This window comes from Nicotiana sylvestris, chromosome 6, assembly GCF_000393655.2.
Source record: "Nicotiana sylvestris chromosome 6, ASM39365v2, whole genome shotgun sequence".
NCBI lineage: Eukaryota > Viridiplantae > Streptophyta > Magnoliopsida > Solanales > Solanaceae > Nicotiana > Nicotiana sylvestris.
The window spans coordinates 203,610,041-203,754,219 of NC_091062.1; the positions used below are offsets into that span (position 1 = coordinate 203,610,041).

The window sequence follows — 144,179 nt, forward strand, 5'->3', positions numbered from 1 at the left end:
CCCTCGTTCGGAACCAGTAACAACGACTATAAAACACAAGCATAGAAGGTAAAGAAAAAGAAAAGAAAAAAAAAGAAAAGAAAAGAAAGAAAAGAAAACAACAAACGACAAAAGAGAAAGGGGAAATGAGAAAAAGAAAGAAAAGAAAAGAAAATAATAGGTAAATAAAAAAAAAGAATTGGGAACTACGTTTGACCTGATTCCTCAAAGAGGATACGTAGGTGCCTCACGGCTCGATCATAGTGTAACAAAAAATTAAAAAAATCCCCAAGCAAGAAACTGGGGAAAGGATTGCGCTTGTTGTAAACAAATATGGTTCCGAAGGTTATAATTTTGAACCCCAAATTGATTTGTTTTTGAGCATTTAAAACCCTTTCTTTCTAGCCTATCCAAAATCCCACATTACGGTCCAAAGAAAGACCTTCTGATCAGTCTTCAAAAGATGTCAAGTCAGACAAATGAGAGTCTTACCGGGGAACGTAACACTCTGATCCACAGCAGAAAGGACTCTGATCCCCAACATAAAGGAAATAAAAAGAGAGTCGTATAGGTAACACCCCAATCCCCAGCAGAGAGAGTCATATCGGCAACACTCCAAATCCCCAGCTGGAAAGTGATACAAATGAGAGAGTCTTATCGGTGAAAATCTTCACGGACACCATAAGGCGATGAAAGCTGAGAGAAAAGCCAAAATGAGAGAGGCTTGGTAGTGAAAACCCTTCGGGAACTACAAGTCGAATAAGATTGAGAATCAGATGGGGAATCGCCAAGTGAAGATCTTGAAAGACGATTGACGGTAGAGGATAGGCCACATGTGCATGTCATGATTATTAGAGTCGGTATCTGTTTTGATAGGCTTTTATTTATAGTTTCTCTTGTTAAAAAGTCATCTTTTTCCTTTGTCTTTTATTCGGTTCCCTTTTTGTTTATCTTTCTCCTTTCATAGAAAAATTCCCCAGTAGAGTCTGTTTGGTCAGAACAAGTGAGAAATGACTTCAAAATCTGCTATCAGCTTTCCAATTATGCAACACCAGATCCGATTAGAACATCCAAATGATCTAAGTCAGGAAGGAACAAGTGCGAGGTCAGTGTCAAGAAAGATATCCCCCGCAAAAAGGAGATTGACAAAAAGATGGGCGAGTATCAAGAAGAATATCCCCGCCGAAATCAAAGGTTATTAAAACTCAAGGCCAAGGCCCGTGGACAAAGCAAGGAGAGCAATGAGCATGATTTGGGAAATTCATACCAGACTAAAAGGTCGGGAAAATGCCAGTTTCCGAGCTATGCCACAAAAGAAGAGGGATATACCCAGCAGAAAGGGATTATCCCCAGCAAATAATATCATCCCCAACAAGTTTTTGGAACACAGAGCAGGAAAGGAGAAAGGGAAAAGCCATCCCAGTAGGAGTATCACAACCAACCACCACGTTTTAAACTAACAAATTTTGTTTGATTTGAAACAGGTAAAGGAAATGGCATTGATGACGGAAATGCATGCCACAAGGGAGATTATCAAACTGGGGCAGAAAATTTTCCTTTCATTTAGAAAATTTTCTGGAAGTCAGGTACCAGTCTCAAGGGAAATGCATGCACCAGTCACAAGTCAGGCACCAAGTCATGCCACAAGTCAGGCACCAGTCACAAGGGAAGTGGTCTTTGAACCAGTGTTACCCCCAGCATAATAAGTTTTAATGAAGGAAGTTGTTCCCCAGCGGACGGAACAAAAGGATGAAACTTGTGTTCGGAAAAAGCAAAAGGTCTATGATTCCCAGCAGCCTTCCGAAGAGTGAAGCACTAGTTTTGAAAGAATCAAAATCCCCCTGCAGTGTTATCCTCGACAGCGTTATCCCCAGCTGAAAACATTTTATCCCCCAACAGGTAAGTAAATAATTCCCCAGCAGTGTTATCCCTAGCAGTTTCGAGGGAAGACAACACAAGTTTTTTAGGAAAGCAGTTCTGTAAGAAGGTAATTCAGGAAGAAGGAAATGGTTCACGCATAGGAGACACACTTCCTAAATTAAGATTTCATTCATAGGAGATGCACTTCCTAAGTTTATTTTCATGCATAGGAGACGCATTTCCTAAATTGAGATTTCATTCATAGGAGACACACTTCCTAGTTTAAAATCATTAAAGTTTCACCCATAGGAGACGCACTTCCTAAGTTTATTTTTACCCCTAGCAGATGCACTTCCTAAGTTTATTTTTACCCATAGGAGATGCACTTCCTAAGTTTATTTTCATGCATAGGAGACGTATTTCCTAAATTAAGATTTCATTCATAGGAGACGCACTTCCTAGTTTAAAATCATTAAAGTTTTACCCCTAGGAGACGCACTTCCTAAGTTTATTTTTACCCCTAGGAGACGCACTTCCTAAGTTTAATTTCATGCATAGGAGACGCACTTCCTAGTTTAAAATCATTAAAGTTTTACCCATAGGAGACGCACTTCCTATGTTAAAGTTTTACCCCTAGGAGACGCACTTCCTAAGTTTATTTTTACCCCTAGGAGACGCACTTCCTAAGTTTAATTTCATGCATAGGAGACACACTTCCTAAATTAAGATTTCATGCATAGGATACGCACTTCCTAAATTAAGTTTTCATTAATAGGAGACGCACTTCCTAGTTTAAAATCATTAAAGTTTTACCCCTAGGAGACGCACTTCCTAAGTTTATTTTTACCCCTAGGAGACGCACTTCCTAAGTTTAATTTCATGCATAGGAGACACACTTCCTAAATTAAGTTTTCATTAATAGGAGACGCACTTCCTAGTTTAAAATTATTAAAGTTTTACCCCTAGGAGACACACTTACTAAGTTTATTTTTACCCCTAGGAGATGCACTTCCTAAGTTTATTTTCACCCCTAGGAGACACACTTCCTAAATTAAGTTTTCATTAATAGGAGACGCACTTCCTAGTTTAAAATCATTAAAGTTCTACCCCTAGGAGACGCACTTCCTAAGTTTATTTTTACCCCTAGGAGACGCACTTCCTAAGTTTAATTTCATGCATAGGAGACGCACTTCCTAAATTAAGATTTCATGCATAGGAGACACACTTCCTAAATTAAGTTTTCATTAATAGGAGACGCACTTCCTAAATTAAGTTTTCATTAATAGGAGACGCACTTCTTAGCTTAAAATCATTATAGTTTTACCCCTAGGAGACGCACTTCCTAAGTTTATTTTTACCCCTAGGAGACGCACTTCCTAAGTTTATTTTTACCCCTAGGAGACGCACTTCCTAAGTTTAATTTCATGCATAGGAGACACACTTCCTAAATTAAGATTTCATGTATAAGAGACGCACTTCCTAGTTTAAAATCATTAAAGTTTTACCCCTAGGAGACGCACTTCCTAAGTTTATTTTTACCCCTAGAAGACGCACTTCCTAAGTTTAATTTCATGCATAGGAGACGCACTTCCTAAATGAAGTTTTCATTAATAGGAGACGCACTTCCTAGTTTAAAATCATTAAAGTTTTACCTATAGGAGACGCACTTCCTAAGTTTATTTTACCCCTAGGAGACGCACTTCCTAAGTTTAATTTCATGCATAGGAGACGCACTTCCTAAATTAAGTTTTCATTAATAGGAGACGCACTTCCTAGTTTAAAATCATTAAAGTTTTACCCCTAGGAGACGCACTTCCTAAGTTTATTTTTACCCATAGGAGACGCACTTCCTAAGTTTATTTTCACCCCTAGGAGACGCACTTCCTAAGTTTAATTTCACCCCTAGGAGACGCACTTCCTAAGTTTATTTTCACCCCTAGGAGATGCACTTTCTAAGTTTAATTTCATGCATAGGAGACGCACTTCCTAAATTAAGTCTTCATTAATAGGAGACGCACTTCCTAGTTTAAAATCATTAAAGTTTTACCCATATGAGACGCACTTCCTAAGTTTATTTTACCCCTAGGAGACGCACTTCCTAAGTTTAATTTCATGCATAGGAGACGCACTTCCTAAATTAAGATTTCATGCATAGGAGACACACTTCCTAAATTAAGTTTTCATTAATAGGAAATGCATTTCCTAGTTTAAAATCATTAAAGTTTTACCCATAGGAGACGCACTTCCTAAGTTTATTTTACCCCTAGGAGACGCACTTCCGAAGTTTAATTTCATGCATATGAGACGCACTTCCTAAATTAAGTTTTCATTAATAGGAGACGCACTTCCTAGTTTAAAATCATTAAAGTTTTACCCCTAGGAACGCACTTCCTAAGTTTATTTTTACCCCTAGGAGACACACTTCCTAAGTTTAATTTCATGCATAGGAGACACACTTCCTAGTCTGGTTCATTTAAGTTCATTCGTAGGAGACACACTTCCTAGGTTAAATCATTGAAGTTTCACCCCTATGAGACGCATTTCCTAGGCTGGGTCTTTCGGGTGATATTTTTGCTTTAGGAGACGCACTTCCTAAAAATGAGAGTTTACCAATAAGAGACACACTTCCTGATTTTTGTTCACACAAGTTTTACTCGTAGGAGACGCACTTCCTAGTTTGGTTCATTCAGGTTTTATTTTTAGCAAACGCATTTGTTTGTCAAAGTTTCGGGTTTTACTCATAGGAGACGCACATCCTGGCCTAGTCGTTGGTTTACTCTCACCATTGCATATAGTATAAGTGGTTTACAATATTGCTAACAATTCATAAATCTTCCTAGTGCAAATTGGGGCAGAAAATTTCCTTTGTTTTGTTTATTTTGTAGCGGTCAGGAGCCCCCCTGAAGAACAGAATAGCCTTTTATTTTAAAAGTTGTTGAAATCTCGCCAGCCTAAAGAAAGTAATGGCATTTCATTTTCAAAATTGTTGTTAAGGTCAGGAGTCCGCCTGAAGAGAGGAATGACAATTTATTTTCAAAGTTGTTGTTGAGGTCAGGAGCCCGCCTGAAGAGAGGAATGACGAATTTATTTTCAAAGTTGTTGGTTGAAGTTGGGAGCTCGCCCATATAATAGAGGAATACATTGCAAGTCAGTAAAACAGAAGAATCCAACAGGAATCCCCAGCAGGAAACAATAAAAATCCCCAGCACCGGAAAGCAGAAGGTTGCAACAAAAGATCCCAGCGCAAATTCAAGCACATGAGTCAAAAGGAAGAAAAGAAGCATCTTGAAAGAAGTGGCCTGTGAGCATTGAATTATGCCCAGCATAACAAATCTGATGAAGAAAGTCATATCCCTAGAGGAACCACCGAAAAGCTTAATGAAGGAAGCCATATCCCCAGCGGATCGAACTAGACAGTGAGAATTGGTATTCAGAGTAGCAAAAGGTCGGTGTCATCCCCGTCAGTTCTCGGAAGAAAGAAGCACTGGAATAGACGCAAGCCGACAAGACAGCAAGGCATCAAGAACAAATGGAAGATAGATGGGATCTTGTAATCCGTAGTCTAGCCTAGCTTCTTGATTTTTCTTTTAAGCACAGTATAATAAGGAGATCGGTAAGCAATAATAACAACATGCAGCAGCAGTAACATTGCAGTCGCATGGTAGTCCTAGCTACCAAAACTTCCCGAACTACATTAACCTGATTCCCTTCGAGCCAGGGATATGTAGGAAACCTTTTAAGCAAGGGTTCGGTTAAACCTTTTTCAAAAAATGCTTCACACGGAGTACTCGGATGGGCAAAAATTGCTCGCTTTATCTTTGCACGAAAACCCTTCATGTCTTCGGGCAAAGCGGGGCAGCTGTAAGCTTTGCATTTTCCTTGATGTGCAATTTTGAGAATTTTTGTGACATTTTTGGATAATTATTTGTATTTGTCTGTGCATGTTTATTTGTTAAATTGATAAAAATATAAAAATATGTCACATTTGCATTTAATATTTAATTCTGCAGTTAGGAGTAGTTAAATTTGTTTTACAAAATGAAAAAATCATAAAAATATGTATTTTTGCATTTTTAACATTTAAGGTCCAATTGTACAATTTTATGCTTAATTGGTTTAATTATATATGATATCTGTCGCTAGGAATTAATTAGTATTTTTGATAAGTTAATTTAGTTTATAACTTAATTTAGAATTTTAGTTTTATTAATTAGAAAGTAAAAGAAAATAGAGCAAAAAATATAAAGAAAATCGGAATTGGGCCTCTTCTTCAATTTCAAACCATAGGCCCAAAAAATACCCAACCTTCCCCATGACCCGGTCCATTTCAGCACGGGTCGACCCAGTCTGCCCCATAACCCCAAATGACCTAACCCCCCCTAATCCTCATTTTTCATTTCCTAAACCTAAACCAATCCCATCCGCCCCCTCTCTTTCTCTCTTCTCCTTCACCATCTCCAAAACTCCAAAACACACATCCATGGCTGCCCCTTTCACACACACGCACAACCCCTTCCATCGACCACCCTTCACCAGTCGTCGAACCTCCATATCCACCGGACAGAGAAGCAACGAACACCATAGCCATCTGTTCGTTGCCTCTGCTTCGTCAACCACGAACAGCCACAGCAACAGCCTTCACCCCCGTTTCCCGTCGTCAACCACCTCAAACGACGACCATGACTGCCTGAAATCGGCGACCACCAGCAGTCCGCACTCCAGCCATGGACGTGGGGTTTGCTTCTTTATGCTCCACCAACGAACCTTCCCACCTCGTTTCTGCTGCTTCTGCTACGTCCAAACAGACCCCGTCGCTGCTGCCTCATCTTCTTCGTCTCTGTCGAGCTCGAGCCCGAGCTCCCATGGTTGCCTCCGCTCACCACTGCCATCCCCGAGCTCATTTTTCTCCATCCAAACGACCAGCTCCGCCAACAAACCTTCTGCTGCGTTGCTGCTGCCTTAGCCCCGTCCAGCATCTGCTTCTGCTACGTTGTTGCTGCCACGTCGAGCAGCTGCTTCAAAACCAAACCCCATCGTTGCTGCTTCACTTTTGTTTTCGTCGCCTTCAGTCCAAAACCAAAACGAGACCTCACCATTTCGTTTGTTCGAGCTTTGGTCGGGGTCGTCGAAACAGTTCATACGAAATCGAGGTCCGGATTGTTAAAGGTTTTAAGGTTCGTCTCATCTTCCTTTCTCATTTTATGATCTGTATGTGAGTAAGATAAGAGCCGCTAAAATCTGTTTAAATATTATGGGTTAAGGAGTTTGAATCGTTCTTGGATTGAATCTTGGTTGTAAGAAATTCGTTGAATTCTGTTTAGTCGAATTTAAGTTCGATTGGTTTGTCATTCGTGATTATTAGTTGTAGAATGTATAGTATCTTTGTTAATATTGAGTTGGTTCGGATAATTTCGTTTTATGTATTGTTTGGTTTCCTGCTCTTTGTTGTTCATCATATGATTTAAGTTTGCATTTTCGATTCAGTTAATTGTGATTCATGTTGTTTCAGTTTACTTTTGTTGTTAATATTGTTGTCTCCTTGCTCATTCATTTTTTGTCTAAGTTAACCAGGATTGGTTCCCAATATGGTTAACTTATTCCCATTAATTTGATGTTGTTCAATCTGTGTTCATGGGATTTGTTGTTTGAATTTGTTTAGAAATTGGTTATATTTGCTGTATTTTGGTTGGAATTGATTAGGCGAATTGGTTATAACTGATGGGGGTAGATTGGTAAATTGCAGTACGTTCAGGGGTAAATGGTAATTTCAGTAAGGTCGGAGGGGTATTTTTGGAATTGAACATTTGAAAAATTATTTAATCTAAGTGCTCTGTCCACTAGGCATTAACAGTATTAAAATAGTACATGGTGGGGGACAAGACATAAGTTAGTGGGGATGTGATATAATTGTTTAATATAGTGGGGGACAAGACATAATGTAGTGGGGAAATAATGTAATTATTTAAGTTAAGCATGGGGGACAAAGGAATTAAATAAGAAAAACATTAAGTAGTGGGGGCAAGACATGCAATTAAAAGAATATTTCGGGTTAGTGGTTCAAGACAAGAGTCTTGCTATAAATAAGAGTCATTTTATATAGAGAGGGGGAGATTTTTGGAGAACATTTTTTGAGGAGGAAAAAACGAAAAAGGTTGGACATTTTTGGGAACCTTAAGAGGAAATTCTGAAACATAGAAAGAAAGTCTGTAAGGTTTAGTTTAGTTCAACTAGTGTTGTTCCATTGAAAACAGATAAGAGCTTCAGCTTTAACTGTCGAGTGTATTTTCGAATCTTCTCTTGATTACTGAATTCTTGGGGTGTTTCTGCTCGTGCTTTGATTAATATTTGGTTGTTTAAGCTGCTTTGGGGTCAGTTACTGGGATTTGTGTTGCTGGTTGGTATTGCTTGGAATTTTAATTTGGTTTTCTGAGTCGCTGTTGTTGGGTTGCTGTTGCGTTGCTGTGTTATTACTGTTGCTGACTCCTCCTTCTTTTCTTCTTGTACTGCCATTTTCAAGTACACATTTGTACACTCTCGGCCTGAAGCGAAATGAAGTATTAACCAGGCTTTGTTCCTGTTGAATTCCCCCTGTTTAGATTTGTGCTTAAATAGAATTTTCCTTTCTTTGTGTAAAAATGTAGTTGACTGATTAATGAGTAATGGGGTTGCATATGTATAACTTCTTCATCTAATAATGTTAGTTTAAATTAATCAAAGAATAGTTAATCTGTTTTGATATTATTGTGTGTCAATCTCATGTTCTAGTGTTATTAAATGATAGAATATAGAACGAAAGCAATCCTTCTTTGTACAAACTCGATTGCAATTTTCCATTTGCATTAGCCGTAAACTAATAACTAATAATTTACGTTTTTTTAGCATGTAATTAATTGAGAGATTTTCTTTTATTTTAGAGACAAACTTAATAGAACAAATGTAGTCACTGTAGGTTTATCCTTTTAAATAAAAATGAAACGAGTCTCGCCAAATAAAACGCACAGATTGCGGGGCCCTCACAAAAATGTATGTCAACTTAGAACTCGGGATATGCCGCTTAGCGAACTCCACGGCTTTACCCAAAATAATAATACGCTAATCGCTTTAGGCGCGCATTTTAATAAATCTTACCTTCTTAAACTCGGGTGCACATTTATGTGACCCAAATTCAAATCTCAACGGAGTCGAAATGTGTCTCTAATCACGGGTACATTGATTGTGACGAGGTCCGAGATGCATGTCCATGACGTTGCAAATTCCTTTAAAAGAATGAGATGAGCCGCGCCGAATAAAAAAACAAAATTGCGGGGCCCTCGGTAAATATTTGCTTTAAAATTGCTTAGACTTCGGGATGGACCGTTTAGCCAAATTTCACGGCCCTACCCAAAGTAAATGATACGCTAGTCGCTTTAGGCGCGCCTTTAATAAATTAATTTTCTTAAACTCGAGTGCACATTTATGTGACCCAAATTCAAATCTCAACAAAGTTGAAATGTGCCAACAACCACGGGTGCATTGATGTGACGTGGTTGGAGATGTATTTCCATGACGTTGCAATTCGTGATAAAAAAAATAATAATAATGACAAAAGCGGTTAAAAGTTAAAACTTGCACATGAGCTCATAATTGTATAAAATCAGATAAACAAGCCGAATATGAAAGTTGAGCGACCGTGCTAGAACCACGGAACTCGGGAATGCCTAATACCTTATCCCGGATTACTAGAATTCCTTATCCGGATTTTTGGTTTGCGGACTGTTAAACAGAGTCATTCTTTTCCTCGATTCGGGATTAAACCGGTGACTTGGGACACCCTAAATCTCCCAAGTGGCGACTCTGAAATAAATAAACAAATCCCATTTCGATTGTCCTTTAATTGGAAAAACTCCTTCACCCCTTGCGGGGGCGGAAAAAGGAGGTGTGACAATCCTAATAGTATTCCAGCATCTTTATATAGGAATTAAACTATATCTTGCTAGCATATTGTTACACTCATGGTTCTAGCAAGATATATAGTGCACCAATTGTAATTGACACAAGAATAAATCATGTACGCTATGATTACTCTAATCCACATAAGGATTTGCTGAAGCTTTATTTAATAAATTTCTTGGAAACCTTAATATGCTTCAGAATAGTTTAAATCCTTCAATAATTTTTATATACGCATATCAAATTCATGAGGTATTGCCAAACTAAAATATGAAAGCAACTGTATCAATCACAAAGAAACATGTTTCCATATAATCAATGCTAGGACATTTACGTAAAATCTTGTGCCACTCTATTGGCTTTATACTCTCAGGTGTTGGGACTATCAGTAAAAAACGTCACGTTTTTCAAGCGAAGTCAATCTTGATTGCGTATTTTTCATTGACCAATCATTTATCTATCCAAATTCCTTGATAGATTTGAGCTCAAGCTCCTCGTCAATATTAAAAATATTGACCGCTACATTATATCAACAATATCATCGATGATCATTTTACATCGGTTCCATCATCACACAATAAAGACATAACTTATCAAGATCTCATTATTTTCAGGTACCTGAGCATCTCCCATGAGGTCTTATAAAGTGTTATATCATGGTGCTCTTATAAAGCATTTGCCTCCTTATTGTGACCATCTTAAACATTTGCTCATATCCTTTTTCAAGGAGTTTTATCTTTGAAATCGATTAGTCTATTACGCTTCATGCATGTCATAAGCTCTGTCCATCATGGACTTTATTTTATTTGGAGCATTAACAACTGAAATATGACATTTAGCTTTGGGTCAGCAAATGCGCGTGGCAATATTTTGGAAATATATTATCACTTGACTTCAAGTTCACATTTTCTTGTACGAGGATCTAGATGTATTCATAATAATTCATTCCATGTTTTACTTTTTCAACTGTCCATTTTATCCCCCTAATATTGGGATCACCAACACATTTTCCAACCTTCTTTGGGAACCCATCTTTGTGCATTGTGGCGGCATAATTAAATCATATAACATGTCTATATTTCTAGATGGAAATTGTTTGGTCCTTGACCCTGAACCAATTGTAACAGGGAGAATTTTTCATAACGTGTTGGCTAGATGCGTACAAGTGATGTTGTATATTAAATAATACACCTCATACCAAATTTTTATTTGGGAGTTTTGTTCTCATAAGCAATGGTTTAGCTATAATTTGAGGCATACAATTTCTGCTAAACCAACTTGGATTTAAACCAAAATAATTAAGATAAATCATCATAATTTACATTCTGGAATTATGCTCTAATAATTTGAGCAAGAAACCTTGCAAAAGTCTTGCAAGTTGATCGCACATGAGACCATACAATAGATGCATCTATTACAATCATATAATAGTAAATGGTTTATATGTAAGGTGACTGGGCCCACACACACACATATATATCACCTTTTACTCGTTCCAGAACTTAAGGAATTCAATCCCAACCTTAACTGATATATCATGAGAGTAAGCAGCACAAGAGAATTTTTGAAGAATATGTATTTCTTCAATATATGCTAATGTAAATTCTCAAGTAATTTTTGCATCATAATTGAACCGGGATGGCCAATCGGTCATGCCAACTAATCTTGTTTCAGTAAAACTATAGTTTACTTGTGGCATGTGATTCCATCATCATGTTTATACATGTGTAATACAAATAGAAGAAAATCGGGTAAAGTTTTATATTTACCCGGTATAATTATAGTAATATGAAGATATTCAATCTTCCTTTCAATTATAGTTTCAATATGCCAACCACTTTGGCTAATATAGTTGAAACTCAAAAAGTTTCTTTTGGGATTTACTACAATATCAATGTCATTAACAATTTTATTAACTCGGGTAGAAACAAATTAGTTCTTCCGGAGCTCTTAATTGATTTTGTACTACAAGATCTTTTGTCACACCATTCATATGGTAATTGTCTCCTTCACGGAAAAAATCGTATCATAATAAATTGTCATGGTCAAAGTCATCATAACCAACATCATTTATTGCTTTAAGTTTGCCTTTAATAACTTTTTATAAGGCATGTCAAAATTTTTTTGGCGTACCACATGTACGCGACTAATGACATATTCATGTAATCACATTGTAATATTCATTATCTTTATTTCTCTCAAACCTCCTTTAGAGACGAGTTGTAGTATTTATCCAACCATGCATAAGCACATTCTTATGCATAATTTTTATCACATATATATTTCAACATTTACTTTTAGGAATGAGCCTGCATTTACATTGCTTATCATAAGTCACATTTTCAACGAATGGACTATAATCATGTGAACGTGTCTCGTATTAACAGACCACATTGATACATATTCCTTCACATTTGAAGGAACATTTTGAGAATCCTTATTGTTCTCCTTTTTACAATTACCATAATGATGACTATTATTATTTGATCTTTTGCACGCCCACGTTCATTGATCAACCACTTGTCTTTATTTAGACTTATTATGCACCGTTATCACATTCACTTTAAGAATGGAGCAAATCAAATGGGACAAACTTCATGCTTTTTTCATGAAAAATACATTATTTTTCTCTAGTTATCATTATATCATCAATGGTGCATTGAGACTCAAACCCAATGTCTTACCCATATAAAGGCATGTTAGGCCATAATGAGTTGGGACTCAAATCTAACTCGTATCATCATAGAACACCAAGACTTAAACCCGATGTATTACCCTTATACAATGGCATAATAAGTCTAAGTGGACTTACCCCTGAGCCTTTCATGATATACTATTTTATAATAATCAGTTATTTTTGCCCCAACTTTAATGAAAATTCACATTGATCTTTTTCACGAACAACCACATGATCAAATATAAAGGGAATAAAACGATCTTAGTTATACAAAATTTATTTTGACCACAACATAAATTTAAATTCTTATTATTTTTTTAAGATTAATTAGAAACCTTCTCAATAGTTAACATTTCCATAATCTTGGCTTGCAAACTGTCTGAGCAGCACATATGAGAGATGATGTTAAGGCATCGTAATATGCTCTTGTTTGTCACGCTAAAGCAGGTACTCCATATGTATACATCTGCACAAATGAAACTAAATTGTTCAGTAACACAAATTAAACCAAGTCTTAAATATTAACATAAGTTAGTTGCAGAATTCATGGCAACTGAAAATGATACTTCCTGTATAACAGAAGCAAACACAACATTAATATGGCAACGAAATGCCCAGATTTTCACAGACTCAACCAAATTGATTCGAGGTTGTAGCTCCCATGGAAGGCTTTCATCACTTATGGAAAATATAAGAAGAATATAACAATTCGTGACGATAATATGTTAAGAAACTTCACTCAAAATAATAATATAAAACAAGAAAATAGACAAGAATGTAGGGAGCAAGGGAAGAGAGATTCTTATTTCTTCCATGTATTCAAGTGTTAACAATATCACTTCATCCTCTATTTATAGTATTACATAGAGGTATACAAAAGAATGTCATAAACAAGACATTAAATACTTGACATCATGGAGGAAGATCATGGGGAAGTTATGGGGTATTAGAGTTACAACCATAATGGTAAGAAGTAGCGGGATGTTAACGGAGAAGAGCAGTGGGTGTTATTTATTTAGGAATTACTAGTCTTAGGATACGCGCGTTGCGCGTGTTTCTTATCTTAATAAATTATTTTTTTGTGAGACAATTACATATATATAAGCTGATGAATATATATTTGAATTATAAAATGAAATGTAAGCTTCTAAAATTGATGAATATTGATCCTATATAGCTAACTCAATAAAGTAAAAAACTTTACTCATAGAAGTCCTCAATCATTATTCAATATATTCACCTTAAAATTTGTTCTAATTTTATAATTTTATCAGTTGAATTTCATAAATTATTGTGCTTCTTTTTAATTCAATAAAGCGCATAACTCTTGAAGATTTAAAAAGTTTTCTAAAAATATTTTTCATAAGTTATTCTCAAGTTCATTCATGTAAGAAGAAAAAGACATGATTAATTAGTTGTACTTTTATTATGTTTCTTTAAAGATATTCAAATAACATAAATTAAAAAATTGAATCTTATGTCTTCTTTGTATTCCTTTGGAGGTTTCAATGTTACCCAAGAAGTGAGGTTCTAATTGATAAGATAAGAAGAAAAAAGAATTTATGAGTTACATAACTTTGTCAAAATATGTGGGCAAAAAAAAAAAAAGCATTACTAAACATGAAATAGATGAAAAAAAACATAAAATTTAGTAGGACGAACAAATTATAGTGAAAAGTTATTGAATCCATTAATTGTGCATGTACATATTAATTTAGATATACTTTTTATATATATCATCCATTTTGAAGATCTAAGCACTTGTACTTTCTACATAGTTTCAAGTAAAAAAGATTTAATAAGTAAAATTTTATTTAATTTGAAGTCCTAAATACTAATAAAATATTTAAATTATATGCTATTCAATATAAAATTTATCTATATAGGTAAAATGTCAACTAACATTTTTTTTAATAGAGATTTTGTGTTTTTATAATATAGATTTAGGCTTGTACGGTTTAGTATAATTAAATATACTATCAAATAATTATTTTAGGTACTTAATTGAACATGGGTTAATTAATTGTATGATTAAAATAAGAATTTTTAATGTATATTTATTAATTATAAAAGAAAGATTTCGTGTCAATCAGTATAAAATATATACAAGAAAAATAAATTATTACAATATCTTCTTAACATACAAAGATGATGAATTTAGTTGAATTAGTTATATAATATTTGTAATTATAATATCTTGTGAAATAAGATAATAAATATATCATATTGTTGTATCTCGCCTAACATCTCTTTGGAATACAAGTAATACAAATTTCGACTATCAATTAGACCAATGACAGTATTATACAAAATATTATAAACCTTAACTACTGGATATAAATAATTTACCTGATTGTTTATCCGGTAAATGCGTCGCTACATCCCAAACATATATCTCTTGAAATTCTAATTTACTAAATAATACAATTTTTCATAAAACTCCAGTCACCTAATTAGGCCAGTCTTGAGGAAGCTGTTCTTTAAACAAATTTTCCCGCATCTTCATCCAATGATATTAATTGAATAGTTATTATTTTTCTTAAAATTTAAGAGCTTGAAAAGTTAAATAATAACTTAAATTTTTGAAAAGGATATATAGTGCATTCCTAAGATCACTTTACAAGGAAATAATAACATTTTTTATTAACTATCAAATAATGAATACAAAAAATAATTAAGCTTTCAACTTAATGGCAACTTTTTCACAATTAATTTATCATCAAGATTCTAACACAAATATTTTATGTAGAAAAATGAAGGTAAGCTACTTTTTATAACAAAAGAGATTATAAATTTAAAAACTTGCTCAACATAAAAAAATGTAATATATGGTAGAGAATTATATATTTAAATATTAATTTTTCTAATTCAGAGGAAGGTTTTAGTAAACAATATTTATTATGATTATATATTATAAGTAAGTATAATCAGTTTTTTATTTCCATGAAGAATAAAAAAATAGAATCTAATTTAATTTGTCAAGATTCTAAAATAAATCTTTTATGTAGGAAATAAATTCAAGCTATTTTTTTATATAACAAAGAGATTAAAAGTTTAAAACATGTTTTTTTTTTTGTCTCGGATCGAGTCTTTTCCCTCCTTGATATCTATATATATTTTTTACATGGTGATAAAGTTCGTTTTTATTAACCAAGGTACATAATATTCGTTCATATAGATTCTAGACTCATAACCTTTTAAACTTTGTATCAAAATTAAAAAACAAACAAAAGCAATTATCTTGTCTTCTAAGATATGGCAAATAGAATATGGTTATATCCCATTGACAAATAGAATATGGTAGTTGGATTTATTTTTGTTAGACAGTTAAATCAACGTATAATGGTTGGTTTTAAATTTTTAAAAATTTAGTTAATTTAAAGGTCCTAATTCATAGGGAGATAATTAAATGACATTTTTTTAATCTAATGTGAGCTCTAATTAAAAGAGTAAAAAAGACAAACACATTTCGATAAGGGCCTTCGTGCTTTTAGTATAGTATAAATATAAATTTTTAAGAGATTTACATACAGTAAACTCTTAATATCTTTAAAGGTTTTGAACTTTTTACATAATTTAAATAAGAAAAAAATTAATAACTAAAATTTTAATTAATTTTAAACTCATAAACATAGATTTGTATAAAGTAAACTTTTAACAGTTTTAAAGTTCTAAATGGTAGGACTTTCTGCATAATTCAAATAAGAAAGATTTTTAATGCGTAAAATTTTAATTCATTTAAACTGTTTAATATTAAAAAATAATTAACTGACTATTCAGTAAATTATTACTTATAGTACTTGACTACATTCCCAGGATGTCAGATTTTCTTTATTTATAAATGATACAAAAAGCCGTTAGTTTAAGTTCCAATCTTCTATTCTAGGTAATATTAATTCATTGGCAGTAGTATTTTATTGGTAATATAAAATTAAATAAATATATAATAGGTAATGTATTTCTTGTTAATGAAATGATAGGGGAAAAAGCGTGGTAAAAGTATATTAAGTTAGTGGGCTTTTTTAAAGTGATTGATATAAGCTAAAAGTTTAATTGATTTTAAAATTCTAAATATTAGGATTTTCTACCTAGTTTAAATAAGGAAGGATTTAATACATAAAATATAGTAATTAATTTTCAAGTCCTAAATATTAGAAAAATGATTTAAATGACTATTTTGTCTAGTGCAAAACTAATTCTTAAAGGGTAAAAAAAGCGAATGATATTTTGATAAGGGTCTTCGTACTTTTAATATAGTATAAATATAAATATATATAGATATAGATGGACATCCATCGTAATATAATGTTTGATGACAACTTTAAATTTTTAAAATATTATAAAGTATTTCGGAACAGATTAAAAGGAAAATTACGCTTATATAAAATAGAACAAGCAGTAAGAAAAAGAGGAGTTTCAACATGGTTACCGACTGGTAGGGTGAATTCATTTCTGTAATTCCAATAGAGGGGTGAATCTGAATTCTACTCGCAAGTCAAACAGGATAAAGAGCAGTGTCTCATTTTCCCTTGCTCTTTCCTAGCGTTGACACTCTTCTCCTACTTCACAGAGCTGCGCCGCTTCCTTCATCCTCAAACCCTCCTCTTTCCGACGTCGTTTTCGCCTCTCTTTGTACCCAAGGTCAGTCTAAAATTGTTACCCCTATCTCTTTTTGCGATTAGATTGAATTTAAGTTTAAATTTGATGTTGATGGGTGTTGTGTTACATTGTATTAAGCCTTATTTTATGTCCCATTATAGCTATTCTTATTGAGTATACCAAAGTGCATATTTTTCGTTCTTGTCACGATTTTTTTAAGTCTCATACCTATTTTAGATGGGCAAAAGTTTAAACCTGATGATTTAGCACTTTCTTGAAACTACTTTTCGGGCATTATTACAATTTTGATTATTGCAGCTAGCAGCTTCTGTTTTTCATGTGTGTATGCGAGTTCTACTGTAATTGAGTAATTCAGAAATTTGGTAGTGTTAAAATAGATGGAAAGCAGATCCGGATGATAATCTTGATGCGTCTACCATAGGAAAAAAAGGGTGCAAAACTTTCGTATTCTTGAATTGATTGATCAATGAAATCAAGAAGAAAAAAAAAATAGATGATAATTGGCTGCTTGCACAAGCTGATCTTTGTTGAACTTGATCAATTGTTGGCCTTGTTTTGCTGTTAAACAGTTCCCTGGCTATTGGGAGGGAACATATTTAGCTGTTGTTTGAGGTGTTTGCTGCTATGGCTGGTAAAGATTCAAATAGTAAGTAATTCTCATTAGTTGACTGCTTTTTATGCAAATTTCCTGTTCTCATTCTTCAGAATTTTCAGTCGGCACTTTGTAATATATCCGTCTTGCCCTTTGTTTAGAGGGAAAAAAGAAAGAAGTCAAGAAAGAGACAGGTCTTGGTCTCTCTTCCAAAAAAGATGAGAATTTTGGGGAGTGGTATTCTGAGGTAAGATAGGAATATTCAGCTATTAGAGATGCTAAATGTGATATTCATGGGTGCTTATGAGGTTATTTTGCTTTGTGAAAAAAAGAGTTGGAATATGAGTTTCCAGATACTTTTAGCAATCCATTTTTTTCAAAAGTTACATCCCCCCAACCCCAACCCCCCACCCCCAAAACCAACCTTACTATAAGTGGATAGCTCAATCTCACATACGTCTTCAATAGATACTTACTTTGGTATTTGTCATGCTCATTTGCATGATGCTTTTGTTAAGATTTCTGCTCTTTCTATGTACTTAATGTCTTATTGCATTTGTAAGTTCCTTTATATAAGTTATAACATATCATGATTTCGACTTCTCCTAACTAATAAATGTAGGTTGTTGTCAGTGGTGAAATGATTGAGTACTATGACATTTCTGGCTGTTATATCTTACGGCCATGGGCAATGTCCATTTGGGAGATATTGCAAGTAAGTATGTTCCTCAAAGTGATTGTTGGTGCCAGCCTTATTCTGGATTGATTTCTTTTTTTTTTATGTCAGCTATACTAACAATTGTTTTGAAAAGGAGATGTTATCTACGTGACTGGCGTCTTATTCTTGGACCAATTTCAGATCATTTCTTACCCTCCTTTTTTGTTATATTTACAATGCATTCTTAATTCTTTGTTTCCAGACCTTTTTTGATGCTGAAATTAAGAAGATGAAGATAAAGAACTCCTACTTCCCTCTTTTTGTGTCTCCTGGTGTTCTACAAAAGGAAAAGGACCACATAGAGGGATTTGCTCCTGAGGTGAGGCTTGGCTCTTGTTGGCAAACTCAAGTTTGTTTTCTTCCAGTCTGTGAAGCACTGGGAATGCTTGTTGTTTCTTTTATACCTCAGTGTTTATTTTGCATTTCTTGTCCTTTCGTTTTCTTACATCTTGATTTGTGTAATTGGCTTATATCTTCCATATATGTATATAAGTTGTAGCTGCTGCTCCTATTCTTCTTTCAACAAGGGATAATAGTAAAAAGTGAAGGGAGTTTCCATTTTTTCTTTTCTTTTCTCCTTCAAACGCATCGTATAGTTAGAAAGCTATCACAAGTTTGTGCGATATATAATTCCTAGATGTAAGACACTTCCTTCAGTCGTGTTGTTAATTTCAATTACGGCAACTTCAATCATGGTCTTCAGTTAGTAGCATCCTCTTAAGCAGTCTAAAATTATTTGTTCATCAACTTTATGCTATAACCGATTATCATCATTCTACAGGTTGCTTGGGTTACAAAATCTGGAGAGTCTGATCTAGAAGTGCCCATTGCAATTCGACCAACGAGTGAAACAGTGATGTATCCTTATTTCTCTAAGTGGATAAGGGGACATCGTGACTTGCCCTTGAGACTTAACCAGTGGTGCAACGTTGTGCGATGGGAGTTTAGCAACCCAACCCCTTTTATCAGGTTCACTTTCCGAGTTTATTTCTCACCTATCTCTCATCAGAAAGTTGATGAGCTGACTGCAACCATTTGTTTTGCATCTTTTCTAAGCTAAAAAGAATTCGACATTATATCTTTGTGGGGAGGATGGACCTAGTTGTTATCTCCTTTATGCTGCTACTCCTCGTGTCGACCATTTATTCATTCTCTTTTTTCTTGAGATCTTCAAGCTGTGTGTAACACTTTTACATATGTCCTTACTCAGGAGCCGTGAGTTTCTCTGGCAAGAAGGACACACTGCTTTTGCAACTAAGGAGGAGGCAGATGCAGAGGTATCGGTTATATGTTAGAGTATGCAATTGAGTCATTTAACTTTTCAGACAAAACTGAACCAATTCTTAAGCTTCATTAAAAATGCTATACATAGTACATACTACGTAGCTCGAAAGCAGTGGATGTTAACTGAAAGTAATTTGTAAATTTATTTCTGTTTATTCTTGCTCGTCCGTTGTCCTATGCTTCCATTTGTTAAATGATGCAAAATTAATTCTGGAGCTGTTTGCATCAACAATGAGGCTTATGGGCGTCATGTTTGGATATAGTGTCGATTGAGGCTTCATCTATTATTTCCAGTTAATACTAATCATTAAAAATTGGTATTTGCACATTCTCTTTGGGATGGTGTGGAGAAGTATGAGACATATTGTTTTTTTAAGCTGAAGCAGCACCACCAGATACTTCACTTCTAGGACAAGCAAATCCTATTTTAGTGAACAATTAATCCGAGTTACATGGACCAACCTGCTGTCCTATCTTGACATGGGATGACCTCTGCGAATCTCGTGACATGAGATGATGCCGGTGCCCGCTACCTGTCTTGAAATGAAGATGATAATGATGTTGAAGCAAGGGTGTAAACTTTTTGCTCTTGTTTCGGTTTCAAATGATGGTTATACATTTCCCTTTTCATTCAGGTATTGAATTGGAGGAACAATTATACTGGAAGGAAGAGTAGACCCCTTTTAACTTTTTGAGAAGATGGAAACTATGTTGGGATAATCCAAAAGGGAAATGTGAGCAGACAAGTTGTGGAGAAAACAGATTTAACTTAATTGTATTATGGAAATTTGTCTCGATGTATATAAATCTTCACTGTAGAATTAGGGACGAATATCACGACATGCAAATAAGCCATTTTCATGTTTCTGTATGGCCACTCTGTCTGTCGAAATTGGGGCTGTTGTAGGATTTGTCTCATGGCCAAAATTGGGCTTGTGGGAAATTTTTGACTGCTGTTGTGCAAAATTGGTCTTGTAGCTGAAACTTTGGGAAATGTGAGTTCAACCATTAGAGAAACATGCCTTTTTGTTGGTGCATAGTTGTACAGTTTTTTAGCTTCCAGGATTGTTCTCCTTATTAAGCATGGCATACCTTTGAAGCTTGGTGGTGCTACTACAGCAATTGAAGAATACTTGGAGATTGTTATCACCTATCATGTTCCCAACATCAATGAGAAGTGTTAATTGTTCTCTTTGACTTATGCATCCTTCTTGGTGATTTTCTTTTCTTGTCTAAGCAAGTTTCATTGTATTAAAGAGCTTCTCAGAGAATTAGTTGCTTGAAACTGAGGTGCCTTGATTTATCCTAGAAAAGTATCAATAATTTGATGTGTCTGCTTCTATCTTTACTAATTTTTAATAAATGTTGATGTTCTGTCAATCTTTTCAGGTTCTTGATATCTTGGAGTTGTATAGACGTATATATGAAGAATTCTTAGCTGTTCCAGTGAGTAAGGGAAAGAAAAGTGAGCTTGAGAAGTTTGCTGGTGGACTCTATACGACTACAGTAGAAGTATACAAGTTACTTCTTTCAGAGACGTTATTTTGGCAATTCCTTTTATTGCTGGTGAACTTGTTCTTATTTATCATTCTTTTACATGGTTCACGGTTTTGTTTCCTAGGCTTTTATCCCTAATACTGGCCGTGGTATCCAAGGTGCAACTTCACACTGTTTAGGCCAGAATTTTGCAAAAATGTTTGAGATAAACTTTGAAAACGAGAAGGGAGAGAAGGCTATGGTCTGGCAGAATTCATGGGCCTATACTACCAGAACGGTGGGTATTCCATGCCATTGAAAAATTCTGTATTGTGCAGTTGGTAATTCAGATGTCAATCTGACTCTCCCTTCTTTTATCTGATATACAGATTGGGGTGATGATCATGGTTCATGGAGATGATAAAGGCCTGGTCTTACCTCCTAAAGTTGCAGCAACACAAGTAATTGTTATTCCTGTGCCATACAAGGATGCTAATACTCAAGGGATCTTTGACGCCTGTGCTGCCACTGTCAAAAACTTGAACGAATCAGGTATTCGTGCTGAGGCAGACTACAGAGACAACTACTCACCTGGCTGGAAATATTCTCACTGGGAAATGAAAGGGGTTCCTCTTAGGATTGAAATAGGACCAAAAGATCTTGCAAATAATCAGGTATGGATGATATTTTGCTCTCCGCTGTGTCAGTTGTTCATGAAAGGAAAAAGTAGAAATGTTGTGTGCTACTGGTGTTAATTGCTTGTTTTCTGAAAGCAGCCAAGTAAAATGCGGTTTTTATTTTATTGGTTTTTTATCCAAAGCTCTGAAATAACTTTCCCAGGTACGAGCTGTTCGACGTGACAATGGAGCCAAAACTGATATTCCTGTGGCCAATTTAGCCGAACAAGTAAAAGATGTGCTCGCCTCTATCCAACAAAATCTATTTGATGTTGCAAAACAAAAGCGGGATGCTTGTGTTCAGGTTGTCAAGACCTGGGATGAATTTGCTGAAGCACTAAGCCAAAAGAAATTGATCTTGGCTCCTTGGTGTGATGAGGAGGTAAAATCATATCAAACTTGTTGCATATGAGATGAATCTTTTAATTTCTTCTTCAACGTCGGGCCGGGAAAACAGAGGGAGTTTCACATGGTTTGTCTCTGCATCAGAAGTTTGATCTGGAACTGCGATATATTGGTCCGGGAAATCAGTAGATAATTGGTCATGATCGAACTCCATTGAACCTCTAGATAGATTATATCAAATTAAATCTAGAAATAACTTGAGATTCATGATCCCTATCTAAAAGATTGTTATAAACAGACTTAGTACCAATGCTTTACTGGTCAGATCTGATCACTAGTTTTCCTTGCAGATGGTCTCACGGGTTTAAAACTCATTAAGCTCTAACTAGAGTTACACCTTAACCATCTTCAAGAAACTCACTTCCATTTTCCAGAAAAATTAATGAAGCATAGATGCTCCTATGTCTAGTTTGGACAAATCACGTGCTCACTTTTATGAAAAAGGAAAAGATTGTATCCTTGTTGCAGTTAGTGTTTTCCCTGAGCTAGTGAATAGACTATTTTGGGTACACTGTTAAAACTGCCACCTCCTTTTCCCAGCCAAAAAATGATGAAAATGTGGAAGAACTTTAAACTAAGAAATCCTTCTATAGCACTTTGTTTCATGGTGCGTGCAGCTTCTCCCTCTCTTGTGATAATAATATTAATTTGCATAGTGAGTCTGTTATTCCCGACGCACATTCATCTGAAATTGAGGTGATCAATTTGTTTCCAGCTAGTTCATCATTTCTTGTTCGCATTCGTTTCACATGAACTCTGCTATTTTCTAATAGGATGTCGAGAAAGACGTGAAGGCACGGACAAAAGGGGAGATGGGTGCAGCGAAGACTCTCTGTTCACCATTTGACCAGCCTGAGCTGCCTGAAGGTACTATTTGTCCTTGCAGTATGTATAACTATTGCCTAAAACACAGCGAAGTTAAAATAAGCGTTGCCGACTGTAGACTTGTCAATTTTACTGCTGTTTTGGTGGTACTGCTTATTGAAAATTGAATTTTACCATAATCTGATATTATCATTTTCTCCTGCTACGTCGTAGGTACATTGTGCTTTGCCTCGGGTAAACCTGCTAAGAAATGGACATACTGGGGCCGCAGCTATTGATGATTCATATTGATCTCTATTCCATTTTTCTGAGTTCGGGCGATTTTTAGAAATTGTATTCCAGAATTGCTAATTGCAACCGTTAGTTTCTTTCTTAACATGTTTTGTGCTGGATAGTTCACTTTGTCTTTTGTTTCCCCCTTTTTCCAATCTTAAAATTGAACTAGTATTAGTACCCGCACGATGCGCGGATAATTAAAAAGAACGATCTACACCATAAAGTTTAATATGTTAATGTTAATACCATCTTTACAACCAAACATTAAAAACATTTTAAGACTCCAGTAAAACTTTCATTCCATCTCCTAATAAATGTTCCATAAAAAATAATGATACTATACAATTTGTTTGATATGAATGTTCCACAAAAAATAATGATGCTATACAATTAGCTTGATATGTAGCACGTGCCTAAGGGAACATTTTTGTAGCAAATGCTCATTACATATTGCAGTGCATTTTTCAGAAGTTGTCCTTAGTATTGAGGTTTATCACTACAAAAAAATATGAGTAAAAACTCAAAGAATTTCTGGTAAACCCCTGTCACTAACATTTTGGAAAATTGAAAATCTAATTATGCGTAAGACACCTTACATTTCCTAATGCTTGTATTGAAAGTACGAAAATCCCAATAGTTGCATGAATTCGATCTCCCTAAAATAAAAAAATTGAAAAGAAATTTAAGTTAGTAAGGCGCATAAGTTGAAAAAAATACATCACAACTCGAAAAAAATAACATGTAAAAGAGTATGTACCTTTTCATCTTGAATAATTAATTCAATTAAATTAGGATTTTCTAGTTTCTCGCGATCTGGAATGTGTCATAATCTAACAACACAACCCTTTAAATTCCAACTCATTTTGGACATTAATATTTCGCTGATATAGTTATAGTTTGGAGCTATACTTTGCAGAAGTTTGTGTGGAAGCTAAACCCTAAGTAATGTAGAGAAGTCAAACATAAGCAAAAGTTGTTTGAATAAAGATTCCTAAGGAAAGACAATCTAGTAAATCAATTTTTAAGTATATGAAATCCTAATTTTTAAAAAGGTATGTGTAAATTAATTTGTATGAGTGAGTGCGCAAAAAATGATATGGATCTTCATTTTTTAGCTTTTGGCTTATTTTAATTTTCAACATTTTTTTGTGGTTAATTAAATTTGTTAACCACCAAGCCTTAATTTTTCTTGTCTTTTTCCTTTGACCTCTTGTTCATTTTTCAATATTTATTTCCTTTAATATAATATAGATGTAAGATACAAAATGTTTATTTAATTATTTCTCTCTTAAAAAAGAATACCTACAATAACTGAATTATACACAAAATTTAATTAAAAATATCTATAATAATGTATATTGTTCGTAAATAAGGTCAGATACAAAGCTCGTACTAAATATAGAATTATTATTTCAACTTAAAATTAATGTGTAAGATACAAAACGAAATTTTAATTGATTCTTTCTAAAAAGAAGGATACCTACCATAACTGAATTATACACAAAATTTAATTAAAGATACCTATAATCATAGTATATTGGTCTGCTTAATGAAAATTGTGTCTTTTTTTGTGTGTACGACCAAAAGATTCTACTTTGGTCATTAAAAAGAGAACATTTTAGTTTAATTAATTCTTTCTTAAAATTTTCAGTCTTTTTAGCATAATATAGACGTAAGACAAAATATTTATTTAATTAATTCTTTCTTGAAAAAGAATACGTACCATATTTGAATTATACACAAAATTTAATTAAAGATACTTATAGTAATGTATATGATACCTATATTAATATATATTGTTCGCAAATAAGGTCAGATACAAAGCTTGTACTAAATATAGATTTATTATTTCAACTTAAAATTAATGTGTAAGATCCAAAATAAAATTATAATTGATTCTTTCTCGAAAAAGGATGCCTACCATAAAAGAAATCCTTAATAGTATTAGAATCGATGATCCTGTAATTTTGTATGGCAAGTGCGAGTAATCATACATTGTCATGTCACAATGATTTTTTTCTTTTACTTATTTTTGGACTTTGGTCCATAACACCTTTTTGGAAAGAATTTTTTCTTTCCATTTTTATGTCAGCAGAATATTTCATACCTTTTTCTCTTACCCATATTAACTCAAAGTATTAATTTCATATTTCAACAAAATATTTGTCATATGTAATATTACTCCAAATATGGTTATATATATTCACGGACAACTCTATTTCATATTTCATTCCCACCAAAAAAATTAATTATTAATTAGATACAAAAGAACATCAAATAATAATTTTTTGACGGAAACCATGAACTTATATATAATATAATCTAGATATGGTAATATATATTCACGGATAGCTCGATTTCATCTTTCTTTCCCAACAGATTTTTTATCCAATTAATATTTAGATACAAAAGAATATCGAATAATATTTTTTTCAATGTTATACAAATACAATAACAACAACAACAACCCAGTATAATCCCACTTAGCGGGGTCCGAGGAGAGTAGTGTGTACGCAGACCTTACCCCTACCCTAAGGTAGCATTCCTTATTGACGCCGGCGTCGCATGAGCATGGCCGACCCAAAGGGCACTGCCAAATGTTATACAAATAGAATAGAATCCAACAAATAGATTTCATAAAAGTGCCAAGTGGCTTTTTCTCAATACGCCACTTGGCTTAACTTCATGCTTCATTACTCTCCTTTTAATATAATATAGATAGATTGAGTAAGATCTTATTTTGCTGCTTGACTTTATCTAATTTTTATACTCAATAAATTTTTAATATCATAAATAAAATTTAATTTAATTTTATATTTTAACATACTCCAAAATATAAATGGTCATAGATTATCTCAATTTACGTATTTCTGTATTTTTTATTTTTTCTATTATAGTTTTTTAATGTTTTTCACTTCCATATTTCTAGCTAATATAGAAAAAAGCTATGAGTGGATCAATATATAGATATAAATATAGATATACATATAGATACAAATATATATGTATAGATTAGATTTGTCTAAGATCTATTTAGATTATGTATAAGATTCATTAAACTACTTCCATTAATTATATTTTTATTTATAATTTTTAATAATTAATGTTGTCTTAAAATTGCCAAGTGGCTTCATTTTGGCTTGCCACTTGACTTAAACACATGCTTCACTACTCTCCTTTTAATATAATATAGATTTTACGGTTCACAAATCAAAGAGATGCACGTAAATATTTGCCATTGTCTTTCTTGTAACTTATGATTTACTTTCAAACATGGTATACACCAAATGGCTATTCAGGGTTCGTCATTCTCATAGCCGCAATGCTTCTTATATTTCTAAAGAAAACAAAGATAATTAGAATACGGTCAGAAAGCCTTTAATCTTCTGCATCTAGAAGATTAGTAACCTGGTAAATAAAGTAAGTAATTTTGTTACAATAATTTGAATTCTGAACTGCGCTTATTTGTAAAAAATAAATTTGCATTGGCAACGCATAAATGTTAAAACTATCGATGCAGAAGGCAATCCAAAAAAGAATTAGACTTTAAAGATTTTAAAATATGAAAAAGTATTTTGGAACAAATTACAAGGAAAATAGCGCTTATGTCGGGTGTGTTTGGTACGAAGGAAAAATGTTTTTCAATTTTTCCATGTTTGGTTGGCTAAAATGTTTTGGAAAATATTTTACTTATCAATTGATTTTCCTCCAATTGGAGGAAAATGTTTTCCTTATCAAGAAAAAGGAAAACATTTTTCGAAGCTCTTTTTCAACCTTCCCCACCCTCACCACCCCACCTCCTCTCCAAAAAAAAGGTTTTTATTTTATTTTAAATTTCAGTTTTTCCGTTACCACCACCCTACTACCCCTTCACCCCTCCCACCCCCATAATTTTTTTTTACTTTTTTTTTGTAATTTAAATTTCTGTTTTTTTCGTTTTACTGCCCCGCCCCCTCCCCTCCCCCCGAAAAAAATTTAAAATATATTTTTCAGTTTTAATTTTATTATTTATCGGTTTAAAGGCTCAAAATTTTACAAGTTCCAAAATTATGAGTTCGGAGTTTTATGTGTTTGGAAGTTTACGAGTTTAAAAGTTATAAAGTTTATGAGTTCGAAATTCCGCGGTTTGAAAGTTTAGTAGTTCGAAAGTTTATGAAATTTGTGGGTCTGAAAGGTTGTTGGTTTAAAAGTTTATGACTTCATATTTATTATATCTAAATTATTTATAAATACTTTTAAGAAGTCATTTTCCTTAATTTGCGTATCAAACACCGAAAAATAAATAAGATTACTGCTTATTTTCGAAGAAAACATTTTCCGTTATACCAAACACACAAAACATGTTTGCCGCTGGTAGGGTGAATTCATTCCGTAATTCCAATAGAGGGGTAGGGGTGAATTTGAGTTCTACTCACAAGTCAAACAGGATAAAGAGCAGTGTCTCATTTTCCCTTACTCTTTCCTAGAGTTGACACTCTCCGTCTCCTTCCACAGCTACGCCGGTTCCTTCATCCTCAAATCCTCCTCTTTCCGACGTCGTTTTCGCCTCTCTTTGTAGCCAAGGTCAGTCTAAAATTGTTACCCCTATCTCTTTTTCCGATTACATTGATTTTAAGTTATTTCAGTTTGATGTTAATGGGTGTTGATAAATGCACCTTGGGCCTAATTTAATCCCTAAAGCTAGTTCATGAAGTGAGGATTACCCAACACCATATAAGGAGACCAAGAACCTCAAATCGCACGTATGTAGGACAACTCAACTTGTCACTTGTGTTACATTATATTAAGCCTTATTTTATGTCCCATTATAGCTATTCTTATTGAGTATACCAAAGTGCATATTTTTCGTTCTTGTCATGATTTTTGTAAGTCTCATACCTGTTTTAGATGGGCAAAAGTTTAAGGTAGACATAGATTTGATTGAAACTTGAAAAAAGAGTTTTTGAAGTTGTGTTGAAATATAATTTTTGAAAGTTGAAGTTGTGTTTGGACATGCATTTTATTTGAAGAAAAGTTGAAATTTTGTGAGTGGAAGGAAAATTTTCACCCAAAAACTACTCTAAACCAAAATTTGGGAACTTGGAAATTTTTGAATTTTTTTCCCCAAAACATTATCATATTTCATAAACAAACAATGTTTTCAATTTTTTTTTGAAAAAATGAAGCCACAATCTATGGCCAAAAGGGAGAAACCTGATGAAGTAGCACCATTATTACAATTTAGATTATTGCAGCTAGTAGCTTCTGTTTTTCATATGTGTATACGAGTTCTATTGTAATTGAGTAATTCAGAAATTTGATAGTGTTAAAATAGATGGAAAGCAGATCCGGATGATAATCTTGATGCATCTATCATAGGAAAAAAAGGGTGCAAAACTTTTGTATTCTTGAATTGATTGATCAATGAAATTAAGAAGAAAAAGAAAATAGATGATAATTGGCTGCTTGCGCAAGCTGATCTTTGTTGAGCTTGATTAATTGTTGTCCTTGTTTTGCTGTTAAACAGTACCCTGGCTATTGGGAGGGAACATATTTAGCTGTTATTTGAGGTGTTTGCTGCCATGGCTGGTGAAGATTCAAATAGTAAGTAATTCTCATTAGTTGACTGCTTATGCAAATTTCCTGTTCTCACTCTTCAAAATTTTCAGTCTGCACTTTGTAATATATCCTTCTTGCCTTTTGTTTAGAAGGAAAAAAGAAAGAAGTCAAGAAAGAGACAGGTCTTGGTCTCTCTTCCAAGAAAGATGAGAACTTCGGGGAGTGGTATTCTGAGGTAAGATTGGAATGTTCAACTATTAGAGATGCTAAATGTGATATTCATGGGTGCTTCTGAGGTTATTTTGCTTTGTGAAAAAAAAGAAGAGTTGGAATGTGAGCTTCCCATTGCCTCAAGCAATCCAATTTTTTCTAAAGTTACACCCCCCCTCCCCAAAAGCTTATTTATTTAATGTCTTTCATTTGGCATTACAAAACTAGTTAGTGCATGACATGGAGGTACCTAATTGGGGATTTCTTGGCGCCATGTTGGGCAGGGCAAGATTAATTTCTAGTCATCTCTTTATTTCTAGTCCGTTTCTACACATTTCTGAAACCTCTCTACCTTCACTAGGTAGGGGTAAGGTCTGCGTCCGCACTACCCTACCCAGACCCCACTTGTGGGAATATACTGGGTTTGTTATTGTTGTTCTGCACATTTCTCCATCTTCTTTGTTCCAGTATTGTTTTGGCGGTGCAAGTCTTTTGTCTTTATTCACTTTCAACAGAGCCGGAATTGATTTTCCTTGTTCCCTAACATGCATCAAAAGAATCTTTGGATAACATAGGCCAACCTGAAATTCCTTGGCAAAGATCTCTATGAGATGTTCTATTATTTCATAGAAATATATGTCCCTGGCGGCAAGTTGATCATTCATGCGCAAACATAACCGAAAAAGAAAGCTTCCCTTTTGTTACCAACCTTCTTCCCCTTACTGGTGTTTTAAACCTGCCTGTATCTCCAGTTTGTTAGTAAGTTTAATGCACTCTATCAGACAAGTACTATAAGTGAATAGCTCAATGTCATGTACGTTTTGAACAACAATTGACTTTGGTATATGTCTGCTTACCTGCGGATGCATTTCTTAAGATTCCTGCTCTTTTTATGTACTTCCTGTCTTATTGCAATTACAAGTTCCTTTTTATCACATATCATGATTTTTACTTCTCCTTGACTAATAATTGTAGGTGGTTGTTTGTGGTGAAATGATTGAGTATTATGATATTTCTGGCTGCTATATCTTACGGCCATGGGCAATGTCCATCTGGGAGATATTGCAAGTATGTCCCTCAAATTGATTGTTTTGTGTGGGCCTTATTCAGGATTGAATTCTTTTTATGTCAGCTATGTTGACAATTCTTTTGAAAAGGAGATGTTATCTACATGACTGACAATTTTTCACCCCTTTCTTCATTACATTTACAATGCATTCTTAATTCTGTTTCCAGGCCTTTTTTGATGCTGAAATTAAGAAGAAGAAGATAAAGAACTCCTACTTCCCTCTTTTTGTGTCCCCTGGTGTTCTACAAAAGGAAAAGGACCACATAGAAGGATTTGCTCCTGAGGTGAGGTGAGGCTCTTGTTGGCAAACTCGAGTTATTTTTCCACTCTGTGAAGCACTGGGAAGGCTTTGTGTTTTTTTTATACCTCTTTGTTTCCTTTCCATTTTCTGTCTTTTCGTTTTATGACACCTTGATTGTGAAACTGGATTTTATCTTCCAAAATATGTATATAAGCTGTTGCTGCTGCTTTTATTCTTCTTTCTTCAAGGGATAATAGTAAAATGTGAAAAGGACTTTCCATTTTCTACTCTTTTAAATTTCCTTCAAAGGCATCATATAGTTTAGAAAGTTACCACAAATTTGGGTGATGTATGATTCCTAGATGTAAGATACTTTGTTCAGTAGTGTTGTTAATTTCAACAACGGTAACTTCAATCATGGTCTTCAGTTTGTAGCATCCTCTTAAGCAATCTAAAACTGTATAGCATTTGTTCATCTACTATGCTCTATAATCGGTTGTCATCATTCTTTAGGTTGCTTGGGTTACAAAAACTGGAGAATCTGATCTGGAAGTCCCCATTGCGATTCGACCAACAAGTGAAACAGTGATGTATCCTTATTTCTCTAAGTGGATAAGGGGACACCGTGACTTGCCCTTGAGACTTAACCAGTGGTGCAACGTTGTGCGGTGGGAGTTTAGCAACCCAACCCCCTTCATCAGGTTTACTTTTTGAGTTAATTCTTTTACCAGCCTCTTATCAGAAAGTTGATGTGCTCTATCTGCAACTTTGTTTTGCAACTTGTTTAAGCTAATCAAATCCTGCATTACATCTTTATGGGGAGGATGGACCTAATTGTTATCTCCTTTCTTCTACCTGCCCCGCATGTATATTTAGCTTATTCATTATAAACATCAACCTTCTATTCATTTGAGATCATCATGCTGTGTGTAACACTCCTTGCCTGTGTTCCTTACTCAGGAGCCGTGAGTTTCTTTGGCAAGAAGGACACACTGCTTTTGCAACTAAGGAGGAGGCAGATGCAGAGGTATTTCGGTTATATGTTACAGTATGCAATTGATCATTAAAAATTCTATACAGGGTAGTATCAGTGTTTTTTTTTGGTAATTAAATTTCTTTTGTATTAATCACCAAAGAAAGACTATACAAAACCATATCCATGCTAACTCAGCTGACTATCTCAAAACTGAAAGACAAAACAAACCGTACCTATTTACAAACAAAATTATTCAATCTACTCTGTTCCTAGCCAAAACTGTTGTATGTAACTCCTAACTCGAGTAGCTACTCTAGCATTGCATATGTGTGCTATTTCTCGCACCAGGACATCATTCCCTCGATACCTTTGCTCAAGTATACATGTGTTTTTTTCTATCCATATTGCATGTGAAATGTCAGCATAGATCATTTTGAAGATGCTAGCCTTCTTGGACTTCCCTTTTCCCTGTTTGATAATCCACTGAAGATGTTGATCCCAGCAAGTGGTAGCCGTATGTGATCTTTGGACCCAAGTCGTTACTTTCTTCCAAAGTTCTCTAGTGTATGGGCATTTAACAAAGATGTGCTTCCTTGATTCATCCTGATCTTGACACATAACACACTGAGAGGTAACAGTTATACGTCAACTGGCTAGCCTATCTTTAGTTGGCAATCTACCATGGAGCAACAACGCCTTTGGCCTAGCAGTATTCTGGAAAATCAGACATTTCCAGCTTACTCTTGGTAAATCACCTAGGAGCTGCAGGTATATTTGTCTAATGATACTTTTCCTATTGTCATGTATATTATGTGTCTGCAGCAGAGTTGCTCTGGATCCAATTATTCATCTCACCATCCAGCTGGCTTGCTGAGGTATAGGCATCTGTTGGAGCTGCTGGTGTTTGATATAATATGCATTGATCCACCTTATTCCTAGCTTGTCCTGTTTATGTGTTAAGTCCCAGCAAGTTTTGGCAATAGCTGCTTTGTTCAGAGGAAGGTTGATGAGGTTAAGTCCACCATCTGACTCGGGAGTACAGATTTTTTCCCATGCTACCTAGGACATCTTGTTTATTGTATTAGTTCCAGACCAGATGTAACTTCTACAAAATGCCTCTATCATTTTCAGTACCTTAGCAGGTAAAATAAACAATTGAGCTCAGTATGCTTGTATGCCAAAGATTACAGATTGGACCAGCTGCACACGACTATCATAAGACAACTTCTTAGCAGTCCAGGAAGAAATCTTGGCTGTGATCTTTCAATCAATAGTTAAGAGCTATTTTCTTTGTAGACAAAGGAATGCCTAGGTACTTGAAGGGTAAGGATGCCTAGGTACTTGAAGGGTAAGGATCCACTTGTAAATCCTAGGTGTGCCAATATCTGGTCCTTCACAGCTTGCTTTACACCACCAAAATATATTGAACTTTTTCCTAGATTAGCCTGTAAGCCTGATGCCTGAGAATTGAGTAAAGCATTTGTAAAGTATAGCCACTGAAGAGAGATTATGTTAGCAAATAACAGAAGATCATCAGCAAAACTCATATGAGTAATGCCCAGCTTCCTACATCTGGGATGATATTGGAAGTAAGGCTCCTTCTTAAGTCCATGCAATGATCTAATCAAGTATTCCATCACTATAGCAAACAGACAAGGGGAGATAGGGTCTCCTTGTCAAAGACCCTTGGTAGCATCGAAAGGTTATATGGTTTCCCCATTCACAAGAATAGTATAGTTGACAGTCTTAATATCTGATAAACCTGTCAGGAAACCTAAGCTCCTCCGTAACCTGCTGTAAGGAGATCTATTCTACTGAGTCGTAAGCTTTCTGAAAATCAATCTTTATCATACATCTAGGGGGATATCTGAGCTCTTGTGTAGGATTTGACTAGCTCATGAGCTAGAATGACATTATCAGCAATCTTTCTACCAGGAATGAAGCATGCTTGAGCCTCACAAATGATGTAAGGCATGGCTTTCTGTAATCTGGAAGCCAAGATTTTAGAGATCATCTTGTAGAGGATTGAACAACAACATGCTATGAGTCTGTACTTTTGACTGTGGTAGGTTTATTAACTTTTAGCACCAATGTAACAGTAATGCAGTTTATGGCCTTATAGAGTTTTCCAGAAGAACTCTTTCACATCATCTATGATCTGAATATTGATAATGTCCCAGGCTTTCTTGAAGAAAATTGCATTAAAGCCATCGATGTCTGGAGCTTTATCATCACCAATTGCTTTGAGGCTCTCAACAATCTCTTGATTGGTTACTTCTGCACATAGATCAACCCTTTGTTGGTGAGATAGTGTAGGCCCAGCTTCATGTATGTTCTGTTGATGGCAAGCAAGGTACTGGCAGCTGTTCCCATTAAACTTTTGTAGAAATCAACAATCTCTCTTTTGATAGCATCAGGGTCGGTCAGCTTGTCTCCTAGCAAAGTTGTAATTTCTGTGATTTGCTTCTTTTGAGTTCTATCCTTCATCACTGCTGTGAAGTACTTAGTGTTTGAATCTCCCAGTTGTATCCACTTTGCTCTAGCTTTCTGTTGAAGGACACTCTCTTCAATTAAAGACCACTTCTCAAGGTTCAGTAATACTTTTTTCTCCATATCAAGTAAAGTATCAGTGCAACCCTGTGAAATTTTTCCTTGTATGTCACTCACCTCAATTCTAGCTTTCTCAATTTTCTGAGTTATGCCCCTGAATCCTTAGAATGTAGAGATTTCAAAGCAGGTTTCAGATCTTTCAATCTAGCCCAAACTGAATTCAAATTACCCTGTGGACTATGTGAACTCCATATGCTAGTAACTATTTGAGAGAAGCCATCATGTTCTGGTCATATGTTAAAGAATCTGAAAGGCACTCTACCTTTCCATGTGGAAGATGTCAAAGTTAGGATAGGAGCATGATATGATATTTGAGGCAATCCATAGTTTGTTTCTACATGACCCCAGGACATCATCCATTCATAATTGCCAAACACTCTATCTAACCTGCTGCTGACCCTATCAGATCCATGTTGCTTGATAGACTATGTATAGTAATCACCTTTCCAAGGCAGTTCTGTTAATGTAGTGTTCTGAAGGCAGACAACAAAGTCTTGGATCTCTAAGTAGCTTACTGGGTTACCAGATAACTTGTCATTGGGGTATAGCACAGAGGCGTATCCAGGATTTTAATAACATGGGTGCACCATTATCTTTAGGCAAAATACATAAGTTGCCACCCGAATTATGACCCAAATCCCTGTTACACACTTTCTAGGAACGAATATTACTTTACACACCCAACCTTTTCAAAGTGTATCTAAGACGCACCACTTTTTTCTTAACCAGTTTTTCAGAATATATGCAATATCACGCACCAATCAAATTGTGACATGTGTCATTTAAAAAATAAAATAATTAAAATTACAATCATACCCCTCATCTTCCTCATCTAAACTACCATGGTCGTCTTCCTCCTCTCTCACCATCAATTACCATAGCTTCTTCCTCCACCTTTTACTTAATAGCAAAGCCACCATTAACTAACAAAAATCACCAAACACACCCAAAATTCCATCTTTTCCGCTGAAATTGAATCAAAATTTTTGAGCTCAGATCCAATTTCATTTCACTTCTGTAAAAGTTCGACCGCCATTAACTGCCATCGCCACAAGTCAACTATTTAAAAAATCATCCATTAATAAAATTAAAGAATGTGCAAATCTTGAGCTAAGCTTTAATGGTTGGAAAATATTTTGAAAAATTCTCGCTTCCTGAAAATTTGACTTCGCCATGGGTAAAGCTTAAGTTAAGCTTCTCTACAACGAGAAGAGATATAAGAAATCGTGGTATATCTATTTGAGAAGAAGGAAATCGGGTGGTGGAGCTCAAGGAGTAGCTATGGCAGAATTTTTAAAAAAGGAAGAAGATGACTCAATTTAAAATTTTAAAAAACTAAAAGAAAATTGACATCTGACACAAAATTCTTCTGTTCACGCGACTCATTTGTTGGGATAAACACGCACTATCCACGTGGGCAAAGCAGTGTGTATTAGATACACTTTGGAAAGGTTGGGTGTGTAAAGTAATATTCGTTCCTAGAAAGTGTGTAACAGGGATTTGGGTCATAGTTTGGGGGGTAACTTATGTATTTTGCCTTATCTTTAAGATAAATGTTTGGTTCGATTATAAAAAAATTGTGGTGATAACAAGTTAACGAGCAAACTATATTAATATTTTTTTTTAATCCAATAAAGATTCAAGGTTGAGTTATTGGACATTACAAGCAGTGATATAATATTTCAGATAAGCAGAAAAACAAACTCCAAATAAGCATGTCTGGATACTATACAATGAAATGTGCTTGATACCCAATAAAGGAAAAGAAAAGCAACATACCCATTAATTAAGAGCGGGGGAAAATGCTGAAAAGCAAAAGCTACTGAGATTTGACAATTCCACTACAATAAGCAAAATGAAATGTTAAAGATTAACCTAGCTAAGGAACTGAAGGAGCCATCGTTTTGTCAAGAAGAAGAGGACGATTTTTTTTTTTGAATTGGTAACTTTTGTATATATTAATAACATCAGTACATAGGTTGCACCGAAAACCAAATTTACATGAAGAGGATAAGTAGATGTTCTGATTTGAGACCTAGCAAGATCCTAGTATGTCTATGATTGTCAATGTATCTTCTGTGTAAATCTGTTTACACCAAAAACAAAAAAGAAGAATACAATTGAGTTTGATCTTCTGTACTGGATTGCTTCTATCTTCAAAACATCTAGCGTTCCTTTCCCTCCAAACTGTCCACCAGATACAAGCCGGGACAGTCCTCCATCTGTCTCTACTAGTTGCTTCAGCTCTAGCTTCTTCCCAGCTATAAAGGACATCTTTAAGCCTGTATGACATTGACCATGAAATGCCCCTACGACTAATAAAGATTTTCCATAGTTGGTCTGTAATCTTGCAATGTAGAAATAAATGGCTAACAGTTTCAGTATTTTCCCCACATAGAAAACATCTTGAACACAGAGAAATTCCCCTTTTTATGAGATTATCCTGGGTTAATACAACCTCCTTTGCTAGTAGCCAAGAGAAGCATGCTACCTTGTATGGAATCGTTGTTCTCCATATATGTTTCCATGGCCATGCGTCTACCTGTTGATTATTATGATTCAAAATCTTATATGCATCCTTCACCTGATAAAACCCTCTGTTGTGCCTCTGCCACCAAAGTGAATCAAACCCTTCTTGTAAACCTTTAAATGCTTCCGGCTCTTTGTAAAGGTGAGCTAATCTTGTTATCTCCCAGTCATTCAACTGTCTTCTGAGAGAAATTTCCCATCCTTGATGACTCCTCATATCAACTACTGTCCTATGCTGGTTTTGTGCCAATCCAAACATATCGGGTATCTTTCCTTTAAGCTTCCGTGTCCCAACCAGTTATCATTCCAGAATGATGTGTTCCTTCCGTTGTTCACTCTTATGGAAGAGTGATTCTTCATTATAGGCCAAAGTTCTCTGATGGATTTCCACACTTACTCCATATGATGTTCTGACTTTTTTTGACACCCAGTTATTTTCCTCACCGTACTTAACTTTGATCACTTTGCTCCATAAAGATTGGGGTTCTTGAGAGTACTTCGATAACCATTTCATTCTAAGAGCCTTGCTTTGATTCTTCAAATTCCTAATTCCTAAACCACCTTGTTTTTTAGCCATTGTGAGTGTCTTCCATTTAACTAAATGGAAGACCTGTTTCTCCTTATTACCTTGCCAAAGGAATGATCTTCGTAGTTTGTCCAATGTCTGTAAAATTCCGGCAGGAATTGGAAACAAAGACATCATATAAGTAGGAAGTAAGTCTAATAGTGAGTTGATTAGAACTAGCCTGCCCCCCAATGACAGGTATTGCGATTTTCATCTTGACAACTTCTTCTCACGCTTTTCTATAACTGAATTCCAGATCTCTTTTGATTTGGATCTTGCACCAAGAGGCATCCCATGGTAAACAGTTGGTAGGGACCCAACTTCTCCTCCCAATATCTGTGTCAGTTGCTCCATGTTGTTAACTTCATTAATGGGAAAAATATTGCTCTTCCTTCAGTTGATGTGTAATCCCGAAACTCCCTCAAATAAGACCAAAATGATCCTTAGGAATCTAAGTTGTTCCTTTTTAGCGTCACAGAAGACTAGAGTATCATCCGCATATTGAAGATGTGTGATCTCTAGATTGTTTGCCCCACTCCTTTTTATCTCAAAACCTTTAATCCATCCACTGACTTTAGCCGTTTTGATCATGTTGTTCAATCCTTCCATGGCTATAATGAATAGAAAGGGAGATAAAGGATCACCTTGTCTTAGACCTCTGTGAGAATGGAAAAAACCTTTAGGAGATCCATTTATGATAATGGAGAATGTTACAGTAGATATGCAAAATTTCATCCATCTGTTCCATTTCTGCCCAAAACCCATGTGTTCTAACATTTTGAGTAGGAAGCTCCAATTTACACGATCATAGGCCTTCTCAATATCTAATTTGCATAAGATTCCAGGTTCTTTCTTTTTGATTCTTGAATCCACAGCTTCGTTGGCAATCAATACTGCATCTATTATTTGTCTTCCTTTGATGAAAGCTATTTGTTGAGCATCAACAATTTTCCCTACCACCCTCTTAAGTCTTTCAGTCAAGACTTTTGAGAGTGAGAAGGCACGAGAGAAAATATGATATATTGATATTGTGTGTGATGCAATACAAGAGGTGCTATTTATAGCTACTTTATACAAAGGGAATACTACTCCTATTCCAATGTGGGACAATTACATAGCTATCTCTAACACTCCCCTCAAGCCGGAGCATATAAATCATATGTACCGAGCTTGTTACATATATAATCAATGCGAGGACTAGTGAGGGACTTGGTGAAAATATCTGCAAGTTGATCATTCGATCTCACAAACTTCGTAGTAATATCTCCTGAGAGTATCTTTTCTCTGACGAAGTGACAATCAATCTCAATGTGTTTAGTTCTCTCATGAAACACCGGATTTGATGCAATATGAAGTGCAGCTTGATTATCGCACACAAGTTCCATCCGACTGATTTCACCAAATTTCAACTCCTTGAGCAATTGTTTGGTCCAGACTAGTTCACATGTTGCCATAGCCATTGCTCGGTATTCTGCTTCTGCACTAGACCGAGCAACTACATTCTGTTTCTTACTTTTCCAGGACACCAAATTTCCTCCTACTAAAACACAATATCCAGACGTAGAACGTCTATCAGAAGGTGATCCTGCCCAATCAGCATCCGAGTACCCAACGATCTGCTCATGACCTCGATCCTCAAACAGTAATCCTTTACCTGGAGCCGATTTTATATACCGGATAATGCGGACAACTGCATCCCAATGACTATCACAGGGAGAATTCATAAACTGACTTACAACACTCACAGGATAAGAAATGTCGGGCCTAGTCACTGTGAGATAATTTAATTTACCAACCAGCCGCCTATAGCTTGCAGGATCGCTAAGCGACTCCCCCTGTCCAGGCAGAAGTTTAGAATTCGTATCCATCGGCGTGGCAACAGGTCTGCAACCTGTCATCCCTGTTTCCTCAAGAATGTCTAACACATATTTCCTTTGAGAAATAACAATACCTGAGCTAGATTGAGCAACCTCAATACCTAGAAAGTACTTCAATCTGCCTAGATCCTTAGTTTGAAAGTGCTGGAAGAGATGCTGCTTCAGATTAGTAATACCATCCTGATCATTGCCCGTAATAACAATATCATCAACATAGACTACCAGATAAATACATAGACTTGAAGCAGAGTGGCAATAAAACACAGAGTGATCAGCTTCACTACGAGTCATGCCAAACTCCTGGATAACCGTGCTGAACTTACCAAACCAGGCTCGAGGAGACTGCTTTAGACCATAAAGTGACCGACGCAAGCGACATACAAGGCCACGAGACTCCCCCTGAGCAATAAAACCAGGTGGTTGCTCCATATAAACCTCATCCTCAAGATCACCATGAAGAAAGGCATTCTTAATGTCCAACTGATAGAGGGGCCAATGACGAACTGCAGCCATGGATAGAAAAAGGCGAACTGATGCCACTTTAGCCACTGGAGAGAAGGTATCACTGTAATCTAGCCCAAATATTTGAGTGTATCCTTTGGCAACAAGACGTGCCTTAAGTCGATCAATCTGGCCATCGGGACCAACTTTGACTGCATAAACCCAACGACAACCAACGGTAGATTTACCTGAAGGAAGAGGAACAAGCTCCCATGTACCACTTGTATGTAAAGCAGACATCTCGTCACTCATAGCCTGTCGCCATCCTGGATGAGACAATGCTTCACCTGTAGACTTAGGGATGGAAACCGAGGACAATGAAGATATAAAAGCATAATGGGGAGATGACAGACGATGATAACTCAAACCAACATAATGAGGATTAGGGTTTAGTGTGGTCCGTATACCTTTTCGAAGTGCAATCGGTGTACTAGGAGCAGGATCCGCAGTAGGAGCCGTGTCAGGTGCAGGACGAGAACCAGATGGGCCTGATGTAGGGCGCGAACGACGATGATAAGTCAAGAGTGGTGTTCCTGTGGCTGGGGAACTAGGAGGGATAACACTGGACTCCTCAAAAGTTGGTACGGGTGAAACCTCTGTGTTGAAGTTGGATGAGGATTACTAAACTCCTCAAAAGTCGGTATAGGTAAGACCTCAGATATGTCATGGTGGTCAGCAGAAGTGACATCAGTTGTGAAGAAAGGTTTAGACTCGAAAAATGTGACGTCAGCTGACATAAGGTACCTATGAAGATCAGGTGAATAACAACGATATCCCTTCTGAACACGAGAATAACCAAGGAAGACACACTTGAGAGCACGAGGAGCTAACTTATCTTTCCCCGGGGCTAAGTTATGAACAAAACATGTGCTCCCAAAAACCCGAGGTGGAAGAGGGTATAAGGCTGACTGGGGAAACAATATTGAATGTGGAATCTGACCCTTGATGGGAGATGAAGGCATCCTATTAATCAAATAACAAGCTGTGAGAACTGCATCGCCCCAAAAACGCAGCGGAACACGAGACTCAATTAGAAGTGTGCGAGCAGTCTCAATAAGGTGCCTATTCTTTCTTTCTGCAACCCCATTTTGCTGAGGGGTATAAGGACAAGATGTCTGATGAATAATTCCATGAGAAGACATAAACTGCTGAAACTGAGAAGATACATATTCTAAGGCATTATCACTGCGAAAAATGCGGATAGAGACACCAAATTGGTTTTTGATTTCAGCACAAAAACTCTGGAATATAGAGAATAACTCAGAACGATCTTTCATTAAGAAAAGCCAAGTACATCTTGAGTAATCATCAATAAAGCTAACAAAATAACGAAATCCCAAGGTTGAACTGACTCTACTAGGACCCCATATATCAGAATGAACCAAGGAGAAAACAGACTCTGCATGACTCTCAACACTACGCGTAAAGGAAGCTCGGGTATGTTTCCCAAGCTGACACGACTCACAATCTAATCTAGACAAACTGGATAAACTAGGCACCATCTTTTGAAGTTTGGATAAACTCGGATGTCCTAAACGTCTGTGGATTAGATCTGGAGGATCTGTAACTAGACATGTTGTGGAAGGACTGAGCGAGTTAAGGTAGTAAAGACCTTCTGATTCACGACCTGTACCAATTGTCCGTCCCGTACTGCGGTCCTGCATAATAAAAGAATCATCAATAAAATATATACCACAATTGAGGGCACGAGTCAAACGACTAACAGATGCAAGACTAAAAGGACAACCAGGAACATAAAGAACGGAATCTAGGGTGATAGAAGACAATGGGTTGGCTTGTCCAACTCCTTGTGCCTTAGTTTGACATCCATTGGCTAAAGTAACAGTAGGAAGAGACTGTGAATATACAATATTCGACAAAAGTGATTTATTACCAGAGATATGATCAGAAGCGCCTGAGTCCATGACCCATGGTCCAAGAGTACTAGACTAGGAAACACAAGCAAAAGAATTACCAGCAATATGAGTGTCAGTCTGGGCAACTGAGGCTACTTGTGGAGATGTTTGCTTACTTGCTCGATACTGAAGGAGCTCATTATATTCTTCTTTAGATACAGAAAAGCTCTGGTTACCTGTAGTCTCGCTCTGAGCAACGTAGGCATTTTTGGGTGGACGACCATTTAAGGAATAACACATTTCGCGAGTGTGTCCAAGTTTGTGACAATAAGAACACTTGGGTCTAGATCTCCCAAAACGACCGCCTCCTCGTCTATTCTCCATAGCTTGAGATGCCCGAACATCCACTGTCTGGGATGCAAGAACAGAGGAATCAAGTATTTGTGATGAAATCACTGGGTGACTTGGTGCTGCAGCAAGGCGAAGTAATCGAGAGAATAATTCATCAACTGTAGGGACAGTCGGACTCGCCAAAATCTGGTCTCGTACTGAATCAAGATCATGAGGAAGTCCAGCGAGTGTAAGAACTAGAAACATTTTCTGTCGCTGCTCTTGTTGTTTTGACACACTAGCAGAAACTGACATCAATGTCTCAAATTCCTCCATGACTGCCTGTACCTGACCCAAGTAAGTAGACATATCTAATTCTTGCTTCTTTAAGTTTGTCATCCGTGATATCACATCATAGAAGCGAGATATATCATTAGTGTATAACGTACGAGCCTTTGCCCAAACCAAATAACATGTCTGGAATGGCCGAAACAAAGGCATCAACTTAGAATCAATAGAACGCCACAAGATGCTACATAATTGAGCATCAATTTTTGCCCAAAGCGCTATCGCCTTTTCATCTCCTTCGCTAGACTGTTTAATCAGATGATCTTGCACACCTTGACCTTTACACCACAACTCGACAGATGAAGCCCAAGCTAAGTAGTTTGAACCTCCCATTAAAGGTTCCGAGGTAATCATAACATTAGAGTTTCCAGAACTCATGCTTTTAGACCCAAAAACATCAATTCCCAAAGACATCTTGTAAATTATTACCAAATAAGAGAAATAATCAACTGTAATCCACTGAAAATAGAGTAAGGAACACTGAACCAGAATAGTAAACTACTGTAGCAGTTGGAAAGTTACTGTTGCAGCCGGAAAATATTCAAAGTGGTCGGAATGAAATAAAAACAGTAGGGGTAGGATCGGAATTACCAGAAGACCCAACTGTTCTGAAGGAACTTTTTCAAAAAATGACCGGAAGTCAACTTTTTGAAATCACTATTCACGCCGGAAAAATAAAAAGTGGTCGGAATTTGGTGTAACCTGAATGGGTAGACTCGGAATTGCAAGGGAAACAATCTGTCCTGAAGAGTCGTCGCCAAAAAATGGCCGGAAGGTGGCCCACGCAACGTTGGAACTTCGTCGGAAAATTTTCTTTGGACAGCTACAGTACCGCCGGAGATTTTCACTGGGATTTGGTCGCCGGACAGTGACTACTCTTGTGGTAGTGTTGGATTTTGTGCACAAACACTGACCGAGACAAAGCAGACGCAAAACAACTTTGAAAATCGCCGGAAAAAAAAGGTTCCGGTGACTGATTTTACTTCCCGGAATCGCTGGAATTTATGCACATCGATAAATCTCTCACGATAGCTCTGATACCATGTGAGAAGGCACGGGAGAAAATATGATATATTGATATTGTGTGTGATGCAATATAAGAGGTGCTATTTATAACTACTCTATACAAAGGGGATACTACTCCTATTCCAGTGTGGGACAATTACATAGCTATCTCTAACATTTACATAGCTATCTCTAACAGAGAGCAGTTTGTAGAAGCTCCCTATCAAACTGATTGGTCTGAAATCTCTCAATTCTTTCGCACCTGTCTTCTTTGGAATCAAGGCTATATATGTTGCATTGAAGCTTTTCTCGAACATCTCCTGAGAATGGAAGTTGTTGAAGGCCTCTATGATGTCGTCTTTCAAAATGTCCCAAACACTTTATGAAAAAACCCATTGTGTATCCATCCGGACCTGGGGCCTTGTCACTTGCACACATCTTCAGACCGCTCAAAACTTCTTGTTCGTCAAAGTTACTCTGTAAAGACTTCCTCTCTGATTCAGAAATTTTTGGACTACTTTCAAAATTGACAGATGGTCTCCACTCTTCAGGTTCTGTGTATAATCCCTTGTAGAATTCAATGATCTCGTTCTCTATTCTGTCTGGATCCTCGACTACTTCATGTCGAATAATTAGTTGATCAATGTTGTTTCTCTTGTGTGCATTGGCAGTGCGATGGAAAAATTTTGTATTCCTGTCCCCCTTCTTTGAGCCACAGAGCTCTTGATTTCTGTCTCCATGCACATTCTTCGTTCTTGAGATGTTCCTCAATCTCCATTAGAGTGGCTGCCTTCCTCACTGATTCCTCCTCTGTCAGAGCTCTTAATTGTTGTGTTGCCTCAAAACCTGCAAGTTGACTCAGCAATTTTGATTTTTGCAATCCCAGATTACCTTTACAGCTTTTGCTCCATTCTTTTAGCTTGCCCTTTAGAGCTTTTAACTTGCAAGCTAAAATATAAACTGGTCTTCCTGAAAATTCAAAAGATGTTCACCAGTCTCTAATTCTGTCATCAAAACCTTCCACATTCAGCCACCAATTTTCAAATTTAAAGTATGATTTAGCTTGTTCCCAAGCACCACAGTATAGAGCCATAGGTGAATGGTCAGAAATCAACCTTTGTTGAAGAGTTTGGTTGATATTTTTGAAACTTTCATCCCATTCTTCTGAAATGAGAAATCTATCTATTCTTGAAGCGCTTGTATGATTATCCCCTTTGAACCAAGTATAGTAGCCTCCTTCAAGTCGAAGATCTATCAACTCCATATCTTCTATAAAATTCGAGAATTCCACCATCGCTCTGGACCTCCTTGAACATTCCCGTTTTTCAGAAGGGTACCTTGTAACGTTAAAATCACCACAAACCGCCCAAGGACCCTCCATCAATCCCCTCACTGCACCAATTTCTCTCCATACTATTTTCCTTTCTATTCTGCAATTTGGGGCATATACTTCGGTTATGTGACATTGAAAATTCTGTAAGAGAGCCTCGAACTTGCAAGTCAAAGTGTATGCACCAGTCTGTAACCCCTCCCCTTTCCAAACTCTGCAATCCCATAATAACAAAATCCCCTCTCTCGTGCCGCTAGCTTCTAAACTTGCATACCTCACCCATCTCCCACCCCATATTTGATTGACTATTTCCTTGATATCCCCCTCCAATTTTGTCTCTTGCATGCATATATTATCTGCCCTCCAGTTCTGCACTTGACTTTTTATGATCTTCCTTTTCTTCTTATCGTTTAATCCCCTTACATTCCAAGAAATTAATTTGATCTTCATATTGAGATGATAGATATATCTCTTCCCCTGCTCCTTTTCCCGTCACTCTTGAATTTGACATCAAAAGAAGTTAATCCTTTTAATTCCAGTGATCCTTTGAACCTTTGTTTCTTTACCTCCAACTCCGTCTCCACCCTTCTAACCTGTCTGCAACTGTCAATTTGCATTAGCAACTCCAATGCTTCTTCTTCATGGCCTTGAAAATCTACTCCAAACATTTTCCCCAATTTGATCATATTTTGATGGACCCATAGTGTTGCATCCTTGTCTTTATCCATTAGTGGATTGTGTTGTTGTACTGCTATAGGAGTCACCTCCTCGATTTCCCAATCTTGGATAGTGCTGTAGTGCTTTAGTTGTTCTTGTTGCTCCAAAGCACTTTCGACTTGATCTTCCCCCATATTTGTGTTTGTGATCTGCTCCCCTGCCTTCTGTTCCATTCTTCCTATCTCTGCTCCACCTTCTGGCTGACCGCAACTGTTAAGTGTTGCCTTTGGTATACTTTCAAGGTTTGCATTGGAGATTGGATCCCCTGTACTGGATTCTTTTACCTTCAAAAACGAAGGGCCTCCCATTTCCTCAAAATAAGGCTTCAGCCTAATTTCATCAGAGGCCTCACACGAGAGATCATTAAAAATGACTTGTGCAGCCAAGTCGGAGTCATAGGATTTCAGCTCGTTGTTCGTCACTTTAAAGCTCCGATTTATCGAACTCGAACCATGTGTAAGTTGCACACATGCCTTTCCTTTATTATTGTTTTGCACTATGGTGCATTCCACTTCATTGTTCCAGTATCTCTCTCCTTCAAAGCAATGCGCGTTTTCTGGCATCTTCAGCTTAAATCTTGGCTGTCTTTTAGCCCAGATTGGGATGAAAAATTTGATCCCATCTCTTTCAATCCCAACCTCATTGGGAATCTTTCTGCCATCGCCAACAATTTTAATTCTAGCCCACTTAAGATGATTTTTGAGATCAGTTTCTTCTTCCGTAGCTATCCATCTCCCACAGAGATCTCTTATTTCTTTGAAGATCTTTTGTGACCATAAATGTAAAGGAATCCCCATGGCTCTAATCCAGCATGTTTCCACAATTTGTGAGTTTGGAATGCATCCAGCAATAGGATTCCACCATTCCAGATGAAGCTTGAACTTTCTCCATCTCCAGTCTCCTTGCAAAATCTGCTCCGCCATGTATCTGTTCGGAAATTCAAAAAGAAACATGTTGCCTGTCATTTCATACATGTTGACTCCATATGCTTTGTTCCATGAAGCACTAGCCCCCATCGCCTTATGTCTGCTAAAGTGGGTCTCTCATTGATTTCTTTCCCAAAAAACCCGATAATGCATCTTTTTAGTAGACCAGAATCCTCGCTACTTGTCGGTTCCACAACAGAGATATCTCCATTGTTTATGCTGACCTTTGCCTCTCGAAGGGTATTGGATTGCCATTTACTCTCCTTAATTGCTTTGACATAAGGATAATTGTCCACAGTGATTCTGGGTGGGACTGTGGGATTCATTTTGGGGGTCTGATATATGAATCTTTCTATCTTAGCTGCTATGTCTTTCCAACCAACATTCAAAGCTAACTCTGGGATTATAATAACTGACCTTCCTTCTCCCTTCAGTGACAAAATACTCATATATCTTCCATGAACGTTGATTTCCTAGTACAGAAATGTTCTGTCATTTGGTCCTTGTACTTCCATCGCTTTACTAAATTCATTTGATCTGTCAATGCTTCTTTAAGTACAAAGCAGATCCATTCCATTGCCTTTCTGCCCATGGATGAGCGTCTCATCATGCTGCGGCTTCTCTCCACCCATTCGAACCATACATCTTTGTTGGAATTCCATCTGGTGATGTCAAAAGATTTGAATCCTGCGTTGAAATATATCCGGTTTTCTCCCATATTGTACAAACCAGCTGCTCAGATTATGAAAATTATAAGGAGTGTTTGAAGGTTATCACAGTTGAGCTGTTGAGGTAAAAAGAAACTGAAATCTGGACGAACAGAGGTTCCCCGCCCCCCGGAAAAAATATAAGTCGTTGGAAATCTGAAAAAGCTGTACAGGTCTGGTCGGAATTAACCCCTGAGATTCATTGCTGAGTTCTGGTCGGAATTTCCCCTTGAAACAAAGAAAAACAAAGAGGAAGAGAGGGGAATAGATTATATCCGGAAGAAGCTGACCTCTGGACGGAAAAAGGTTCGTTTTCGCTGGAAAAAAGTAAAAGTTGTCGGAAATCAGAAATTTTTAGATGGTTGTGGTCGGAATAAAGCCGTGAGGAGGCTGTCCCAAAGAAAAAATTGAAAACTGGCCTGGAAATAGCTCACGCGCCGGCGCGTGGCAACGGAAGCACCGGAGCTGGGCCGCGCGTGGCGGTGCGTGGCGTTGTCTATCCCGGATCTGTTTTCAGAGATTTGGTCGGAACTCTGTTGTCTCTCTAATGATGTTCGTGAAAACTCAATATTCCTCGTTCTCAGGCTCCTGGGGGAGTGTGCCTGAGAGCTTCTGAGAGTAGAGACGGGTTTTCTTGGCGAAGCTCCTTAATAACAGCAGTCAATACCTCAGGGTTAAAACCCAAATCGCAGAGAGCAATTAGAACAGAAAGAGTGTGACGATCGAGGCCTGTGTCCAGAATATTTAACATATGAAATACCAGTTCTAGAGAATCACGTGTTGTTCGTGCAGCCTCCGGATCCATTTCGAGAGTCCGTAAAGTCAAATCCTGAACATAAGAAGTTGAAAAACTACCCAAAACTTAAACTGAAATTTCAAATTAGAGTCCAAAATGGAATGGGGGAACCGAAAATTTACTTCAACTATATTAATATTATATTCACAAAAACATCATTCACTTTACAATTGTCCTGGACGAGTTTCATACTTTGAAAACGGTCGATAATAGCATCGTTACTTACAATTTTAAATATCTTACGCTCTATATAGCAAACTAAACAATCATTTAGAAAATCATCATCCATCCTATTACGCAGATCATTTTTGATGTATTTCATTGATGAGAATGCTCTTTCCACGCTTGCGGTAGCAGCAAGTATAAGCAAAGTCAACTTCACAAGCAAATAAACAAGTGGCCAAGTAAGATCCAATTTTGTCTCTATCATCACACTAGCAAAATCCTTAATCCCCTTCAGGTTAAGAAATCTGCTATCACACTTTTGAGCATAGACAATGAAACTATCAAGTTGGAAACCGAGTTCTCGAAACTTGTTATCACCAAATTCACTGGGATAATACTCTGCCAACTTCATTATCCCGTCCTTATCAAAATTAGCAAATGAATCAACCGGACTCAAACTGGCCATATCAAGTAGTAAGTCAGTAGTCACAACATCAAAACAGTCATTAAGCTCTTGAAATTCCAAATCAATAACAGTATAAAACACTTCCACACGAAAGTGATGTAAATATGAAACTTTGGACCTCTTACGCTTCGACTTTCCTAGAGTATAGTCTTCATCCATTTTGGGAATTAGAATATCATGTTTACTACAAAATGAGCACACCTCATCCAACAAAGAGTTCCATTCAATTTCTCTCATCATTTGCAATCTTTTCTTTGCAAGGTCAAGCATTCCCATAGCATTAACAATATCTTGATCTTTCTTTTGTAAAGCTTTGTTCAATTCATTTGTAAATAACAACACCTTAAACATCAAGTGCAACATAAAAATAAATCCAAATTCTTGAATCTGGCTCAAAAGATTTTCTGCTGCAAATCTATCAAGATGATATGGACAGTCACGCTTCATATCTTTAAGCACATTAATAATTGAAGGAAATAAAACCATCAAATTTTCCAAAGTTTTAAAATGAGACCCCCAACGAGTATCACCCGGTCATTGGAGGCCACGTTCTTGATTCAAACCTTGCCCCGTATAGACTTCTCCAAATTTAAGCAACTCTTCCAACTTATCTGCTTGATGATGTCGAAGTGACTCCATGCGCTTAAATGAAGATCCAATAGTATTCAAAACATTAGTAACAACATAAAAGAAATTATCCACATCCGAATGCTTTTTAGAAAAAGCTATAAGTGCTAGTTGCAATTGATGAGCAAAACAGTGAATACAATATGCAGAGGGAGTGTCTTGCAAAATTAAAGACTTGAGACCACTTATTTTTCCTTGCATTTTACTAGCTCCATCATAGCCCTGTCCACGTATCTTGGATCTACTTAATGAATGATCCAAAAGCAAAGAATAAATTTCTTTTTGTAATGATGAGGAAGACGACAATACCCAAGAATCGCTCTATCGCCATTCCACTTTTCTTGACATATCACAAAATTAAGGCCATATGCTCCTTATGTGAGACGTCCTTTGATTCATCAACCAATATTGCAAAATAATCACCATCCAAATCTTCAATGATAGCTTTAGCTGCTTCTTTAGCACAAGCCTCCACAATCTCTTTTTAAATTGTTGGACAAATCATCATATCATTTTGTGGAGCATGACGTAATATTACTCTTCTTCATCCAGATGCCGATCTCCGTGTCATTCCAAAAGTTCAAGAATGCCACCTTTATATTCAGATTCTTCACTTTCTATCATGTCCACGAAATGGAAATCCCGAAATTAAAAGAGACCTTGCCACATCAATTGAGGCATTTAAGCGCATTCGGTAATCAATTTTTACTTTTTCACTTTGCTTATCAAAAGAAGATTGAATCGATTGACGTTGATTTTTCAAATCTAGCATCCTATTGAAGCATTTGTGATGGATACTATTTACTTCACCAACATGTGCTTTGAATCTTTCCACACCCTTGTTCCAACCCCTAAAACCATCTTTTGTAGATGCATCCCCTGTATTTCCACGGCTTTCAAGTTCATTCTTGAACAAATAACAACACAAACAAAATGCCGCATCTCCTTTTATGCTATACTCCAACCATTGAGAATATGGTCTTCTAAACCAAGTGGGACTAAATTGACGCATTTTACTCCCAATCTTAGTTTTAGGAAAGGCATGACCAATCGGCTGTCAAGGCCCTTTGTTTATATAATATCTCCTCACTTCATCTCGAATATTAGGACCATAATCTGAAATTGGCATTCTTTCTTTGGGATCCGGTTCAAAAGATTTCAAATCAAGCACTTTATCCACATTTGAAAGTAGAGAAGGATTTGTCTCCCTTTGAACTTCCGGAGCGATCTGTGAACTCATGGATGACCAACTAGCACTAGAACTTGGTTCACCATTTTTCGGCTTGGTGAGAAATTTATCCATTTTAATCTTATGGATCGTTCCTACCAAATTAAATATTCACACTTCTATTTAATCTATCTTAATTCAAATAAATTGTTAAATTCAAATCAATCATATTAAAGCATGTCAGTCAAGAAGTTATGGCACAAAATTAGGCATCTGTAGTTCTATACATGTATATTTGAACTTATACACTTTAATTGTGTTTGGATTGGAGCAAGTTCTTCAATAACTATGAACTATATTGCTTGGTTTGAAAACTAAATTTGTTTTGACTAAATTTAGACGAAGAACTGTTATTATAGATATACAAAATAGTATATGCAGTTCCTCGTTCAAATTAATATGACAGATTTATGCTTATTTGATCTGGAGATTTTCTTGAACTTAAATTATTGTCCCACGAAATTCCTTCGCTTAAATTCTTTTTCCCATGGATTTCAATCTTTGACTCAGCCAAGCATTTTCTCAAACACAATATGTGCACAAATTCTATAAACTATCAAAATTCAAGACCTTAAAGCCCTAGCTCTCCCAAATTCTCACTAGAAATAACATCCAACAACTTCTCATTTCAAAAACAAACAATCAAAATCACCATCAAGGCATCAACAAGACAAAATCTCGGCAAGAGATTCAAACATTGAGCACTGAGCAGAACGGGAAAAGAGAGAGCGGGGAATAGCAAGAGTAGAAGAAAGCTGCAGCGAGTGAATTAAATACAGAGCAAGGAGAGAGAGTACTTACATACACGAGAATTTTAAAGGAACATGGAGAAGAAATTGTTGCTTTCTTGAAGTCCGAAGAATCCAGTTAGAGTCGATAGAGAGAGAGAGTTGAGAGGGAGATAGCGGTGTATTTTATTTGTAGGGATTTGATCGTATATACCCAAATTCCCCCTAAAAGACATGGGCTATGTTTTTAGCCAATAGGAACTTAAAAAAAAAACTTAATATAAAAAAGTGTAAGGGACAGGGATCGAATCCTTGACCTGGGGGACACAAGGGCACCAATTTACCAATGCACCAAGGTAGTCAATTGAGCATGGGTGGTCACAAACATATTTATATAAGATAAAATTTAAAATTGGAACTGTTTATACATAGTCTAGGGAGGGGAGCATGGGTGCATGTACCCCATCCCCCTCCACATAAATCCGCCTTTGGTATAACATTGTATTAAAATCCCCAACTATCATCCATGGGACTGCGATACTTAACAAGAGTTGTTGTAGAGTATCCCAGATGATTCTTTTTTGTTCAATCCCATTGTATCCATACACTACTGTGAGTAAGTAGTCAATATCACTTCTTCTACTTTTTACCTGACAATGTACCATTTGAGCATCATATTTAATACCATTAACGAGCAGGTTAGTGGTATCCCATAGTATCCAGATTCTACCATTTATTGCATCTTGGTAGTTTGTTAGCACATTCCAACTAGGTACAATAGCTTTTGCAATCCTTTGAGCATTCTGGTCCTACACTTTAGTTTCTATGAGTCCCACCAGCTTAATTTTATTTCCTCTAATATACTCTCTTACCTCCTTTTGTTTATATCTTTTATTTACATCCCTAATGTTCCAAAACAACCAATTCATCATAGTTGCATGGTATTTCCACCTCTATCCCGGTGGCATGTGATCCTCATATCTACTTGTTGACACAACTTCAAATCTATTCGTCACTAGGACAGGGGTTACAACTGGGAAGTTAATGAAGTTAAGTTCAGTGCTATTCTGCATTGCTTTGCCTATGTCATCTGTTTCTCCTTTGCAGCTACAAGTATTGTTGTGTTGTGTTGAGATGGCTCTTTAGTCCCCCTAGGATCAGGTAACCTTGTTATTCTTGTTTGGCCTGCAGCTACATTATTACCCTCTAGTTCTTGTTCAACAGGTGCGGTTTGCTTTGCATTCTGAGGTTCAGTTGCAACATGTATAGGCCCTTTGGTTCTCCATTCTTGTGCAACAACCTTGTTATCCCTTGCTCTCCTTATCTGATTTGGTTGTTGCATAACAGGGTGTGCTTGGGTAGTGCATTTATGTTCCACAACCAAACATTTGTCACAATAAGCAAATTTCCAGTCATAGGTTACAGACTGTTGAAATTTCTTTCCATAAGGGTCCATAACCATGATTTCAGTGGACAATTCTATGGTAACATTAACTTCAATAAGCATTCGAGCATAAGATACTCGAATCTGTTTAGTAGTGCACTCATCAGCAAATACGGGGTCCCAATTACACTAGCAATCCTGCTTAAAGAGCCAGCTCTTCAGCACGACATAGGCAATTTAGGAAACTTTACCCATAGTGGCATAACAGTAGGGAATTCCTTTAATGAAATCGAAATCTGGAGTCCATGGTTTTAGAATGATGGGCTTGTTAGCAACTGAGTAAAAGCCAACACATAATATCTCTCGTGCATCTGCTGCGAACTGAAATTTGATGATATAATAGCCTTCATCATGATAGAACAGTTCAGGTTCAGAACATGCGCCCTGGGCCATCACCTATGATATATGCTATCAGTGCACGTCTCCATTTGTTCTCCTCCTCTTCTACTTTTAGCTTATCTAATTGAACCACAGGTTGACCATCAACAATTTGTGGCGGTATATAGGAAAGTGACATACCATTGGTGGCAAACCTATTCTTCTGAAACAGAGTTGTCCATGGTGCTTTAGGTCTGGTAGGCTCATCAACATTCGCCACCTCTACCACTGTTGATTTCTCCGAATTTCCTTGGTTACTTGTTTTTTAGCTTGATTTAATTTTCCATTGGCGGGCACTAGCAGAGAAGGGGCTAATTGACCCATTGTCAATGGGATGTTCAAATCTAGCCTCTTTGAGATACCAGAGTTCATCGATGAAGAACCAATTTCACATGCAGTGCCTCCGATAGTAGCTGGATCTACATTGGGGATGGATGTTGGTGTAGTTATCTCTTGCGTCAATTTCTCCATCGGTCATTGGTTACGAGTTACCACCGAGCTTACAAAGTTAGCTAGGGGTTGCGTCTTAGGTCGGCCGCGTCCTCTACCTCTCCCTTTCGCCATGGCTGACACAGGCGTCGTACGTTAATTAACGTGCGCCGAGAGCATGAGGAAGGAGGGTTTTTTTAACTGTCCGACTTCTGAACTAAATTGTGTAGTATCAGTGTTTCGGAGAGCGCGAAACGCAAAAAAATGACGAGGGCTCGCCTCACCCAAAGCGCGAAGTTCGAAGCTCGCAATTTTACAATTAAACTAAAATAAGCAATGAATTAAATAAATTATAACTCAACAAAAATAAATATTTAAACAAATGAAGCTTTATTTATAATTATAAATAAATATAAGCAGGTTTTTTCTCTATTAAATATAAATTATATTACATATCAATGTGTATTAAGTCTAATGTTGTGAAAAGCGCTTGCTTCGCCTGAAAAGCGATGAACCTGCGCCTCGCTTCGCTTCATCGCTTTAAGCGACGAAGCGCGCGCTTCAAACAACATTGGGTAGTATATAGCTCGAAATATTGGATGTTAACTGAAATTTATAAAATTCTTTTTCTTTTTATGCCTACTCCGTCCTTTGCCCTATGCTTGCATTTGCTACATGATGCAAAATTAAGCTTTCTGGAGCTGTTTGCATCAGGCCATGAGGCTTATGGTTGTATCATGTTTGGAAGTGCTGAATAAGCTATCCTTTCCAGTTAATATTAATCATTAAAGCCTGGTATTTGATTATTCTGTTTGGGATGGTGTGGAGAAGTAGGAGAACTATAGTTTTGTTTAAGCTCAAGGCGGCACCATGACACCACTTTACTTTCTAGGGCAAGCACATCCTATTTTGTGAACAATTATTTCGAGTTACGTGGACCAGCCTGCTAAGCTGTCTTGACATGAGATGATGTCAGTGCCTGCTAACCTGTCGTCGAAGGAAGATGGACAGTGATGCTGAAGCCAGGATGTAAAAATTTTGCTCTTCGTTAAATTTCAAATGTGGGTTATATATTACCCTTCTCATTCAGGTTTAAATTGGAGGAACAATTGTGTTGGAGGGAAGAGTGGACCCCCTTTAAGTTTTAACTTTTTGAGAAGGCTATTTTGGGATAGTCCAAAAGGGAAATATGAGCAGACAAGATGTGGAGAAAACAGATTTAACTTAAGTTGTGCTATGGGAATTTGTCGCTATGTATACGAATCATCATCGTAGAATCAGGGACGAATATCACAAAATGCAAATAAGCCATTTTCATGTGTTTGTATGGTTCCTCTTTCTGTCAAAAACTGGGCTGTTATAGGCTTTGCTTCATGGCAGACAGGCAATTCTAATCTCTGACTTGTGCATCTTCTGTATGCAGTGATTGTCTTTTAATCTTGTCAATATTTGTCTAAGCAAAAGCAAATTCATTAGTATTACACGGCTTTTGAGAGAACTAGTTGCTCGAAACTGAGGTGCCTTGATTTATCCTAGAAAAGAATCAAGAATTGATGTGTCAGCTTCTATCTTTACTACTTATTAAGTAATAAATACTGATGTTCTGACAATTTTTTCAGGTTCTTGAAATCTTGGAGTTATATAGACATATATATGAAGAATTCTTAGCTGTTCCAGTGAGTAAGGGAAAGAAAAGCGAGCTTGAGAAGTTTGCTGGTGGACTCTATACGACTACAGTAGAGGTAGACATTATTTGGCAGTTCTTTCTACTGCTGGTGAAATTGTTGTTATCTTCATTCTTTTACATTGTTCACGGCTTTGTTTGCTAGGCTTTTATCCCTAATACTGGCCGTGGTATCCAAGGTGCGACTTCACACTGTTTGGGCCAGAATTTTGCAAAAATGTTTGAGATAAATTTTGAAAATGAGAAGGGAGAGAAGGCTATGGTCTGGCAGAATTGCTGGGGCTTTACAACCAGAACGGTGGATACTCCCCATTGAGAAACTCTCTATTGTGCAGTTGGTAATTCAGATATCAATCTTACTCACCCTTCTTTTATCTGGTACTGTGACAGATTGGTGTGATGATCATGGTTCATGGAGATGATAAAGGCCTGGTCTTACCTCCTAAAGTTGCAGCAACACAAGTAATTCTTATTCCCGTGACATACAAGGATGCTAATACTCAAGGGATCTTTGACGCCTGTGCTGCCACTGTCAAAAACTTGAAGGAATCAGGTATTCGTGCTGAGGCAGATTACAGAGACAACTACTCACCTGGCTGGAAATATTCTCACTGGGAAATGAAGGGGGTTCCTCTTAGGATTGAAATAGGACCAAAAGATCTTGCAAATAATCAGGTACGGATTATAGTTACTCTCTACTGATTCAGTTGTTCATGAAAACAAAAAGTAGAAATGTTGTGTGCTATGGTGTTAATTGTTTGTTTTCTGAAAGCAGTCAAATAAAGTGTGGTATCTGTTTTATGTTTTTTGATCCAAAACTCTGAAATAACTTTCTCAGGTACGAGCTGTTCGACGTGACAATGGAGCCAAAACTGATATTCCTGTGGCAAATTTAGTCGAAGAAGTAAACAATGTGCTTGCCTCTATCCAACAAAATCTATTTGATGTCGCAAAACAAAAGCGGGATGCTTGTGTTCAGGTTGTAAAGACCTGGGATGAATTTGCTGAAGCAATAAGCCAAAAGAAATTGATCTTGGCTCCTTGGTGTGATGAGGAGGTAAAATTCTATCAATCTTGTTGCATATGAGATGAATTTTTTAATTTGCTCTTCAATATTGGGCTGGAAAAATAGAGGGAGTTTCTCGGAGTCAGTCTCTGCATCAGGAAAGTTTGATCTTGAAATGCCACATATTGGCAGGGTTGAGTCTATCTAGAAATTCAATGGATTGCGATCATGGTCAATTAGCAACTCAATATCTACTGATTATATCAAATTAAATCAAGAAATAACTTGAGATTCATGATCCCTGTCTAAGAGATATGGTAATAAACAGACTCAGAACCAATGCTTTATTTGTCAGATCTGATCACTAGTTTTCCTTATGCAGATGGTCATATATTCTTCTCTTTTGTGTGAGGGGGTTTAAAACTCATAAAGCTCTAACTAGGCACACCTTAACCATCTTAAGAAACTCACTTCCATCATCCAGAATTGAAGCATGGATGCTCCTATGTCTGGTTTGTCCGGCTGGACAAATCATGTGCTCACTTTTATGAAGCAAGAAAAGTGTCCTAGTTGCAGTTGGTGTTTTCCCTGAGCTGGTGAATAGACTATTTTGGCTACACTGTTACAAATGCCACCTCCTTTTCCCAGCCCAAAGATGATGAAACTGAGAACGAACTTAAACTAACAAATCTTTCTATAGCACTTTGTTTCATAGTGAGTGCAGGCTCTCTCTCCCTTTCTTGTAATGATAACATTAGTTTGCATAGTGAGTTTGTTATTCCTGATACACATTCCTCAAATTAAGGTGATCAATTTATTCCCAGCTAGATTATCATTTCCTGTTTGCATATGTTTCACATGAACTCTGATACTTTCTAATAGGATGTCGAGAAAGACGTGAAGGCACGGACAAAAGGGGAGATGGGTGCAGCGAAGACTCTCTGTTCACCATTTGACCAGCCTGAGCTGCCTGAAGGTACTATTTGTCCTTGCAGTATGTATAACTATTGCCTAAAACACAGCGAAGTTAAAATAAGCGTTGCCGACTGTAGACTTGTCAATTTTACTGCTGTTTTGGTGGTACTGCTTATTGAAAATTGAATTTTACCATAATCTGATATTATCATTTTCTCCTGCTACGTCGTAGGTACATTGTGCTTTGCCTCGGGTAAACCTGCTAAGAAATGGACATACTGGGGCCGCAGCTATTGATGATTCATATTGATCTCTATTCCATTTTTCTGAGTTCGGGCGATTTAGAAATTGTATTCCGAATTGCTAATTGCAACCATTAGTTTCTTTCTTAACATGTTTGGTGCTGGATAATTCACTGTCTTTTGTTTCCCCCTTTTCCCGATCTTATATTGAATTTTATAGTTCACACTTCACAACTCAAAGAGAAGCTCTTAAATATTTGCACCTCGTCTTTTTTCTAACTAATGATTTACTTTAAAAAATTGTATACACAGGGGTGGCAAAATGGTTAATGAAAACAGTTAACCACCCATATTATCCACTAAAAAATGGGTTGAATAATGAACTTTATAAAAACGGGTCAAATATGGATAAGAACCATATTATCCATTTAGAAAATGGATAACTAATGAGTAACCAATGGATAACCGGGTCTAACTTTTACATTTCTAAAGCCTCAAATTGAGGTTTCTCAAATTAGGGAGACTAAATTTTTTTCCAAAAGTGATCATATACAAGAAGTCATGGATAATATGTGTAACTCATATTATTCGCCGGTTAACCCATTTTTTATCTGTATTAAATATGGGTCGAGTCGGATATTTGATCCGTTTTTTCATTACCCATTATCGACCCGAATCATATCCGCCCGCGCCTCCCGGTTGCCACTCCTATATACACCAAATGGCTATCTTATCACTGTAGTATTCAGGCTTCGTTCATTCTCATTGCCGCAATGCTTCTTATCCATATCTAAAGTAAGCAAAGTTAATTAGAATATGGTCAGAGAGCCTTTAATCTTCTGCATCCAGAAGATTAGTGACCTGGTAAATAAAGTAAATGAATTTGTTGCAATAACCTGAATTCTGAACTGCACTTATTTGTCAAATATTTGCATTGGGAAAGTATAAGTGAAAACTACAGACCAGTAACGATGCAAAAGGCAATACAGAGAAAAAAAATACTACTAGGAGTATATGTTATCACAATCTAGATTTTGAAACTATTGATAAAAACAAAAGTAGGAAAACATTTTGTAAAAGGTTAAAGAGATCGATCATTGTCTCTGATGATTGTTTAACCAAAAAGTGTAATTTCAGTCAAAGCTTTAATTTAGAAGAACACGAGTTACTGATAATCAAAACTGAATAAAGGAAAGTGATTTTGCTAACAATAAGATAGACAGAAGAAAACAAAGTAAACAAGTATATTCAGATAATCTTTCGTGTCCTTACAAATGATTCATTCTCTCATTTTTATAGCTATATATCTTAAATATATACGTTTTGCCTTTGTTATAATTAGGTCATTATAGACAATTAAAGGCATTAAATGCTATGTTACATAATCATTGTAATTTAATACATATTCTCTAACGTTTTTAGTATTTACTCTTATTAAATACTGTATCTGTACTCTCTTATGCTGTCAGATTCATTCTCCTTGATTTTTGAGTATAAATAGGTATGAGTCTTTTGAATAGCTGCTCGTGCCTCTACTTGTACTTTCTGCTCATATTTATTGCAACTCGTGCCGCTTTGCCAATCATCACTCTTTGACCAGCCTTCGCATCATGACACGTATCTTCCAATCACTTTAATATGTAAACTCGATTTTCACAAATACAATGATACTTTAAAATAATTTAAGTTCGTTATTTTATGGAGTATGTAAAAGCTGATTCCGTAATTGTATAGTGTAGTCACTATGCTTACAATAAACTAATCGATAAAACGAAATTTTCAGAATTAAACAATCTGCATATTTCACACATAACCATAAAGTGACGATCTCATTAATGATACAGATCCTCATCAAACCAACACAATCAGTGGATTTCTACTTATCCCCCACCACTAATACAAGAAACACTGACCAAAATTCCTAATTAAAACACCCAAACCAAAACCTGAGAAACTACAAATCAGAAAAAAGATTGGTGGGAGAATAAAAAATCCATCTCTCACCATTCAAGTTTTTAAGTACACAAAAACAAAACAAGATAAATTTAAGTAGGTTTCAAATTTTGAAACATTGAATCCCACCTGATTGAGGATGTCCAATAATCACTATAATCTAAATCCATTTTCTCATCCCCACGAAGATCATGAATCATAGGACTCGAAAAACTATTAATTCTTGAACTAGACATGAATATAGGACTACCATTTGTAAGCAACAAAGTATTCTGCTTTGGTGCTACAACACTACTCTTGTTTCTCTTCATCTTGAGCATTGTTCTCTTCCCTCTTGAACTGTAACTTCTTCTAGGCACAAGTGCAAGTGTTGATTCGTCGCGACGAAGAACCCATGTCCTAAAATACTTGGAAAAACGTTTCTTGGTACGTTTCATTACCAAGAGAAACTTTGACATGGAATTTGGAACAGCTCCTCTCTCTTTCTTGGCAAGTTTGAGAATTTCCAGCCTGTGTTTGGCTATAGAAATTCCCATACTTTGGAGAAATTCATGGTTGAAGTAAGGAATGTCGTCTTGTTCTAGCTCGTTATGTGCAAATGCTAGGCCATATTCATAAACAAGTGATGGCTCTAGTTCTGTTTTGGACAGCCAAGAAAACCAATCCATGGCTAATTTGTTGTGTTGTTTGAAAGGAAAATAAATGTGTTTTGGAAATATTTATAAAGCTGAAAGTTAAAACATTGAAGGAAAAGAAAAGCTAAAGGCTAAAGGCTAAAGAAATGATGAGAAATTGGACATTTGGAGTTTGCTTTTTCGTTAGTGTGTGGCTATTACTTTGTTGGGGTGGTAGTTGAGACTTGAGAATTACTAAAATAAAAAAGATGGAGATGTTGAATATGATTTGTGGGGTATTCACTATTTCAAGGCCATGTTGTTCCCTCCAAAATTTGGCAAGTGTGAATTGGGACTTTTTCAAAGAGTGAGAAATAAGGAATGTTGGAGAGTTATATTGCCATCAATCACGGCGTGGAAAAAGCTTGGGTATATATTGGGGTTATTAGCCCTACTCTGCTTTTGCTTTTATTTTGCCTTTGCTCAAGGGATTATGATTAGTCACTCCAATATGCAAGGAGAACCTTTTCTAGTGTTAAAATAGTTTTGGGTTAACCAGTTTTCAGATCGATCATTCAAAAATAACCAGTATTTGTCAAGTCATTGAAAAATAACCACTATTTTGTTATAACAGAGACCGGTCCAACATAATATACTAGAGTTCGGTGCATCTGTGTATGAACTTCCAGCATATACTTTGCTGGCTCCAGTATATTTTATTATGCTGGAATATTTTACGGATTTTGAACAATGTTTTCATTTAAATGTATCTTTACATGAAAAGTAGTTAAATTTCGATGAACTTTAGAAACTATGGCTATTTTTGAATCACCACTTGTAAATCTGGCTATTTTTGAATTTCTCCCTTTTCTAATAGCACCAAAGAGAAACCTAAACCTCTAAGCAACAATATTCTAACTCTGATGTTCGGACTAATTTATTACATGTTATCTTTCACTTGTACAAGTATCGAGAACTATACCTACTAAGACATATAACAACAACAATAACGATCCGGTATAATCTCATTAGTGGAGTCTGGTAAGAATAATGTGTACGTAGATCTTACATCTACCCCAAGGGAATAAAAAAGTTGTTTCCGAAAGACACTCGACTCAAGAAGACAAAAAGAGTTAAAAGTATATGAAAAAAATTACCTAGCGTTTTTGACTTTGCTGAAATTTGAACTCTTGTTTTCTATGATTTCCATCCCAAGGTCGGTGTGTGTGCAAACTCTAAATCAAATTTGTGCATCAATTTTCTTGTTTAAAGAATTTGATTTCTTCTTTTATCTCGCCCTACACTAATTTGTGTGCTTGCAATACAGAGTGGGTATATAGAAAAAGCTTTTCCAGATCTTTGACTGAGAATCTGCTTTGTCCAGAAGGTACAAAAGTGTAGGTTTGATTAATCGTATATTATTGATAATGAGGTTTGACTCAAATTAATTTGCAAAATCAGGTTTTGCGTGCCATCGTCCTTACCAATTTCCAATATGTTAGTAACATCAGTGTGGATGCCTACAATACATACCTAGACAAAACTGCATCAATAATTTGTTATATATTCATACTGCGCGAGTAGGAGTAGCAAATGGGCGGGTCGGGCAGAGGCGGATCCAAGATTTAAATTTTATGGGTTCAATTTTAATGTTTTTAATATTGAACCCATTATATTTTTAAAGTTATGGGTTCATATATATTATTTTTGTAATTTTAATGAATTTTTATATATAATTTTTTACTTCGCGTCGAAAGTTATGGTTTCAGTTGAACCCATAGTCATTACACTACATCCGCCTCTGGGGTCGGGTCGGATATGATTCGAGTTAACATGGATAATAAAAAATAGATAAATTATTCGATCCGACCCATATTTAATACGGATAAAAAACATATTAACCGGTGGATAATATGGATAACCATATTATCCATAACTTCTTGCATATGATCACTTTTGAGAGAATTCTTAGTCTCCCTAACTTGAGGAACTCTAATTTGAGGCTTTACAAATGTAAAAGTTAGACCTTTGGTTATTCATTTTCTAAATGGATAATATGGTTCTTATCCATATTTGACCCATTTTTAAAAAGTTTATTATCCAACCAATTTTCAGTGGATAATATGGGTGATTAACTGTTTTCTTTTAACCATTTTACCATCCCTACTACGCGAGTATAATGGCACTCTGCATTCAACAACAACAAACTCAATGAATTTCTGACAAATGGGGTTTGAGAAGAATAGTATATACGCAGACCTTATATCCAGGGAGGGCAGGGAGGGTGTGTCCTTACAAATTACAATGGTACTCTGCACTTACAAATTTAAAATCGTGGACCATTTATTTCTACAAGTGTGCGTTCAACACACACACACACACAAAAAGAGAGTAAATATCATGTTTACTTTTTTTTTTTTGGGGGGGGAGGGGTTGGGGTGAGTGGGTTGGGGGATGTGATTTCTTGAAAGATCCCAACAAACAACTATGCTTTTCAAAGTGCACAAAGTAATGATTTTGCAATGGTTTGTTCCTAAAGTTTACAACATTTGCATGCCCTCATCCTTATTATTTGAGCTTGGAATTTGAGAAAATAGCTCACGGACCGGCAAAAACTGGATTCTAGTTACTGTTACCCATGTGAAAAAAGCAACCTTCGATTTGATTTTCTTTTGAAAAAAAAAAAACAGTTAGGTGCAGTAAGCTCTAGCTATGTGCAAGGTACAAGGAAGAGCCGGATCACAAGGGTCTATTATACACAATCTTACCCTACATTTCTGCAAGAAACTATTTTCACAGCTCAATCCCCCGTGACCTCCTGATCATATAACAATAACTTTGCCAGCAACTTTGATGGAAAAAAAAGAAGAAGAAGCTTGTTACATAATCATCTTATTCATACATCAACCTTAATTTCCACGATGGCCCAGGGTTTACTCATAAGCGCAAGTAAAGGAACTTATTAGTGAGGGAAATTGAAGTAAAGAATTTATCAAAATGGCTAGCACGAGCAACAAAGTTAAACTAGAACAAGACGAATGGAAACAGCTTTTGAGCTCTCATGAAGGCAAGTAAAAATGATCATGCAATTGTGGGTAGATTAGAGGTCGGTATTTTCAACTGAACCAGAAAATCGTATCAAATCGAAAAGTAAAATTAAACCGTTTAAAAACTCGATTAGGTTTGGTATTGAGCAAAAAAATTTCGAACCAACCCGATATATAAATTATAATTTTTATATATACTTTTAAGATTTTATATAGAATTTTTTTTAGAAAATATCTAGAAATGTATGGGATTCTCTCACCGGATGTAATATTTAATAAAACTATGAAGTGCATATCCATATTTATTTACGTTAAATAATGAATTGCATTATTTACGTTAAATAATGGGTTGTATCATCGCTTTCTTATCAAGTGTTATTGAAATGTGTCATTCCCTTTATTCTTTCATATTCATATGTCAAAATATGCTATATTCTTATATCTTTTTCGAATTTAAAATGGTAGTTCAATAATTTTAAAATTAAAAACATATCATTATTTAGGTTTTATATTGATTTTATGCTTAATTATTAAATTCGATTAACCTTGAAGCATATATCAACAGAAAATTATTGTTAGATAAGAGAATAACTATCATGTGTTACTAAAAAAAATCTCCCATAAGAATATTTTAATATATCATATGTTTGTCTGTTTTTAAAATTTTTACTAAACATATATTCACTTATCAAAACTTTATCTATAATTTTAACGAAGTAAGATTGAAAAATATTCATGTAACAAAAAAATTCAAAAACCCGAAAAAACTGACAAAACCGAACCAATCCAAATCGATATAGTTAGTTTCGTTCGATTTTAATAAAAATCGAACCAACCCGATCCATATACACCCCTAATTAATTAGAGGTTAGAGGTGGATCTCGAAATCAATTGTTATGCAATCATTTGTTTTATTCCTTTAAAAGAGAATTTTATTAATGAAAACGAGATTCAACCCTTAAAGGCTGAGAAGTGAGAATCGCTGATGTGAGAGACACGTGACTTTTCAATCCAAAATTAATATCACTAAACCATTTTGCATAGTTAAAGTACTTTGTGCGCATCTCAAAAATTTAGGAACAAAAAGACCTACCAACCCCATCCACTAAGGGCTCGTTTGGTTGCTTGTTAGAGTTATACAAGTATTATTAATATAGAGATTAGTTATATAGGAATTAATTATGTAGAGATTAGTTATGCAGAGTTTATTTATGTAGAGATTAGTTATGTAGGATTTTGTTATGCATAGTTTAATTATGAAGGGATTAGTTATGTAAGAATTAATAATGCATGAATTGTAATGTAAAGATTATTTTTGTTAAATGTTTATTTTATTTTAATTATACGATGTGTAATTTAAAATAAATCTAAGTTTTCTTTGATCATTTGATTATTTAATCCATGTATTACTATTACATGTATTAGTTATTCTACATTCTATCTTTCATAAAAACTACTCCGTTCTAATTTATGTAAACATGTTTGACTGAGCATGGAGTTTAAGAATAAATGAAGACTTTTGAAATTTGTGGTCCTAACCAAGTTAAAAAGGGGTCCAGAGTATTTATGTGGTTATAAAAGCTTCTCATTAAGGGTAGAATTGTAAGTTTAAGCTCAATTGTTTCCAAATTTAGAAAGGGATAATTTTTTTTAGAACGGACCAAAAAGAAAATAGATTCGTTAGAACGAATGAAGTTTATAGATTTGTTGTATAGCTTATTCATTTATTACTTATATCCACCATTGGAAAAAGCAACCAAAACATATTAGTATTAGTAATGCTGACTTTTAATTGTACAAAGTAACTAGACGCTATCAAACATGAAACTCATCAATTATTTATAAAAATACAAAAAGTGATATATTTATTTTTTGGGATCCCTTGGGGCTTGAACAGTTGACAGGGCCAGGCAAGATTTGGTCACATGTTGTGTTGTTTAGTTTTGGACACAAAACCAGATATACGCCTTAAATGTCTAAAACCCTACCTCCTCAACCACCACTGACCCAATTGAGGAACCTTTCTGTACTGACAACCACTCCTACTTCAGCTATTCAATGGAGGTGGAGAGATTTCCCATCACCACCAATGTGGCTTTGCAGAGAATGATTTGCTCAGTGGTGCTTGAAACTGCTCAAAAATCTCTTCTTTCTCTTCTCTTCATGGTACATTGCTCTAGCCCTTTAGTCATAGACCTTTTCTCTTAATACAAGTTTCAGTGGTAGAAACTTAAAGTTCTTTTCTTGGATTGTGTCGTTGGAGCTGTTTCCTTTCCACATTAGACTGCCTGATTTTGTTTCAAATACTATGTTGCAACACTTTCTGTAGAAAAATAGTACTAGTATATGTTGTTGTCTCATCATCTTATGCTTTGGATATCTCTAGGGATATAAATGTTTGGAGTCAACTTGCTTTATGGTTTTGGTAGTTGCTGCTCCATGACTAGTTTGTAACATCACACGGAACTAGAATTTGAATGAGTTCCGACTTGCCAGTGGCGGAGGCAGGATCTTCCCGAAGGGGGTTCAAAAAGAAAAAAGTTAAAAAAAAATTGTAGCTAGTGAGAATTGAATCTATGACCTTACAAAGGTTTTGAACCCCCTTGACCACTAAGCTACACTTTTGGGCCGTGTCAAGAGGATTCAAAACTTAGTATATACATGTAAAAAATAGATTTTGCCTTATATATATAGTGTAATTTTTCGGCGAAGGGTTTCGGATAAACACCTTCCGCCCCCCTAAATCCGCCCCTGCATGCCACAGAACTCATAGCCCGTCTTAGTTAATGGGTTCACAATTAAATATTTATACATTTCAGTAATAGATTTCTTAACATAAATATAGGGTCTAAGAAAAACTATTGGGTTCATCCGAATATGTACCTAATACTTTAGCTCCAGCCTTGTCAATATATAGTGTATGATCTTGGCCTGGTGTTTCTTGTTATTACTGTTTTGCTTCCTTTCATAGATAAATCTGTGCTAAATCAGATGCCATTTTCAGAGTGAGCTTCTATGCTTGTACTCGGACCTTGTTGGAGCGGAGAGGAGGTACTGAAAAATTCTGTTCTCCCCTGCTCAATTTATTTTCCTCTTTGTTTGTCTGTTTGAGAATTTGAGAAGTGTTCATTTGATGCTCAATCACATTATAGGTTTCCTTTTGGTGAGCTTAAAAGAGCTACGGCACCAGATAATGAAACCATGGATTCAAGTGAAACTGATGATGATGAAGACGAAGATGATGAGAACACTGATGATGATGATGACGATGATGATGAGTATTCTGATGAAGGAAGTGATGATGATGATGAAGAGGCTTCGGATGGAGATGATACTGGGGCAAATGGGAATGGAGGGCATGATGATGATTCAGATGACGAAGATGGTGATGATGAAAATGACGATGAGGACAATGAAGAGGATGATGATGAGGATGACGATGAAGAAGAGAATCAACCACCATATAAGAAGAAAAAGTGAGATCATACTACATTTTATATGATTCCTAGATTTATTTGGTGGGGAAAAAGATTCATAGTGAAATCTTTACCATGAGGTCAATGCCAATGGTTCTTATATGTTTCGATGCTATTCAATTGCAAAGTTTTAGCTCTTGGAAATTGACCTAATTTCCAACTTAGTTCTCGCGTAACCCCAGAAAAAGAGCTATGCTCTGTCGATAAGAATGACATACAATGGGTTACAACTTACAACAAAAGGTCCAAGTTGCAGCATTGGGAGTTCCTTTAGTTTACGACTGGTTTTGAATGCCTATAACTTCTATCCTTTATATTCATGTTGTTTTGAACATATTCATCTTCGTTCCACATTTCGTGTCCACCTGTGGCTGGTTATACCATTTGAATCGCACTATTAGTTTCACTGGTAAAGATCACATATATAATCAGTACAACAAAATTTGTATCATCACCTAGTATGCGTTAGGAGTTGCAGAATTCTTAATTACTACAGAATCTACATTAAAAATGGATACTAGCTAACTAGTAAATGAAAAGGAAAAAGTACTGATGCTTAAGACTTTTCTTTTTAGTGTCCAAACTGATGCACCAGACTTGTGATCTCCTACCGAATAACTCTATCTAAGCAAAATATAAAGATACAAAACTAAAAATGAGTATTGTAATCAGAAGGTCGGAACGAAAGCAACGACAAGTAATCACAGAAGTCAAGGAATACGAAAATACATAAATAACGCTAATTCATGTACTAAAGCTACTATTACAGACAAGGACAACACTAGGCGACCTATCCTAATCTTTTATCTTTATTCTCAACTTCCACATGGTCATATCCTCCGTGAGCTGGAGCAACGCTATATCTTGCCTGATCAACTCTCCCCAATACTTCTTCGGCCTACCTTTACCTCTCCTTAGGCCCTCCAGAACTAACCTCTCACACCTCCCCATCGGTGTATCTGTGCATCTCCTCTTCACATGTCTGGACCATCCAAGTCTCGTTTCTCACATCTTGTCCTCCACAAATCGCCTGCCGTTTTTTGATTATATCTAGCATGGTATGCCCGCACAAATCGCCTGCCGTTTTTTGATTATAGCATATTATCAGCCTTTGCACAATATCTCTTAAAGCCATCTAATTGTAATCTCACTAGGATAGTCCTAATTCCTGATAACAATGATTCATGTGCTAATCATGGTCGATTAAAAAGGACTGAGTAATCTTTCCAGAACTCTGAACCCATTAGGCTGTTGAGAAGTCTAAATTTTGCTTACAATAAATTTAAGTACATCAATCGCAATATAGAGTTTCTAAAGAAGCTAACATAACATTGTACTATGACTTACTGAGGCAATTTTCCAGAGCGAAAAATGGCAAATTTAGAAACAGTAGAGTAGGAATACTCAATACCATGACTCTTCAAAAGCTCCTCTATCAAATCCTTGGCTTTTTCCGGATCCGAACTCTCACATTCAATCTCATAATTCATTCCAAATTCATAATGCGTTTCATCCAGCTCCAATTTCAATCCTTTCCACTCATACACCGCTCTCACATTCCTAAACCCACCCAAACAAACCAAACCCTTTTCCCCAATTCCATACTCATCTCTCACCCTTTGAATCACCCTCGAAGAATCAATCAATAAAAGCCGCCAGGGGTCCGAAACACACGCGCGGCCAATGGAAGGGTCAATAGGTTCTTCATCTTCTTCAATACGACTTACGCCGTTTGAAATGACGGGTTTAGCCTTGAGGGAAACAATGCATTGGGCGTCGAGATCGTAGAAGCGGAGGCGGAGGACGGCGAGTTTGGAGGAGAGTTCGGAATTGGCTCCGTCGAAGAAGATGTTTTCTTGGGCGTGGGTTTTGAGGTGGTAAGGTGAAAGAATTGAGGAGACGCGTTGGTGAGAAACGGCGTTTGGTAAACGGAGCTTGACTTCTACTTCCATGGAGGTTATGGGTTTGGAAATGGCGGAATGCGGAGATCTGCAGAGGGATGGAAAGCTGAGGTTTTTAAGAAATCGTAATGCATTTGACATGAATGGGATAAAAGTTAAAAGCTTGAAATGAATGGGTGGTAGGATTTTAAAAGAGTCTTTCCTCCCTTTTATCTTTTCTATTTTTCCTTCCGTCAGAAATCCATGAAATTTTACAAGTAATATAATAAAAGCATTGTACAACCATACCTCTCTATAACAATATCCCTATATAATAACACTTCACCATATAAAGTCAAGCTTCTATAACAACATCTCTATATAATAACACTTCACTATAAAAGCCAAACTTTTCCGGAACCAATTTTCATGTTATGTTATAATATATGTTCTCTATAATAGCACTTCGCTATAACATCCAAAAATATTCGGAACAAACGAAACTATTGCGTTTGACCGTATCTATTTCATTTTCATAGTCATGTAAGTGCATATTTGACAAGACTATTTTCGAGTTATCTGTATTTAAGAAAGGTGACATCATAAGTAATAGTAAAGAAATTGAGAGATAAAAACAAGAAGAAAATAGCAATTAACTATAATAATAATTTGCATAAATAATCGATTCCAACTAATTTTGATTGACATAATTGTGTTAGTACTAATATTGTTTTGATAGATTAACACTTAGTCAAATTGACTCTCAAAAAATCAAAAGTGTTACGTAAATTAAACATATGAAGTAGTTGAGTTTCAGGATAAATAAGAGGCATTATAAACGTTGAAGTGACAAAGAAGTGGTAAAGACTATTTTCCCTAGTTAGCTGGAAAACAATTACAAGCTAAAGGTTACAGTATCTTACTTTAATACTTTCGCTTACACCAATAGGTTTGTAATATATAGGAAAAAAATTACATGAATAGGTATTTATTTAAAGGTGTAGCATGATAAAAAAGGAATATGATAAACCAATTTAAGAATTACACTAGGAAGGAAAAATATGTGAAAATTTCAAGGAAAAATAACTTTAAAGAAAAGGATCAATATGATGACATTTATAGTTTTGATTGTGGAAGTCTACTTTGAAACACATCTTCGTTCTTAACCAGACAAATTATATTTTTAATAGAAAAGGTCCATTCATGCCAATGAACTATATGAAATTGTACATATTTGTTCATCGTTAAAATGTGGACTCAACCATGCCCTTGCCGTGTATAAGGTGGTTCACATATGCCATTTTTAGACGGATCTACTAATAAAATGTTTAGTAACAAATTTTGACACGTGTTACAATCTGGTGCATTCCATCTATACCCTAATTTAAATAATAAACCAGCCCGACCCATCACTCTTATTTTATTAAACCGACCCGACCCTGTACCCTATTTTAATAAACCCCAATCCTATTTTTTTACTCCACTCTCTCACCTCTACTTTCTTCTCCCAAATTCTCCTCTCACCATAGCTGATTGGTCAATACAAAGTGAGCTCATTATTTGAAAAGTGAGCTCATTTCAACTGGTTTTTAGTTGCAGAATGGTTTAAACCCCTGATTGATTGTTTATCAGGACTTAAAAAATTCAGTTTTTTTTATGATTTTTCATATTTGCGTGGAGGTCAACAATAGGATATTGATCTTTTCTTTGAATTTTTTTTTGTTTTCCAGTGATTTTTACCATTGGTGAGTATAACATAAATGACGGAAGGCAGTAAAATCTGTTTTCTCTTAGCTTTCACTTTTCTATTGTTGGCTGTTGTCGTTAAAGTGACGTTGGGTCAAAATTCTGCGCCTGGCGATGATATTCTGTTGAACTGTGGAGGTCCTGACTATCTTGAAGACGTCTATGGTCGAAAATGGGGTTCGGATGTTGGGTCAACATATTTGAAGGGTAGCAAGTCGTGGGGTAATAAAATAGGGTTGGGGTTTAAAATAGGATACTGAGTCGGATTGGTTTAATAAAATAAAAGTGATGGGTCTGGTTGGTTTATTATTTAAATTAGGGTATAGATGGAATGCACCAGATTGTAATACGTGTCAAAATCTTGTGCTAAACGTTGTATTAGTGAGGTCCGTCTAAAAAGTGGCATATGTGAGTGATGATAGGCTATAATTACGTATTTTAGTCGCTTATTACACTCAAATTTACTGCACTTTAATTGAGTTTGAGCTTTAATCGCTAGTGTCTTGCACTAATTGTGTGTTTTACGCCTTGTAGGAGTGATTCCGAGCTATGTAGATGTTATGGAATGAATTCAAGTGATTTGGAGTTTTGAAGTCTGAGTAAAATCCCAAGGAATTAAGTCGGGATCGTATTCGGAGATCAACGGATGATAGACCAACAAAACGAAGAATCGAGTAGGCATATTGCGCACTATTTAGTAAAATGCACATAATATTTTGCTCAGAACTCCATTTAGGCTCCACAATATATAATTGGAAAGATAACTCAAAGATCTACAACTTTCATGTTTTACATTTTTACAAATTCCAAACTAAACAGGGTGAAAAATGCGGTCGAAATAGCAACCGCGGACCTGAGGCGGGCTGAGGCAGTACACTAGGAAAGCACCGCGCTCGGGCCGCGGCCGCAGACGTCCAGGCCTGGAAACTTGTCCTTTTTCACGTAGGAGAAGGTATAATAGTTTGGGCCCGACCCTACTTGGTATATATACATGGAAAAATGGTATTTTGAGCGGAGGGGATCAATTTTTGACACAGATTCAACCTAAGGAGGTAGAGACACAAGAGGAGCAAGGCGGAAAATTCTTCTACGAGTTTTTCCTTCTTCTTCCTATTTTTTTTATTATGGTTATGACTTTTAGTATTGTAGTTTTACATACTATTATGAATAGCTAATTTGTTATCTAGGGTTTTGATAGAACCTTTTGTAGGATAAATTCTTGTTATGTTTTTATATAATTGAGCTGTTGGATTTCTCTACTTGTTCAACTACGTGTTTGTTGTTGTTGATTGAATGACCATCAATTTACTGTGCCTATTTAGTGTGTAGTGCTCGAGAGAGAGTACATATTTAGGTAGTTGTTGAACAACGTTACTCCTAACGTATGTGAGAAATCAATACAGTAGATTTAAAAACAAGTTTAGAAATAACAAAGCCTTGACGTGGTCATAATGAGCGGTTAGATAAAGCCAACTAGCGTAGTTCGAGAGAATATATCTAGTAAATTGTTGTAGTTGCTCGAGAGAGAATTACGACATCTAAAGTGCTCACGATCAGTAGAGAATAAATTGGAAAAATTATAGGGAACATAGCTAGAAGGATTCCGACAATTGAGGAAATCATAACTCTAGACCTCCTTAATTTAGTCCCCAACCCTTTGTCTCGTTAGTTGATAATTTTATCGCTTTCTAGTATTTGCTAGTTAATTAGTTAGAAATATAAATCTCAATCTTTATAATTTAGAAAATTGTTCAAACTTGTCTTTTTAGTGATATTAAACAAATATAGCTAAGCCTTAGTTCTCTGTGGGATTCGACTCCGGACTTTTAGAACGGATTATATTTGCAGCGACCGCTTATCCTTTTTAGGACTAGAGTTGGGCGTGATCAGTGAGCCACCTTATACACGGCACAGACAGGATTGAATCCACCATTTAACGATAGGCGAATGTGTATAATTTCGTATAATTCACTAGCACAAATGAACTTTTTCCGTATTTTTTAAAATATCTCGAGCGGAAGGCCCTTGATAACCGATTTCACTAAACTCTTGTACATTTTGCATTATTTTTTTTACAAAGGGGGATTGCGTTATTTGCATAAATGGCCTTTTTGAGATCATTCTTTAATGAAAATTTTACCTTCTATAGCAAAGATTGACACCTTATTTATTATAAATAAATACCTTTTTAAAAAATTATCTCTTGTAGCTAGCTTTTAATTCTATAGCAAAATATCTATTTTTGGCCACTTCCTACCTTTAAGCTATTAAATACGATGTGTATTATTTTTCTCTCTCCTTCTTTCTTTTTGTTCTCTCACAAAAGTACCGTATAGTAGGTAAACTTCTCTCCAATTTCTCTTAGTCACAACGCCATTCTCCTTCCCATTCTCCACTAATTCATCTCCGTTGTCTCTTTTAATTTTCAACTTTTTTTACTCCAAAGAGTTGTGGTAAGTATGAAAGTTAGATTTTCGCTGGTACTGTGCTTCTTCTGTTTCTCTCTAATATGACTTAATAAATAATAGCCATTATTATGCTTTCAACAGAAAACTTGAAATTTACTCTCCAATGGCTAATTCAACAGCCCACAAGAGGGTTACCCGAGGTATACCCACTAAAGCATTCAATTTTGATGGGCCCTCGTTAGAATTTCAAATCACTCAAGCGGAACATGTATTTGCAGGTTTAGTAGTAAATACAGTTGCAGAGAGGAGAACAAAAATACGCAACGACACATCGAAAGACGCCCAAGTTGAGAAATCTTCGAAAGAATCTTGATATTAGGCTAGATTTATGTCATTTGACGATTGTTTTGCCCCATCTTGATTATGTTTCAATGCTCTAATATAATCAAATGATGAAAAATAAGCTCTAAATTGTGTTGCAGGAATAAGGAGCTTATATAAGGCCTTAAAGATGTGATTGGAGCTGCATTGAAGCAAGAAAGACCCCTAGGAGCTGAGTACGTGAGACGACGAGAAAAAGAATCGACCAAATGAAGGCCTGGACTAGCGCGACCGCGCTAGCCGGATGGTGGAGGAAAAATGGTAAGGCTACTAGCGCGGTCATTAGCGCGCCCACTAGCGCAGCCGCGCTAGCTCAGTTCCGGAAAATAATTCCTGGGGGTAAATTTTGAAGTCTGGGAGGCAAATTCACTTAACCTATAGAAGGTCAAGCTCACCCAAGGAGGGTGTGTGCAGCTTTTGATAGTTGAGAGCAAGAAAAGGAAAGGCAAGAGGCAAGGAGGAGTATTCTACATCAAGTTCTTCTCTTCTTCCTTTTGTTTTTATAATTTGTAATGAATTTAATTATTGTGATGAATATCATTGTTATGAGTATCTAACTCTTTTAATCTAAGGTTTTGGGTGAACCCATTGTGGATGAACTTGTTGTTATATTAATATAGTTTGAGTTGGTTGTTAATCTCTATTTGTTCAACTACGTTTTGATTTTGGTTAGTTGAAAGGATCCTCAATTAGCCGTTCCTATTTATTATGTATTTGCTTGAGAGAGAGTGCATATTTAGGTAATTGTTTGAACAACATCACTCCCGGAGTATAGGCAAGAGTCATAATCGAGGGTTTATAGGTTGAAGTAGAGATAATGATACCTCGGGTGCGATCTAAGTGAACTGTAATGCGAATCTAGCTAGCATAGCTTGAGAGAGTGCGTCTAGTAAATTATCATAATTACTTGAGAGAGAGTTATGATAGCTGGAGAGTTCATGATCGATAGAGACAACTAATTCATAACTATAAGAAACATACGACTAAGGAATTCAACAACGGGGGAAGCCATTACCTTAGACCTTTATTCCAATTGTCTACAACTGTGTAGTAGTTAATCTTCGTTTTATCGATTCTGTTAGTTGGAGTAGTGACCATAACACCACTTGTTATTTACAAAGTTTGAGAAGGTTGACTCATAAGAATTTAGTACTTTAAAGGCTTCTCTTGATACGTTAATTTCCTGTGGGATTCGACTCAGGGCATAATACCCCGGATTATATTTGCAATGCCTGCTTAGTCTTTTAATAGACACAGTTGAGCGTGATCAAATTTTGGCACCGTTGCTGGGAAATTAACAGTATTATCAATTACAATTGAAAGAAGTACAATTTTTTTAGTGTAGTTAGTTCTCTCTATACCCAACTTTTACATTGAAATTTTTAACGTTTGTCAACTTGGTTGCACAGGTGCATGCCTAGAAACTCATCGAGAACTGGTGAAAAATTTGAAGCATTACCAGATCCCGAGAAATTTTTCAAGGCCTTTAATCGGGCCAACCGGAAAAACAAACAACTGACCCATTAGAAACAACAATGGGAGATCACGAAGAACACCCAGCTGTACCAATAGCGCCAATGGCACCTCTTGTTCCAGAGGCGACTCTCAATGACTGGGCACAACCCACAGCTGAAAATCTGGCCACCTCGATTTTAGTCCCGCAGATACAAGCTGAATCCTTCCAAATCATGAATAACTTGCTGCATTTGTTGCGAAACAAGGGATTATTTTCGGGGTCACAAGTTGAAGATCCTCAACAACATTTGAAAAATTTTCTGTCAATCTGCAAAACCCAAAGGCAGCCCAATGTAACTCCAGAAGCAATCAAGTTGCTATTATTCCCATTTTCAGTGACAGGAGCTACTCAAACCTGGTTAAACTCACTCCCCATAAATTCCATAACAACTTGGGAGGAGTTAGTCAGGCAATTCGTGAACAAGTTCCACCCCCAACAAAACCGCGCAACAGATTGATGACATTTTGAGTTTTATACAAAGACCAATGGAAACATTGCATGAAACATGAGAGCATTTTAAAGGGATGCTGATCATATGTCCGCACCATGGCATTCCAGATTTGATGTTGGGACAGCGGTTCTACATAGGATTGTCAGATAGCGTGAAGAACATTGTTGATGCTTCAGCCGGTGGAACATTTTTGAGTAAAACATGGAGAGAAGGTCAAGGTCTGCTTGACAAGATAGCGCAAAATTCGGGATGGATAACCAGAAATGCACCAATCACTCCAGTGGTGCACTCAATGCCTTTAGATCCATCCAATTCAATGGCTGAAAATATGGCCACCTTATTGACACATATGAACATACTCACCAAAAAGGTGGAAGAGTCCGGGCAAAAGCAGCAGGTACATATTGTAGATACTACTAATGGGGGCTTGTGCACATCTTGCATTAGTCAGCCAATTGGTAACCAGTGGAAAGCAGAACATGATCATCAGAATTACCCTGAAGATATGAACTATGTGACTAATTATGGGGGCCAGAGACAGGGTAGTCAGAGTTGGGGGCAGCAGAATTAACAGTACAGGCCATCCCAATCACAGTTCAATAGTGGGAATGTGGGAGGTATGAGACCCCCCAACAATATAGCACCTTACCCAAGGACACAGGGATACAGTAATCAGAATCAACATCAGGGGTATCACCCTCCTCAGCAGCAGTATAATGGAAGGCAGGAAGATGGGTTTGCTAGACTGGAAGCAATGATGCAACAGGTTATTGGGTCTAATGGAAAGATTAGCGAGAGAGTAGATGCACATGATTCAGTGATCAAAAATATTGAAATGCATATGGGCCAAATTTCGATGTCTCTGAACAATCACCCTCATGGAACACTACTTGTAGATACCCAAGTAAATCCAAAAGATCAAGTCCCGAAGCAGATGATGGCGGTGAGCCTACAGAATGGTAGAGATTTGGATGTCGAGCAAGAAAGGGCTCGAGAAGCCAGGGAGGCGGAGACACTCATATCAGTGCCCATTGAGTTGGATGAATCAACAAAACTGAAGAGGTGACAGTCCAGCCTGCCCAGGAAAAAAGTAGCATTCAAATGGAGACCGAGAAAGAAGCTGAGATAGCACAGGAACCAGTGGTTGATGTGGAAGCAGATAAAGATCGAAGCTAAATGATTGGAAAGAAAAGACCTATGCACCCTTTCCTCAGAGGCTAGCTAAGTACCAAAAAGAGGAGCAATACAAAAAGTTTTTGGAGATGCTAAAACAAATCCAGGTAAATATTCCCTTGATTTTTGCTTTGAAAGAGATGCCTGGGTATGCAAAAATGATGAAAGACTTAATGTCCCAAAAATTTTATTTCCAAGACTTGGCCACAATTACTCTTACTCAGACCTGTAGTGCAGTGGTGACTAGACCAATTGCGAAAAAGCTGTCTGACCCAGGGAGCTTTACAATCCCATGCACTATTGGTGATTTTGCCTTTGCTAAAGCACTATGTGATCTAGGGGCCAACATTAATCTTATGCCCTGGCAATTTATAAGAGGCTAGGTATTGTAAGAGCTAGACCCACCTCTATGTTGTTGCAGCTGGCTGACAGGACGGTAAAGCGACCCTCTGGTATTCTAGATGATGTGTTGATTCAGGTAGGGAAATTTATGTTCCCTGCAGATTTTGTAATCTTAGACTGTAAAGTGGATGAAGAGATTCCCATAATTTTGGGAAGACCGTTCCTGGCCACGGGTAGAGCTTTAATTGATTGTGAAATTGGGGAGTTAAAGATGAGGTTGAACGATAAAGAGATAACATTCAACGTGCAGAAATCTATGAGGCGACCAAGTGAATTGGCCAATTGCTCTCTTATTGATGCCGTGGATGTAATCGTAGAGATCGATGATGAACTACTGACTATTAAAGACCCCCTCACTGCGTGTTTAATGAATTTAGATGAGGTAAAGGGAGAAGAACGGGCTGGATGGGTGATGGCATTAGAGGGTAGAGGGTTTTGGGATAGAACTCTCAAATTTGAGCCCTTGCACCTGGAAAACAGAGAAACTCCTCCAACCAAGCCATCATTCGAAGAACCACCAAAGCTGGAGTTAAAACCATTGCCAGCCCATCTCAGGTATGAGTTTCTTGGACCTGGCTCCACATTACCTGTTATTATCTCATCTAGTTTGTTATATGTGCAGGCTCAACAACTCTTGCAGGTACTTAAGGAATGCAAGACTGCCATTGGGTGGACCATGGCAGACATAAAGGGGATCAACCCTGCATACTGTATGCACAAAATTTTACTGGAAGAGGGACACAAACCTTCCAGGGAACACCAAAGAAGGCTGAACCCCAATATGAAGGAGGTGGTGAAGAAATAAGTGATCAAGTGGTTAGATGCGGGAATCATTTTCCCAATTTCTGATAGTAGCTGATTTAGCCCAGTTCAATGTGTACCTAAAAAGGGTGGCATGACGGTAGTTAAGAATGATAATAGCGAATTGATCTCTACAAGAACCGCCACAGGCTGGAGAATCTGCATGGATTATAGAAAGCTAAATCTAGCCACCCGGAAGGACCACTTCCCACTTCCTTTCATTGATCAGATGTTCGATAGATTGGCAGGGAGTTCACACTTCTGTTTTTTGGATGGATACTCGGGGTACAACCAAATTTCTATTGCACCGGAAGATAGGGAAAAGACTTTATTTACTTGCCCTTACGGAGTATTTGCCTTCAGGAGAATGCCATTTGGTCTTTGTAATGCACCTACAACATTCCAACGGTGCATGATGGGCATTTTCACAGACATGGTGGAAGACATTATGGAGGTCTTCATGGATGATTTCTCAGTGGTGGGAAATTCGTTCGATGAATGCCTAGCAAATTTAAACCGTGTACTGAAGAGGTGCATCGAGACGAATCTAGTGTTGAATTGGGAGAAGTGACACTTCATGGTATAAGAAGGAATCGTCTTGGGGCACTTAGTGTCGAGTAAAGGGATTGAGGTGGACAGAGCCAAAGTCGACGTGATAGAAAAACTTCCACCTCCCACGTCAGTCAAGGCTATTCGTAGCTTCCTGGGACACGCCGGCTTCTACCAACAATTCATCAAGGATTTTCCAAGATCGCCAATCCCCTCTGTAAGTTGCTCGAAAAGGATAATCCATTTGTGTTTTCTGATGACTGCAGGGTGGATTTTGAGGAACTAAAGAAGCGGCTAGTCACATCACCGATTATAATTACTCCCGACTGGGAGCAACCGTTTTAACTCATGTGTGATGCTAGTGACTACGCTATGGGAGTCGTGTTGGGACAGCGCAAGAATAAGGTAATGCACCCTATTTACTATGCAAGTAGGACGTTGATTGGTGCTCAGCTGAATTACATGCTAATTGAAAAAGAAATGTTGGCTGTCGTGTTCGCCTTTGATAAGTTCAGGTCTTACTTGATCGGGTCGAAGGTGATCGTGTACACAGATCACGCAGCCATTTGGTATTTAGTTGATAAAAAAGAGTCAAAGTCGCGCCTAATTCGTAGGGTGATGCTTCTGCAAGAGTTTGACTTGGAGATTCGTAACCGTAAGGGCACGGAGAACCAAGTCGCTGATCATTTGACATGCCTTGAAGGTGCTGAAAATGCAACTGAGTCTGAGGATATTCTGGAAACCTTTCCAGACGAGCAACTGCTAGCCACAAGTGTGGACGATGTGCCATGGTATGCTGATATTGCAAACTATTTGGCCTGCGGCATTGAACCATATGAACTCTCCTATGTTCAAAAGAAACGATTTTATCGTGACTACCGAAACTACTACTGGGATGAACCACATTTGTTTACAATTTGCATTGACAACATGATCTGGAGATGCGTCCCCGAGATAGAACAATGTTCTGTTTTGTAGGCTTGTCACGCATTACCTTATGGGGACATTTTGGAGGAGTTCGGACAACAGCGAAGGTGTTGGAGGCTGGATTCTACTAGCCAACAATCTTTAAGGATACTCACCAACGGGTAAAAGGCTGCAACGAATGCCAAAGAACGGGAAACATATCCCGTAGACATGAGATGCCCATGAATCCAATTTAGCAAGTTGAGGTGTTCGATGTCTGGGGAATTGATTTCATGGGTCCCTTCATCAGTTTTTACAGCAATAAGTACATACTTGTTGCGGTAGATTATGTATCCAAATAGGTGGAAGCTACAGCATTCCCCACCAATGATTCGAGGGTGGTGGTGGGGTTCTTGAAGAAGAATATATTCACCCGATTTGGGATTCCGAGAGCCATCATTAGTGATGGGGGCACGCACTTTTGCAATCGTGTCTTTGAGAAGTTACTAGCCAAGTATGACGTGCACCACAAGGTGGCAACCCCATATCATCCTCAAACAAGCGGACAAGTAGAGGTCTCAAACTGAGAAATCAAGAGTGTGCTCACTAAAACTGTAAACGCCACAAGAACTGGTTAGGTGAAAAAGCTTGACGATGCGCTCTGGGCCTATAGGACTGCATTCAAAACACCTATCGGTATGTCACCGTACAAGTTGGTATTTGGGAAGGCCTGTCACCTGCCTGTGGAGCTAGAACATCGAGCTTGGAGGGCACTAAAGCAATTGAACATTAACCCTGATGAGGCTGGACAAAATCGACTAACAAAGTTGCATGAGTTGGAGGAATTCAGATATCACGCCTTTGAAAGCACGAGACTTTATAAGGAAAGAATGAAGAGGCTGCATGACAAACACATTGTGGACAGAAATTTCAAACCCGGAGACAAGGTATTATTGTACAATTCGAGGTTGAGATTGTTTCCTAGAAAGCTTAAGTCCTGATGGTCTGGGCCATTCAGGGTAACAGAAGTGTTTCCGTCAGGGGCTATGGAGATAACCAGTGAAGATAGCACTAACACCTTCAAGGTTATTGGACAACGACTCAAACTGTATGTGGGGATGGATGAAACGAAAGAGCTATCCGTCATACTTTTCATTGAACCACAAAGGTCGAGCGAGCCTTAAATGCAATTGACCTACGTCGTGCCACGATGTTAACTAAGGCGCTGGTCGGGAGGCAACCTGACGATAGTAGTAGTAGTAGTAGTAGTTAATTGTGAGTTTTTGAAAATGCTAACCAATGCAGGTGACAATGGGCGGGTGATAAGGCAATCGAAAAATGGAAAAATTAGGTGAAAAGTGTAAAAAAAATAAAAAAAAATTTGAAGTCTCCTAGCGCGACCGCACTCATGCACGCGCTACTGGTCGCGCTACTAGCGTGATCGCGCTACTGACTGCGCTACTAGCACAATCGCGCTAGTGAACACGCTAAATTGCCAAAACTTTCTGCCTGGACCGCGCTAGTGAACGCGCTACTAGAGTGATCGCGCTAGTGGCCGCGCTAAATTGGCAAAACTCTCTGCCTTGGACGCGCTAGACTAGTGCGATCGCGCATCTGAATGCGCTACTCAGGGATGTTTTTGTTAACGTAAATTTACAATTGTTCTTATTTTTTTGTATCATTCAATTATTATTTTTTCTTTCTTCAGTCCAAATTCCCCCCCCCCCCCTAATAACCCACATCTAACAAATCCCCCTCCCCATACACACACCAAAACACACGCCCTAAAACAATTCACAAAACCCTCCCCAATCTCTCACAACTCAAATTCTTTTCTTCTTCCACTCCCTTCTTCCAGAAAATTTTCATCTTCCTCTAAGTCTCCAACAACATTCCCCTTTAACCCCCTTATCTACTCCTCACTCTCACTACATGTATGTTATTCTTGTTTCAATTTTGTTTTATTGTTTTCACATAATCTCTGCAGATTTTTATGTGTTTAAGTGTGCTATATTTTATATGGTTATTTCTTTATTTATTTGTTAGTAGTAGATTTGGTAATAATTATTGTAGTATTTGTGGGGGTGCAAATTGTAGAGTGTTGTTTTACTTGAATCGGGACCTTTGGAAGATTTGGTGGTGGGTTTATGTTGTATATTGCTTGGAATAAGTTGTGAGTGCCTAATGACCACAAGGTGTTTGTGAAAAGGCCTCAGTGAGTGTAGTTATGTAATTGTGACCACGTATGCGTGTGAAGTCTGAGTAACCGCAGTGCGTCACAACTTTTGGTGTTGGGAAGTACTTATTTGTTACCGTTCTTCAGGTACAATGGCTCCAACGAAGAAACAACGCACAGCCGGTTCATCTTCTAACAGACAAGCAAGCTCATCCAGGACACGTGGGGTTGCCACTGAATGCCCTTTCGATAATACCAAATTTGTATCGGCTAAAGCCCAGGACCGCTTTGCTGAGAAGGCTTCTAAAAAGCCAATTCCTGAGAGGGGTATTGATGTCTGATCGCTCCATCGACATTGCCCTCACATGTACGATGAGCTGATGAGACGTGGGCTACAAACATTCATAAATGAGGCTGGTGAGGGTAATGTAATGATTGTGAGGGAATTTTACGCCAACGCACCTAAAAATGACAATGGAATCGTCACAGTATGACGGAAAGCGGTGAATGCCTCTGTTGAGGTGATAAGGATGACGTACCAGCTACCCCCTCCTATGATTGATTATGACCACTTCTATGAGTATGGCCGTAACCCCACACAGGAAAAGTGGAAAAGATTCTTTGAAACAATCTGTGCACCGGGGAAAGATGTGGTTTGGATGAAATATGGTGAGAAGTTCCATTCCTCAGCGCTCACTTTTGAAACGAAATGCTGGCTATATCTAATCAACAATCGTTTGATTCCATCCCATAATACTACAGAGGTAAATGGGCCCATAGCTGCTTTGATTTGGTGCTTCGTCAATGGGTGCAACTTCGACGTCGCTAAAGTAATACATGACGAGATATTCATCCGCAGCCGAATATAAATGTATGGATTCTTCTTCCCTTCGTTAATAACTCAACTTTGTAGGTATGCTCGAGTGCCCGAAAATCTAGCTGCAGATGGGCTCGTGAAAAAAGGACCGCAAGTTCCGAGCGGACAAAGTAACCACGGGAAAGGAGCCAGCAACAGCAGAGGAAGAGAGTAGTGGTAGCTCTAACGACTCAGACGATGAGGATGAAGAAGAGGAGAATGTGCGGATCGAACCCCAGTCCTCGGAGCACCTTGTAGTAGCTGTAGTGCCATCTAGGGCATCCACATCTTCACAGCCACGCAGGAGTACCCGCATGACCAATTTGGAACAAGAGATGGCTGGGTTACGTACTTCAGTCACAGATTTTGGTACCCGTGTTGAGGCTGTGGCTGACAGACAGGTGAAATCTGAAAAGAAGTTCTTGGGCTGGTTGAGAGCTCTAGGTCGCGCGTGCAACGTGAACTCCGACACCGTCTCCGACCAGGAGTGAGCCATCAGGGAAGTACCTCTACCTCACTACTCTTTAATTTTTAAAGTCATGGGGACATGTCTTCATTATAAGTGTGGGGTGGGGATACTTCATTGTATATATGTAATTATAACCTTTGACTAGTTGATTTTGGTTGGTTTTGTTTTGTTTTGATTGTTTTGATTGTTTAGCTTTGATTGCTTTGATGATTAAGTAGGAGTTGATTAGTTTAAAATAGGTAAGTATCTTGGACTAAGTCGAGCATAATAAAAAAAATGAAAATGAAGACTTTTCCTGATGACGGATCCTTTAGATAATTTTCTTGAGGGAAGTTAGTATATAAAAAATTATATTTAAAATTACAAAAAGATTTTTTTTTATTATTTTTTTTCTTTTTTTTAGGTAGTGTAGTAACTCCCCCTTGATTTTTCTTTGGGCCACGGTTCTTTTCCAAGAGTTTAACTTGAACCGGGTATAGGTAGTTTTGTATTCATTTTGTTTTCTTTTTAGTTTTTAAATTAGGATTAATGGGTAAACGAGCTGAATTCGAAAAGAAAAGCCTCTAACGTTATTACACCTGAACATAATAGACACTAGAGTGTAACGTTTATTCTCAGTAGTTGATTCTTGCTAAAGTGCCTTAAATTGTATATTCGTCACTGACTTGAATACTCATAAGAGAGTGTCTTGATAAGCCAATCTTGAATGAGTCATGTGCCATATGTGTGAGTTTTACTGTATTCCATGATTTGCATTTGATGCCTAGAACTTGCCCTGTGTGTTTACAAAGCGAAATAGTAGCTTCATTCAGTCTTAGAAGTGATATAGGCAATTCCTTGTTGAGCCAGACTTATAAAGTAAACCCACCTAACTGCAATACATCTTAGTTAACCCCGTTGAGCCTATAAGCCTATTTCTTTGGCAACCACATTGCAAACCTTACCCAATTGTTTGAATAGCCTTCTATTTGAACCCTCTTTCCTCACATAAGCACTTGAGTGGTATTGAAAATTATGCAAAGGCAAAAGTGTGGGGTGGAGTTTGGTTTTTGAGTGGAACCACGGAAATCGAGAAAAAAGTGTAGAATTTTGTCGCATAAGAAATGAAGCAGCACCATAAAAAAAAAATAAAAAAAAAAGAGAATAATATAGTGGTTGAGAAGTGGTGGTTTGCTATAATTACACCTAATGGATGGGGTTGTGGTAAATAAAAGAACAGTGGTGAAATATTTGGTTGACAGAAGTATGGTTTTGAATGTTAATGTAATTGTATTAAAAAGTGATTAGGGAGGTTAGTCACTATACCAAATATATCCTACCCGTACCTTAGACTACATTACAACCAAGTGAAGTCCTATTGATCTTTGACTGAGTTGCTCAATTAGTAGAGTAGTACACTACGGGCAAGCTTATGGTGCATCTTTGTGACATGTGAATGCTCTTTTTGAGAGTGAGTGAAGTTCATCTATCTAAGTTCCTAATTGTTTTAAATATCATTATATGTGGAACTACTCTCTTTGTGTGAAGGTGAGGGCATGTGATTCATGAAGGAAAGGCACGTCTTGACTTCTCTGTAGAGTAGCTTGAGAAAGTATGAATATTGCACGGCACGTGAGAGTCAACTTTTGAGGCTAAGATTGTTCACTACTAGGTGTAACTCATGTGATCTGTTCGTGGTGTGATGCATTAGGGAAGAATGCTTAATGAAGGAACCTTCATAAAAGGTGGTGGATTGCTCGAGGACTAGCAAAAATTTAAGTGTGGGGTGTTGATATTAGACTAGATTTATGTCATTCGACGATTGTTTTGCCCCAGATTGATTATGTTTCAATGCTCTAATATAATCAAATGATGAAAAATAAGCTCTAAATTGTGTTGCAGGAGTAAGGAGCTTATATAAGGCCTTAAAGATGTGATTGGAGCTGCATTGAAGCAAGAAAGACCCCTAGGAGCTGAGTAAGCGAGACGACGAGAAAAAAAATCAACCAAATGAAGGCCTGGACTAGCGCGGCCATTAGCGCGACCGCGCTAGCCCAGATGGTCGAGGCAGAATGGTAAGGCTACTAGCGCGGCCATTAGCGCGCCCACTAGCGCGGTCGCGCTAGCCCAGTTCCGAAAAATAATTCCTGGGGGTAAATTTGAAAGTCTGGGGGGCAAATTCACTTAACTTATAGAAGGTCAAGCTCGCCCAAGGAGGGTATGTGTAGCTTTTGATAGCTGAGAGCAAGAAAAGGAAAGGCAAGAGGCAAGGAGGAGTATTCTACATCAAGTTCTTCTCTTCTTCCTTTTGTTTTTATGATTTGTAATGAATTTAATTATTGTGATGAACATCATTGTTATGAGTAGCTAACTCTTTTAATTTAAGGTTTTGGGTGAACCCGTTGTGGATGAACTTGTTGTTATATTAATATAGTTTGAGTTGGTTGTTAATCTCTATTTGTTCAACTACGTTTTGATTTTGGTTAGTTGAAAGGATCCTCAATTAGCCGTTCCTATTTATTATGTATCTGCTTGAGAGAGAGTGCATATTTAGGTAATTGTTTGAACAACATCACTCCCGGAGTATAGGTGAGAGTCATAACCTAGGGTTTAGAGGTTGGAGTAGAGATAACGATACCTCGGGTGCAATCTAAGTGAACTGTAATGCAAATCTAGCTAGCGTAGCTTGAGAGAGTGCGTCTAGTAAATTATCATAATTACTTGAGAGAGAGTTATGATAGCTGGAGAGTTCATGATCGATAGAGACAACTAATTCATAACTATAAGAAACATACGACTAAGGAATTCAATAACGGGGGAAACCATTACCTTAGACCTTTATTCCAATTATCTACAACAGTGTAGTAGTTAATCTTCGTTTTATCGATTCTGTTAGTTGGAGTAGTGACCATAACACCACTTGTTATTTACAAAGTTTGAGAAGGTTGACTCATAAGAATTTAGTACTTTAAAGGCTTCTCTTGATACGTTAATTCCCTGTGGGATTCGATTCGGGGCATAATACCCCGGATTATATTTGCAACGCCCGCTTAGTCTTTTAATAGACACAGTTGAGCGTGATCAAATCAATAGTTCCTAATGCGGAAAAGAGAAGAAAACTTATGTATGATGCTTCAGGTGGTAAGAGAAAGTAGGTCTATGCAGGAACTAGCTCGGATACGTCGAACGAAAAGGTAATTCTAGATGGATTGATGTATCTACATACATTGATTATTACCTTCTACAATGGGTTTCTCTTATTGTATGCTAATATATTTATATGTATTCAATAGGGCATACACTGATTTATCTTATTATATATTGCTTTATTTATATGTATGTTGATGTATTTAGATGTATTTAAAAGTGCCTTCACTGATTTGTACTTATTACAGTGACTTTTGCATATTGTATTTAGATGTATTTAGATAGATTCTAGTTCATTCCACAGCTTTTTTAAATACACTACTTGTTCTAGTTTTAGTTATGTATTACAACTAAGTGTTTCCATGTGTATTCTCAAGTCAACTGTATTCTGTTGTATTTAGAACAACAGTCATTATTATAACTCTCATTTTTTGTGGTAATTATCAATACAATGTATTTGCAAAACATGAATGAGATATGTATTCCAAATAACTGTATTCATATATATATATATATATATATATATATATATATATATATATATATATTCCCTCATTTATTAAATCTTTTGTAATTTTTATTGAATGCAGAAAATAAAACTATTTGTGAAACACCCGCCTATTTTATCACCGCATATCAGTTCCTACTCTAACACAGACATAGTCTCCGACCTCAAAGAAAAATTTACTCCAGAGCAGTACAAAATATTTGGTACTATTTATTTTGAAAGTTTCCTCGATATGAAGCGATGTGAGGTCCAACATCAATTGTTCAGGTGATTCATGGTTCTGCAGCTAGAAGGAAGTCTTGATGATTCATTTCAATATACGTCAGTGGTACAATATTATCCCTTTCAATCAACGAGTTTGTGCTTGTCACTAGTCTCAATTGTGTTGGTGACCCTGAAGATTTTCAGTTTAGCACAAAGGTGCCTAACATGATTGTTGATACATACTTTGGCGGTTCAAAGAATGTCAAGAAGAACGATTTTTTGAAATGCTTTGATGACAAGAATTGGGGTCATGACAACGATGGGGATGCCATCAAAATAGCTGTGCTGTATTTCATACACACTTTCATATTATCCACCGAGAAAAACTCTTTTACCATCCCAAGACTACATTTTGACTTGGTCGAGAGCGGGACATATTTTGATTATCGATGGGGTAAGGATGCATTCCAATACCTTATTAAATCATTAGCAAGAAGATAGATTCTCAGAAGTACTATAGAATAGCTGGGATACCTCTCGCTATGCAAGTATGATTTTACGAGTGTTGTTCAAAGGTTGACCCCAGAATTGCACTGCAAGTTGATAACCAAATTTCCAGAATACTCAATTGGAAATCCATTGTCAACCAACCAACTTATGCTTACTTGATGAACGACATGTTTAATGACCAGGGAAACATGGTAATTTACTGTTCGTTAATTGGCTCATATTGTTTTTAGAATATATTTATGTTAGTGAAATCATTGTTGAAATTTTTATTGAAATACAGTTCAATGCATCATACATCAATGTCCCTATTTCAAAATTAGGTCGAATACAGTAGAATACATAATACAGTGTTAGAATTAGAGATTAAATACAGTTGCATACAACATACATCAATATCATTGTTTGCCAAATTAACTGGAATACATTAGAATACAGAAAATAATTTACAGATACACATTTAATTCAATGTGCATAATTTTGTATACAATACAATTGAATATATGTATATAGTTAATTGCCCCTCATAATACAATCGTAACCATACAGCAAGTGTCATTCACTTTGAGTGTATTTCTATTTTCAAATCGTATACAGCAACACTCAACCAAGCGATATAGAGCTTGCTGTTATTCAGATTCCTCCAAAAGGCGTTGATGTAGACAAGAGTCCTATTCATTCATACGACAATAAAGATGATTCGGATGACTTTAGTCCTACACTGTCTCTTCAGCCTAAGAAGAAACATGATGCAAGTGTTGGTCCATCTTCATCACCGCTTTACAAAAAGCGCAAACAACAGCTAATTGATCTCTCAATTGCAGAGAGTCCAATTCCACATGTGTCGGCAATACCTCAATCCAAGATTCCTGCTGCTGCCACATCTGAAATCAAGGAAATTGTATTGCATGTTAAGAAACCAGCAGATTCTAAATCAAATGATTTGTCTTCTTTGAGGAAGGATCTAAATTCATTCAAGGATTATGTGAGTATTATTAAAACATATTCAACTTTATAGTTTATGTATTAACTTTCATATATGTTTCTAACCCCTCTCTAATTGTTTGTGTATTGATTAGGTGATGGGCGAGTTCACTTCTCTACGAACATTGATCAATGAAAATTTCAAAAAACTTTCTGTCCAGGTTAAAGCCAATCAAAATACAGAAAAGGTATACCGGAGAAAGAAATATACCAGGAGACATGGTGGTGGTATTCAAATGTCATCTGATGCCAACTTGCAAGATATTCCCAAATGCCAAACACAAAGCGATATAGCTGTTGGGGAGAATTCAGAGGTTAATATTTTTTAACCTCTTTAGTATATATGCAGTATAGCGATACATGTGTAATCAGTCTCAGTATATATTTATATAATTATATTCTAAATATATATTGTAAGTTAGATTTTGCTATTTTTCAGTTTGATCATGTATACAACAACATACATGTTACAGAATACAATTATATACATGTGAATACAGTTTTACATATGTATTCATCATTTTCTAAATACATATTTTAAAACAGCTTTTATTATTCTTCAGTTTAATCATGTATACAACAACAAACATGGTTCAGAATACACTCATATACATATGTATACATTAACAAAATACATGTCTATAAAATATTTACTATATTAATAAATTCTATTGTGTGTATTATTAAGCCATGGAAAGGAAGCTGAACACCGACATTCATGCCGAGGAACGCCAACATGCTATTTTAATTGGAGACACATTGAATGCATCTGCAGAGGTTAATTCTGAATGTGGTAAAGTAAGAAAGGTGGGGCCTACTACATTGGATGTGCCATGTATCATACCACCCAAAACTGGCGATGATGTATCCAGAGAAATACAATTTGAGTTGGCGGATGAGTTTCTTCCAAGTCAAATCCCAGAAACTAGAATTGTGATACATCAAGCATCAAAACTTGTCGATTTAACCCCTTTACCCTCTCATAGGAATCGGCGTCCAAGTCGATGGTATTCTTCGCCTTACGAATCAAACTTTTACTCGGCCGGTTAGTAAATTCTTATACAAACACTATGTATTATAAAGTTATGATATATTTTCCCATAATAACTTTAATTAAATGTCGCTATTAATGACACTGATGAATCGCAGGTACCTCAGTAAAGTTGACTCTCATATTTGAAAAAAATTACCCCTTTGAATATGATTTAATATCTGAGCCACATCCTATGTTAGTCATTTAAGAATACAAGAAATGAGTCTGTGATGGTCTTCTTGCTAAACATGATCAAAAGTAAGTTTTTTTTTTCGATCTTTAATGCTTGTTTTTATCAATTATTATACGTATATAATGCTTTTTCCAAAACCTTGTAGAAAGGATAAGGAAAACCATTACAAGTAACACAAGTCATCACTGCCTATACCTTTGGATTTTGGAGTTTATGCAGTCACTTCAAAGAGCTGGTTTTACCTTCTCTCATTTGATGGTCAACTATGGAATGGCGATGTAAGATTTAACCCTTGTACATTCAGTATAATTCATATTTTATACATGTTTTATCGAAATTTGCGTTTCATATTTTTTGTTCTTGTCAAACAAATTATGTATTCACTGTATTCATATTTTTGAACACAGTATATTTAAATGTACTCTACATTTCCAGAAATACAGTTAAATACTATATTTACTGTATTTAAGTGATTTACATGCTCTCATTTGAATTCAATATATTTTTGTATATTCAGTATATTTAACTGTATTCAAAGTATGCAAATATATTCAGTAATATAACTTCATTGGTTTCAATGTTTTATCTAGCAATTTGTTAACACTGGTATATATTCATCATTATGTATTTAAGTAGCAATTTGTTTTCAGCAGTATCTTCAATTTATTTTCAGCATTATTGAGTTATATAATCAGTTTATTCAACATACAACACATGTATATATTCAGTTTCTTCAACGAAGTTTGTTTTCCTTATTTTTAATACAATGTTCTATCTCTATATATTCAATTTTATATACAGTATATAGATGTAATATTTTACTACCAGAGAAAGAAGGGAAAGTACAACCAAACCATCATATTCAAATATACCACAGTTGATTATATTTTCAAGACAAGAATTGATGAAATCTTCGACGAGTATAATGATACAGATAGTAATGAAAGTATAGCCAATGAAGAAGACGTTGTATGTGAATACATAAAGGGCTACAAATTGCTAGCTAATGTACCGTGGCATACAATTGACAACGTCTTGATACCAGTCAACTTGAAGGACAAACTGCATTGGATATTGACAGTTGTCTTATTTAAGGAGAGATGCATCAACGTATTTGGCTCCTACCGATCAACGGGCCATGCTGATTATGTGAGGTCTAAGATAGATAAGCTCGCTAAGCTTGTGACTTTGTACCTATCGATCAGTGGTTTTTATAGAGATAAGAAAGGCATAGATTAGTCTCGTGAACCAGCATACAAAGACAAGGCACAAACCGATCCCTTTAATATTGTTTTCATTCTGAACATGCCTTAACAAAAGTCTAGGAGCATGTATGAATTCAATCCTTTTCATTGTGTTATTTGTAACTGTCACACCTCCTTTTTCCTACACCCGGGAAGGAGTGTATAAGGGAGTTTTTCCAATTAAAGGACAATCGAAACAAAATTATTTACATTAAATTCAGAGTCGTCACTTGGGAGATTTATGGTGTCCCAAGTCACCGGTTTAAAATCCCGAATCGAGGAACGGTTGACTCTGTAATACAGTCCACAAATCAAAAATTCGGGTAAGAAATTCTGTTAATCCGGGAGAAGGTGTTAGGCATTCTCGGGATCCGTGGTTCTAGCACGGTCGCTCAACTGTCATAAATGGCCTAATTATCTGATTTAAAATATTTTGAACATATATACAATTTTAACTTTTTGATCGCTTTTAACTAAGAAAATCATCTTAAAACAGGTCACGCATACGTGTACCCATTTGTTTGGCGCGTCAAAAATCATGTCACGCGAACGTGTCCACAATTAGTAATGCTTTGTTATTATTAAGAAAACTTAGTCGAAGTTGCGCGAACTCATATTCCGATTTTTTTTTTTGATAAAATAAAATAAAAAATCGTAATTATGTCACGCGAACGTGTACATAATCACAATAATTTATTTAAATATGCTTAAAAGTATACTAGCGGTTTGTGAGTTATTTGTTTCCTATGTTTGATTTAAGGTTAGGATAGATATGGAATTATTAAGCCCCCCAAAAAAACTTCTTAGTGAACTTAATAATTCCAAATACCTTATCCAACGTTATTTTTTGTTCTTTTCCTTTTAAAAAAAAAAAATATTCCTACTAAATTAACACTTGAAATTTTTTAACTTTTATGGCTTAAGTGATAAAGAATTGTAAACGTATTTCTTTAAAAGAAACTTACTACAATCTTATAAAGAAAATTTATTAGTTTATGGTCTATGCACAAGAATGATAAAAAAATTTAACCGATTTATGACTTAGGGATACTATATAATTATTTCGTCCACGATTAACGATGCTCTATTATTATTAAAAATTTGGCCGAAGTTGCGCGAACGCGTACTTCGATTTATTTTGAAAACCATAATTATGTCACGTCAACATGTACATAATCACAATAATACATTAAACGTGCCTAAAGCAATCTACGATCATTTGTTATTTTATATCTAAGTCATAAGAAATTAATACGAAGGCCATAAATTATTTGTGCTTAATTAAACAACCTACGAATTGCAGCAAGATTCTTTTAGCATTAACCTCACTAATAGCCAAATTCAAATACCCAAGCATCACAAATTAGCACAAGTAAAGATTATACGATAAAAAAAAATCTCGACGCATTGTTATTATTCCAATAGAAATAAACTTCTCTTACCATGAAGGAACAATTCTAACTTTTTAGAACTAACACATCGAAAATGAAGATATGACACCCCTTCAACACAAATTTATTTACATTAACACCGTCAATTGTAAAGATAGGACGCAGATGGTAAATTAAGCTTTGCGTCAAGTAAGAGCTAAGTCATGACTTAAAATTACTGGCCTAAGTCATGTGAGCTTGAGTAATTATAGACAACTCCAAATTAACACGGGTAATGGGATACAAATGAACATGCCAAACTTTCGTCCATTTGAGCGCAACAAACGATTTAAGCCAAATTCGAGAGAGTGCCTAATAAAAATGCATAATATCAGAATGATTTATAGTATTGATGTGAGTCCTATTTTCATCTCAAATCTAGGCTCAAAGGGAGCCCAAGTCAAGTTATAAATGCTACTGGTCTAATGATTTCTAAGTGGCCTGAATTAGGCCCAAAAGAAGGCCCAATTCGACAACTATTATGTATTGACAAAAAAACAAACAGGGATTCAAGGTCGAATTCCTTCAGCAACACAAACAGTATCCAAACTCAATATTGAAGGACCCCAAATTGACTTACAACACACAAAATGGCCCAGACTCAACTCAAAAACAACCATGAATGCTCATTTAATAATTAACCCAAAGCTAACCCTATGTGAATCAATTAAACTCCATGAGACATACACATATCCGTCTACTTAGCCTCCAAAGTTAATTGCTTCAAAAAGAACGAACAACTAAACAACCAGGAGAGACTTAGAACTAAACCCAATAGCACTTCTATAAACTAATCTGATAAACATTAAAAGAATCGAATTTACCTCACACTAAATGCATTCACAAGCCTATCATAAATGTATCAGTATGAGCTTACTAGTAGCTTTAGCATGGATATCATAGCTAATCATGATTTGAATCAAAAATTTAGACAAGAAAACAAACAACTGATGCCTCGGATAGTTTGTAACTTAACAGAATCACATGAATTCAGCTGATCCATAGTTGACTTGAATATTTTTAAGATTAAATACCTATTATTTCTAGCAGAATTTAAACACAAACATGCCTTTCATGGCTCGAATAAATCTTCACTACAGCAAATGATAAATGGTACTTAAATCACATAGAAACTAACTAAGAAATGAAATGAACTACAACGCAGTGTCAAATAAACGAAGTACAACACTAGTTGGAGCCATATTCTGAATCTCACTCTTGCATTTCATACATCAAACCTGACTACACATATTTAATAGAGCTCAAAATATAGTACCTGGAAATAAAGGAAATAGGGGGATGAAGTTCAGCATTAACTAAACAACAAGAACAACCCAGATTTTTAACTAAGAAAACAGTGAGTAACTCCGGATGAATCAGTGTAACAGTAAAAAAAAATTCAGTATTTTTCAGAATGTTCTTATATATGAACTCTTTTGACTCTCTCTTCTCTATCTTTTACTCTATATCTCTCCGTATTCTGTCTCAGAATCTCTTCTATCCCTCCTTTTACACCTCTCAAGTTCAGCCTTTTTATAGGCATTCATTTTAGTGTATCTTCCATTATCAATTCACCTTTTCATTTTTAACTACCCACTAGCTTAGTGCTTTCTTAATTTAAACAGCTATTGCAATCCCAACCCTACCACTATTAGAAGCTTCTTAAGTAGGTAAACACTTGAATTATACTATATTAATCAGTTCTTATCAACATAATTAAACAAGAAGTTAAACCAAACTATTGAACTAATCCTAAATATTCTGACTAAGTGATTAAACGAAATACGATTTCAAAGTCTACTGATATACCAATTATACGAAACAAATCCAAAAAAACTAATATAAAGAAACAAACAGTGAACAGAAATAATTTATATCAGAGTACTGATCGAATTTCAATTGAAATTGACCAAAGAAAATGAGAAGAGGGAAATGACCATTGGAATAAAATTAATCAAACAAACACAGAAACATACAAGAACTTACCGATAAAACTGGAAAAGCTTGGTACCCTGACTTTTCGATTCCATCGCCAAATAATGTTAGTCACTTGTTCTTTGTCAAAACAAGTGAGTAACACTATTTTGTGACGAACTCAGTTCTAAAATTATCATTAGTCTTGAGTTCAGGTTTGGCTCTTGGATTTAAGATTCGAGCAGATTGGGCCCCATTCGAAAGAAACTGGTTATGGATTAGGGAAGAGGGGAGTGACGGGGTTCTACGGTGTGAATTTCGGGCCGATTGGGTGAGGTAGGGTTCGGGAATTTTTGGACCGGACTGCTTCGATTGAAGATTCGAGAATTACTAGGGTGATTCGAGGGAAACGAGTCATGGATTTGGAAATAGGGGCTCGGGGTGGTTCTGGGGTGTATTTTTGGGTATATTAAAGGGGTAATTAGATTAGGGCCGTTGGATGATGAGAATCCAACGGCCATGATTGATCCTTTAATGAAACGGAATCATTTGGTGTAGCAACTGGGGCGGACCGAGTTGGGGAAGACGGGTCGGGTCGGGTAACGGGTGAAGCTCGGGACCGTTCGATCAAAGGAGATCGACGGTCCTAATCAAAACTTATCCAAACGACGTCGTTTAGGTGGCAATAGGGATGGACCGGGTTGGGACGGGTTTGGGCTGGACTGGGGCGGGTCTCAGGTGTATTTGATTTGGGCCTCTTAAATTAAATTGAATTTGGCCCAAATTTGATTTCCTTCTCTTTAATTCTTTTTCTTTTCTTTTCTTTTTTTTTTTCGAAAAATTAAAACTAAAATCCTAAATTAAATTATAAAGCCAAATCATCCTATCAAAAATACTAATTAATTCTAAATAATAATTATCCCAAATATTATTTACCAAATCAAAAAAGAAAATCATGAAATTTCGACATTAAACACTAAAAATGCAAAATACGTTATTTTTGAATTTTTCCATTTTTGTAAAACAACAATTCACTTAATTAATCTAAAAATGTAAAATTAAATCCTAAATGCAGATACTATATTTTGTATTTTTAATGCATCAAACATGTACACAAACATATGCAAACAATCAGGACAATAGCATAATAATTCCTAAAAATAACACATAATTAAAGAAAAGACCTAATTTTGGAAATTCTTTTGGAGTAATTCGTTTGAGGCAAAAATCATGTGCTCACAGCTGCCCCTCTTTTCCCGGAAACACGAAGAGTTTTCGTGCAAAGATAAAGTGAGCGGATACGAGTGATTTTTGCCCGTTTGAATACTCCGCGGGAAGCATTTTTTGAAAGATTTGACAGAATCTCTACTTCAAAGGTTTTCTACATATCCTTGGCTATAAAGGAATCAGGTCAATGTAGTTCGAGAAGTTTCGGTAGCTGAGACTACCATGAAGCTGTGATTTCACTGTTACTGATGTTGCTGCTGATACTGCTTACTGACCTCCTTATTACACCATGACAAAATGAAGAAGCTAGACTAAGCTATAATATATGCTTTACAAAGATTTATTTTCAAACTTGGTCTTGTGACTGTTGTTGCCTTGTTGACTTGTATTTTCTTCAGAAGTTTCTTTGTTGCTGACTTGAATTGTATTTTTTTTAGATGCTTTCCCTCTCTTCCAGACGGGTACCTGATTGCTGAACCTTTTAAATGTTTTCCTTTGACTATTGTTTCCTTTTCTCTGTTCTTCAAGAGGGCGCCTGATTACTTAAAATTTGAATTGTATTCCCTTGCTCTCCAGGTGGGCGCCTGATTGCCGAAACTTGAAGTGTATTCCCTTGCTTTCCAGGTGGGCGCCTGATTGCTGAAGCTTGAATTGCATTCCCTTGTTCTTCAGGTGGGTTCCTGACTGCTGAAACTTGAAATGTATTCCCTTGTTCTCCAGGTGGGCTCCTGATTGCTGGATTTGAAAATGTATTCCCTTGTTCTCCAGGTGGGCTCTTGATTATTGAAACTTGAAGTGTATTCCCTTGTTCTCCAGGTGGGCTCCTGATTGTTGGATTTGAAAATGTATTCCCTTGTTCTCTAGGTGGGCTCTTGATTGTTGAAACTTGAAGTGTATTCCCTTGTTCTCTAGGTGGATGCCTGATTGCTGATACTTCAACTGTTGTTCCTTGTTCTCCAGGTGGACGCCTGATTGCTGATATTTCAACTGTTCTTCCTTATTCTCCAAGTGGATGCCTGATTGCTGATACTTCAACTGTTCTTCCTTATTCTCCAGGTGGACGCCTAATTGCTGATACTTCAATTGTTCTTCCCGAAACTGCTTTTCTTTGACTTGTTCTCCCTCGTTCTTCTAGGTGGGTGCCTGATTGCCAATACTTGTGCCAATCTTCCTTTAAACTTGATTTGTTTTCCCTTGTTCTCCAGGTGGGCTCCTGATTACTTGATCATGAACTGCTTTTAATCCTTAACATCCATGTGGTTCTTCCCTGTTCTTCAGACGGGTACCCGACTTCAACAAAATAGACAAAATAAAAAAGAAAAATTTCTGCCCCAGTTTGGTAACCGGGCGCATCTGTAAGTTTTAATTGAATCCTTTTACCAAGCATTTCTAAAAATCTGCAAGCTATATCCCATTATCCAAGAGGGTCCTGAAAATTTCTAGTAAAATGCAAGTTTCAAAGCTACATTATATTTTCTAAAGGTATGACTTCAGTTGAATCATGTTTTCTAAGACAGTCTTAGAACTACATCCCATTATCCAGGAGGGTCCTTAAATTTCAAATTAAAGCTTATCTTACAAATGACAGTCTCAACGCTAAAATGTACTCTCTTATAACAACACTTACTTATCTAATGGAATGCTTATAGTTATGTCCCATTATTCAGGTGGGTCCTGAAAACTCTTATGCAAACTTTGAAGCCAACTTATTCCTTTTGGTGCACATTTGTCCAGTATTCACTACTTATGTTTGTTTTGGACTTTAACCTAGGCCCCATTTTCCAGGAGGGTCTTGAGAATTCTGCGATCAAACCTGCATGGTACTTGTTTTCCTTACAGGGTGCTTCCTGAAGCAAATGCCATCTTTGCCCCTGTTTCAAATCAAAGAAAATCTCGTCAGTTTAAAACGTGACAGTTAGTTGTGGCATTTTTTCTAGGGGTGGTTTTCTCTTTGCCATGCTTTGCTTCGTCTGCCTTGAACTGGTTGAAAAGACTGTTTTGACCTTTTGACTGATCCTTGACTGCAGGATCCCCCAACTGTTATTCTCCCCTCCTAACCTTTCTGCTTGAACCCGTACATCTCCCACGACATTACTGAACCATTCCACCGATATAACCTTTGCTTACACCCTATGTCCCACTTTTCATCATATTATCTTCGGCATGTTCTAGCCGCATTTTGCTTTGTGCAATTTTGAATCTGGTAGTACACTCTGACATTCCTTCTTATTTGTTGAAACAAATCTAACCTTGGAAGAGCTTTAGAGGAGTAAAATTAACAGTAATGAAATGCAACGATTTTGAGAATTAAGAATAAAGAGGAAAATCCGAATTTGGATGACTGTTGGAGATAAGAAAAGAAACTTATCTGAGTGGATTCACTGGCACCAATGATCATGGTATGCATTTTGGATTAATCAGCCCAGTCTATTTAACCAATCCCCTTTCCAATTGGTTTACTTTGTTCTCCAAGATTTCCACAACCCAATTTTACTTTCCGCCAACTTACGGACCTTGTTTGACTTGCAGTGCCCTGAAGGGTTTTCACCGACAAACCTCTCTCATTTGTTTGTTCCTCAATTCCTTGTAGCCTTATGGTGCTCGCAAAGGTTTTCACCAATAAGACTCTCTCATTTATTTTCTCTCGGCTTTCGTCGCCTCATGGTGCCCTTGAGGGTTTTTATCAATAAGACTCTCTCATTTTTTGATTTCTCTTGCTTAAACCGGAGTGTTGCCCCTGATATGAATTCTCTTTACATTGCTTGACTTGGCATCTCTCGAAGACTGATCGGGAGGTCTTTCTTTGGATAGCAATGTGGGTTCTTGGAATATATTTGGAAAGAAAAGGGTATAAAACGGGCTAAAAAAGGGTTAGAATTACAACTTTTGGAATCGCATTTCTTATTACAATCACAACTTCTGCCCCAGTTTCTTGCTTGGGGATCTTTTGATATTTTATTTTGCTATGACCGAGCCATGAGGCTGCCTACGTATCTTTAACAGGAATCAGGTCAAACGTAGTTCGCACCTGAATTTCCTTGTTGTTATACTTTCTCTTTTCACTTCTTTTCTTTTCTCTTTTCTCTTTTTCTTTCTTTTCCTTTTCTTTTTGTTATTGATTCCAAAAGAGGGGTATGAAAGAAACAAATACGGCTCAAAAGGGGGAACAAAGGGTAGAGTGTTTAGATAGCGGAACAAATTGTCTTCGTCATTTCAAACAATGCCAAGTACAAACAATCAACAATTATAACAAAGAACTCATACATAATATCTCTTGACTGCATTAGAATTGATAGCCATGTCTGTGCATTTTCCTTCGATATCTGTTAAACATAAAACACTATTGGACAATACTCTGGTTACAATAAATGGCCCTTGCCAATTCGGGGTGAACTTGCCTTTGCTTCAACCTGATGTGGAAGGATACGTTTCAGCACTTGCTGACCTACTTCAAACTTTCGGGGATGTACCCTTTTGTTGTATGCTCTTGTCATTCTCTTTTGATATAACTGGCCATGACATACTGCTGCCAATCTTTTTTCATCAATCAAGTTCAACTGCTCCAAACGGGTTTTGACCCACTTATCATCATCAATCTCAGCCTCAACGACAATCCGAAGGGAAGGGATTTCAACTTTTGCAGGTATTGCTGCTTTAGTGCCATATACCAACAAATAAGGAGTTGCACCTACCGAAGTACGGACAGTAATGCGATATCCCAACAACGCAAATGGTAATTTTTTGTGTCACTGCCTCGAAACTTCTACCATTTTTCGAAGTATCTTCTTTATGTTTTTGTTGGTTGCCTCGACTGTTCCATTCGCCTTGGGACGATATGGGGTAGAATTGCGATGTGTAATCTTAAACTGTTGACATACCTCTTCCATCAAGTTACTGTTAAGATTAACACCATTATCTGTGATGATCACCTTAGGGATTCCGAATCGACAAATGATATTTGAGTGAACAAAATCGACCACTGCTTTCTTGGTCATCGATTTGAAAGTTTTGGCCTCAACCCACTTGGTGAAATAAGAATTGGCTACCAGAATGAACCTGTGTCCGTTGGATGCTGCTGGCTGTCACGACCCAATCCCCGAACCCGGTCGTGATGGTGCCTCTCATGAAGACAAGGCCAGCCAGACAAAAATGAAACACCTCTTTTAAATAGTTAATCATCATAGACAACAATAACATATAATATAATGCTCATAAATTTCGGAATTTAACGATAACAACAGCAGGAACCATCCCGACACAGCCCAACCCGGGGTGTCACAAGTCATGAGCTACTACAGAATCTGCTATAGGTCTACAATAGTACGGAATCCGATACAACAGTCTGAAGAAAACATAAATGATAGAGGATAAGAGAGACAAAGGGGCTGCGGACGTCAACAACTACCTCGTAACTCCAAATCACTGCCTAGCCTGGAAGGAATCAGCGCTCAGGTGCGGGCTCTGCTATACCTGAATCTGCACACACGGTGCATGGAGTAATGTGAGTACTCCGACTCAGTGAGTAATAACAATAAATAATGGCTGACAGTATGAAATCACGTAAAGGCACTAAGCAGTTCTATATCAAAATAGTAAAATCATTTAAATATCAGTGAATAAGGAAATCATGTGAAACTCTTTTAACCAGGTAAAACAGATATAATCAGTATAAATCAGCTCCTCAAGCATTTTAGTTCCTTTATTCGTTCTTATCCTCAGTTCTCAATTCATATACTTCTCACAATAATCGAGTCAATAAATATATATATATACCGCTGCGGCGTGCAGCCCGATCCGTATATCGCTGTGGCGTACAGCCAGATCCATAATAATAATAGTCGATTGCGCTCACTAGGGGTGTGCAGACTCCGGAGGGGCTCCTTGAGCCCAAGCGCTTTATAATTGTTGCGGCGTGCAGCCCGATCCATATAAGTAGGTGCTGTGGCGTGCAGCCCGATCCATAATATGTATAATATATATATCTGCTGCGGCGCGCAGCCCGATCCATAACATATAAAATATCCTCACTATTAGGTCCTCGACCCCTCTCAGTCATTTAAAATCAGCCTCTCGGGCATAATGTACGGTTGGGATCTCAGCCCTCATATCTCTTTCTATTTATGATTAACATTTCAACCATCTGGTTCATATCATTCTTAAGCAATTGGAAACATGACTGATGATATAAATTCTTTAACAAAGTAAGTGAGGAAAACCAATCAAAAATCCCTAAGGTATCTACAGGTCGGCACAAGGCCCCAAGCATGGTAACAAGCCCAATTCACAACAATAAAGTATATGTCTCAATCAAAAAGCTAGTAAAATATCATTCAGGATGGACCAAGTCCCAATCCCCATAGCATTGAACCTCACGCTCGTCACACAGCGTGTTTCGCAACTTAGTATAGCACTACGTTGTGCAAATCCGGGGTTTCAAACCCTCAGGACATCATTTAAAATCATTACTCACCTCGAACTGGCTAATTCTCTAGCTCACGACGCCTTTGCCCCTTGATTTGGCCTCCACGCGCGTCGAATCTATCCAAAATCAGAACGAATACGTCACAATATGCTAAGGGAACAAAGCCCAAGCGAAAACATTCGAAAAATATCAAAAATCTCTAAATTAGCAAAACTCGAGCCCCAAGCCCACGTCTCATAATCGGGTAAAATTTACATTTTCAGAATCCTCATACCCTCACGAGTCTAACCATACCAAAATTATCCAATTTCGATACCATTTGGTTCTTCAAATCATCATTTTATATTTTTGAAAGGTTCCACAATTTTCTTCCCAAATTCCATCTCAAATCACGAATTAAATGATGAATTCAGTGATAGATTCATGTACTCTAACCAAATCTGAGTTAGAATCACTTACCCCGACCAATTTCTTTAAAAACCTTCGAAAAATCGCCAAACTTCGAGCTCTCTAGGTCAAAATATCAAATAAAACCCAAAACCTCGTATTTATAGAGTACCCCTCGGATTCCGACATCGCTGACCGCACAAAAATGACCGCGGTACGAGCAAAACCATCGGGGTCCGCGCAAAAACGACCGCGGCCGCGCATGTCTTGCTCTGCAGGGACAGGCTTTAGTAATTTGGCCATAACTGTTGCTACAAATGTCCAAATTGCAATATCGTTAACTTTCTGGAAACTAGACACGAAGGGCTACAACTTTCGTTTTTGAATAACCTCAAAATTCCTTGCGGATCAAATTCTATGAGCTTCCAAAGTAGGACCAGCAACCTGCAGCCTTCACGACTGCGGCCGCGGCCACTTTGACGCGGCCAGCACTAGGCCAGCGCGCCAAGCGCGAAAAGGAGCGCGGTCCGCGCCAAAACTGCTGCTCCCTCCATTTTTCTAAGTTCCGGGGTGTCCGTACTCGCTCAAAACTCACCCTAAACACACCCGAGGCCCCCGGGACCTCAACCAAAAGCACCAACGCATCCTAAACATTACTCAACCTTGTTCCAATCATCAAAACACCTCGACTAACACCAAAATCATCAAATCACATCGAATTCAAGCCTATGAATCTCAATAACTTCCAAATTCCATTTTTGATCAAAAACACAACCAAACCACGTCCGAATAATATCAAATTTTGCAGACAAGTCCAAAATGACATAACGAAGCTACAGAAACTCTCGGAATTCCATTCCGACCCTCGGATCAAAATCTCACCTATCAACCGGAATTCGCCAAAATACTAACTTCGCCAATTCAAGCCTAATTCTACACCGTACCTCCAAAACCACTTCCGATCACTCTCCTAAGTCACAAACCATCTCCCGATACTAACCGAACCATCGAAACTCATTTCCGAGCCTTCTAACACATAAGTCAACATCCGGTTGACTTTTCCAACTTAAGCCTTCTTAAAAGAGACTAAGTGTCCAATTTCTTACCAAATCCTCTCCGAACTCGAACTAATCAACTCGATCACATAAAACACGGATAACGAAGGGTAAAGAAGCTGAAATGGGGGAAATAGAGCGGTAACTCTTGAGATGACTGGCCGGGTCGTCACATCCTCCCCAACTTAAACAAACATTTGTCCTCGAACGAGTCAAGAGACATACCTGAAGCCTCAAACAGATGAGGGTATCTGTTCCTTATCTCCCGCTCGATCTCCCAGGTAGCCTCCTCCACGGGCCGACCTCTCCACTGCACCTTCACTGAAGCTATATCCTTTGATCTCAACTTCCGAACCTGGCGACCTAAAATAGCTACTGGCTCCACCTCAAAGATCAAATCGTCATCCAACTGAACCGTGCTGAAGTCCAAAACATGAGACGGATCCCCAATATACTTCTGGAGCATAGAAACATGAAATACCGGATGCACACTCGATAGGCTGGGTGGTAAAGCAAGCTCATAAGCCACCTCCCCAATCCTCCGAAGCACCTCAAAAGGCCCAATGAATCGAGGACTCAACTTGCCTTTCTTCCCAAATCTCATAACACCCTTCATGGGCGAAACCTTCAGCAAGACCTTCTTACCGACCATGTAGGACACATCTCGAACCTTCCGGTCCGCATAACTCTTCTGACATGACTGCGCTGTACGAAGCCTCTCCTGAATCACCTTCACCTTCTCTAAGGCATCCTGAACCAAATCTGTCCCCAATAGTCTAGCCTCGCCGGGCTCGAACCAACCAACCGGAGATCTACACCGCCTCCCGTACAAAGCCTCATATGGAGCCATCTGAATACTCGACTGGTAGCTGTTGTTGTAAGCAAACTCTGCAAGTGGTAGAAACTTATCCCATGAACCTCCAAAGTCAATAACACAAGCATGCAACATGTCCTCCAATATTTGAATAGTACGCTCGGACTGTCCGTCCGTCTGAGGATGAAACGCTGTGCTCAACTCTACCTGAGTACCCAACTCTCTCTGCACGGCTCTCCAAAACTAAGTAAACTGAGTACCTCTATCTGAGATGATGGAAACAGGAACGCCATGCAACCGAACAATCTCCCGGATATAAATCCCTACCAACCGCTCTGAAGAATAGGTAGTACACACAGGAATGAAGTGCGCAGACTTGGTCAGCCGATCCACAATCACCCAAATAGCATCGAACTTCTTCAAAGTCCGAGGAAGTCCAACCACAAAGTCCATAGTGATTCTCTCCCACTTCCACTCGGGAATAACCATCTGCTGAAACAAGCCACCCGGTCTCTGATGCTCATACTTCACCTGCTGACAGTTGAGACACCGAGCTACAAATCCCACAATATCTTTCTTCATTCTTCTCCACCAATAGTGCTGCCTCAAATCCTGATACATCTTCGCGGCACCCGGATGAATGGAATACCGCGAGCTATGGGCCTCCTCCAGAATCAACTCTCTAAGCCCATCCACATTGGGCACACAAATCCGTCCCTGCATCCTCAACACACCATCATCACCGATGATCACATCCCTGGCATCATCATGCTTGACTCTGTCCTTAAGGACAAGTAAATGCGGATCATCATTCTGACACTCTCTGATGCGATCATATAAAGAAGACCGAGAAACCACACAAGCCAACACCCGACCGGGCTCCGAAATATCCAATCTCACGAACCGATTGGTCCAGGCCTGTACATCAACTGCAAGAGGTCTCTCCCCAACTAGAATATATGTCAAACTCCCCATACTCACTGCCTTTCGGCTCAAAGCATCGGCCATCACATTGGCCTTTCCCGGATGGTACAATATAGTGATATCATAATCCTTAAGCAACTCCAACCATCTCCGCTGCCTCAAATTAAGATCGTTTTGCTTGAACAAATGTTGAAGACTACGATGATCAGTGAACACCTCACAAGATACGCCATACAAGTAATGCCTCCAAATCTTCAATGCGTGAACTATGGCAGTCAACTCCAAATCATGAATGTCGTAGTTCTTCTCATGAGGCTTCAACTGCCGAGAAGCATAAGCAATAACTCTACCCTCCTACATCAACACACATCCAATCCCAACTCTTGAAGCATCACAATACACAGTATATGCACCTGAAGCTGATGGCAAAACCACCACTGGAGCTGTGGTCAAGGCTGTCTTGAGCTTCTGAAAGCTCTCCTCACACTCGTCCGACCATACGAATGGAGCACCCTTCTGAGTCAACTTGGTCAAGGGCGATGCAATGGAGGAAAATCCCTGAACAAACTGGCAATAATAGCCTGCTAACCCAAGAAAGCTACGAATCTCTGTGGCTGAGGACGGTCTGGGCAAACTCGGAACAGCCTTTATCTTCTTCGGATCAACCTGTATACCCTCGTTGGACACCACGTGCCCCAAGAAAGCCACTTGGAGAATTTTGCATAAAGCTTCTCCTCCCTCAGTCTCTGCAACACAACTCTCAAATGCTCCGCGTGCTCCTCCTTACTACGCGAGTACCCCAGAATATCATCAATGAATACAGTAACGAACAAATCCAGATAAGGCCGAAATACATTGTTCATCAAATGCATGAATGCTGCTGGGCATTGGTTAGCCCGAAGGACATAACAAGAAACTCATAATGACCATATCTGGTTCTGAAAGCAATCTTAAGAATATCTGAATCCCTAATCTTCAACTGGTGATAACCCGAACGGAGATCAATCTTGGAGAACACCCTCGCTCCCTGAAGTTGATCAAATAAATCATCAATGCGAGGCAAATGATACTTGTTCTTGATTGTTACTTTGTTCAATTGCCTATAATCAATGCACATTCTCATCGTGCCATCCTTCTTCTTCACAAACAAAACCGGTGCACCCCAAGGGGACACACTAGGCCGAATGAACCCCTTATCTAGGAGTTCCTGAAGCTGGTCTTTCAATTCCTTCAACTCTGCTGGTGCCATAAGATATGGCGGAATAGAAATGGGCTGAGTGCCCAGCACCAGGTCAATACCAAAATCGATATCCCTGTCCGGTGGCATGCCCGGAAGGTCTGCAGGAAAAACATTGAGAAAATCCCTCACAACTGGGACAGAATCAATACTAGGAGTCTCAGCTCCAACATCCCTCACAAATGCTAGATATGAAAGGCAACCCTTCCCAACTATACGCTGGGCCTTCAAGAAGGATATCACTCTACTAGGAACATAATCAGTCACACCATGACACTCGATCCGCGGTACACCCGGCATAGCCAAAGTGACTGTCTTAGCATGATAGTCTAGAATAGCACGACATGGAGATAGCCAATCCATGCCCAAGATGACATCAAAATCTACCATGCTCAATAGCAATAGATCCACTCGGGTCTCCAAACCCCCAATAGTCACCACACATGACTGGTACACACGGTCTACAACAACAGTATCGCCCACTGGGGTAGATACATGAACAAGTAAAACAAGAAACTCATAGGGCGTACCCAAATAACGAGCAAAGTATGATGACACATAAGAAAAGGTGGAACCGGGATCAAATAATACAGAGGCATCTCTGTGACAGACTGAAACAATACCTGTAATGACAGCATCTGAAACAATAGCATCTGGCCTGCCAGGAAGCGCATAGAAACGGGCCTGACCGCCCCTTGATTGACCTCCCCCTCTAGGGCGACCCCTGGCTGCCTGACCTTCACCCCTAGCTGGCTGGGCGGGCGGTGAAGTAACTGGAGCAGAAGTCGAGGGCTGACCCCTTTGTTGATACTAACCATCGCAAAGTCGAGGACACTGCCTCCTCATATGCCCAAACTCTCCGCACTCGTAACAACTACCCGGTGCTGGAGATGGGGACTGAAGGGAACCCCTGGCACCAGAATGGCCAGAAGAAGGACCTGCCACGGAAGAACCCTGGACTGATGGGGCACGAGATGAACCCTGAGCTAGAAGGGCACTGAGTGATAACTGGCCCTGCTATGACCCATGATAACCACGACCTGAGGATGACCCACGATACTCTGGACGGGCCGACTGAGCAGGCCTAAAAGAACGACCTCTACCCTGCTAAAATTGGCCCCTCGAAGGAGCACCATTGAAACTGCCAGAGCCTCGAGGCCTCTTGGCCTCCCTCTCCTCTCTATCCTGATGGCGAACCATCTCAATCTCCCGAGCGATATCAACCACCTCCTCGAATGTAGCACCCAATACCCTCTCTCTAGTCATCAAGATACGGAGATGGTAGTTAAGGCCATCCACAAATCTCCTGATCCTCTCCCGATCGGTTGGAACCATCCAAACGGCATGACGAGCCAACTCATAATACCTCGCCTCATACTGTGACACAGTCATATCTCCATGCTTTAGCCACTCAAACTGCCTACGCAGCTCCTCCCTGTGAGATTGCAGTACATACTTCTCCAAGAAGATAGTGGAGAACTGCTGCCAAGTAAGGGGCGCTGCACCAACCAGCCTACGCCTCTCATACGCCTCCCACCATGTGAAGGCAGCCCTAGTAAACTGAAAGGTGGTAAATGCCACACCACTAGTCTCAAGAATCCCTGCTGTACGGAGCATCTACTGACACTTATCAAGAAAACTCTGGGCATCCTCGCCCTTAGTACCACTGAATGACGGAGGCTGGAGTATACCAAACCTCTCAAGACGACGCTGCTCATCATCCGGCATAACTAGCACAATAAACTCCTGAGCTGGTGCAACCGGCTGAGCTGAAGGTGCCCCCGGTGTCTGTAGTCCCTGCAGTACCTGCTCAGGTGTGCGAGCAGCGGGGGTCTGATTGCCTCCCCCGGCCTGTGAAGTAGCTGTTGCTGTAGTGGCTGAAACTGCCTGAGCCAGGCCAGTGCAAACTGATAAGATCTGTGCCAAGGCCTCCTGAAGACCCAGAACCACGATAGGCACAACTGGTGCCTGAACTGGTGCTGCTGGAGCATTCATAGCGGGAGCCTGATCTGGAGCCGGGGCAGCCGATGCATCAACAGGTGCTGCCCTCGCTGCTCTGCCTCTGCCATGTCCACGACCGCATCCACAACCTCTGGTGGCCTCAGTGGGTGGCACTGGTGGTCGTCCACCTCGTCCAGTAGCTCGCGTCCTCACCATCTGTGAGATAATGGAATATCAGAAGTTTAGTACTCGGACCAACAAGTTCGCACGACAAGAGTTTCAAGAATATGAAATTTTTCCTAAAGGTTCTGCAGCCTCTCGAGGATAAATACAAATGTCTCCGTACCGATCCGCGAGACTCTACTAAACCTGCTCATGACTCGTGAGACCTAAGTAACCCAGGCTCTGATACCAACTTGTCACGACCCAACCCCCGAACCCGGTCGTGATAGCGCCTCTCGTGAAGACAAGGCCAGCCATACCAAAACGGAACACCTCTTTTAAACAGTTAATCATCATAGACAGTAATAACATATAATATAATGCTCATAAATTTCGGAATTTAACGATAACAACAGCAGGAACCATCCCGACACAACCCAACCCGGGGTGTCACAAGTCATGAGCTACTACAGAATCTGCTATAGGTCTACAACAGTACGGAATCCGATACAACAGTCTGAAGAAAACATAAATGATAGAGGATAAGAGAGACAAGGGGCTGCGGATGTCAACAACAACCTCGTAACTCCAAATCACTGCCTAGCCTGGAAGGAATCAGCGCTCAGGTGCGGGCTCTGCTATACCTGAATCTGCACACACAGTGTAGAGAGTAATGTGAGTACTCCGACTCAGTGAGTAATAACAATAAATAATAGCTGACAGTATGAAATCACGTAAAGGCACTAATCAGTTCTATATCAAAACAGTAAAATCATTTAAACATCAGTGAATAAGGAAATCATGCGAAACTCTTTTAACCAGGTAAAACAGATATAATCAGTATAAATCATCTCCTCAAGCATTTTAGTTCCTTTATTCGTTCTTATCCTCAGTTCTCAATTCATATACTTCTCATGATAACCGAGTCAATAAATATATATATACCGTTGCGGCGTGCTGCCCGATCCGTATATCACTGTGGCGTACAACCCGATCCATAATAATAATAGTTGATTGTGCTCACTGGGGGTGTGCAGACTCCGGAGGGGCACCTTCAGCCCAAGCGCTTTATAATTGTTGCGGCGTGCAGCCCGATCCATAATATGTATAATATATATATCTGCTGCGGCGCGCAGCCCGATCCATAACATATAAAATATCCTCACTATTAGGTCCTCGACCCCTCTCAGTCATTTAAAATCACAGCCTCTCGGGCATAATGTACGGTCGGGATCTCAGCCCTCATATCTCTTTATATTTATGATTAACATTTCAACCATCTGGTTCATATCATTCTTAAGCAATTGGAAACATGACTGAGGATATAAATTCTTTAACAAAGTAAGTGAGGAAAACCAGTCAAAAATCTCCTAAGGTATCTACAGGTCGGCACAAGGCCCCAAGCATGGCAACAAGCCCAATTCACAACAATAAAGTATATGTCTCAATCAAAAAGGTAGTAAAATATTATACGGGATGGACCAAGTCCCAATCCCCATAGCATTGAACCTCACGCTCGTCACACAGCGTGTATCTCAACTTAGTATAGCACTACGTTGTGCAAATCCGGGGTTTCAAACCCTCAGGACATCATTTAAAATCATTACTCACCTCGAACTGGCTAATTCTCTAGCTCACAACGCCTTTGCCCCTTGAATTGGCCTCCACACGCGTCGAATTTATCCAAAATCAGAATGAATACGTCACAATATGCTAAGGGAACAAAGCCCAAGCGAAAATATTCGAAAAATATCAAAAATCTCAAAATTAGCAAAACCCGAGCCCCGAGCTCATGTCTCGGAATCGGGTAAAATTTACATTTTTAGAATCCTCATACCCTCACGAGTCTAACCATACCAAAATTATCCAATTCTGATACCATTTGGTCCTTCAAATCATCATTTTACATTTTTGAAAGGTTTCACAATTTTCTTCCCAAATTCCATCTCAAATCACGAATTAAATGATGAATTCAGTGATAGATTCATGTACTCTAACCAAATCTGAGTTAGAATCACTTACCCCGACCAATTTCTTGAAAAACCTTCGAAAAATCGCCAAAATTCGAGCTCTCTAGGTCAAAATATCAAATAAAACCCAAAACCTCGTATTTATAGAGTACCCCTCGGATTCCGACATCGCTGACCGCGGTCCGCGCAAAACCATCGGGGTCCGCGCAAAAACGACCGCGGCCGCGTAGGTCTTGCTCTGCAGGGGCGGGCTTTAGTTTTTTGGCCATAACGTTTGCCACATATGTCCAAATTGCAATATCTTTACCTTTCTGGAAACTAGACACGAAGGGCTACAACGTTCGTTTTTGAAAGATTCCTTGCGGATCAAAATATATGAGCTTCCAAAGTAGGACCAGCAACCTCCAGCCTTCACGACTGCGGCCGCGGCCACTTTGACGCGGCCAGCACTAGGCCAGCGCGCCAAGCGCGAAAAGGAGCGCGGTCCGCGCCAAAACTGCTGCTCCCTCCATTTTTCTAAGTTCCGGGGTGTCCGTACTCGCTCAAAACTCACCCGAAACACACCTGAGGCCCCCGGGACCTCAACCAAAAGCACCAACGCATCCTAAACATTACTCAACCTCGTTCCAATCATCAAAACACCTCGACTAACACTGAAATCATCAAATCACATCGAATTCAAGCCTATGAATCTCAAGAACTTCCAAATTCCATTTTTGATAAAAAAACCCAACCAAACCACGTCCGAATAATATCAAATTTTGCAGACAAGTCCAAAATGATATAACGAAGCTACAGAAACTCTCGGAATTCCATTCCGACCCTCGAATCAAAATCTCACCTATCAACCGGAATTCGCCAAAATACTAACTTCGCCAATTCAAGCCTAATTCTACACCGTACCTCCAAAACCACTTCCGATCACTATCATAAGTCACAAATCATCTCCCGAAGCTAACCGAACCATCGGAACTCATTTCCGAGCCTTCTAACACATAAGTCAACATCCAGTTGACTTTTCCAACTTAAGCCTTCTTAAAAGAGACTAAGTGTCCCATTTCTTACCAAATCCTCTCCGAACTTGAACTAATCAACTCGATCATATAAAATACGGATAACGAAGCGTAAAGAAGCTGAAATGGGGGAAATGGAGCGGTAACTCATGAGACGACTGGCCGGGTCGTCACACTGGCTCAATTGGTCCAATGACATCCATGCCCCAAACAACAAAGGGCCATGTACTTGGCACTGATGACATTTGCGCACAAATCTCCATGTACTTGGCACTGGTTTCTGTTGGGTATATTAAAGGGGCTACTGACTTGATAATAACATGATCTGTGCAGGCACCTTCCATAATTATGACGGGTTTGCTGGCTGCTCCTTGTACAATCACCTTCACCCCTTCCTGTTTCGTTACAACTTTGCTTAAAGACCCCTTTTCAACTGCCACAGATGGCTCAACACTCTTTTTGCTTGGCTTGATCACTGATTTCTCACCTGCTGATTGTTCATCTATCGTGACTCCACTAGACCGAATCATCATGACGGTCTGTGATGGCTTCTTGGGCTCTCCCTCCGCATGCACTATTTCAATCATATTTGCCTCCTGGTGGGCTGGCATTGGATTCCTGTTAATATTGGGCACCTCGGGAGCTTGAACTTCAATTCTATTGGTATCAATAAGCTCCTGTATCACACTTTTCAAGTGCCAGCACTTTTCTGTATCATGACCTGGAGTACTAGAACAATACTCACAGCTGACGGTATAGTCAAGATTCTTTGGAGGAGGATTTGGCAGTTTGGACTGTATCGGCCTTAACATATCTAGTTGTTTTATCCTGTGGAACAGACTAGTGTATGATTCTCCCAACAGAGTAAAGGTTTTCTTTTTCTGCAACCTTTCACCCTTGAATGCTTGACTAGGCTGGAAACTTGGTCCGGGAGTGCTTTGGTAGGCTCGTGGATGTGGATAAGTATTTTGTAGGACGAAAGTACGCTATTGAGTATGGGCAGGAGGTTGGTTGTATGCTTGTGCATGGTGGACGAAAAAATGAGGTTCTGGTGGGGGATAGTAGTGTTGGGGTGGATTGTGGTGATATGTTTGTTGGTGGGGTCGAGGTTGATTGTAGTGGTAAGGTGAACCTCTGGATCCGGACCAAGTTCCTAAATCAACCATTGTTGCTTCCTCTCTCTTCTTCTTCCCAATCCCTCCTATGCCGCCCTGAATAGCCTGAGTAGTCGCTTTGATAGCCGAATAGCTCATGATTTTATTCGACTTGAGGCCTTCTTCTACCATGCCTCCCATCTTTACCACTTCGTTGAATGACTTTCCCACAGCTGAGACCAAATGGCCATAGTAAATAGGTTCCAAAGCCTGTAGGAAGTAATCTATCATCTCACTTTCCTTCATTGGGGGATCTACTCTTGGTGCTTGCTCCCTCCATCGGAAACCATATTCTCTGAAGCTTTCACTGTGCTTCTTCTCCAGTTTAGTCAAGGACAGCCGATCTGGAATGATTTCAAGATTGTATTGGAAGTGACAAGCAAATGCTTGCACCAGATCATCCCAAGTGTACCATCTTCCATGGTCTTGGCGGGTATACCATTCCAATGCTGATCCACTCAAACTCTAACTGAAGTAAGCCATTAACAATTCATCTTTTTCTCCAACTCCCCTCATCTTGCTGCAAAAACCCCTCAAGTGGGCTACTGGATCACCGTGCCCATTGTATAGATCGAACTTGGGCATCTTGAAACCTACCGGTAATTGCACATTCGGGAACAAACATAGGTCCTTGTAGGCCACGCTGACTTGCCCTCCCAACCTTCACATGTCTCTAAATGATTGTTCTAAGCTTTTAACTTTCCTGAACATCTCCTCATGTTCGATATTTTTGACTGGTTTATCAGCTTCTATTGGGAGGTCAAAGTGAGGAGTATAGGAATGGGTTTCTGGAGCTTTGAAAGTGGGCTCTGAGGGGTAGTATTGGTTGTCCTAGGCCTAGAACATAGGCTAGCTAGGAGATTTGTGGAGTGTAGCTGGTGGAGGTGCTACGAAGACAGGAGTTACTGGTGGAAGAGGGTATGGAATTGGTTTAGGGGTGGAGATTGTGGTGTATGAGAAGTGGTGCCCCGGTAGTGTTGGTAAATGGGAAAGATCAGGTATAAATCGGTGGCAGGATGATCCTGAGTTTGAGCCGGTGGTGGAGTGAAGGTAGGGTTAGCCGGGTAGGCGGATGGCGGTTGTCCTTTAGCCCAGGCCTGATACATTTCGGCCATTTGTTGTTTTAATTTGTACATCTTTTCTTTTATGGCGTTAACGTCCAACTCTTCTCCTTCAATGACACTGGTGTCTACATCTGGGATAGACATGATTATTTCTCCTTTGGATCTAGTTTGGTAGGGGTGGGTTGCCAGTATGCTTAGGTGTACTAACTGCTTGAATTCTGGAACAACAACCAAACTTGTTAGTGATTAGAGTTTTAACAAATAAACAACCACACATAGGGAAGCAATGCACCTAGGCCATTAGTCATTTCTACCATGTATTTGCTCGGCTGCTTGTGTCATCCCAGCTTTTCCTGACATTTCCCTTTTATTGTCACTCACGCCTATCTTTTACTCCCCTCCCCTTTTTCATTTTATTCTTTTCTTTTGGTTGTGGTCGAATCTTATGAAGATTGCCTACGTATCATAACCCTGCATGAATCAGACCGAGCGTAGTTTTGGTGGAAACAATTATTATTATTTTTATTTATTTTAACTAACGAAATAGTACAAAGACAGAAATGACATTACATTTGGACAACACTTTAAGAAAATGGTTTAAAAGACTCGACATGTACTCAAACTAAAATATGACTATTATATGAAAAGTTTCAACAACTATGACTATGCTTCACTCCACAATCTTTTTCTTTCAATCACTGGAACATCTGCTCACGGCGGAGCTTGACCCGGCTGACCCCCTAATTTACGGTACATCCTCTCTAACTCTAATGCAAGATGACGGGCAAAAGTAGGCGTATGCTCCAAGAACCTTTCATAATCCATCCCCAGGCAGTTCACATAACTTTGAGAAGTATAAACGGACAAATCATGGATTTGTGCTCTGAAATCTTAGAGATTTTGGTCTTGGTTTTGTAATTGCTGTTGGCGAGTGGTGGCTATATCTCTTATGTGGCCCTCGCGATCTAAAGCTGACTCCAATTGAGCTCGAAGTCTGGCCTACTCGAGTCTTGCCTGTGCTATCTCCCTATTAATATCTGCATGGAGATGTTCTCTATTGTACCTTCTCATTTCTTCCAATTGTGCATGGATCTGAGCCTTTGAACGTACCCAATAGTCCTTATCTTTCTCGAATTGAGCCATTTCTTCTTCAAATCTCATTACTTGGTGTTTTTACTAGATTTGGCCTTCTCATTCAACTGTATGATTTTTTCCTTAGCTTTATCTAACGCCTTTTTGGTTCTTGCCAAAATGGAGTCATAATCTTGCATCCTTTCCATCAGATTGGAAATGATTTTCTGATCTTTCAAACTTCTCACTGGCGCTTCAGAGGCTTTTTTCATCTGTTGAAACTGAGCGCGGAGAGCTTTATTCTCGCAAATCAGACTCTTCTTTTTACCTTTTGCTTCTTGTTCTTGTAAGTCTTTCTCCAAATTGAGGTTCCTCGGGCTTTCTTCTAAGGCATGAATAGTTGCTTTGTACCCCCTTTTCCTTTTCACCCCAAGCCAATCGTTCTTGGATTTTGTCATCAAATGCTTGAACATGCGGTCTTTTTATGGGCCTTCTGGGATCGGGTTCTGGTGCATCATCCACATGGGATATTTTCTCAAACCACCTAGCATAACCCGGATTTATCTCACCTTTCACAGGATCTGGAACTTGGGTATCATCTTTCAAGTATCGACAACCATTCCAAATCTGTTGGATTAAAGCCTCAGGGAGTGTGGCTTTGGGGTGTAACTTAATCACTTGCACACTCAAATCTTCATCATCAGGCACCACTTGGTATCTCCCTAGCTGTCTTAGAACTCTCAGTGGCACATACGGCTGGACACTTCTTAAACCCAACAACAACAAATAATTCTTTAAGGTTTACATGTGTATCACCTCTCTTACCTGGAGCCATCCCAAAGTCCACTCAATTTGACTTGCCATTAAAGATCTTAAATGGGATATCCAGGCTTCCACCCCTTCTGGAGATTTATAATCTTTTATTCTTTCTTCATAACTCTCAATGAAATTGTCCTTTCTCGGACCATACTGCATGAACTTGGGGTGATGTCGGAGATGTTCAGTCAACCACATTTGCAACAAAATATTGCACCCTTCGAAGAATTTTGCCTCGAACTTACACAAAGTCAACGCCCGATAAATGTCTGAGAGAATGATCGGGGCAAGAGTGTGATGTTCTTTGGTAGTGAGGACTTGTACGACTCTGGCTATACGAATATCAATCGTCCGCTCTTTGTTTGGGAAGACCATGACTCCTAGAAAAGCCACCATGAAAGCAAAGCGACAGTGAATCTGCCAGGTGTCCTTATTTTGTTTGTTGGTAAGGCCATTTTCATGAATTTCAAATCCATCCGGCTTTCCGAACCTTGAATATAGGAAGTTGAAAGAACAACACCCTTTAACAACGTTGCTTTTTCTGATTTGATTACTAATATTCAGAAGACCAAAGAATCGGTGTACAGAGGGAGCCTTTGGGAATATAAGATTCTGGTTTCTCAAATCTCCGTCAAAACCGGAATATCCAGCTATTTCTTCTAATGTGGGAGTAAGCTCGAAATCAGAGAAGCGAAAGACATTGTGAACGGGGTCCCAAAAAGTTACTAGTGTCGTGATCAAATCATCGCGTGGTTTAACTTTCATAATATCTGTGAGAGCTCCCAAATACGTAATGACCCATTTCTGACCATTTCCTCCTAATTCATACCACCACATCTGAAGCCAAAATAGAAACTCATCTACATCTGTGAACGATGGGTTTTGGATGGTGCTCATTTTGTACCTGTGAGTGATTTTAATTTTAAAGACCAAAATCAAGACTCATTTTGAAACAATCATTAATATTTCTAAAAAAAATTAATATAAAAAAACACTTCAATGAAGAAGATTTAAAGGTTGTGTTTGCTAACCCGCAAAAAATTTTTTTTTGAAAAAAAAAAGACCAAAGGCGGCTGTTCTTGCAAAAACAGCCTTCCGGTGCCCTTTTGGGGGCATTCGGCATATTTTGGACAAGAATGACATCGCCTTACTTATGACAACACAATGACATTTATGTACCCACATTTTTATTTATTTATTATCTATTTTTTTTATTTTTTTTAAAATAGTTGGGCCCGATGTGGGTTGCCTACGTATCTCACATCCGGCGAGAATCAAACTTACGTAGTTCGTAACAATAAAACTATTTTTAAAAGAAACACAAAATTTCCTTCTTTTTTTTCAAAATTTCGACAGAATTTCAAAATATTTTGGAAATTATTTGTTTTTCGAAAAACAACCAATTTTCTTTCTCGGTTCTCACATTGATTTTCCTTTTCTAACTTTTTCCTATAAGCTGGTCAATATGCAAATCCGAAACAAATGAATGCACAAGTAGCAAGTAAGATGCATCAGGATGGTCTGTTCATTTCGGGTACACCTGTCCTAGACAGACTCAACCCCTGTGTTGAGTCTCCGAAGTCAAATGCACATGATGCAAACAAACGTTCCTACTAGGGATCCGGCATGAAACTGAGTTATTCTAAGTGTTAAACCTGGGGTATATTGTTCTAGACCTGGCTTACCCAAGCGGATAGCTTGAGCCGAAGTGGGGGCAACGTACTGGGAGCACGAAAGTCTACCCGGCCTAGTTACTTGGCCCAACTTCGTTCTATTTGGTATGACTTCTAACAGAAAGGTGGGTCACGCGCACGTGTGCACCATAAATTCAGAAGACTCAGAAAGAAGAAGGGTTTCGTAATAATTTATATATACAATTTAGATAATATCAAAGCGGTAAAAAGAAACATTTCGCACAAACATGTGAATAAAACTAGATAAAAAATAAAGCCAAATATAACAATTATTCTAAGCTCAAATTCTTGAACCCTGAACCAGAGATTTTGGGTTCTTGTCCCCAGCAGAGTCGCCAGAGCTGTCACACCTCCTTTTTCCTACACCCGGGAAGGAGTGTATAAGGGAGTTTTTCCAATTAAAGGACAATCGAAATGGGATTATTTACATTAAATTCAGAGTCGCCATTTGGGATATTTATGGTGTCCCAAGTCACCGGTTTAAAATCCCAAATCGAGGAACGGTTGACTCTGTAATATAGTCCACGAACCAGAAATCCGGGTAAGGAATTCTGTTAACCCGGGAGAAGGTGTTAGGCATTCCCAGGATCCGTGGTTCTAGCACGGTCGCTCAACTGACATAAATGGCCTAATTATCTGATTTAAAATATTTTGAACCTATGTGCAATTTTAACTTTTTGACCGCTTTTAACTAAGAAAATGATCTTAAAACGGGTCACGCGTACGTGTACCTATTTTTTTGGCGCGTCAAAAATCAAGTCACGCGAACGTGTCTACAATTAGTAATGCTTTGTTATTATTAAGAAAACTTAGTCGAAGTTGCGCGAACTCATATTTCGATTTTGTTTGTTTGTTTGTTTTTTATAAAATAAAATGAAAAATCATAATTATGTCATGCGAACATGTACATAATCACAATAATTTATTTAAATACGCTTAAAAGTATACTAGCGGTTTGTGAGTTATTTGTTTCCTATGTTTCATTTAAGGTTAGGATAGATACAGAATTATTAAACCCAAAAAAAAATTACTTAGTGAACTTAATAATTCCAAATAACTTATCCAACGTTATTTTTTGTTCTTTTCCTTTTTTAAAAAAAAAATATTCCTACTAAATTAACACTTGAAAATTTTCAACTTTTATGGCTAAGTGATAAAGAATTGTAAACGCATTTCTTTAAAAGAAACTTACTACAATCTTATAAAGAAAATTTATTAGTTTATGGTCTATGCACAAGAGTGATAAAATTTTTTAACCGATTTATGACTTAGGGATACTATATAATTATTTTGTCCACGATTAACGATGCTCTATTATTATTTAAAAATTTGGCCGAAGTTGCGCGAACGCGTACTTCAATTTATTTGAAAACCATAATTATGTCACGTCAACATGTACATAATCACAATAATACATTGAACGTGCCTAAAGCAATCTACGATCATTTGTTATTTTATATCTAAGTCATAAGAAATTAATACGAAGGCCATGCATTATTTGTGCTTAATTAAACAACCTACGAATTGCAGCAAGATTCTTTTAGCATTAACCTCACTAATAGCCAAATTCAAATACCCAAGCATCACAAATTAGCACAAGTAAAGATTATACGATAAAAAAAAATCTCGACGCATTGTTATTATTCCAAAAGAAATAAACTTCTCTTAGCATGAAGGAACAATTCTAACTTTTTAGAACTAACACACCAAAAATGAAGATATGACACTCCTTCAACACAAATTTATTTACATTAACACCGTCAATTGTAAAGATAGGACGCGGATGGTAAATTAAGCTTTGCGTCAAGTAAGAGCTAAGTCATGACTTAAAATTACTGGCCTAAGTCATGTGAGCTTGAGTAATTATAGTCAACTCCAAATTAACACGGGTAATGGGATACAAATGAACATGCTAGACTTTCGTCCATTTGAGCGCAACAAACGATTTAAGCCAAATTCGAGAGAATGCCTAATAAAAATGCATAATATCAGAATGATTTATAAAATTGATGTGAGTCCTATTTTCATCTCAAATCTGGGCTCAAAGGGAGCCCAAGTCAAGTTATAAATGCTACTGGTCTAATGATTTTCTAAGTGGCCTGAATTAGGCCCAAAAGAAGACCCAATTCGACAATTATTATGTATTAACAAAAAAACAAACAGGGATTCAAGGTCGAATTCCTTCAGCAGCACAAACAGTATCCAAACTCAATATTGAAGGACCCCAAATTGACTTACAACACACGAAATGGCCCAGACTCAACTCAAAAACAACCACGAATGCTCATTTAATAATTAACCCAAAGCTGACCCTATGTGAATCAGCTAAACTCCATGAGACATACACATATTCGTCTACTTAGCCTCCAAAGTTAATTGCTTCAAAAAGAACGAATAACTAAACAGCCAGGAGAGACTTAGAACTAAACCCAATAGCACTTCTATAAACTAATCTGATAAACATTAAAAGAATCGAATTTACCTCACAATAAATGCATTCACAAGCCTATCATAAATGTATCAGTATGAGCTTACTAGTAGCTTTAGCATGGATATCATAGCTAATCATGATTTGAATCAAAAATTTAGACAAGAAAACAAACAACTGATGCCTCGGATAGTTTGTAACTTAACAGAATCACATGGATTCAGTTGATCCATAGTTGACTTCAATATTTTTAAGATCAAATACCTATTATTTCTAGCAGAATTTAAACACAAACATGCCTTTCATGGCTCGAATAAATCTTCACTACAACAAATGATAAATGGTCCTTAAATCACACAGAAACTAACTAAGAAATGAAATAAACTACAACGCAGTGTCAAATAAACGAAGTACAGCACTAGGTTGAGCCATATTCTGAATCTCACTCTTGCATTTCATACATCAAACCTGACTGTACATATTTAATAGAGCTCAAAATATAGTACCTGGAAATAAAGGAAACAGGGGGATGAAGTTCAGCAGTAACTAAACAGCAAGAACAACCCAGATTTTTAACCAAGAAAACAGTGAGTAACTCCGAATTAATCAATGTAACAGTAAAAAAAAATTCAGTATTTTTCAGAGTGTTCTTATCTATGAACTCTTTTGACTCTCTCTTCTCTATCTTTTACTCTATATCTCTCCGTATTCTGTCTCAGAATCTCTCATGTCCCTCCTTTTACACCTCTCAAGTTCAGCCTTTTTATAGGCATTCATTTTAGTGTATCCTCTATTATCAATTCACCTTTTCATTTTTAACTACCCACTAGCTTAGTGCTTTCTTAATTTAAACAGCTATTGCAATCCCAACCCTACCACTATTAGAAGCTTCTTAAGTAGGTAAACACTTGAATTATACTATATTAATCAGTTCTTATCAACATAATTAAACAAGAAATTAAACCAAACTATTGAACTAATCCTAAATATTCTGACTAAGTGATTAAACGAAATACGATTTCAAAGTCTATTGATATCCCAATTATACGAAACAAATCCAAAAAAACCAATCTAAAGAAACAAACAGTGAACAGAAATAATTTATACCAGAGTACTGATCGAATTTCAATTGAAATTGACCAAACAAAATGAGAAGAGGGAAATGACCATTGGAATAAAATTAATCAAACAAACACAGAAACATGCAAGAACTTACCGATAAAACTGGAAAAGTTTGGTACCCTGACTTTTCGATTCCATCGCCAAATAATGTTAGTCACTTGTTCTTTGTCAAAACAAGTGAGTAACACTATTTTGTGACGAACTCGGTTTTAAAATTATCATTAGTCTTGAGTTCAGGTTTGGCTCTTGGATTTAAGATTCGAGCAGATTGGGCCTCATTCGAAAGAAACTGGTTATGGATTAGGGAAGAGGGGAGTGAGGGGGTTCTATGGTATGAATTTGGGGCCGACTGGGTGAGGTAGGGTTCGGGGATTTTGGGACCGGACTGCTTCGATTGAAGATTCGAGAAGTACTAGGGTGATTCGAGGGAAACGAGTCATGGATTTGGAAATAGGGGCTTGGGGTGGTTCTGGGGTGTATTTTTGGGGGTGATTGGCCACCGTCCGCCGCCGTGGGCGATTTTCGGCGGGCGGAAGACGGTTGTGTGTTGGTTGGTCTCTGAAGAGAGACGAAGGAGGGGGGTTTCTGATAGGGGTAAGGGGTTTTGGGTATATTAAAGGGGTAATTAGATTAGGGCCGTTGGATGATGAGAATCCAATGACCATGATTGATCCCTTAATGAAACGGGGTCGTTTGGTGTAGCAACTGGGGCGGACCGGGTTGGGGAAGACGGGTCGGGTCGGGTAACGAATGAAGCTCGGGACCGTTCGATCAAAGGAGATCGACGATCCTGATCAAAACTTATCCAAACTACGTCGTTTAGGTGGCAACGGGGCTGGACCGGGTTGGGACGGGTTTGGGCTGGACTGACTTATCCAAACTACGTCGTTTAGGTGGCAACGGGGCTGGACCGGGTTGGGACGGGTTTGGGCTGGACTGGGGCGGGTCTCAGGTGTATTTGATTTGGGCCTCTTAAATTAAATTGAATTTGGCCCAAATTTGATTTCGTTCTCTTTAATTCTTTTTCTTTTCTTTTCTCTTTTTTTTCGAAAAAATAAAACTAAAATCCTAAATTAAATTATAAAACCAAATCATCCTATCAAAAATACTAATTAATTCTAAATAATAATTATACCAAATATTATTTACCAAATCAAAAAAGAAAATCATGAAATTTCGACATTAAACACTAAAAATGCAAAATACGTTATTTTTGAATTTTTCCATTATTGTAAAACAACAATTCACTTAATTAATCTCAAAAATATAAAATTAAATCCTAAATGCAGATACTATATTTTTGTATTTTTAATGCATTAAACATGTACACAAACATATGCAAACAATCAGGACAATAGCATAATAATTCCTAAAAATAACACATAATTAAAGAAAAGGCCTAATTTTGGGAATTCTTTTGGATTAATTCGTGTGAGGCAAAAATCACGTGCTCATAATAACACTAACAATATGAATTATATTTAATTGTATCAATCTATATTTTTCAGGGATTGTGGGTTGCATGTTGCGACATACACGAAGTACTTGAGCACTTATGGATTGGTTCCGCCAGCAACATTTGATGCCAATTTAGTCCGACAAAGATATAGTGCCCTCCTTTGGGACTATGCTATGCGGAAGATACGTTGATTCCATAAGCGAGAATGAAGCACCCACAAAGATTGTTAGGCCAATCAAAGATTCGGATAGTTCTGTGAAGATAGTTTTAGAATAGTTTGCTGTGGAGATAGATTTTGGAACATGCTATTTTTTTAAGATAGTTTTTGGAGATAGCTTTTTTAATTTAGTTTTTGTGAAGAATAATATTATGTGAAGATAGATTTTTAATCATATTACAGAATGCAAGATGGTTTTGGTCAACTTTTTATGGCTTTTAGAATACATGAATGACCTTTTGTCTTTAAGATATTGATGAAGGAATACGTAACAGCCTTTTACGTTATGCTGATTGCTGCTGTATTCCCTAAAATTAGTGTATTCACTTTAATAAATTTTACTATAATCCATATATATATATATATATATATATATATATATTAGCAGACTCACTTGCACCATCCAATGTGCTAGCCGAGACGAATGTCCCTGTGTATGCCGATTTTAGGTGGCTGCCATTGAACTCCCTAACTTTGAACATTTGTGATTTGTTAATGCTATAAACCTTAAATCTCCATTCACAGTCCTCTGAAATACATATTAATGTATTGCTGCAAATACATTTATGTAATACATACGATCAGGTATGTATGGACATAAAAATATAAACAGACACTACAATTGATTTGTTTACGTACACCCGGGATTTTCAATTGGCAACAAAGTTGTCTATATGAAAACATACAGTGAGATACAATGTTTGTTTCTTGAATATACTATAACTCTTTTTTGAATACATATGAATAAACTATTACATATGTATACATGATTATTGAATACACTTATATACATGTGAATACAGAGTTGTATATGTATACATGATTATAAATTACACTTACATACATGTTAATACAGTGTTAAATATGTATACCTGATATAATTGTTTCAGAAAACTCAAGTACAGAAACACTAATACTTGAAATATATAACGAAGGAAATCATGTATTATCAAATACATATATATATATATATATATATATATATATATATATATATATATATATATATATATATATATATATATATGCTGTATTTTTAAAAAATTCTGCCATGAATACATTAGACAAAAATTTAGAATACATATCCATACAATTGAATAAAACATGTTTTTCAACAGGTTATAAGTAAGAACACTCCAACCCGAAAGCATTAGACCTTTCAACCCGGAATTGAAACCTTTCAGCAATTGCATAATGCTCCATCACCGCTTTCAATATGGCCTTATCCTTATATACTTGTCCAGCCATGACCCTTCTTTGGTTAGTTTTTTTAATAATCAAATCCCTTTCCAGTTCGAACACCTCAATTGGTTCACCTGAATTTACTGACTCAATAGCAAGTGTATCAATTATATCAAATTTACTCACCCTATATGTTTCGTCTATTCACATTAGGTCGCCTTGAGTTAAACTATCTCCAGCTACAACTTCTTTGTTAATTGTTGTTATACACAAAGGATACGTCCCGAATTCTCTATTCTCTTTTTTCAACTCTACGTACACCCTGTAACCTATGTCGTTGTGTATTTCCATTGGCGTGAAATTTCCTTCCACTTTGTATTCAATTTTAATTGACTTTGAGATCAAATCTATGGCAAGTTGCTTCGAACTTGATGCAACCAAATCATTGTACGTCGCATACTCCTTTATCAATATCCCCTCAATCGAATAATCGACATAGTTATTCTTACTGTTCCACTTGCCAGAATGACGCAGTAGCACTGTTAAACTTGTCATCTGTAAAATCGAATTGCAGTCTATTTCTATATATACTTGTATGAATTTCGAACAATATCAGCGTGCTAGAAATTCACGAAATTTACCAGAAAAAAAGGATGTATTGAATCTCTGAAGATTGCTCTGTTTTGTGGTATTTTTCGGCTGGAAATCTTTTCTATAACTGGAATACAAGTTTTGCGTGTTATAATTGAGTTTGTTGAGTTATATTAGGAGTTTATCATGTTAATCGATTCACTTACCGTTTTTAAACAGCTGAAGGGATCTTTTTTATGCTAATTTACGTTACACCAATGAGCTTATCAGCATTTTTTTATCAAATACTGCAGCAACTTATTATCAATTTCAGCACTTGTACCCAAACACGTAACTGCTCATTTATTGAATCAATTTTAGCACTTAAAAGTATTTTTCAGCACCTAATGCTTATCAGCTACTTCAAATCGGCTAATCCAAATGGGCTCTATGTGTGTTTGATATGTGTACATATATGTATATCACCGTGTATACATGTGTGTATATTATATATTGTGATATACATTATTAGATCTGACACTATAAGGTTAAATCGAAATCAAATCGTCCTATTTGATTTTTTGAGAGCGAAATTCATTTTGAATAAACTTGCTTCAATTTTGTTCTTAATCAACGAAGGAAAATAAATTTTTGATATAACATGTTTAAAACAAGTTATGCAATTAATAATTTTTTGAAGTACATTTTGATATACAAAGAAGGAAAATAAATTTTTGACATACATAAAGAAGGAAAATAAACTTGTGAGATCTATTCTGGTATACACATATTCGATGTGTTATACATTATGATATATAGAAATACAATTATTTTTATTGTGATATACATTAATATAGAAACAACAATAAATTTTAAACAACTGTATTTATAATTTTAGATAAATAAAAAAAAATTAATATACATTTTGATATACACAAAGAAGTAAAAATAAAGTTGTGATATACGCGTTTTTGTTGTGATATTTATTGGCCACTTAGTGCCAATATTTATAAGAGAAATATTTATAAGTAAGGTTTTTTCTGTTAATTGTGTGGGTATGTTGTCGTAGCATCCCAAAACTTTTAAAAAAAGGTAAAAATAGTACGGGCTAGCAAGTTTTCGGGCTAGTTATTCAAAAATAGCCAGCGTTTGCAAAGTCAATGAAAAATAGTCACTATTTTACTGCAACACGAAAAGTTCCAGCATAATATACTGGAGATCGATGCACCTGTGTATGAACTTCTAGCATATTATGCTGGAACTCCAGCACACAGAAAGTTCCAGTATATACTGGAGATTGGAGCATCGGTGCTCCAATCTCCAGTATTTTATGCTGGACCGGTATATTCTACTGGAACTCCAGTATAATATACTGGAGTTCCAGTATATTATACTGAAATTCCAGTATAATAACTCCAGTATATTATACTGGAGTATTTTTTCTAATTTTGAACTGTGTTTTCGTTCAGATTTATCTTTACATGAAAAGTGGCTAAATTTCGATTACTTTTGAAACAAGGACTATTTTTGAATGGCCACTTGTAAATCTGGCTATTTTTGAATTTCTCCAAAAGGGCGGGGGGGGGGGGGGTGTGGTATTTGCAAAAATGACCTTTCTGAGACCATTCTTTAGTTGTCCATCTCGGTCCAATGAGCTAATTTGTCTGTGAGAGAATTCATATAACTAATTCTGAGGAGAACTTTTTAGTGTTTAGTTCATATATTTGGCTGAAATATGAGATAAAATTTTTAGGCAAAAAGTAAATCTTCAGGCTAAATTCAAACTCGTAAGTCTGAATTTAATTTTGAAGCGATTATACTAACAAAAATGTATAAATATTGGCTATACCTTAAATAGGGGTCCCCAAAGTGGCTATTCGTGCACTTTGTCCAACTGTGGGTCATAATAGCCCAAACCAAAATAAGGTCGGCTTACTAGTCTTATTTATCTTTTGGTTCCTAAATTCAGTCACATACAATAATATGACCTATAAATACCTGGAATTGATTCATCCTCCATCAGAAATCAAATCATATAACGAATTCTTAAACATAGCAACAGACCAGTTGTCCCGTCCGGTCGCCGGAATTTAGCTCCCTGCAATTACCGAACCTGAAATAGTTTCTCTGCAATTCGCCACTTTTTCGCTATTGCTCAGATGGCAGACCACTTAAATATGGTATGCAACTTCTTGCTTTCTCATCTTTTTAGTGAAAGATTGCATTTTTACCATTAGGGATACCTCAAATTCAGGGGTTTTACTGAAAATTTGATTTCGATTGCTGTAAACGCTTTACGGGGTTTTGCAAATTGTATTCAGTATTAGAGTATAGATTATGTAATTTATTCTATTTTTGGGTCCTCTGCACATACTGTTTCTTTCATAGATTGTGCTACTTATTTGGCTTTTCACACAAATTTTCACGCTTTTCTGGTCTCTGTGTGTTGCGAATTGCACCCATTTTGTTGCATCAGCTTTGGTGCGTTGTACTAAGAAACAAGGTTTGATTATTTTAGTAATTTAAGAGGTTCTTATTATACAGTATTGTGCTTGTAGGAGATGGAAGAGGAAGATGATTATGTTGAGTATATACCAGTTGCGAAGCGCAGGGCAATTGAGGCGCAAAAGATCCTTCAGCGCAAAGGGAAATCTGAAGCATTTGAAGAGGAAGAGGAGAAAATGAAGCTTGTTGAGGCTAAGCCGAGTTTGCTTGTGAAGGCATCTCAGCTCAAGAAAGAGCAACCAGAGATAAGTCATGCCGAACAAGTGTTTCAGCAGGAGAAGGAGATGATTGAGCATTTATCTGATAAGAAGACATTGATGTCCGTTAGGGAACTAGCCAAGGGCATTACTTATACGGAGCCTTTGCGCACAGGGTGGAAGCCACCATTAGCCATTAGGCGGAATTCAAAGAAAGCTTGTGATGCCATTCGTAAACAGTGGCATATCATCGTAGAGGGGGATGATGTTACCCCACCAATCAAGAACTTCAAGGACATGAGGTTCCCGGAACCAATTCTGAAGAAACTCAGAGCAAAGGGGATTGTTCAGCCAACACCGATCCAAGTACAGGGGCTTCCAGTTATTTTATCAGGCCGGGATATGATAGGCATAGCTTTCACAGGATCGGGTAAGACATTAGTTTTTGTGTTGCCACTTATCATGGTTGCGTTGCAAGAAGAAATTATGATGCCAATTGCCCCTGGGGAAGGACCTTTTGGCTTGATTATTTGTCCATCTAGAGAGCTTGCTAGACAGACATATGAAGTTATAGAAGAGTTTATAGAACCTCTGAGGGAGAGTGGTTATCCTGAGTTGAGGCCTTTGCTATGTATTGGTGGAGTTGATATGAAGTCTCAAGTTGATGTTGTGAAGAGGGGAGTTCATATAGTTGTTGCTACACCTGGAAGACTGAAAGATCTGCTAGCGAAAAAGAAAATGAACCTTGACAATTGCAGGTTAGGACCAACACTTCCTAGTTGATATTTATCTGGAATGTCGCTCATATGTTCTGCTGTTAACTTGAAATAACCCATGAAAGAAATAGGGAGTGTTCAACTGGATGGGATATCTGCTAAATAAAATAAGTTTTGATGAAAAAGCGAAGGACAAAGTATGAACTTTTGCCCCATTTTGTCTTATATATTTGAAAATGCTCTGTTGCTTAGAAAAGTAAATTCAAAATCAACTACTCAATACTTTTACTGACTTCTGATTAGTCCACCATTTGGAGTCATAGGCCTTCATTATTAGTTCGTGCATGTTTGTTTGCTGCTATGTTGGTGGGTGTTCCACGTATTATGTTGTGTGTGTCTTCCTGTTGCTACAGTTACTTGTATTCACATATTTAGAGAAAAAAGAAATATTGTGTGTCACGAATATAAGTTATAATGTGTATGTGAAACATTTTATAATTCTTGCAGATTCTGTTCTATTTGAAAATTTTGTGTGCTCACCAACTTGTTGCTTCTTGCAGATACTTGACGCTAGATGAGGCAGACAGATTAGTAGATCTTGGTTTTGAAGATGATATTAGGGAGGTGTTTGATCATTTCAAAGCTCAAAGACAAACTCTTCTATTTTCTGCTACAATGCCCACAAAGATTCAAAACTTTGCTAGAAATGCACTAGTTAAACCAGTAATCGTGAATGTGGGCAGGGCTGGAGCAGCCAATCTTGATGTGATTCAGGAAGTGGAGTATGTGAAGCAGGAGGCCAAGATTGTTTACCTTCTTGAATGCTTGCAAAAAACACCGCCTCCTGTTTTGGTTTTCTGTGAGAATAAGGCTGATGTGGATGATATCCATGAGTATTTGCTCTTAAAAGGAGTTGAAGCTGTGGCTGTTCATGGAGGCAAGGATCAAGAAGAGAGAGAATACGCAATTGCAGCATTCAAAGCATGCAAGAAAGATGTCTTAGTTGCCACTGATGTTGCCTCAAAGGGGCTTGATTTTCCTGATATTCAGCATGTGATTAACTACGACATGCCTGCCGAAATTGAAAACTACGTGCACAGGATTGGACGAACAGGACGATGTGGAAAAACAGGAATCGCCACCACCTTTATCAACAAGAACCAGAGCGAGACAACTCTGCTTGATCTAAAACACTTGTTGCAAGAGGCAAAGCAGAGGATCCCTCCAGTCCTGGCAGAGCTCAATGATCCCATGGAAGACGTAGAAGAAATCACAAATGCAAGTGGAGTAAAGGGTTGTGCATACTGTGGTGGGCTGGGTCATCGTATCCGTGACTGTCCAAAGCTAGACCACCAAAGAAGCCAGCAAATTGCAAATTCAAGGAGGGACTACTTTGGGTCTGGAGGTTATCGTGGAGAAATTTGATTCTAATTTTCATTTGTTTACTGTAACATGCAAAATGTATTCGCTTATCTCTGTACTTTATGAACAAATTCAGTAATTTTGCCATAAATGTAGTTCTACTTCGTACTCAACAGTCATTCCATATAGTTTTTATAATGTTCTTGAATGTAAGACATGGCATAATATTTGCAGCGTGCATGTTAACTTTGTGCCTCAACTGTATCTGCTAAACAGTAAGCAGGTGGACACAGTTCTTAAATGACCAAAAATGTGTGTGTTTGGATTTTCATTATCTGGTTGTGGATTCATCAAGGTAAATAAACATTCCTATTTGTCTGGATCTTTATTCACTCGGGACTTGAGATAGCAGAAGTGTACTACACATAAAATTGTCAAGTATCAGGAAAGCCTGGGCATCCGGATTCCAGAACTTTGCCTGTTTTCTTATGTTATCCTTTTCTTGTTTCTTTCTCGTTGCATGTTGCCATGTCAAAGCTCTTGATTTCTCTTTAACAATTTCTTCTTGGGGTTGTTTTCAGGCTTAGGACATAGGACTAAACGTTAGCAAACAACTGAAACATTACAGACAAAACTGGAAAACTGAAAAATTGGAAACCTTTCATTACTAAACAAGGGAAAGGCACAAAATTGGAAACCTGCCTTGTTTAACAGAATAAAGGTAGGACCTAGTACTAAACGTGAGTAATGACATTACAGGACAAAACTGAAAAACTAGGTCTACTGATGTATGAGGAAAACTAATAAACTCTCTATCTCAAGGCTAGCACAAATTAACTAGTCGCATTGTCGTAATCATCTTCTCATCAAAAATTAAACCTGCGACTAGCTAAGAAACAACTCAGAAATCCCATGCCTGGGTAATCAGAGTAGAAAGGTTGGTGACAAAAGGAAATACTAATAGGGCTCCGTAAGTCTCCCAACTCTCTCCTTAAAAAATCTTGAAAAGTGGACCGCCATGAGTGGCAAAGAATGGAGCAAAGACAAGCGACTCTGCTGCCATCTGCTTGATTAGGATATTGGGTGATGGACCTGAAGTGTCCTTCAACGGGTCACTGATGGTGTCACCAATAACCGCAGCTTTGTGGGGTTCCGAACCCTGTGGGCCAAGGGTCCTTGCATGCTCTGAAGCACCAGCCTGGCACAGACTCTTAACAAAAAATCAAAAAGATCAGCGCATAGATATGAGCTCCTTACCTCAATATACTTCTTGGCATTGTCCCATGCACCACCGGTGTTTGATGCAGATATTGCAATCTACAAAATGAGACAGATAGAAGCAACAAAAAAATAAAATCAACAATCATACCTGAACACCAGAAACCAAAGCACCAACAAAAACACCAGAAAGAGTCTCCACTCCAAAGAAAATCCCAACTATGAGGCGTAAGCATGACAAGAGCACCTGGGGGAATCATTTCCTTAATAGATGCATCAGTAGTAGTATAATCACGCTTGACATGGCCCTCCATGAGACCAGGAATGGTATTAAATTGTCGGCGAACTTCCTCAACCATCTTCAGAGCTGCACTACCAACGCTTTTCATGGTCATGGCAGAGAACCAGTAGGGAAGCATGGCACCAACAATCAAACCAATGAAGACCTTGGGGGTCAAGACATCGACTGTTGAAATTGCAGCCCGACTCACAAAAGCACAAAACAGGGCCAAGGACACAAGTCCAGCGGAACCAATGGCAAATCCCTAGAAAGAAGGAGTCCATACTGGGTTAGCAAAAAGGAGAAATGTTGAATAAACTTCCATCATTGTGACAAGATTCTGATTTCCAAACAAATTTATTGCCACGCTTTTGCGTAAATATGGACAAGCAACATGTGTAGGAAGGAGAGCAAAACAAATAAAAAAGATACAAACCTTTCCAATAGCAGCAGTGGTGTTTCCAGCTGCATCAAGAGCATCAGTTCTTTCACGATCCGGTGGCTCATGCCAGCCATCTCAGCTATACCTCCAGCATTATCACTGATAGTCCATATGCATCAATGGCCAATCCAGTAGCAATGGTGCTCAACATTCCAAGAGCAGCAACAGCGATACCATACATAGCAGCGAAAGTAAAACTGACAAACATAGCTATTGCAATGGCAAAGATAGGAATGATGACAGACTTGTAGCCAAGAGCAAGGCCAAAAATAACATAGGTTGCAGCTCCAGTCCTGCAGGAGTCAGCGACATCTTGGACAGGGCTGCAATAGAAACAACGGGAATAAAAAACATAAGACGAAGCAATCAATAAATTACATCTTCGAAACAAGAATAGAAAATCACAGTACAAAGACAAACTACTAATTTTCACCTGTAAGCATTGCTAGTTTAGTACTCTGTGACAAATCCAATGATAACTCCAGCCCAAAGACAAATAGCACGCATAGAAACAGTTGCCTGTGCAATAACAACTTAAGATACTTGTTCAATACTGATTCTACTGAAAAAAGACAACAATACTGCGCAAATTTAGAAACCAAATGAAAAAAGGTCAAAACATAAGAAAAAAAATGGAAATTGAAATGCATAACACAACAAGATTGATTAGAAAATGCCAGGCCTGATCCAGCCACATTGGGAGATTGGTGTCTAATCAGAAAGCTAAAAAGTTTCAAAACAAGAACTTGATACTTACCAGTTCTTTACAACCTTTTGAGTCCCAAAAATTGAAGATGGTAAAGGAAGATGGAAGGCAAGTCCAGGTAACAATTGCAATTCCTACTGTCATAAGAGCAGTTGAGATAATAAGCTGGTTCTTCAAGGCTGGTTCAATTTCCTTGACAGCCTTAATACGAGCCAAAAAAACCCATTCCAGCAATGTCCCCAACATTATCGCCAACATTGTCAGCAATCACCTGCAAAGACATGAAGGGTAAAATTATCAGACGAGTTCTCTTCTGGATATCAGAGTTTACACATGAAGCAATCGTCTAGCTTACAGCAGGATTTCTGGGATCATCTTCTGGGATGTTCCTTTCGATCTTCCCGACGAGGTCAGCACCAACATCAGCAGCCTTGTTGTAAATGCCACCACCAACTCTACCAAAAAGAGCCATGGAAGATCCACCAAGACCAAAACCAGTAATTGCCTCAAAAAGGCCCTCCCAGTCATCACCATAGTATAGCTTAAAGAGAGTAATTGTAATATAAAGCACCAAGAGACCATTGGCAGCAAGGAGAAAATCCATTATTGCACCAGATCTGAAAGCAGTAATAAAGGCTTTACCAACACCTTTTCTCGCTTCCAAAGTTGTCCTTGCATCTGCATACGTTGCTATTTTCATCCCAAGGAAACCAGATACGACTGAAGTGACAGCATCAAGCAAGAAGGATATTGTGCTGAAGATGGCCATTGCAAGGGCTGGCTTGCACATCTTCTCCTTGTTGTAAGTGCATGGCTGACTCTTGGTGCTGAAGCTTTCAGCATAGCCGAGGAAAAGGAAGATCAAGATTGCAAAAGCAACAATAAAGATACCCACATATTGATATTCAGTGAAAAGAAAGGATGTCACCTGTGCCACAATAAGCAAATCACATTAGTATTAGATACTAGTAAACTCAAAAGATTTTATGTCCAAACAAGAGGATGTAATCTACACCAATGCTTATATGTGTGAGTAAAGAGTGAAAACAGGAGATAATAGAAATTACTTCAAAAAAAGGGGAGACAAGGAAAGACATTGGAAATAGAAACATGATAAAGGCGAGTCAACAATAATGATACATAGAACACCCCCTAGGCTACATTACACATAGCACTAGCATGACAATCCCCAAAAATGCTTCTCCTCAGATGATCACATGGGTTTGCTTAATCAAAACAAGTATTATTGACCAGGGCAGAAATATACAATAAGAACTGGCCATTTCATTTCTTTTACTTTTTAAAGTGACTAAAAATGACACGGAGTGGCCAGGAAATCAACAATGCGAGTCGCCAGCATATCATTAATCATTAACCACAATCCTACAATATTTCATCATTATGTTCACTTGTGTGATGGATACACAGATAGCAGTACTGAGGCTGCACCAACTATAAAAAAAAAAAAAGAAGAATGAACTCTGCCTAAATTATGATCTAAACAAAATATACGATAAAGGCATCTGATTTCAATCATACTGAAAGTCAGAGTCCCTAAACTAAGACAAAAGAAGCACACAGCGAATATTTAGCACTTCCTTTTTCATTTTACTCCACTTTACCAGCTAACACGCTAAGCTCCATAAAAAACCTACTGATTGAATAGGAAAAGAGCAGCTATAGACAACAACTATGAGTACAACTAGGTCTTTCACGAATAAAAATTGATCTAAAAGAGAGTACATTTTCACCTTCGGAGATAGCGTTCCGTACTTCCGTATGTCGGCGCACTTAACGACGACATTTTAGTCGTTGATACCTTCCTCTTCTTCAATCAAGCTTTCGTTGTATCCATTCTTCTTAGGTGAAGAACCTCCGTGTCCGGCCGACAGTTTTACGAGCGAGACGAGGTACCATTGTACTAGCGAGAACACAATTCCAATTACTGCGCAAATCGGAATTACGATCTCTGTATCGAGATCCGACAACAATGCCGACCCCATACTTAACACTAACAAACTCGCCGGAAACCACCGACAGAAAGATATAAATGGAAAGGGAAGAACGAGTTTCACGGCGAGGAACAGAGTGGACAGTGAGTGAAGATTTTATAGGTGTGAATGGTTCGGCGTTTATTTTATAAAACTTATATATCATACCAATTTTTTGATATTATATTATGTATAATTAAAATTGAACCTTTTGAAATCGTCCCTGTTAATTTTCGATATTTTCTGTAATGTATATGTTTTCTTAAGGAGGGGTTGCTCTGATGGCAAGCAACCTCACTTCCAACCGAGAGGTAAGGTCTGCGTACACACTATCCTCCCCAGACCCCACCAAGTGGGATTATATTGGGTTGTTGTTGTTGTATATGTTTTCTTAAGGACTTAGCAAAACTATCAATAAATTTTTACTTTTTAAAAGATGATAAATTAAGAAAACATGAAAGATGGTAAAAATATAAACCCATCAATCTATATTATATTAAAAAAGAGTAGTGAAGCATGCGGTTAAGAGAAGTGACAAGCTAAAATGAAGTCACTTGGCAATTTTAAGACAATATTAATAATTATAAATTATAAATAGAACATAATTAATGGAAGTAGTTGAATGAATCCTATACATAATCTAAATAGATCTTAGAAAAATCAATATTTTTTTTCTTCAAAGTGAGAAAATAAAGCAAGCATTAATTAGAGAAAAGAATATAAAAAAATAGTATTAAACATTGGCAGAATTGATAGTTAATATAATATAGATTTTATATCATAGTAAAATATTATATCTTCTATATTATTTATTCAAGTACAATCTATGCAAAAGCTTTTTCCTTTTGAATAAACGTTCTTCAAAATTTTTAAATTAATACTTTAAGTAAATATAGATAAGAGAAAAAAGTATAAAATATTCAATTGACATTATCGTAAAAATGAAAGAAAAAATTTCTTTTTGAAACATGTGATAGACTAAAAGTCCAATAATAACTAAAAGAAAAAATCATTATGGCATCATAATATATGATTAGTGATATGTAATTCTATACAATTAAAGTCACAAAAATCACACCAATTTTACAAGTCTTTCATCACACAAATAAGGAAAAGATTAGGTAAAATTTTGATTTACCTTGAATTTTAAACTTAAATAAATTTAGATTTTGATTTACTGATATCGATGCACAGGAATAAGGAGATCATAAATAAAGATATTTGGACTACCGATTGACTTTAATGAAGTTCAGTATAATTATCATTTTTTCAATGGTATTATTTATTCTAATCTATATTTAAAAAATTAATTAATTATCCTCATTATTACTGGAAGATGTTTGAAATAGATGAAGTGTTCTATGTTTTTCTATATGAGAACTTAAATACCACATCATGCTTGGTAATCGGTTGAATCATATGAATCCACTATTATGTAAACTAGCAAAGGCATTTTAATGTCGGCCAACAAAGAAAATAAGTTATACAAAAGAAGTATTGGTTGTAGTCTGGACATCGTTTATTATGGAAAAATATATTTTTGTTCCTTAAAATAGTTTGAGGCTCTTTTTTACGGTTAAACTTAATTATATCATATTGGAATGGTTAAGATTGTTGGACTGTATTCCTTAAATAGCTTTTCAAAGTAATAATCTTAAATCGCATCTTAATCATATATGTAAACGAGATGATGATAATGATGGATTGGGTGAAAAAAATTAAAGAACTTAAACCGAGTGTGTCATATTATTTGCTTAAAGAAGGGTTCATAAGAAGTGAGTTTTTCCATTTGAAGTTATAAATAATAAAGCGCTAAATATTACAACAACAACGACCCAGTATAATCCCACAAGTGGGGTCTGGGGAGGGTAATATGTACGCAGACCTTACCCCTACCCCGAAGGGTAGAGATGCTATTTCCAGGAGACCCTTGGCTCAAAAAAGCAACAGGAGCCGATATATTAGTACCATAAAAAATGCATAATACAATAACAGTAATATAAGATATATGAAATACAGAATACAAAATATGAAATAAATGGCTGGTATAGTAAAACTAGCAGGTAAAGCTCTGCATCAATAGACGACCAATGATATTCTTAGTCTAACTCCTAACTAGCTAGTCTCACTCTATTGTGCTGTAGAAATATTCACAACTTTTCCCTAACCTACAACCTTAATGCTCGACCTCCATAATTCCCTGTCAAGGGCCATATCCTCAGTAATCCTAAGTCGCGCCATGTCCTGTCTGATCACCTCTCCCCAATACTTCTTAGGTCGCCCTCTACCTCTCCGCGTGCCCACTATATCCAGTCGCTCACACCTCCTCACCGGTGCATCAATGCTCCTCCTCTGAATGTGCCCGAACCATCTGAGTCTTACTTCCCGCATCTTATCCTCCATGGGGTCACGCCCACCTTCTCTCGAATATCTTCATTCCTAATCTTATCCATCCTTGTATGCCCGCACATCCACCTCAATATCCTCATCTCTGCTACTTTCATCTTCTGGGTGTGTGAGTTCTTTACCGGCCAACATTCAGTTCCATATAACATGGCAGGCCTAACCACTGCTCTATCAAACTTACCTTTTAGTAACGGTGGCACTTTCTTGTCACACAAGACTCCCGATGCTAACCTCCACTTCATCCACCCCACCCCTATACGGTGTGTGACATCCTCGTCAATCTCCCCGATCCCCTGAATAACCGATCCAAGGTACTTGAAACTACCCCTCTTGGGAATGACTTGAGAGTCAAGCCTCACTTCAACTCCCGCTTCCGTCGGCTCAACTCCAAATTTGCACTCGAGGTATTCCGTCTTCGTCCTGCTCAACTTGAAACCTTTAGACTCAAGAGCATGTCTCCAAATCTCTAGCCTCTCGTTGACGCCGCCTCGTGTCTCGTCAATTAGAATAATGTCATCAGCAAATAGCATGCACCATGGCACCTCCCCTTGAATATGATGAGTCAGTGCATCCATCACCAGGGCAAATAGGAATGGGCTGAGCGCAGACCCTTGGTGCAACCCCGTAATAACTGGAAAGTGTTCAGAGTCGCCTCCTACTGTCCTAACCCGAGTCTTAGCTCCAGCATACATGTCTTTAATCACCCTAATATAGTCAACCGGGACCCCTTTATCCTCTAAGCATCTCCATTAGACCTTCCTAGGAACCCTATCGTACGCTTTCTCCAGATCAATAAACACCATGTGGAGATCCTTCTTCCTATCCATGTACTGTTCCACCATCCTCCTAATAAGGTGGATAGCTTCTGTGGTAGATCGCCCCGGCATGAACCCGAACTGGTTGTCTGAAATAGACACCGTCCTTTGCACTCTCATTTCTATCACTCTCTCCCAAACTTTCATGGTATGACTTAGTAATTTGATGCCCCTATAGTTGTTACAGCTCTGGACATCAACTTTGTTCTTATACAACGGGACCATTGTACTCCACCTCCACTCTTCAGGCATCCTATTAGTCTTGAATATAACACTAAACAATGCAGTAAGCCATTCCAAGCCTGCTCTACCCACACACCTCCACAGTTCAACCGGAATTTCGTCTGGCCCGGTAGCTCTGCCCCTTCTCATCTTACGCATTGCCTCCATGACTTCATCGATCTCAATGTCCCTACAATTACTTAATTCATGGTGACTGTCGGCATTCCTCAATTCCCCAAGTATAATATCCTGATCCCCTTCTTCACATAAAAGTTTATGAAAGTAGGTCTACCACCTCCTCTTAATCTGGTCATCTCCCATCAAAACTTTGTCGTCATCATCTTTTATGCACCTCACTTGGTTCGGGTCCCAAGTTGTCCTCTCTCTCGCCTTAGCGAGTCGGAATAACTTCTTCTCCCCACCTTTGTTCCTTAGTTCCTCATACAGACGAGCAAAAGCTGCCGTCTTAGCCTCCGTCACTGTCATCTTCGCCTCCTTCCTAGCTACCTTATACCTTTGATTGTTCTCTCTCTTCTCCTCCTCGTCAGTGCTCCCTACTAACCGCAGGTAAGCCGACTTCTTTGCTTCCACTTTACCTTGGACAACTGCATTCCACCACCAATCTCCTTTGTGGCCACCATTGTGGCCCGTAGATATCCCTAACACCTCTCTCGCCGCCTTTCTTATACAGTCCGCCGTCTTCAACCACATTGTGTTTGCGTCCCCACTACTTCTCCAAGCTCCCATTACCGATAACCTTCCTACCAACTCCTTAGCTTTATCCTTAGTTAAGGCGCCCCACCTAATCCTGGGGCGTCCTTGTACTGACCTCTTCTTCCTCCTTATCCTAATACAAATGTCCATCACCAAAAGCCTATGCTGCGTTGAGAGGGTCTCACCTGGGATAACCTTGCAGTCCTCGCACAACCTTCTGTCGCATCTCCTGAGGAGGAGATAGTCAATCTGAGTCTTCGCCACCGAACTTTGGTAAGTAACCAAATGTTCATCCCGCTTCGTAAAACTCGAGTTCGCAATGACTAGATCAAAAGCCTTGGCAAAGTCCAACAGCGAAATGCCCCCCCCGTTCCGCTCCCCGAAACCAAAGCCGCCATGCACCTCAGTGTACCCACCTGCAAATGACCCAATATGACCATTGAAATCTCCTCCTATGAATAACCTCTCAGAAGGTGGTATACTACGAACAATCTCATCCAACCCCTCCCAAAGCGTCTCTTAATATCCTAATCCAAGCCTGTTTGCAGTGTGTACGCGCTAACGACATTTAAAGTACCCTCACCCACCACCAACTTAATAGTCATTAGTCTATCATTCACCCGCCTGACCTCTACCACGGACTCTCTAAGATGGCTATCTACCAGGATACCCACTCCATTCTCACCCCTCAGGACACCAGAGTACCACAACTTATACCCATCCACATTTTTCGCCCTCGATCCGACCCACCTAGTCTCCTGGACACACGTTATATTAATCTTCCTCTTCTGCAGGATTTTCGCCAACTCTATGGATTTACTCGTTAGTGAACCTATGTTCCATGACCCGATTCTCAACTTATAGGCTCCCTTGCCCCATCTACCTCCCCTGCTACCCGACCCACCCCCTGACCCCAGCCCCACACTCTACCCCACCCGAGGACATGCCCTTATTCTATCATCCCAGACTGCAGCCACTACACCTACAACAATCTAGAGAAGACTCTCTAGTGCACAACGGACAACAAATCAAGCTAGAAGGAAACAAGTGGTAACTAGTATCCTAGTTGAAAGGTCTAACTATTGCGAAGTAAAGTAACAGTAATTTAGCTAACACCAAAAGGGAAACAGTAAAATAGGAGGTACCAACTCCCGATAACAAAACCTGTGGCTGAGTTGCTGTACTCGATGTAGTTGTACGCTCACGCACCACTTCCTATCGCCCTTTGCTAACACTCGCCCAGGTTGCTCTCCTTTGCCAGTGCTCGTGCGCCCAACTTGTCTCCAATACTCCGAGAATTCCTGAAAACATAGAAAATACCACGACCCAAAACCAGAAGGAGCTATCACCGCTACCACTGGTATAGCCCCAACAATATAAAATGTACCAAGAAAGGAGAAGAAGAAAACGAGAATATAAGGGGGTGGGGGCAGATTTGGGACGCAAAAGGACAAAACCAATAAACCTACAAGGAATGTTAAAAATAAAAGTACAAAACAAAAGGAGAAACAACAATGTACGACTAGACTGTGGAGTAGAGAAAAAAGGTGAAAATCTAACTAGAAAAGAGAAACAGTAAAATCAAACTATCAGTGCAAGGCAAAACCCCAAGATCGAAAAAGAGAAAAAAGGGTAAAATCTAACTAGAAAAGAGAAACAGTAAAATCAAACTATCAGTGCAAGGCAAAACCCCAAGATCGAAAAAGAGAAAAAAGGATAAAATCTAACAAGAAAAGAGAAACAGTAAAATCAAACTATCAGTGCAAGGCAAAACCCCAAGATCGAAAAAAACACAGTAAAAAATAGCTAGATCTAACAAAACCGTAAAAGCTAAACTAACACATAAACAGTAAAATCATACACCTCAAAACCGTCGTCGAGATACCAACCACCACGGTGCCCCCTAAAGCAATTTTCTCAAACTGGGCCGCTGCTCAAAGAGGCCGGCGCCGGCTCGCCTGTGGAGGGCGCTCGTCGGAGAGAGAGGGAGATGGTCGAAATCGACCGTTAGTCGGAGAGAGAGAAAGTAGTCGGAGAGAGAGCCAAGCATATTATAAAGCGCTAAATATTATTTTACATATTATATCATAGAGATTTTAAGACCAAGCATGAGTGAATTTTCTTCTAAATGGTTCCTGAATGTGTGTAGAGCGAAAATTTTACCATGAAAATGCATGTTTTTAGAGACTTCCAAAACTTTAAAAATAGGAATTATTTAAATATGTAAGACAGCCGCTATATTGAAAGCTATTAATCCTAATTTACATGTTTGGCATATTCTTGGAGTCATATGAGTAGTAGAGAAAGATATTGTCATGAAAAGAAGAAAAGTGAAAGTCCCTACAAAAGTCTCGACGCCCGTACACGACTAGAAAATAAAATTTCTTTGATTTTAATTAATAAAAAAAAGTTGAGGTTAATTGAGTTATGTTGATTTCAATATGGCGCATGGTTAGAACTTAGAAGAATGGTTTGCTTAACTAATGTCACACCTCCTTTTTCACCCGCGCCGCCAAAGGAAAGGGACGTAAATGGAGTTTTTCCAATTAAAGGACAATCGAAACGGGATTTTATTTAAAGATTCAGAGTCGCCACTTGGGAGATTTGTGGTGTCCCAAGTCACCGGTTGAATCCCGAATCGAGGAAAAGAATGACTCTGTTTAACAGTCTGCGCACCAAAAATCCGGATAAGGAATTTTGTTAACCCGAGAGAAGGTGTTAGGCATTCCCGAGTTTCGTGGTTCTAGCACGGTCGCTCAACTGTCATATTTGGCTTATTTATCTGATTTTTAATACATGTTGAATCTATGTGCAAATTTTAACTTTTAGCCGCTTTTATTATTATTATTTTAAAAGAGAATTGCAACGTCGTTAAAGCACGTCTCGAACCACGTCACATAAATGCACCTGTAATTTTTAACATATTTTAACGTCGTTGAGATTTGATTTGGGTCACATAAATGTGCACTCGAATTTAGAAAAATAATTTTATTAAATACGCGCCTAAAGAGACTATCGTGTTATTAATTCGGTGAAGGCCGTGGATATTCGCTAAACGGTCTCTCCCTAAAGCTAGATAGTTATTAAAAATAGAGGGCCTCGCCACTTATACGTTTTATTTTTGGCGAGGCACACCTCTTTTATTTTTAAAAGGACATTCCTAAAGTGTCTACATTTTCTATTTAAGTTTGTCTCTAAAATAAAAGAAAATAATTCTAGTTAATTACATGCTTGAAAATGCCATCACTTATTTATCGGATTAAAGCAAGCGCAACTGGAAAACTGCAATCAAACTTGCGTAAAAGGAGATTATTTCATGCCTTATTCTATAAGTCACTACTACTGAAATTGAAAATACGGAATTGACAAACAATATAGATATTCAAAAGAAAACTAATTATCCTATAACTAATTTAAACCCACATTGTTAGATGAAATGAACCATTGGAACTAATTATTTTCAACTACTTGGAACTAAGCCAACCTTAATTACTAATGATTACGAAAGTTTGCTTAAGTTGTTCTGATTAAATGCACAAGAAAGTTATGGCCTTTGTTTTAACTCTTACGACCAGATTTACATACTATTAGGCGCGTTATTACGGTTTTTTTTATAGAAAGTATCGGCTAAGATGAAGCGTTATTAACTAAATGAAGCTAACACATTCGAAATTTGCTGATTTTAAAAGAAACATGAACATTGACTAACTGATTATTCCCAACACTACACTCACCCGAGTGTTCATTCAAATTCCTATCTTTCTAAGTTTAAGGCATCACTATGTTCACTCAAAAGTTACCTGTTAACAGAAATCTATTATTTGCTATCGTCACTGCGAATATAAACAACGAGAAAGCTGGAAATAAACTACTACACCAAAGTACAGTCCATAGTCTGTTACTAGTCTAAATGGTTCAGCATGATAGAGGCGATCCTAATTGACCAGTTCTTGACTCAATATAATTCAAACAAATGGAAAATGACAACATTAAACTGACTATCACTACAAATATTCACGTGAACATAGTCTGGAAATACTACTTCATTTCATTCCAATTCGAAGTCTGATGAATCTTTCTCCTAAGATACCAAAAAAAGTGATCTAGTTTGATGAATTTTCTCCAAGGATCAAAATCTTAGTCTGATGAATCTTTCTCCTATGATAGAAGACTTAGTCTGATGAACTTTCTCCTAGGATCAAAATCTTAATCGGATGAACCCTTCTCCTAAGATACCAAAAAAGAAGTAGAAAAGAGACCTAGTCTGATGAACTTTCTCCTAGGATCAAAATCTTAGTCTGATGAATCTTTCTCCTAAGATAGAAAATCTAGTCCGATGAATTTTCTCCTAGGATAATAATTTAAAAAAAAAAGGAAGTCTGAATTTGAAAAAAAAGGGAGTCATTTTTTTTAGTTTTCTTAAGATTATCAATGTTTAGTTTTCCTGAAATCAGGGGGCCCCTCCTGGAGAATAGGGTCAGTTTTTACTTTAGTCAAGCTTAATTTATAGTTTTCCGCAAGCTCAATCACGTTTAGGAGACACACATATTAGTCGAGTCATTAATTTTACTCTCATCATTGCATCCTTTATCATCATCGCAGGTGATTTATAGTTTTGTTAACACTCACAGATGTTCCCAATATCAAACTGGGGCAGAAAAATTTCTTTTGTTTTGTCTGTTTTGTTGTAATCAGGCGCCCACCTGGAGAACAAGGGAAGACAACTCAAGTTTCGAGGAAAAGCAACAATTCATGTGTTGGTAATCAGGAGCCCACCTGAAAAGTTGAAGAAGGATGAACTAGCACCTGCAACTACCAAGCGTCAAGGTTCAAATCTAAAGTCTGCATGAAGAACCACTCAAGACTCAAGATCAAGCTTTAGAAGACTTATAGATAGGAATCTTGTAACTCGTAGTTGACAGACTTAGCTAGTCTTTTTCATGTTTTGATTTTTGATGTAATAACAGGACCGCGGACCGGAACCGTTACACCAATGAATTCGAGCGTGTACCTGGTATTGAAAATACAAGAATAGGAAGAAGGAGTGAGTAGCAGCAGTGGTGACAACAAAGCAGCAACAAATCAGAAATAGATTAAAACCAGCAGAAATCCAGCAAAACAACCAATGGAACAGTTTTGTTTAACCAACAGCAAACTTAGGACCAAATCCAGTTGCAATTTCAGAAGTACCAAACAACAACACAGATATACCAGAATCAGCAACAAATAACCAGTACATACCAGAAATAACAAACTCGGAAAACTACTTGAAACATCAATGAAATCCCAGAAATAAATCAGCAATCACAAATAGAACAATAGAACCAGAAGTGCAATAGAACAACAAACTTTGATTTCTATTTTTAAACTCTCCAAGAAAGAAACACTTTGAACTTTTTATTAAACACTTAACCAAACTGATTCTGATTTTCAGAAGTGAAAGAAAACCAACTCTCCAACTTTTTTCCTCTTTAGTATTTTTCAAAAGATAGATCTTCAGTCTTCTTCTGTCCTCTTCTTATACAAGTCTGCCTTCCTTTTAAACCTACTTCCCGACCCTTTTTTCTTACTACCTTACCCCTTTTCCACTAAAATCTGAATTTTCCACTTAAAATCCCACTAAGGAAAACTTTTCCTTAATTTCAGCCCCTCATTCCCTTTTGTTCCCCATTACCAAATTAATTAATATCCCACTAACAAAACACTAACACTAAAATATAATCCTAACTGTTTCATTCCTAAATCACCCTTGAAAACCCCTTATATTACTACCCTCCTAATACAACTACTCAAATATATTAAAACTTTTGATTCTAAAATCTGCTCAACTATCAATTAACTAAACTAATTTGATTAACAGCTATAACCAATTCCAGCTAGTACTTTAAGACAGAAAAATACATCAAATATAAGGGTTTCAGTGATTCAGAACAATGCTTATAATCAAACAGAATCTTAATTAATCAGACAACTAATCAATTGAAAAAACTATAAACAACAGAACGCCAAATGATTCAAACTATACGAACGACCTAATCAACGAAGCTTAATTAATCGATTACATATTACAATTGACACTGAACAATCAGAAACAGAGAAACAGGCAATTCGGGTAATTTCAGTGGTATTGACAGAAACAGGGATTAACAGGAAACTAATTAATCGACGCAACTTATTAATCGATTACACAAATTATAACACATAACAATTATAGCAAACAGAAGCAAATGATAGAATTGAACCAAATAAAAGGTCTACCGAAGATGAACAGAATTAATTAAAAGAAAAGTAGAAAAATCACACAAACTACTAAAACATGCAAGAATATACAAGTAGAACACATGAACAGAAGGAAGGAAAGGAAAAATACCTCTGAATCTTAAGAACAAAAATGATCCAGTCTCGAACCGGACTCGACCTTTTTGAGGTCGAACGAACTTTAATCGAAGTGTTCTCAACTGAGAACACCTGGATTAAGGTCTATTAGACCCCAACCCTTCGTTTAATTGGACAGACCCCAAGGTTCTGGATTTCTAGGGTTCATACAGTCGATTTGGGGCTTGAAGGTTTCTGGTTAGATTCGAACCAAACCAAGCTTGGTTTGGTTACAAGTGAGGTCAGGGGAGTAACTGGTATGAATTTGGGGTGGTTTGGCATAGATTGGGTTTCGGCTCGAATCTTCAAATGAAGATTCGAGAAGATGGGGATTGATTTGAGCCAAGGGAGTAGTGGATTCGTAACCAGGGTGTTAAGATGGATCTATATTATTAAGGAGGTGGCCGGCAGCGTAGTTGTTACCGGGTTTCAGGTGAAGGTGAGCTATGGCGGCTAGGGTTTGACCTAGGTTGCGTGAGAGAGACGAAGTGAGGAAGGGGGGGGGGTCGGTTTGGAGGTCTTATATATGTACGTGGGGATTGGATCCAAGCCGTTAGATCTGACGAGATCAACGACCTGGATTGCTTCATTTAAGAGGAACGGCGTCGTTTCGTCTACCCTTGAGACCAGATTAGTTTTGGATGGGAACGGGTCGGGTGACGGAAGGATTGATCTGGACCGTTGATCAGCTGAGATCAACGACCCCGATTTTCCATGCCCAAACGACGTCGTTCCCTTCGTTCCCCAGGCTGGCTGGGTTGGACCGGACAAGAGGGTGTTTGGACTGGGTTAATTGATTTGGGCTTTGAAGCTTTTGGCCCAAATCCGGGTCTTCTAATTTTTTCCTTTCTTTTTATTTTCTAAATTATTTTCTAAAATCAAAAACCAAGTTAAGTTACTAATAATACTAATTATCTTTTAATAACATTTATCACATACAACTAAATGTCAATTAACAATAAAATCACACAATTCAACATTAAATGCTAAAAATGCAAAGTACATATTTTTTCTGTGATTTTCCATTTTGTAAAACAAACTTGTTAATTCCTAAATTATAAAATTAAATCTTAAATGCACATGCAACACATATTTATTTTTTGTATTTTTCTTAATTAAAGAAGAAATAGACATGCATAGACAAAAATACAAATAAATCACAAACAATACCAAACCATTTTATTTTGAATATTTGGGAGTAGTTCTCATAGGGCAAAAATCACGTGCTCACAGCTGCCCCTCTTTGTCCGAAAATACGAAGGGTGTTCGTGCAAAGATAAAGTGAGCGGATATGACCGATTTTTTGCCCGTTGGAATACTCCGTGTGAAGCATTTTTTGAAAATGTTTAACCGAACCTTTGCTTCAAAGGTTTCCTACATATCCCTGGCTAAAAGGGAATCAGGTTAATGTAGTTCGGAAAATGTTTGGCAGCTGGGACTACCATGGGACTGCCTTTTGCTGTTACTGCTGTTGCATGTTGTTACTATTGCTTACCGATCTCCTTGTTACATTGTGCTCAAAAGAAAATAAGAGGCTAGACTAAACTAGGAATTACAAAATCTTATCTATCTTCCACTCGCTCTGGTTGCCTTGCTTTCTTGTCGGCTTGTGTTTCCTCTGGTGCTTTTCTTTCGAAAATTGTTGGGGATGACACTGGCCTTTTGCTTTTCTAAACACAAGTTTTATCATTCCGCTCTGTCTGCTGGGGACACTGCTTCCTACATTAAAGCTTGTTATGCTGGGGATTTTTGTTGTAACCCTCCTCATTACTGACTTCTGATTTGATCTTGAAATGTATTCCTCTGTTCTGCAGGCGGGCTCCTGACTCCAACTTGACTTTTGAAAGATGACACAACCTCCATTCTCCAGGTGGGCTCCTGACTTCAACAGTAATTCAAAAATATAACAACCTCCATTCTACAGGCGGGCTCCTGACCTTAACAACTTCTTAAAAATAATTCAGCCTCCATTCTCCAGGCGGGCTCCTGACTTCTTTAAATATAACAACCTCCGTTCTACAGGCGGGCTCCTGACTTCTTCTTCAACTTTAAATATAACAACCTTCGTTCTACAGGCGGGCTCCTGACTTTTTCTTCAACTTTAAATATAACAACCTCCATTCTACAGGCGGGCTCCTGACTCCAAGCTTAAAATTTAACAACCTCATTCTACAGGCGGGCTCCTGACTTCTCCAACTTAAAATAAATAACTTCCGTTATACAGGCGAGCTCCTGACTCCAACTTAAAATTTAACAGCCTCCATTCTACAGTTGGGCTCCTGACTTCTCCAACTTAGAATATAACAACCTCCGTTCTACAGGCGGGCTCCTGATTTCTCCAACTTTTTAAATGTAACATTTCCATTCTCCAGGCGGGCTCCTGACTTCAACAGTAATTCAAAAATATAACAACCTCCATTCTACAGGAGGGTTCCTGACCTCAACAGTTTCTTAAAAATAATTCAACCTCCATTCTCCAGGCGGGCTCCTGACTTTAGCAACTTCTTCAAAATAGTTCAGCCTCCATTCTCCAAGCAGGCTCCTGACTTTAGAAATTTTTAAAAATTTTAACACCTCCATTCTCCAGGCGGGC

The 144,179-nt window shown here is 37.7% G+C and overlaps 6 protein-coding genes, 1 non-coding gene and 1 pseudogene across 11 annotated transcripts; 4 read left to right on the plus strand and 4 right to left on the minus strand.

Annotated features, from left to right (window-relative positions):
- The first annotated feature begins 16,818 nt into the window (after positions 1-16,818).
- LOC104246263 (proline--tRNA ligase, cytoplasmic) lies at positions 16,819-26,626 on the plus strand. The gene is made up of 14 exons (XM_009802037.2): positions 16,819-17,086; positions 17,635-17,711; positions 17,819-17,904; positions 18,280-18,372; positions 18,578-18,694; positions 19,157-19,344; positions 19,586-19,652; positions 21,049-21,171; positions 21,281-21,433; positions 21,525-21,809; positions 21,976-22,194; positions 22,991-23,084; positions 23,256-23,486; positions 26,512-26,626. The coding sequence occupies exons 2-13, from the start codon at positions 17,690-17,692 to the stop codon at positions 23,318-23,320; spliced, it is 1,512 nt and encodes a 503-aa protein (XP_009800339.1). The 5' UTR covers positions 16,819-17,086; positions 17,635-17,689; the 3' UTR covers positions 23,321-23,486; positions 26,512-26,626.
- A 1,056-nt stretch (positions 26,627-27,682) lies between these two features.
- LOC104246264 (proline--tRNA ligase, cytoplasmic-like) lies at positions 27,683-57,017 on the plus strand. 4 transcript variants are annotated; one of them, XM_070147809.1, is made up of 14 exons: positions 27,741-27,881; positions 27,999-28,060; positions 28,825-28,901; positions 29,006-29,091; positions 30,042-30,134; positions 30,303-30,419; positions 30,890-31,077; positions 31,337-31,403; positions 54,534-54,656; positions 54,744-54,896; positions 54,989-55,273; positions 55,437-55,655; positions 56,487-56,580; positions 56,752-57,017. In XM_070147809.1, the coding sequence occupies exons 3-14, from the start codon at positions 28,880-28,882 to the stop codon at positions 56,814-56,816; spliced, it is 1,512 nt and encodes a 503-aa protein (XP_070003910.1). In that variant the 5' UTR covers positions 27,741-27,881; positions 27,999-28,060; positions 28,825-28,879; the 3' UTR covers positions 56,817-57,017. The 4 variants fall into 4 exon arrangements, with proteins under 4 accessions (XP_070003909.1, XP_070003911.1, XP_070003912.1 ...); XM_070147808.1 differs by lacking the exon at positions 27,999-28,060 and having other exon boundaries at positions 27,683-27,881; XM_070147810.1 differs by lacking the exon at positions 27,999-28,060 and having other exon boundaries at positions 27,723-27,881; positions 29,009-29,091.
- A 1,503-nt stretch (positions 57,018-58,520) lies between these two features.
- LOC104228599 (uncharacterized) lies at positions 58,521-59,573 on the minus strand. Its single transcript, XM_009781082.2, has one exon. The coding sequence runs from the start codon at positions 59,380-59,382 to the stop codon at positions 58,807-58,809; it is 576 nt and encodes a 191-aa protein (XP_009779384.1). The 5' UTR covers positions 59,383-59,573; the 3' UTR covers positions 58,521-58,806.
- Positions 59,574-64,332: 4,759 nt separating this feature from the next.
- On the plus strand, positions 64,333-66,185 carry LOC104228600 (uncharacterized). The gene is made up of 3 exons (XM_009781083.2): positions 64,333-64,541; positions 65,380-65,426; positions 65,528-66,185. The coding sequence occupies exons 1-3, from the start codon at positions 64,434-64,436 to the stop codon at positions 65,853-65,855; spliced, it is 483 nt and encodes a 160-aa protein (XP_009779385.1). The 5' UTR covers positions 64,333-64,433; the 3' UTR covers positions 65,856-66,185.
- A 342-nt stretch (positions 66,186-66,527) lies between these two features.
- Positions 66,528-67,945, minus strand: LOC104228601 (triphosphate tunnel metalloenzyme 3-like). Its single transcript, XM_009781085.2, has 2 exons — positions 67,199-67,945; positions 66,528-66,928 (listed from the first exon to the last, which is right to left on the minus strand). Exons 1-2 carry the CDS (start codon positions 67,891-67,893, stop codon positions 66,826-66,828), a joined length of 798 nt encoding a protein of 265 aa, XP_009779387.1. The 5' UTR covers positions 67,894-67,945; the 3' UTR covers positions 66,528-66,825.
- Positions 67,946-74,228: 6,283 nt separating this feature from the next.
- Positions 74,229-74,335, minus strand: LOC138872222 (small nucleolar RNA R71). Its single transcript, XR_011400691.1, has one exon. It is a non-coding gene; the product is annotated as a small nucleolar RNA R71 (small nucleolar RNA).
- Positions 74,336-123,612: 49,277 nt separating this feature from the next.
- On the plus strand, positions 123,613-126,590 carry LOC104228602 (DEAD-box ATP-dependent RNA helicase 35). Of its 2 annotated transcripts, none has more exons than XM_009781086.2 (3): positions 123,613-123,817; positions 124,196-125,097; positions 125,616-126,590. In XM_009781086.2, the coding sequence occupies exons 1-3, from the start codon at positions 123,797-123,799 to the stop codon at positions 126,478-126,480; spliced, it is 1,788 nt and encodes a 595-aa protein (XP_009779388.1). In that variant the 5' UTR covers positions 123,613-123,796; the 3' UTR covers positions 126,481-126,590. The 2 variants fall into 2 exon arrangements, with proteins under 2 accessions (XP_009779388.1, XP_070003913.1); XM_070147812.1 differs by having other exon boundaries at positions 123,643-123,817; positions 124,182-125,097.
- A 914-nt stretch (positions 126,591-127,504) lies between these two features.
- Positions 127,505-131,176, minus strand: LOC104228603 (pyrophosphate-energized vacuolar membrane proton pump-like; annotated as a pseudogene).
- Between the last annotated feature and the right edge of the window lie 13,003 nt (positions 131,177-144,179).

What these genes read in the sequence shown, in the direction of transcription:
- LOC104228601 (XM_009781085.2), bottom strand. Translation starts at nt 67,893, where the DNA reads ATGTCAAATGCATTACGATTTCTTAAAAACCTCAGCTTTCCATCCCTC. An exon ending in CGCTCTGGAAAATTGCCTCA is followed by an intron (nt 66,929 to 67,198) that starts GTAAGTCATAGT and finishes AAAAAACGGCAG; the next exon opens with GCGATTTGTGCGGGCATACC.
- LOC104246263 (XM_009802037.2), top strand. Translation starts at nt 17,690, where the DNA reads ATGGCTGGTAAAGATTCAAATA. An exon ending in GGCTGGTAAAGATTCAAATA is followed by an intron (nt 17,712 to 17,818) that starts GTAAGTAATTCT and finishes CCCTTTGTTTAG; the next exon opens with AGGGAAAAAAGAAAGAAGTC. An exon ending in TTGGGGAGTGGTATTCTGAG is followed by an intron (nt 17,905 to 18,279) that starts GTAAGATAGGAA and finishes TAATAAATGTAG; the next exon opens with GTTGTTGTCAGTGGTGAAAT.
- LOC104228599 (XM_009781082.2), bottom strand. Translation starts at nt 59,382, where the DNA reads ATGGATTGGTTTTCTTGGCTGTCCAAAACAGAACTAGAGCCATCACTT.
- LOC104246264 (XM_070147808.1), top strand. Translation starts at nt 28,880, where the DNA reads ATGGCTGGTGAAGATTCAAATA. An exon ending in GGGGCTTTACAACCAGAACG is followed by an intron (nt 54,897 to 54,988) that starts GTGGATACTCCC and finishes GTACTGTGACAG; the next exon opens with ATTGGTGTGATGATCATGGT. An exon ending in CCAGCCTGAGCTGCCTGAAG is followed by an intron (nt 56,581 to 56,751) that starts GTACTATTTGTC and finishes GCTACGTCGTAG; the next exon opens with GTACATTGTGCTTTGCCTCG.
- LOC104228600 (XM_009781083.2), top strand. Translation starts at nt 64,434, where the DNA reads ATGGAGGTGGAGAGATTTCCCATCACCACCAATGTGGCTTTGCAGAGA. An exon ending in TTCTTTCTCTTCTCTTCATG is followed by an intron (nt 64,542 to 65,379) that starts GTACATTGCTCT and finishes TGCCATTTTCAG; the next exon opens with AGTGAGCTTCTATGCTTGTA. An exon ending in CTTGTTGGAGCGGAGAGGAG is followed by an intron (nt 65,427 to 65,527) that starts GTACTGAAAAAT and finishes ATCACATTATAG; the next exon opens with GTTTCCTTTTGGTGAGCTTA.
- LOC104228602 (XM_009781086.2), top strand. Translation starts at nt 123,797, where the DNA reads ATGGCAGACCACTTAAATATG. An exon ending in TGGCAGACCACTTAAATATG is followed by an intron (nt 123,818 to 124,195) that starts GTATGCAACTTC and finishes TTGTGCTTGTAG; the next exon opens with GAGATGGAAGAGGAAGATGA. An exon ending in ATGAACCTTGACAATTGCAG is followed by an intron (nt 125,098 to 125,615) that starts GTTAGGACCAAC and finishes TGCTTCTTGCAG; the next exon opens with ATACTTGACGCTAGATGAGG.